Here is a 144,179-nt window from a genome sequence, read left to right as displayed (position 1 = left end):
CTCCAACTTTGGTGATTACTCGATTCTCTTTCTCCGCGGAACAATTCATATTCGAGTAAAATACTTTCACCAAGTCGGGATACACATTCTCCTCAATCAACAATGCATCAATCCAACCAACATCTCCCAACAATTGAAATATAGTTCTATAATTAATCTTGAGAGTATGCAAAACATCCGGTAAAACATAGAATGTGTTGAGTACCTCACGAGTCCGAAAGTTTTGTTGAAACCGTTTGATCAAGTGTTGCTTGTTCTGAAAATGAATGGACTCAAAAGTGGATTGATTTGAGGTGCCCCTCGCTTCCCGTGGCCGGGTGGTTTGTTGAACCGGTTCTTTGCCTTTTCTTCGAACCGGCCGAGAGCTTGACATTGTGATTTGGTTGATTTGGGGTTGAAAAGGATAAGGAGAATGAAGATGATGAAGATTGAAAGTGATTTGGAGAAACAAATTGGATTAAAAACGGCTTGAGTGTGAGAAATCTAGAGAGAGAAAAATCGACCCAAAACCTAGGTTGAAATTGGGATCTAAGGATTTAGATGTTGAAGATGAATTTCAAGGATGATTTTGAATTCTTAATGAGATGGGGAATGATTTTCTTGATTCAATTTGATGTGAAAAAGGAAGAAAATAAAGGATTTTGGAGTGAGAAAGAGAGAGAAACAAAACGACTTTTTAGAGAGAGTGGAAACCGGATTGCCGAAAGCAAGAGGAAAGTGATGAATAGCACAAAACACACGAATCTGGCTTTCCGGATTTCCTAACCGGCAAGCCGGTTAGCGGGCAGAAAGTTGAAAGCCGAAAACGGCTTTCCGAATTTGGAATCCGATAGACCGGATATGGACCCGAGAGCAGCAAGAGGGAATTCGGCTTGCCGATTTCCTTAACCGGCTAGCCGGTTTCGAGAGCCTCCAAAAATCTGATTTTCCGGATTGTCTTGAACCGGAAATCCGATTTTGTTCTAGCTAGTTTCCAAAGCGAATTCGGCTTTCCGGTTTTGATAACCGGTAGACCGATTTTGAGGTAGTGAGTTTCCTTCCAAATTTGATTTTTCGGATTGAAGAACTGGTAGACCGGTTATGAGGCAGAGATGAAGCTTAGCAAATCTGGTTTTCCAGATTGAAAATCTGGTTGTCCGAATGTTGTCCCGAGAGCAACCAAAGCTAATCCGGTTTTCCGGATTGAGAATCCGGCTATCCGGAATTTGTCCCGAGAGAGATCAATAAAAAAGAATGTTTTTTCGGATGAATGGAAAGGGAATATTTGCTAGCTCTTATACTTGTACTACACACAACATTTCATTTCCAGCCTTAAAAATTGATTAATTTTAAATCATTTTGAGATTTAAAACTTTTCAATAAGCCATTTAATGCATGAAACACAAAATCATAAAATCATAAATTTACAAGCATATCAAGTTATCTAATTCATAAAGTATAAATCCATATGATAACAAACATATCAAGCCATGTAGTAAAACATGAATTAAGATTCAACATTCATCATTCCAAGCTCATGTCTTATCTTTATAAAATGCTATTCGCTAAGAGGTTTTGTAAAGATATCCGCAAGTTGATTTTCAGTGGAAACAAATTTAATTACGACATCTCTTTTTTGAACATGATCTCTAAGGAAATGATGTCTAATTTCTATATGCTTAGTCCTAGAATGTTGAATGGGATTCTTAGAAAGATTTATAGCACTAGTATTGTCACATAAGATAGTATTTTTTGATCAAGCTTAATACCATAGTCTCTAAGGGTTTGTTTCATCCATAGAATTTGTGCACAACAACTACCTGGGGTAATATATTCTGCCTCGGTGGTTGAAAGTGCAACCAAGTTTTTTTTTTACTAAACCAAGAGACAAGAGAATGGCCTAGGAAGTGACATGTTCCACTGGTACTTTTTCTATCAACCTTATACCCAGCAAAATCAGCATCCGAATAACAAGTTAAATCAATATGAGTTCCTCTAAGATACCAAAGGCCAAGATTAATAATGCCAATTAAATATAGAAAATGCGTTTGACAGCAAGCATGTGAGACTCTTTAGGACAAGATTGAAATCTAGCACACAAGCAAACACTAAACATAATATCAGGCCTACTAGCAGTCAAGTAGAGTAAGGATCCGATCATACCTCGATATGTCTTGATATCAACTTCCTTACCTTTCTCATCTTTGTCCAGCTTGATGGTAGTACTCATAGGAGTGCTTTTTGTCGTTCCATTATCATAGCCAAATCTTTTGAGTCGATCTTTCACGTACTTGGCTTGGTTTATGAAAATTCCTTCCTCGTTTTGTTTGATTTGAAGTCCAAGGAAGTACTTCAACTCTCCCATCATACTCATCTCAAACTCTTGGCTCATACATGATGAAAAATCTTTACACAACAACTCATTAGTAGAATCAAAAATAATATCATCAACATAAATTTGAACAATAAGTATGTCTTGGTTCTTATGCTTAACAAAAAGAGTTGTGTCCGCTTTTCTCATCGAAAAATCGTTATCCAACAAGAAGTTTTTAAGCCTATCATACTAAGCTCTAGGTGCTTGTTTTAAACCATACAAGGCCTTGGATAACTTATACACATGATCTGGAAATTTTTCATTTTCAAAACCAGGAGGTTGTTTCACATAAACTTCCTCCATAATATATCCATTTAAGAAAGCACTCTTAACATCCATTTGATATAAAATAAAATCCTTATGACATGCATATGCTAACAGCATTCTAATGAATTATAACCTTGCTACAGGTGCAAAAGTTGAATCAATTCCTTCTTCTTGGTTGTAACCTTGAGCCACTAATCTAGCTTTATTTCTTACAACCATACCAGATTCATCCATTTTGTTTCTAAATACCCATTTAGTGCCTATAATGGATTGATGTTCTGGATTAGGAACTAATTCCCACACATTGTTTCTCTCAAATTGATTCAACTCCTCTTGCATTGCCATAATCCAAGATTCATCATTTTCCGCATCCGCAAAGGATTTTGGTTCAATTTGAGAAATAAATGCGGCATGCTCACATGTGTTCCTAAGAGATGATTTAGTGGTAACACCTCGTGAGGGATCTCCTAAAATTACATCCTTAGGGTGAGAGGATACATACCTCCACTCCTTTGGGAGTGTTTGAGAAGTACCTTCATTTTGCTCCACATTTGGTTCTTCATGATGTTCCTCTTAAATTCCATGTGGTGCATCTTCTTGGTTGTCATTTAATGCTTCTTCTTGTTGTTCTTCTTCTGCATTATCATCAACAACGACTTTCTCCGTAGAGGAGGGGTTAGACTCATCAAATGTGACATGCATAGATTCTTCCACAACTAAAGTTCTTTTGTTATAGATTCTATAAGTTTTGCTTGAATTTGAATAACTAAGAAAAATACCAACATCAAATTTTGGATCAAATTTACCAAGATTATCTTTTGTGTTCAAAACAAAACATTTGCATCCAAAAACTTTAAAATAGCTAATGTTGGGTTTTCTATCTTTCCAAAGCTCATATGGAGTTTTATTAAGAATATGTCTAATCAACACTCGATTTAAAACATAACAAGCGGTGTTGACGGCTTCGGCCCAAAAATATTTTGGTAATGCATTTTCATTTAACATGGTCCTAGCCATTTTTTGAATAGACCTATTCTTTTTCTCAACAACTCCATTTTGTTGTGGAGTCCTAGGTGATGAAAATTGATGCTCAATGCCAAAATCATTACAAAAATTTTCAAATGCATGATTTTCAAACTCTCCACCATGATCACTTCTAATACAAGTAATAGAATAACCCTTTTCATTTTGAACCTTTTTATAGAAAATTCGAAATGCATCAATGGCATCATCCTTATTAGCTAAGAACAATACCCATGAGTATCTGGAATAATCATCCACAATTACAAATGCATAAAATTTGCCACTTAAACTAGCATGTCTAGAAGGTCCAAACAAATCTATATGAAGCAATTGAAGTGGTTTAAAAGTAGAGACATGATTCTTGCTTTTAAAGGAAGTTTTGATTTGTTTTCCAAATTGGCATGCTTCACAAGTTCTATCTTTTTGAAAACTGATTTTTGGAAGACCTTTTACTAAATCATTTTTCACGATTTTTGAAATGAAATCCATGCTTGCATGACCTAATCTTCTATGCCACAACCAGCCATCATCATGCATTATGGAGAGACATTTATCATGTTTTGATGCACAATCTATATTAATGGTATAGACATCTATTTCTTACAAACAAGACTTTCCCATCACATGCATTCTTAATAACACATTTTGATTCATCAAAGATAACTCTATATCCTTTATCGCATAATTGACTAATACTAAGCAAATTGTGTTTGAAGTTTTCAACCAAACACACATTTTCAATGAGAGTAGAGGATACATTACCGACATTTCCAATCCCAATGATTTTTCCTTTTGAATTATCTCCAAACGATACATCTCCACCATTTTCGATCTAAGTGAAACTTAAAAACCAAGAATAATTCCTTGTCATGTGTCTTGAACAACCGCTGTCCAAGTACCACTTATTCTTCTTCTTTTTCAAGCCCTGTAGAGAAAATCTCAAGTTTTAGGTACCCAAACCTTTTTGGGTCCTTGGAAGTTAGCAATGGTTCCTTTCGGAACCCAAACACATTTCACACCATAATATGCATTTCTCTTCACCACACATCTATTTTTCATATGACCATCTTGATTGCAATAATGACATACAATTTGATTGTTAATAGATGTATTCTTCACAAAATAACTCTTATAAAATTTTTGTTTCAAATTCGATTTATAACCTATGCCACTTTTGTCAAATACACATTTTTGTGAGTTTAGCAAATTGTCCAACATCTTTTGCCCATTTGTGAATTTTAGCACAATTTCATTTAGTTCGTTGCTCTTCTTTTTAAGCATTCCATTATCATTTTTCAAGTCATTCATGTGTGACTCTAAGTGCTCATGTGAAGTGCTAGAATTCTCAAATGATGCAATACTCTCATGCAATGTTTTATTTTCTAATTCTAGGCATGTAATCTTTGCACTAAATGAATCATTTTCATTCTTAAGCTCTATCATCTTCTTTTTAAGACATATATTCTTTTTACCAATCTTCATTAGCTCATCATGCAAATCCTTAAAAGCATCATGCAATTCATCATATGTAGGAAGAACACGGTCATGAGAGCTAAGTTTGTCATTTCTTGTTGGTCATCCTCATCGCTATCATCCCATGTGGCCACCATAGCTTTCTTCTTGATTTTGTTGAGAAGAGGACATTTCGGTCGTATGTGTCCGGGCTTCTTGCATTCATAACACATGATTGGCTCATTCTTCTCCTTCTTATTCTTGTAGCCTCTGAACTTTCTCTGCTCCTTATTCTTTTTGTAAAATTTTCTGAATCTTCTAGTCAACATAGCCAGCTCCTCATCATCCATTTCGCTCTCCTCATTGCTCTCACGTTTTGAAGCCTTGAGAGCAATGTTTTTCTTCTTTTCCTCATGCCCTTTTTCAGCTGCTAAATCTTCTTCATATGAAATGAGAGAGCCAATTAAATCATCAATAGGTAATACATTTCAATCATTGGCTTCCTCAATGGCAGTCCTTTTTGGTCTCCATTCTTTAGGTAGAGACCTAATGATTTTCTTGACTTTTTCGCTATTCGAAAAAGTCTTTCCTAGGGCTCCTAGAGTGTTCACTATGTCCGTGAATCTAGTATACATAGAGTACACATTTTTATTTTGTTCCATTTGGAACAATTCATATTGTCGAGTGTACCTACTTATTTTAGATTCTTTCACTTGGTTCGTGCCTTCATAGACAACCTCAAGTTTGTGCCAAATTTCATTAGCACTTTCGCAACTAGACACTCTATGAAACTCTTTCTTATCAAGTGCACAAAACAAGGCATTCATGGCCTTGGAATTTAGAAAAGCTTTTTAAATTCATTCCAATCCCGTGAAGGTTTTGGAATATCTTCTCCTACTTCATTTTTAGTCAAAGGCACGAAGGACCATCATTAACGATTTCCCAAATCTCATAATCTAAGGCTTGCAAGTACATTCTCATCCTAATTTTCCAATATGGGTAATCGTTTCCATCAAAGTAAGGTGGTCTAGTGGTGGACTGCCCTTCCCTAAATGTGGAATCATTTTGAGTTGCCATTGATCTTTAGCTCTAGATGGTTAAATCTAAATAAGAGCACCTCGCTCTGATACCAAATGAAATATAAGTGTGCAACCCAAGAGGGGGGTGAATTGAAAATTTAAAAATTATCCTAGCAAATCCACACAACAAGCAATCTAATGTCTTAATAAAAATTGAAAGCAATCAGTTTAATAAAGGCACAATAATTAAAGAGTAAGGGAGAAGAGAAACAAACACATGAATTTTTACATGGTTAGGCAATCCCCGCCTACATCCACGCCTCCAAGCAATCCAAGCTTGAGGATTTCACTATCCAAGCCTTTCCGAGGCTTCAACCGATTACAATTGACTTCGAGGTGTCAATAAACCTTTACAACCAAGAGATTATCTCCAAATCTCTTCACTCAAGTGTCTCACACACTCAAACTCTTACAATTGAAATGAAGAAATGAAAGTTACAATGAAGCTCACTCAATGAGTAGATATTCAAAAATGAAGAACAAGGAATGATTCAATGTTTTGTGTTTTGCAAGTTGAAAGCTCAAGATATCACGTGTGCTTTTTGTTTTTTGCTTGTTGGAGAGCTTCAAAATCAGTTGGATTTGAGTTCTTATAGTTTGAGCTCAAAAACTAGCCGTTACTCACATTCCAGGCGTATCCGGTTTGCCGTTTATGGAATCCGGTAAGCCGGATTTATGTTACCGTTAAGGCAAAAATTTGAATTTTCCCTATCCGGCTTGCCGGTTACGAAATCTGGTAAGCCGTTTTCGTTCTGGATGCTTACTGTCCGTATCTGGATTTCCCATTTTCAGAATCTGGATGGCCGCTTGCTATAGTAACCTGCTACAGAGAAATTTTTCCTAAATTTTCAGTTTGATCCCAAAACTTTATAAAAACTGTAGTATGGCTCAAAAAGTTATGCAACTTTGCAAATAGGTCCAATTTTAGAATTTCTAAGTAATGCTTCGTTAATCCCAAAACTTTTTAAAATTATAATATCGCCCAAACTTTGTGAAATTATAGAATGACCCAAAAATATTTAAATAGTTTCAAATAGGTCCAAATCTGAAATTTAAAACACTATCAAAGATTTTAAAATTACTTTCATTTTAGTCCAAAATGCTTTAATTCCATAACATCATTTTCTTATTATAAAAGTACAATTCATAAATCTTTGCTTAATAAATACATGTGGTTTGTTATCATTAAAATCAATATTTATAGCCATATAGGCTAACAATACCTGTTGACATCCGCTGGTTAATCGAAGCTAAAGTATGATTGGCAGGTGAGTTACCTCCAAAATTTATTGCATACATGCCTGGTTGTAGTAAATGAAATTATGCAAGAAAACAAAGAGCTCGAAGAATTTCTATTGCTTGTCATAAATGTGCCAGAATGAGATGCAATAAAAACCTATGTTCTGTAGGAATGATGTCTGATAACAGGGAAGATAAGATTCAATTCATTAAGGATGGCTTGAATAAGGAGTCATTGGATGATATCATTCTGTCTCTTGAAACGCATCCCAGTGGATATGTGCAAGGAGCGATTCTCCAGTTATGACCATTATTCCAGAAAGAGCATGCACAATATAGTCTCGGGAATCTGACTATAAACGACCATGTTTGCCTGTTTATAAGAAAACTGGATGTGAAGTCTATCCTCGACCCATAGAGGGCGTTCAAGCCGTTTCTGTACGTTAAACGAGAGGAAGATGTGAGCCACAGTCGATGTGAGCCATAGTCACAACTACTTATAAATATCCTTTTACTTCACTGTTATTTTATTTCACTGTTATTTTATCTTTTCCATTATTGTCTTTAATAATTTTATTTTATCATTGTTTCTTTTTCTTTTTACTGTTCCCTTTTTTACTCGTGATCCATGTGCTTTACAAGTTATTTGACACTGACATGCCACCTCATACACAGTTGTGACCCACTGTCACCAAGATTCTTAAATATGACTTTTTGCTAAGCACTTACAAATTATTTTTGAGAAATGGCAGCTACTCCCAATAGACAATTCAAGAATATTTGTGTGCTTTCTGGATTTAACTATGACAAACATAAAGAGTTCGTTGAGGCAGCCATAGATCTTGGTCGAAGTATAGCAGAGAGAAAATTATACTTGGTGTATGGAGGAGGTGACCGAGGGTTATCAAAATTGGTCTCAGAAGCTGCTTTTGTCAGAGGAAGCCAAGTGTTAGGCATCATCCCAAGAGCCCTAAAACCTTTGAGCAGTTTGTCTGACCCACCGACTAGAGAAGAATTAATCGTCTCAGGTATGCAAGAAAGAATAACTGAAATGTTTAATCATGCTGATGCTTTTATTTTCCTTCCAGGAGATCTTGCAACACTAGAGGCACTTATCACACTAGCATCTTGGGCCCATTTGCACATTCACCAGTAACTCTTTGGTTTGTTAAATGTCAATAATTTTTATGATGGCTTTATCGCATTTCTTAACCATGCAATAAAAAACTATTTCGTTCCTTCCAATGTGAAAAAGTTTTTTATTTGTGCTCACACTGCTAATGAGCTACTTGATATGTTACAAGCTTATAAACCGGAGCCAGACCCCTGGACCTTTGTGTTGGAGCATCCAAATAATGACGGTAACAGTAGCCGCGGTAAGAAGTACAAATTAGATTTAACTCTCCGCCTGTAAATAGTTTCTTCTGTGTTGTACCACCCAGGTGATGTCTTTTAAACTCTACTTCTTTTCTTTAAAATATTGAGGGCAATGTTTCGTTCTGGTTGGGGGGAGGGAATAGTCGACAATTGTGGAATCTTGGTTAAGTTTTTACTGATTTTTTGTTGTAGAAACTAATTGTTGCTAACTTTTTGTGTTGAAGATGGTTGAATATGAAGTGTAGTGACTCTAGAAACGCATCTTCATCGTTTGAAAAAAAAACAAAAAAATTAAAATTAAAAAAATTTCAGACATTTTCTTTTTTTTTATTAAGCTTTGATATTTATTTTTCTTCCTCTTTTTAATTTCTCCTTCATAAATATACACTTTCTAATTTTTTTGAGTCGAAGATGGCTGAATATGGAGTGTAGTGCCTCTAGAAACGCATCTTCTTAGTTAAAAAAAAAACACATTTCTTTTCTATCATTTTAAGTGTAACTTTTCTAATTAGTTTTTCTGCATTATTTTCACATTTCTGCATGCATATTTTCCTTTCATGTTTAGAATAGGTTGGGGGTAGAATGTTGTTTTAAAAAAAAATTGTGTGATTTGTTTTAACTTTGGATGAAATGATTAATTTTAAATTTTAGTATTTGTATTATCTTTGGTCTTAAGTGATGTTACGTTATATTTGCTACTTTACATGTTGATGTCGGAGACAAATATGAGTTGCTTGAAGGAATGAACATATCATAATAAGTACCAAGTGAGTTTTTGAGCCTATCATTTTTCTTAGGGAGTAACCCTTTTGCCCATTCTTGATATAGCTTAGCAGTTTATTATTTTATACATGATCTCTAGATTTCTTTTGAGTTAGCCCTTAAAAAAAATTATTGTAAAATTAAAAAAAAAATGTGTGTTGCTACATCTGGAGGCTTATCTAACTAGTAGATATGGTAGATTCTTTAGAGTCCTAAAAAATGATGGAAATACCATCTTTGATTCGTTTGAGCCTTTCTAGCCATCCCTTTTATGAAATATTCATAGTTAACCCTTTTGAGCCTTAAAACAAAAAAAAAACCTTTTCTTTGTCAACTTATCATCTTGACCCACTCCGATTTGGAGTATTACCCGATATCTTATAAGTTCCATCACCTATTTATATTTGCGAAAAATGTAAATAATTATTTTGTTCAGTGACGTTGTGCCAAACAAAAGTAAAAAAAAATTATTGTTTTAAAAAAAATAACAATAATAGGTGAAATCCACCTTGCAACTTCCAAAGAAAAAAAAACAAAACAAAACAAAAATTTCTACATTTTTCTCAAACATACACCTTGTTTTCCTTATTTCCCCTCCTTTGTTACCCATGGCCCTAGCCTACGTTACGTCCTAATAAAAGTCCTTCTTGATTTTAGGGAACTATAGTTTGAAGTAGAAGCTAGTTATATGGGCTAAAAAGATGTAGTGGTGCATAAAAAATAAAAATAATAAATTGGGTTGACTAGCATTTTTATTTGACTTGAGATCGTATTATTTCTAAGCTGAGGGCATGTTGTTTTCATCTTGGTGAGAGCATGTGATATCACTTCTTTATTATTTTCTCTCAATTACCATTCATTGGAGTCACTATTTTTATTGGGTTTAATTTCTTTGTGAGAGCATCACTACTTCCAGTGAGATTTTGAGATTTGACATGTCATTCTTGAAAGTAGCGATGACAAAGTCTACTGGGCTGATTCATGTGGATGGTTGATGCGGGTGTGATGTTTCTTTAAACTAGAGATAATACTTATACTTTTATTTGATTACTATCATTAGTCTGATTGAATAAACATGATTGTTAAAAAAAATATCATTTTGAATTTGAATTTTGTTTTCGCTTTATTTGTTAGGGACTAGCAATAAACTGGTTGGGGGGTGTGTTGAGTGTTAGAAAATGTATATTTATAAAGGAGAAAATCGTCATTTTACACGTTAAGTTTTACTAACACCCTTACTTTTATGTATTTAAACTTCTTGTCATTTAATTATGTGTGTTGTATTATAATTAAGTATTTTATATATTTTAGGGGCATTATAGTCATTTCACAATGAACGAGAGATCAAACGGCAAAACGGACATCACTTTTGAACTCAGGACGGTCGAAAACCTTAGGAGGAGCATAAAAGGAAAAATGGCACTGTTCACATGTACGGTACTGTTTACGTTACTGTTCACGACACTATTCACATAGACAGATCGATGACGTGGCATTGACTGATGAGGTGTCACGATCTTGTTAAACTAAAATTTTTATATACTGTTGATCGATGACGTGGCAGCATATCAGTGGACCAAAAATCTCGCGTATGGTACATCATTACACAGGATTATTTTTAATCAAACCGCATCACTGTTCAAGCCGGGTCAAACCGTGTTACTATTCAAACCGCATGGTCAAACCGCGTACTGTTGACTAATGACGTGGCGCAATCCTGAACGTCCAAAATATTTTTGATCTGATGACCATGATTTACTCAATGTATCTATAAAAATAGGGCTCTCACCCCCTAATTTGATATCTCTGAATCCATTTTTGGACTCTATTTTCTGTAATTCCTTCTCCATCTTGTATTTTCTAAGTATTTTAATAAATTTTCTTTTTACCCCTAGTTCAATTATGAGTAGCTAATTTTCTTTCAAGCTTGGGTTGAAGGTGAAGTCTCAACATGTATCATGAGCTTTATTTGGTAAATTTATTTTCACTTCCCCTCTAGTTTTTGTGGATGTTTTGACTTCTCGTCGACAAATAATAATAATCTTGTCTAGATACCACCTTGGTTTCACCGGCTCTCTAGTACAAGGTTATTATTATTTGGCACGATAAGCCCTTAGCACCATATTGATTAGAATGTGGTTCATGAAGTGTGGATTCCCACCTCATGATTTAATTGGCATTAATAAAGAATATTTAGCCCATAGTGCATGTTGATATGGATCCAGATACCCAAGTACGTTATTTCAATAGATTTCTCTTCAATTTATTCTCACCATTTCAATTCCAATTTTAAGACAATCTAAGTCACTTTCACCATAAATCCAAACATCCATTTAGAAAAAATAATTCTACACACAATTAAAATCAACCTCCTCGTGGGATCGACACTCGTCATCATTAATCTATTCTACAATAAATTCGTGCACTTGTGAGTTCAATAAAATTTGCACAACAGTTTCTATTGGCCAACTATATTTTGATATGCTTACACCTTATGCTCTTCATGTGATAAGTGTCAACGAATGGGGAGCATTACACGAATGAATGTGATGCCACTAAATCCAATTTTAGTAGTTGAGATTTTTTATGTGTGGGGTATCAACTTCATGTGACCCTTTCCCCCTTCTTTTGGCTATCAATACATATTGATTGTTGTTGACTACGTATCGAAATGGGTAAAAGCAATTATATGTAAAACCAATGATCACAGGGTGGTGATAGGATTTATAAAAAGCAACATTATTTCACGCTTTGGATTCTCTCGAGCAATAATCAGTGATGGTGGTATCCCCTTTTGCAACAAATCATTCACAAAGTGGCGACCTATATCATCCAAAAACCAGTGGCCAAGTTGAGATCTCCAATCGAGAAATAAAGAACATATTAGAAAAGACAGTGAAGCTAGACAAAAAAGATTGGTCATTAAGGCTCGATGATACATTATGGGCATATAGAACGACGTTCACGACCCTGATTGGGATGTCACCCTACAGGCTAGTGTATGGAAAAGCTTGCAACCTACCTATGGAACTCAAGCATCATGCGTACTAGACCATCAAAAAATTCAACTTTGACATGTAGCACGCTAGCTCAGAAAGAAGATTACAGCTGGCAGAACTTGAGAAAATTCGCAATGATGCATATGAAAATGCCAAGATTTACAAGCAGTGAATGAAAGTCTTTCATGACAAGCAAATTATAAGAAAATCTTTCACTCCAGGTCAAAAGGTGATTTTATTCAATTCTCGCTTGCACCTATTCTCATGTAAGTTACATTCTCGATGGTATAACCCCTTTATTGTTCACATTGTTTTTCCACATGGGGCAATTGAAATTAAGAACTTAAAAAACGGTGTCAAGTTTAAAGTTAATGGTCAAATATTAAAGCAATATCTAGAGTACCAACCACATAGAGAGGACACCAAAATAAATTTGAGTGACCCACCATATTTGAATTGAGATTTTTCTTTCTTTTCAGTGATTTGATTTTTTTTTTTTACTATTCTTTTGCTAATTGAAATTATTTTTGCATAAGTGTGCTTGTTTAACCACTAAGTTTTCTCTTATCATTGTTAATCATGAGTGCCTAAGCTAAACAGCTCCTCCTGAACATACTTAGACAACTTCAACGTGTAAAATCTCATCTCAAATTGCAGATTCGATTATGTAAAACACATCATATTTGGGCTCTGCAACCACCAGAGTTAGTATCCCATGTTGAGGATTTAGAAAGCCAACTCAGAGACATTGAGGGAGGTGTCTACAACATCTAGTCGGAGCTTAAGGTAAATTCAATAAGAGGACGATTGTAATTTTCTTTGTATGTTTTAGTTTTTTTTTTTTTTTGTGCTTTAGTTTGTTATCCTAGTGAAGTGGCGGATAACGGTACTTCGTAACAATCAAGTCGGTTACTTCAGTTTCCCATAATAACTGATATTTTGAGACAAAGGTATAGACAGAAATGAGATTCTAGCAAAGCTTCACAATTGATTCCATTCACTTCCTCAGAATGCCCTCGTTACAATCTATAAAGCTCGGTCCATACGTATACGATTGCTTATGACGAATAACATACCTACTGACAGCCGCTGGTTAATCGAGGCCAAAGTACGATTAGCAGGTGAGTTCCCTCTAAAATTTATTGCATACATGCCTGGTTGTAGTAAATGAAATTATACAAGAAAACGAAGAGCTCGAAGAATTTATATTGCTTGTCATAAGTGTGTCATAATGAGATGTGATAAAAAATCATGTTCTTTAGGAATGGTGTCTGATAACAGGGAATATAAGATTCAATTCATTAGAGATGACTTGAATAAGGAGTCATTGAATGATATCTTTTTGTCTCTTGAAATGCATTTCAGTGGATATATATAAGGAGCAATTCTCCAGTTATGACCATTATTCCAGAAAGAGCATGCACGATATAGTCTCGGGAGACTATAAACGACCATGTTTGCTAGTTTATAAGAAACCTGGATAGGAAGCCTATCCTCGATCCATAGAGGGCGTTCAAGCCGTTTCTGGACATAAAACCAGAGGAAGATGTGAGCCACAGTCACAACTACCTGTAAATATCCTCTTACTTCACTGTTATTTTATTTCACTGTTGTTTTATTTCACTGTTGTTTTATCATTTGCATTATTGTCTTTAATAATTTTATTTTGTCATTTTTTTCCTTTTTACTGTTTGCTTTTTGACTCTTGAGCCATGTGCTTTACACATTAATTGACACTGACATATTACTCTAGAGGCACTTATCACATTAGCATCTTGGACCCATCTAAACATTCACCAGAAACCCATCAGTTTGTTAAATGTCAATAACTTTTATGATGACTTTATCGCATTTCTTAACCATGCAATAAAAAACTATTTCATTCTTTCCACAGTGAAAAAACTTTTTATTTGTGCTCATACTGCTAATGAGCTACTTGATTTGTTATAAGCTTATAGACCAGAGCCAGACCCCATGACTGTTGTGTTGGAATCTCTAAATAATGATGGTAACAGCAGCCGCAGTAAGAAGTACAAATTAGATTTAACTCTCCGCTTGTAAATATTTTCTTCTGTGTTGCACCACCTAGGTGATGTCTTCTAAACTCTACTTTTTTCTTTTAAAACATTGAGGACAATGTTTCGTTCTGGTTGGGGGAGGGAATAGTCGACAATTATGGAATCTTGATTAAGTTTTTACTAATTTTTTGTTGTAGAGACTAACCATGTCTAACTTTTTGTGTTAAAAATAGCTGAATATGGAGTGTAGTGACTCTAGAAACGTATCTTCTTGGTTTAAAAAGAAAACCTTTCTTTCTTATTTCTCCTTTATAAATATACACTTTCAAATTTTTGAGTCGAAGATGGCTGAATAGGGAGTAGTGACTTTAGAAATGCATCTTCTTAGTTAAAAAAATTATTTTCTTTTTCTATCATTTTAAGTGTAACTTTTCTAATTGGTTTTTCTGCATCATTTTTCACCTTTCTGCATGCATATTTTCTTTTCATGTTTAGAATAGGTTGGGGGGGTAAAATATCGTTTGAACCTAAAAAAAATTGTGTATTTTTTTTAACATTGAATGATATGATGACTTTCAAATTTTAATATTTGTATTATCTTTGGTTTTAAGTGATGTTACGTTATGTTTGCTACTTTACATATTGATGTCGGAGACAAATATAAGTTGCTTGAAGGAATGCACATATCATAATAAGTACCAAGTGAGTTTTTTAGTCTGTCATTTTTCTTGGAGAGTAACCCTTTTTGCTCATCCTTCATACAGCTTAGCAGTTTATTATTTTATACACGATTTCTAGATTTCTTTTGAGTTAACCCTTAAAAAAAATTTGTAAAATAAAAAATAAAAAAATGTGTTGTTATATCTGAAAGTCCATTTAACTTGTAGACATGGAAGATTATTTAAAACCTTAAAAGACGATGAAAATGTCATCTTTGACCCGTTTAAGCCTTTCTAACCATCCCTTTTATGAAATATCCATAGTTAATCCTTTTGAGTCTTAAAAAAAAAATTATTTGTCAACTTATCATCATGACCCACTCTGATTTGGAGTATTACCCAATGTCTCACAAGTTCCATCACCTATTTATGTTTGAGAAAAATGTAAATAATTATTTTGTTCAGTAAAGTTGAGCTATACAAAAAAAAAAATTGTTTCAAAAAAAAAGAAGAAAAAAAAGAAAAAAAAAAGAGAAAAAAAACAAATAAGCAAAATGCACCTTGTAATTTACAAAATATCTCTACTTTTTCTCAAACATATATTTTGTTTTTCTTATTTCCCCTCCTTTGTTAGCCATGTCATTAACCTACGTTACGTCCTAATAAAAGTCCTTCTTAATTTTAGGGATCTATAGTCTGAAGTAGAAGTTAGTTTTATGGGCTAAAAAGATGTAGTGATACATATAAAAAAAAGAAAAAAAATAAATAAATTGGGTTGACTAGCATTTTGTTTGACTTGAGATCGTATTATTGTATTATTTCTAAGCTGAGGGCATATTTCTTTCATCTTGGTGAGAGCGTGTGATATTACTTCTGTATTATTTTCTCTCAAATTTAGCATTCATTAGAGTGACTATTTTTATTGGGTTTAATTTCCTTATGAGAGTGTCACTACTTCCAGTGAGATTTTGGGGTTTGACATGTCATTCTTGAAAGTAGTTGTGACAAAGTCTACTAGGCTGATTCATATGGATGGTTGATGTGGGAGTAATGTTTCTTTAGATTGGAGATAATGCTTATACTTTTATTTGATTGCTATCATTAGTCTGATTGAATAAACACGAGTGTTTGAAAAAAAAATGGATTTGAATTTTATTTTTTCTTTATTTGCTAGGGAGTAGCAATAAGCTGGTTGGGGGGTGTGTTGAGTGTTAGAAAGTGTATATTTATAAAGGAGAAAATTGTCATTTTACATTTCAAGTCTTACTAACATCTTTACTTTTATGTATTTAAGCTTCTTGTGATTTAATTATGTGTGTTTTATTTTAATTAAGTATTTTATGTATTTTAAGGGCATCATGGTCATTTCACAATGAACGAGAGATCAGACAGCAAAACGGACATCAGTTTTGAACTTAAGCCAGTCGAAAACCTTAGGAGGAGCATAAAAGGAAAAATGACATTGGTCACATGTACGATACTATTTATATGTACGGTACTATTTATATGTACGGTACTGTCCATGTTACTGTTCACGACATTGTTCACGTATACGAAACGATAACGTGACATTGACCGATGATGTGACATTGACTGATGAGATGTCACGATTCTATTGGACAAAATTCTTATGCATTGTTAATCAGTGACGTGGCAGCATGTTAGTGGACCAAAAATCGTGCGTACGGTACATGCATATACACAGGATTATTTACAACCAAACCGTGTCACTATCAAACCGCGTGGTCAAACCGCGTACTGTGACTGATGACATGGCGACATCCCGAGCGTCCAAAATGCTTTTAATCTGATGGCCATGATTACTCAATGTATCTATAAAAATGAGGCTCTCCCCCCTAATTGAGTATCCCTGAATTCATTTTTGAGTTTAATTTTCTGTAATTCCTTCTCCATCTTGTATTTTCTACGTATTTTAATAAATTCTCATTTTGCCCCTAGTTCAATTATGAGTAGCTAATTTTCTTTCAAACTTGGGTTGAAGGTAAAGTCTCAACATGTGCCATGGGCTTTATTTGGTAAATTTATTTTCTCTTCCCCTCTAATTATTGTGGATGTTTTGACTTATTATCGGCAAATAGTAATAATTTTGTCTAGATACCATCCTGGTTTCACTGGCTCTCTAGTACAAGGTTATTATTATTTGGCACGATAAACCCTTAGCACCATATTGATTAGAGTGTGGTTTATGAAGAGTGGAAACCCCCCTCATAATTTAATTGGTATTAATAAGGAATATTTAGCCAATGGTGCATGTTGATGCATATCTAGATACCCAAGTACGTCATTTTAATAGATTTTCACTTCAATTTATTCCCGCCATTTTAATTTGAGTTTTAGGACAATTTAAATCACTTCCACCATAAATCCAATCAACCACCATAGAAAATTAATTCTACACAGTTAAAATCCATCTACTTGTGGGATCGACACTCGTCACCGTTAATATATTTTACAATAGATTCGTGCGCTTGTGAGTTCAATAAAATTTATACAATAAGCACGTGTGTACAATGTCAACTCTTCTCACTACCCAAGGAACATTCTGCTCATTCGAACCCCTTGTTGGGCGATACGCCATTTACATGATTTTAAAGAACAGTGGACCTCAAGGCGTGTCATTGTAGATCGTGCAAGTTTGAAATCAAACTTTTCTTGCAAGGCCACTTTGCGCAGTTCCAATAGTAACTCATTTTTCCCAGTGAACAACTTACCCACACAAATATCAGCAGAATTATAGCTTCTAGCTAAGTCTGGAGCAATCAATTTTGAAGGTAAAATAAGAGCAAGACTCACGAGGGGATCAACTGTTGTCCTCCTCCTCGAATAAGCCATCGGAGGAATATGTCCTTTTTCTCTATTATTAATAGGAATATCATATTGATGCTTATTCTCATCATTGATAGGAATATCGGAATGACCAATGCCCCTATCATCAACTTCACTATTGGAGTTCATGCCTTGCATACTATTGAACGGTTCCAAACAAGCATTATTAGCTTTGGCGTTGTTGGTGTCATCAGCAGGACTATCATCAATGCGGAAATCATTGTTATGGAATGAAGAGTAATATTTTCCTAACGATGTCCCCAATGGTAACACATGTTCTTCAACATCCACTAACGTAATGACGTTTTCATCAATGGTATCATTGTTTTTGTAGAGTGGAAAGTAACGCAACTGCAACAACATTTGCTGTGGTAACACCTCTCCCTCAATATCAAGGACAAAGTCGTTTGCACTAAATGAACTTTTAGTTTCTACAAGTGGTCCAGGATTTTCGGCCGGAACTCGAGAAGATGTGGTGACAAATATAAAGATGCATCCATAATTGACCACATCAGAAGCCATGTGCAGCACAACCTCAACAATCTCGTCATTAAATATGTCCATAGGTAGTGAACATGCATGATACATTGTGTTACTAGACCTCACAGTTGTCTTTAACGCCATACTATATTTGTTAGGATTTATTTGTAAAATTTCATACACCCTTGCTAGAAATTGATCAAACGTATAATTTTTCCAAATTAAAAAAACTATATTCTTGACATTCACGTACTCCATACGGCAATCTGCCAACGTTTCCCACTAACTATCGTAACATAATTGAAGCACAACGGAATCCATTAAACCTAAAAATTATTTTTAAAAAATAAAAGAATTAAGATTACACACTACAAAATATGGTAAAGTGAATATGCACTACATTTATATGAATGAAATGGAGTATATGATTTTGGATTTGATTTGTCTTGTAGTAAGTTTCGAAAAAGGTATATTATACACCTAAAACGGACACATGTAGCCCAAGCTATAACTTTCGAAAAAGATCTAAAATTTAGTGAGACAGGCAGTGGAACAAGTGCCTATCTCACTTGTTCTGGCTTCGTTTTTTGCTCAATTTTTTTGTATTTTCAATAATTTTTCTTCATTTCTCAACTCAAACTAAGTACTTTAATAAACCACATTGTTTTATGAATGAAAAATAACAATATTTGTAACAAAATCCACTTTAATTCAAACTTAGTTGACAAAATCAATAAATTATATGTTTATATTGTATAAGAGTATAAACCAACCTTAAGAAGCTCTCCAATTGATAATTATATCTTCAATTATGCAATGTTTGTTTGATGAAATTTGTTGATTTATTGAGAGTGATGAAGTTTGTTGAGAGTGATGAGGGTTTATTAAGTTGTTGAGGGCTATTTAGCTGCGAGTGGCATACATTTGTAAATTTGATGAAAGTGGTGAGGGTAATTTAGTCCAAAAATAGGGTGTTTGACTAGTTATGATAGAAAAAAATAAGGTGGGTTAAATTCAAAAATTGTAAAAGTTTTAAGGCTATTTTTATAAATTTTCCAAAGAAACTATAAGGCAAATTCAAAATATACCAAGAGACAAATTCACATCAAGCGATATGTGATCCGACATGTGTGATAAACGGCTCCCCGATATCAACCAGTAGCCTCTGGACCTAAACGGCGATCCGACATCTAGATAACGGCGATCCGACAATTTGAAAAATCAGCCCAACGGTCATATTGACCAGTCAAACGGCGATCCGACATCTAGCTAACGGTGATCCGACAGTGTGCAGAAAGTCAATAACGGCTAGTTTTCAGCTGCATCTATAAATAAGCTCATTCAAATTCAAACAAAGATTGATCACAACACAACCATTGAGCTTATATTCGAGAATACAATCTTCATAGAGCTTTAAACACATTTTCTCTTCATCTATTCACACATTGGGCATTGATTTGTAATCTTAAATATTGTGTGAGAGAAAAACAATTTGTAATCTTTTACTTTGAGTGATTGTAAGTGTTGGGATACACTTGGGTTAAGAGATTGGGGATAATCTCTTGTTGTAAAGGTTCATTGACACCTTGGAAGTCAAGTGTAAGCGTTTGAAGCCTTGGGAGGCTAGCTTAGTGAAATCCTCAAGCCCGGTGAGCTTGGAGGCGTGGACGTAGGCGGGGATTGCCGAACCACGTAAAAATCCTTGAGTTTGCTTTCTCTTCCCTTGCTCATTTATTATTGTGCTTTCATTGAATTTATTGTTTTCGAATTTATTAAGGCATTAGATTGGATTGTTGTGTGGTTTATTTAGCTTAATTTTTAAATCCCAATTCACCCCCCCTCTTGGGTTGCCTAGTTAGTATTTCATTTGGTATCAGAGCCTTGTTCTCTTGTTAAGACTTAATCGTCTAGAGTAAAAGATCCATGGCAACCCTAAATGACTCAACCTTTAGAGAAGGGCAATCCACAACTAGACCACCATTTTTTGATGGTAATGATTATGCTTATTGGAAAACTAGAATGAGAATCTATTTGCAAGCCTTAGATTATGAAATTTGGGAAGTTGTTTGTGATGGTCCATTCATGCCTATGTTCAAAGATGAAATAGGAGATGATATTCCTAAACCATCGAGTCAATGGAGTGAGTTAGAAAAGAGAAAGATGTCTCTAAACTCCAAGGCTATGAATGCTTTGTTTTGTGCCCTTGATAAGAAAGAATTCCATAGAGTATCTAGTTGTGAAAGTGCACAAGAGATATGGCACAAACTTGAAGTTGTCTATGAAGGGACAAATCAAGTGAAAGAGTCTAAAATCAGTAGATACACTCGCCAATATGAGTTGTTCCAAATGGAACAAAATGAAAATGTGTATTCTATGTACACTAGATTCACGGACATAGTGAACACCCTAGGTGCCTTAGGGAAAACCTTCTCAAATAGTGAGAAAGTTAAGAAAATCATTAGGTCACTTCCAAAAGAATGGAGACCTAAAAGAACCGCTATTGAAGAGGCCAAAGATTTAAATACTTTACCTCTTGATGATTTAATTGGTTCTCTTATTTCGTATGAAGAGGATTTAGCTGCAGAAAAAGGACATGAGGAGAAGAAGAAAAGCATTGCTCTCAAAGCTTCAAAATATGAGAGTGATGAGGAGAGTGAACCGGATGATGAAGAACTAGCCATGCTAGCAAGGAGGTTTAGAAAATTCTTCAAGAAAACCGGAGAGCGAAGAAATTTCAGAAACTTCAAGAACTATAGGGAGAAGAAGGAGGCAATCACTTGCTATGAATGCAAGAAGCCTGGACATATAAGATCGGAGTGCCCACTCATCAACAAACTCAAGAAGAAAGCAATGGTTGCAACTTGGGATGATAGTGAGGAAGAATCAAATGATGAAGAAGGATCGCAAGAAGTATCAAACCTAGCACTCATGGCTATAGGAGGGGATGATGATCTCAATGAGGTAAGTGATCCTACCTATGATGAATTATATGATGCTTTTCAAGATTTGCATAATGAGTTGATGAAAATTGGTAAAAAGAATGTATGTCTTAAAAAGGAAATGGCAAAGCTTAAAAATGAAAATGAATCTCTAAATGCAAGAATTGTATGCCTAGAAGTAGGAAACAAAACATTGCATGATGAAATTGCATTATCAAATGAGAAACCTAGCATCTTACATGAGCATTGGAAATCACACATAGATGAGTTGAAAAATGAGAACGAATTGCTCAAGAAAAAGAATAATGAATTAAATGAAATTGTTTTGAAATTTACAAATGGGCAAAAGATGTTGGATAATATGCTTAACTCACAAAAATGTGTTTTTGATAAAGGAGGACTTGGATATAAGCCAAACTTGAAGCAAAAGTATTATAAGAATTATTTTGTTAAAGCTACCTCCACAAATGATCATAAGATTGTATGTCATTATTGTAATCAAAATGGTCACATGAAATTTAGATGTCCCGTGAAAAGGAATGCATATTATGGTGTCAAGTGCATTTGGGTTCCAAAAGGAACAGTTGCTAACTCTCAAGGACCCAAAAAGCTTTGGGTACCTAAAACTTGAGACTTTTTCTTGTAGGGCTTGAAGAAGAAGAAGAATAAATGGTACTTGGACAGCGGTTGTTCAAGGCACATGACCGGAAACTATGCATGGTTCTCAAGCTTTACCAAAATTGAAAATGGTGGAGACGTATCCTTTGGAGACAACTCAAAAGGAAAAATCCTTGGAATTGGAAATGTTGGTAAAGTTTCTTCAACTCTAATTGAGAATGTATGTTTGGTTGAAAACTTGAAACACAACTTAATTAGCATTAGTCAATTATGTGACAAAGGTTATAAAGTTATCTTTGATAAATTTAGTTGTGTTATTGAGAACTCATGTGATGGCAAAACCTTATTTGTTGGAAATAGATGTGGTAATGTTTATATCATTGACATAGAATGTGCATCTACTCTTGATAAATGTTTTTCGGCATTGCATGATGATTGTTGGTTATGGCATAGAAGGTTAGGACATGCAAGTATGGATTTGATTTCAAAAATTTTGAAAGATAATTTAGTTAAAGGTCTTCCGAAAATTGGTTTTCAAAAGGATAAGATTTGTGAAGCTTGTCAATTTGGAAAACAAATTAAAACTTCTTTCAAGAATAAAAACCATATTTCTACTTCAAAACCACTTGAACTTCTTCACATAGATCTTTTTGGGCCATCTAGATATGCAAGTCTAAATGGCAAATATTATGCATTTGTGATAGTGGATGATTATTCTAGATATACATGGGTATTATTCTTAGCCAATAAGGATGATGCTCTTGATGCTTTTAAAGTACTTTGTAAGAAATTACAAAATGAAAAAAGGCATGGTATTGTATGCATTAGGAGTGATCATGGAGGAGAATTTGAAAATCATGCATTTGAGAGTTTTTGCAATAATCTAGGCATTGAGCATCAATTTTCATCACCTAGAACTCCACAACAAAATGGAGTTGTTGAGAGAAAGAATAGGTCTATTCAAGAAATGGCTAGGACCATGTTAAATGAAAATGCATTACCAAAATATTTTTGGGCCGAAGCCGTCAACACCGCTTGTTATGTTTTAAATCGGGTGTTGATTAGACCTAATCTTAACAAAACTCCTTATGAGCTTTGGAAAGATAGAAAACCCAACATTGGATATTTTAAAGTTTTTGGATGCAAATGTTTTGTTTTGAACACAAAAGACAATCTTGGTAAATTTGATCCAAAATCCGATGTTGGTATTTTTCTTGGTTATTCAAATTCTAGTAAAGCTTATAGAGTCTATAACAAAAGAACCTTAGTTGTGGAAGAATCTATGCATGTGACATTTGATGAGTCTAACCCCTCCTCTACGGAGAAAGCCGTTGTTGATGATGATGCAGGAGAAGAAGAACAAGAAGAAGAAGCATCAAATGACAAACAAGAGGATGCACCACATGAAATTCAAGAGGAACATCATGAAGAACTAAATGCAGAGCAAAATAAAGGTACTTCTCAAACACTCCCCAAGGAGTGGAGGTATGTCTCTTCTCACCCTAAAGATGTAATTTTAGGAGATCCCTCACGAGGTATTACAACTAGATCATCACTTAGAAATACTTGTGAGCATAATGCATTCATCTCTCAAATTGAACCAAAATCCTTTGAGGATGCAGAAAATGATGAATCTTGAATTATGGCAATGCAAGAGGAGTTAAATCAATTTGAAAGAAACAATGTGTGGGAATTAGTTCCTAAACCTGAATATCAATCTGTAATAGGTACTAAATGGGTGTTTAGGAATAAGATGGATGAATCCGGTGTGGTTGTAAGAAATAAAGCTAGATTAGTGGCTCAAGGCTACAACCAAGAAGAAGGAATTGATTTTGATGAAACCTTTGCTCCTGTAGCAAGGTTAGAATCCATTAGGATGTTATTAGCATATGCATGTCATAAAGATTTTATTTTATTTCAAATGGATGTGAAAAGTGCTTTCCTAAATGGGCATATTATGGAAGAAGTGTATGTAAAACAACCCCCTGGTTTTGAAAATGAAAAATTTCCAAATCATGTTTATAAGTTGCTTAAAGCTTTGTATGGTTTAAAACAAGCACCTAGAGCATGGTATGATAGACTTAAGAATTTTCTGTTGGAAAATGACTTTTCAATGGGTAAAGCGGATACTACTCTATTTGTTAAGCATAAGAACCAAGACATACTTATTGTTCAAATTTATGTTGATGATATTATTTTTGGTTCTACTAATGAGTTGTTGTGTAAAGAATTTTCATCGTGTATGAGCAAAGAATTTGAGATGAGTATGATGGGAGAGTTGAAGTACTTCCTTGGACTTCAAATTAAACAAAACAAGGAAGGAATCTTCATAAATCAAGCCAAGTACGTAAAAGATCTACTCAAACGATTCGGCATTGATGACTCAAAGACCAAAAATACACCAATGAGCACAACAACCAAGCTGGACAAAGATGAAAAAGGTAAAGAAGTGGACATCAAAATGTATCGAGGTATGATCGGATCCCTACTTTATTTGACTGCAAGTAGACCCGATATCATGTTTAGTGTATGTTTGTGTGCAAGATTTCAGTCATGTCCCAAGGAATCTCATTTGCTCGCTGTTAAAAGAATTTTCCGTTATTTGAGTGGAACCATAGATATTGGCCTTTGGTATCCTAGGGGAACTCATATAGATTTAACATGTTTTTCGGATGCGGATTTTGCTGGTTATAAAGTGGATAGGAAGAGCACTAGTGGAACTTGCTATATTCTAGGACACTCTCTTGTTTCATGGTTTAGCAAGAAACAAAATTCTGTCGCACTTTCAACTACCGAGGCTGAATATATAGCTGCCGGAAGTTGTTGTGCACAAGCTCTTTGGATGAAACAAACACTTAGAGATTATGGCATTAATCTTGAACAAATTCCTATTAAGTGTGATAATACTAGTGCTATTAATCTTTCAAAGAATCCCATTCAACACTCTCGAACCAAGCATATAGAAATAAGACATCATTTCTTGAGAGATCATGTTCAAAAGAGAGACATTGCACTAGAGTTTATTTCTACGGAAAAACAACTTGCCGATATTTTTACAAAACCTCTTTGCGAAGAACAATTTTCCAAAATTCGGCATGAACTTGGGATGATGAAATTTTCACATTAACATCTTCATTCATGCTATTGAGTCTATTATTATTGATTGATCTATGACTTGATGCTTTAATTTCTATGGAATGCTCAATCGTAATATGCATGTAATGTGTATGTATATTTGAAAATGTATGAATTAATTATTGCAATACATATATATATATTCATGAATTATGCATTGAAATGGCACTCAAATCATTTTGGATCAATAAAATGATCTTGAAATGTATTAATAAGTAGCCAAATATCAAAATACATGTGCGAAATCATAGGTTGTAGAAAACGGATCGCCGTTATTTAAATAAACGGCTAACCGTTTTGGGCAGAAACAATGGAACGCTTTCTGGAAGCTATCGGTTCGCCGATATCTGTCTATCGGCTCGCCGTCCTGTTACATTTTTCTTGTGTGGACTCTCTGGACCCTATCGGCTCGCCGTTATTGATATAAACGGCTCGCCGTTTTTATGAATTTATTTTGAGGACTCTCTGGACTCTGTCGGCTCGCCGTTTTCTTTATAACGGCTCGCCGTTATCACGCGTTAATTGAACAGTCCTTCGTCTTCCTCCTCATTTCGGCTTCTCTTTCTCTCTCTCTCTCACTTCAACCCGCGACTGCACCAGTTCTCTCCTCTCAAATCCATCACTTTTCTTGTCATTTTTTCACCAAATTGAAGCATTACAAACCATTTCTATCATCTCTAACACCTTTTAACCGATTCAAATTCCTTTTTTTTTTTTTTTTCAAATTTTGAAAAATCTCATCTTGAAACCCTAGAACCAGCCGACTCTCATTCGTTCACTTTGACCCAAATTTCTTCGTCTTTCCAACCACATTTTCACCCACAAATCACTATCTCATCTCTAAAACTTCATTTTCACAATTTTTCTCATCCATGGCGGAACGACCTCCAAGGCGTGTTCGAACCAAGCACACTGCTTCACGCCGTTCCAGTCCACCCAGGTCTCCTCCTCAAGACTTCGAAAGTCTTCATTTTCCCGATGCTACCTCTGCTCAGCGATTCCGTGAGAAGTTTATGGGTAAACCCGTAACTCCCTCTTTTTCTCTTAACATTTCGGAGTTCTCGGATATTTCTGTTTGTGGTCACTCAATTACTCAAATGCTTAGTCATTGGAATCAAGCTTTAAGTGTTGATGAACCTATTTATGAAAATCTTGTTCGAGTCTTTTATTCAAACATAGATTTCTCCTCTTCTAGTCGTGACGAGCTTCATACATTTGTAGGAGGTATTCGTATTGAGCTTGATGAACCCGAATTATGTAGTATTCTAGGAATCGCTTATGGAGGATTAGATCTGTACACCTCTAGGAAAGAACTAGAGTTCAGTAATTTTCGTCATGTGGATGGGGTACGGAACATTTGTCGTCGTCGGGATCTTTCCGATGACATCTGCTCTTTGTCCTTTAGGTCTCAACTCCTCCCTTTTCAGATTCGAATACTTCACATCATTCTCCAACACATGGTCACTCCTAGACAGGGGCACACTGATGAGGTCACTAGGCTTGATATTGGTCTTTTAGACTCTCTCATCCGTAGACGCCATGTGAGCCTATCCTACACTATTATGTGTCATATGCTGTCCACTCCTAAAGTCTCCAACCGATCCCTTCCTTATGGCAGCATCATCACTAGGATCCTGAACCACTTTCATGTTCCTATCGTCGAGCCTGTTTTTCTCGAAACTCGTAAGCTCGGTCGAGACATTATTTCTGCCATTGGTTTCTTTAAGAAGCGTGGGAAATGGGAAAAGACCACATCCTCCAAAAACGAAGCCACACTGATTGCACCCGAGGATGATCGCATGCTGAATGATGTCTACTCCGAGGATGAGCTGCCTGATTTCCGTCTTGGGGCTAGACCGCGTGTTCCTCGCCGAGCAGCAGCACCAGCAGCTCCTGTTTCACCAGCAGCAGATGCATCTCAGGATGACGAGCCTACCGAGACTGCCGTCCCTCCTGCGGCATCAGCTGTTCCTGAGGATCGCTTCCAGCAGCTTCTCGACCGAGTAGATGCCCTGTCCCAGCAGCAGCAGCAGCTTCGATCTGATTTTGCAACCTTTCGGGAGCAAATTTCTGATCAGCAGATGGAGTTAATTGCAGGACAGCGTCGCATTCTCGGCCACCTTGGATATGACCCCGGCAGTTCGTCTTCACAGCCTCCATCTTAGTTTTCTCTGTCCCTATGATATTCGCACAGACATTTCTCATTTCATGTTATTTGCCTTATGCATATGATGTTATTTATTTTGTGTTTATGCTTCTGATATCTCATGTTGGACATGTGCTCTTGATTTATGCTCAAGTTGTTTTTGGTATTATATTGATTATATTGCTCTTTCTGGAAGTGTGAATTTGTTGGTATGGAGGTTGGTTGATATGGTGGTATATTTATATGGAAGTGTTTCTCTTTTTAAACTTTGTGTGTTGTTGAGGAAATGCTCATATTTCAGGGGAGACTCTGCCCAAATTTCTCCAAACATAAGTCATTCATCGCGTCTCTTTCTTTTTGATGATGAAGGGGGAGAGAAATTGGCAATTGGCAAAATGCGAAATTGGTTTTGGCAAAATAGTATTGGCATGCATGAGTTTACTGCCATAAATTTCGTGTTTAAAATTTTGAGATTAACAGTTGAATATTTTTTTAAGGGAGTTAACAAGTCTTTCAAAATTTCACTTAGGGGGAGCACATATTTAGGGGGAGCAAAATTGCACAAATATTTTCTTGAAAAGTTTGTCATCATCAAAAAGGGGGAGATTGTTGACATAAATTATTCCTTATTGATTTTGATGATAACAAACATGATTAAGATTGATTAATTGTTTTAAAAGCTCAACATAATTTTCATCTATTTTGACAAGTTTCATAAAGTATTTTTATAAAGATTTGGAGACAAAACAGTCATCTTGCAAAATAGTTCACTGCAGCAGTTTTTGTGGAAAACGGCGATCCGACATCTGTAGTAAACGGCTCGCCGATTTCAAGCAGAAATGGAGATTAGCCTCTGGACGAAAACGGCACACCGACATTTGTGATAAACGGCTCGCCGATATCAACCAGTAGCCTCTGGACCTAAACGGCGATCCGATATATTGATAAAACGGCTCGCCGATATCAACCAGAACTGAAGGGTAGTCTCTGGACATTAACGGCGAACCGACATGTGTGATAAACGGCTCGCCGATATCAACCAGTAGCCTCTGGACCTAAACGGCGATCCGACATCTAGATAACGGCGATCCGACAATTTGAAAAATCAGCCCAACGGTCATATTGACCAGTCAAACGGCGATCCGACATCTAGCTAACGGTGATCCGACAGTGTGCAGAAAGTCAATAACGGCTAGTTTTCAGCTGCATCTATAAATAAGCTCATTCAAATTCAAACAAAGATTGATCACAACACAACCATTGAGCTTATATTCGAGAATACAATCTTCATAGAGCTTTAAACACATTTTCTCTTCATCTATTCACACATTGGGCATTGATTTGTAATCTTAAATATTGTGTGAGAGAAAAACAATTTGTAATCTTTTACTTTGAGTGATTGTAAGTGTTGGGATACACTTGGGTTAAGAGATTGGGGATAATCTCTTGTTGTAAAGGTCCATTGACACCTTGGAAGTCAAGTGTAAGCGTTTGAAGCCTTGGGAGGCTAGCTTAGTGAAATCCTCAAGCCCGGTGAGCTTGGAGGCGTGGACGTAGGCGGGGATTGCCGAACCACGTAAAAATCCTTGAGTTTGCTTTCTCTTCCCTTGCTCATTTATTATTGTGCTTTCATTGAATTTATTGTTTTCGAATTTATTAAGGCATTAGATTGGATTGTTGTGTGGTTTATTTAGCTTAATTTTTAAATCCCAATTCACCCCCCCTCTTGGGTTGCCTAGTTAGTATTTCAAGGACTGTATCAAGTTATCTGAACAATATTGCCTAGACAATGTCGTGATAGCGACATCCAGCCATAACATGAAGATTACTAAAATTACACATTTATCACATGTAGGGATGGCAATTGTACCCGCAAACCCGCCTCAAACCCGCCCGTTGCGGGCGGGTTTAATATTATAAATTAAAACCCGCTCATGGATGCGGGTGGGTTTGGTATTAACCTTATATCCGATGGATACCAGCGTGGATATCCCCCAAACCCGCAATATTTTTTCCAAATATTTTTAATTTAATTTTAATCTAAAAATGTATAAAGAAAATAATGTCATTAATCAAATTACCAAATAGCCAAAGGTTCAAAGTTGTGTATATTGTATGTGACCCATCTCCTATTTGAAAATCATAACCTAAAGAAAACTAAAGGCATTTCCCTTCGAATTAGTATTTGAAAATATTAATCTTAATTATTATTATAGACATTGTGTTGGATGGGTGCTTATAGTGGTGAATGAAATGAATATCTTCTCTTGGAGCTTGTTTTAAATGATAATATGAAATGTAATTATTATTTTTAGATACTAGTTTGTGTTTTTTAAATGGATTTGTGTAATTTATACTTAAATTTGAGAATTTGTGTTGAATTAATGTGGAAATTTTAATTTTTTATTTACATTATTTAAATATAAAATTGAGTATGTTATATGAAATTTGAGGTTATTATTATAAATTTATATATTAAACATTTATGATTTTAAATACGGAAACCCACAAAAAATCCGCCGGATACCATTGCGGGTTTGGTAATTGTTAAAACCCGCTGCGGGTGGGTTTTTTTGAAAAAATTAAAACTAGTTGCGGGTTGCGGGTGGGTTTGGTAATTTAAATTTTGTGCGGGTTTGAGTTTGGTAATAGCAAACCCGCTGCGGGCGGTGCCCATTGCCATCACTAATCACATGACAATTTTATGATGATTTTTCCTTTTCCATCTAAACACAAGAAACATTAAGCTTAAAAAAGATCCTAGGTGCTACACCAACATCAATATTTGCTATAATATAAAAGAGCAGGGTGTTAACTTATTGCCCAAACCAAGACGACAGACGGTTCAACTTCCTAATTCCCGAGTCTAGTGATTAATTAAGTAGTTTTTTACAAAATAAAATATAGAACAATACAAATAACCAGATACAGCAGCATTTTGCCATACAATACAATCAATTGAAATTTGCATGCACAAAGAACAAATTCATGAGCCGAAAAAAAGAAATTTTACCTAGTTATGATATCACAATCAAATCTAATAAAAATGAAAACTTCCCTAATTCATTCTCACAAACTATCACTAACTACAATCCAATGCTAAAAAACAAAATAAACCCTCGAAGCCAACTCAAAAAAAAAAAAAAACAGAGTAATTACTAAGAACTTGTGTTTATGTGCGATAGTCTCCTGTCGCATGAAACAACAAGTGTCTGTTGCACATAAATAATAGAGTAATGATACAGCCACAAACTCTTGTACAAATTTATTTTGTACAAACTGATGTGGCATTAATTCATTGGTTGAATTAAAATATAAATTAATAAAAACAAATTATGTGGGCCAAGTGATATTTAATTCAACCAATGAATTAATGTCACATCAGTTTGTACAAAATAAGTTTGTACAAGAGTTTGTGGCCGTATCATTACTCTAAATAATAAGTATCTATTGCACCGAACACAGGTGCGACAGGAACCTATCCGACAAAGCACAACTTCTGTGTTGTGCGATAGTGCTTGTCGCTCTATATTTGGTGCGACAACCACTTATCACGTAGAATGAGCAATAATAAATCGTAAATTAACACAAACCTAATACTAACCAAAGCATGCAATCAATAGTAAAATCAATTCAATTTCACAACAAAACTCAAGTAACTAATCGATTGAATGGACCTAATACTAACCCCAATCCACAAAAACGATTTTATTTTACAAAAAATGATTAATCACGGTTGCTGCCGACTGTTCAATTTTTTTATTTACGTATGCTGCCACTGATGTCGAGTGCACGGAATGATGCCATTGCCTTTGCCGTGTGGCGTCGGTTGAGGTGTCATCGTCGGTCGAGAGATGAGAGTTGAGAGATTGACGTCGGAGTTGTGCGAGTTGGGAGTAAGAATGTTGAGGATATTTTGGTCCCAAAAAGGAGGACTTGGCTAGTTACGAGGGAACAAAGTTAGATTAGAGGGGCCAGTTTTAAAAAACAAAAGCTTTCTGGCCACTTATGTAAATTTCCCCAAAGTCTGAAGAACCTCTTCAAATTTCAAAAACCCTGAGCGCCCTTAACCAATCCGTCACCGCCTCACAGGCGAAAGCCCACTCTTCTTGCCGTCGTAGAGGCTTCTTTGAAGGTGATTTTAAATCACAAATTGAGAAAAGAAAAATCGCTGAGTCCCTCATTCCTATTTTCTAAATTCTATTCAATTGTCCTCAAAATTCACTGCACTCTGAGTCTCTCTCTCTCGCGCAGCAGCCGCCAGCCCCTCTCTCTCTCACGCTCACTCTCACTTTCTCTGTGATCCAATATTTTTTATTAGCTCGCGGCTGACAGCAGACGGCAGATTGTGATCGTGCTTCAGCAATCTTGTCGCCAGGCACCGGCTGTTGCCGTCGCAGCCTCGTTCAGCCGTTGCCATCGCACCGGCTGCTAGAGACAGTGAGCTATAGAGTTCGTTTTTTATTTATTTTTTGTTAATTTTTGTCATTAATTGAATTATTCAAATTAATTACTTAGTTGAGTTGTGATTAATACTTTAATAGTTTAATTTAATAGATTTTGTAGTAGATAGTTTAATTTGTTTCTTCCATTCGGCATTCATACTATTTATTTGATTTGATTTCTGTCATGCTGTTGTTGCTAATGAAATTGGACGCAGATAATTGATGCACTGATTAGAATATATTTTATGAGATGGTAACAGGGTTGATGCATTTTTTTCACTCTGTTAATATAAAGAATAATATAGAAGTGTGTGTTGTTGTGGAGTTTTGGCGAATGTCAATGGCAATGGAACTTTGGTGTTGCTTTTTTTTCCGGATAATGTGATATTGTGAACTTTTGGTGTTTTATTATTTTATTGTTTTGTTATTATGGATTTATAATTTGTAGTGGGTATTTACCTAGTGTTACACTGTAGTTAGTGCAGTGGAAAGCAAAACTATATGGTTCAATTAATACAGATGAAGAGCAAAAATTCAGTTAATACAGGTGAAAGATGCCCAAACTGAATCTACAGAACCAAACAGAAATTTAGAGCCAAACCAAGCCAAAATATTTCAGTTTGGTTCGGTTCGGCTCTGCTCTAAATTTTGGTTCTGCTTGAGCTCATATTATTTGGAACCGATTGGTTTTGGTTTGATTTGGTTTGGGACCAGAACCGAATCTAAACTGCGCACTCCTATGTCCATTGCTGTTTCATTTTAAGTAAACGAATGGAATCATGAAAGAAATAGCATTAGTAAAAATCCCTAAGATATTGCTAGTTCTGTGTGTCATCCAGCTTAGGGCCATAGAGTTGGATTGCATATTTAATTCATCAACGGAAAGTGAAATTTTGTAGTTTTAGATATGAAAATGCATTATTATTATTGTTATTAAGTTATCTTATTTGATTTTGATACTTGTTTGGTGACAGAAGCTAAGAAGAGTAAAAGCTCTAGCAAATCAGTTATGGGTTTGATGCAAGTAGAAGAGTCTCCCAAAGAGTACAAGCAGTTTTCTAATCTCTCTTTCTCACATACATACATATTTTTGTTGTTTAATTTATCAGTTACAGATTTACTTATTTTTAACTAAAAATAATTTGGTGGTAGTGAGCAATTACCAGACAAGCAAAAGCTCGCTGCTCCCGTGAAATCTGTAGTGGATAAATTCCAACTTCTTCCTGAGTTCTTGAAGGTACTCAAAATTCTCTGTGTTTATTTTATGGATTTAGGTTTTACTATGGTGTTCTGTGATTATCACAATTTTTATGAAATTCGTTATTGTTTTGGAATTTATAGGTCAGAGGGCTGGTGAAACAGCATTTGGACTCATTCAATTACTTTGTTAATACTGGTATTAGGAAGATTGTTCGTGCAAATGATCGTATTGTGTCCGGAATTGATCCAAGTATATTCCTCAGGTTAATGTTTGCTTTGATTTATTTTATATAGCATTTGAAAAATTGAAGGTGATTATTCAATATGTTGTTATAACAGAAATTTAAAAATGATTTAGGACTTACATACCACTCCTCTTTTTTAGAATATTTACAATCATGAACTTCATTGCTACCTGATTTTATTGGTTTGTTTTTAGCTAGAATTTTAATCAGAAAATCATGCACAAGACAATTTGGTTCACTTCAATATTCATTTATCATCCAAATAGTCATTTAATTTTGTCCAGTTGTGTAAAATCGTGTAGAATTATTTTATTCATTCATTGAATTTTGTTCTCTCTTCAATCAATTCTTTCTGCAGGTTTAAAGATGTTAGAATTGGCCAGCCGTCTATGACTGTGGATGGTGTTAGTGAAAAACTTAATCCTCACATGTGCCGCTTATCTGATATGACGTATGTACTTATGTTGCTATTTATATTCACATCTACCTAAGATAATATTTCTTCTAGTAAGTGTATTGGGCCTAAAAACTACATTTACATTCGTGTAACTCTGTGTACTTCACGGTTTATGTTATAAATTGCATTCATACATCTGAGTTTTTGTCCCATGGATATGCTGTATATTCAGCTATGCTGCGCCTATATTGGTCAATATTGAATATGTTCAAGGAAGTCATACCGAAAAGACCACCATGGAGAAGGTAATTTATAGTAACATTTTTGGTTGTGTTTGCAACAGGTAGTTTGCTTATCACGTGTTAATTCCCTTGCAGAATGATGTTGTCATTGGAAGAATTCCCATCATGTTGCGGAGTTGTCGCTGTGTCTTATATGGAAAGGATGAAGCTGAGCTGGCAAGACTTGGTATTTCTATGTGAAAATTAAAATTCATGACTTGTCTAATCTCTTCTCCGTATGCTTCCTCATTAACATTGAGTAATTATCATTACTGCTTTTCATCTTGACATTAGGTGAGTGCCCTCTTGATCCTGGTGGATATTTCATCATTAAAGGAACTGAGAAGGTAATATTTGCATTATACTTTTTAATTTTAGGAAGAAGAGGGAAAATTCAGCCAGAACTACCTATGCAAGTTTGCGCTGATGTAGGCAATAGAACGTGTTAATGTTGTCAGGGGTTTTGAATTTTATGCAATATGAGGTGTTAAACTTTTCTACACATACAATGAGTTTAAACAAATCGAGCAAACAATTCTTTCTATCTAATCAGTAAAACATTTATTGACATGACCTATTTAATGAAAATTGTGACTGATTCATATCTGGTATTAATTCATATACTTTTGGATGATACCTTTTGCTTGTGGACATGATGCTCTATCTTATGAAATGTTACTCAATATCTTGTACTGCCGTTGAAGGTGTAGGAATATTTTTCTAATGCCCTCAAGTTCTTACTATATGTCTATAGTAACAATGTTAAAATTATATTGAATGTCAGATAATTTTATTTCATATGAAAAGGTGATATTATGCTGTGTTAGCCTCAATCTTATGCTATCTTTTTGAGTTGGATTTCACTTGTGGATTTTGTCCTGGATATTACCATACTGAATTCTCTTATCAATTAGATGTCGGGGCTGCTCAATTGTTGACCTTTGTCAATTTTATTGGCTTGGGTTTCATAGAATAGAGTCAGTTATCCTTCACTTTAGTATTTCTCTTAGTTTGACTATCTTGTTTGTTGCTTTCTTCTTGAACATTTTTGGTTGTCAACCTGTAATGACATTCTCTCTTTCAGGTGCTATTAATACAAGAACAACTTTCGAAGAACAGAGTAATTATTGACACTGACAAGAAGGGCAAGTGAGTAGCTTTTTCTTACTATACTTTTTTATTTTGCCTTGATTCTACTTCTTGCGATGACTGGATTTGTTGCTCCATAACACTTCCTATAATCTTTTGCATCTTCCCTTTTTTCATTCATTGGATATTTTACTGTGCTTGCTGCTTATTAGCTGTAGCTTCGATAGCACAGGTCATCTTTGATTATTTTGTTAAATATCAAAGTCAAGAATTAATTTGAGACATGCTACAAACTTATTCAGATCAGAAAGTAAAAGTCTTGTCATCTTCTGCCCTTCAATTCACCTTGAACCTTGTCTATTGGATGCAAACCTGTTGTTAGATGCTGGCATCTTTTGTTTTTTTTATAACACAATATAAAACTCGAGAAAAAGGAGAAAGTTTTTGATCCCATATGCAATGGAGCAATGGATTTCTGCTCCTTTTCCTAGGAAAATTAGCTATTCATATTTTGCCAAATCACCCGCAACACCATTACAACTGTGGATTGGTTGAGTCTTGGCTTTTTTCGTTTCAGAAAAGCAAAAGTATATTCTTTAGGATGTAATTGCTAGGAATGGGTGCCACTTACCTTCCTGGCATCATTTATTTTGTCACAAAAAATAAAAGCTACAATGCAATGGGGGAAAATATGGTATCTTCACTATTTTTGTATAAAACACTCCAAGCTAGGGAGAGACATCGTTGAATGCCTTCTTTGGACTTCATCAGATGTGTTAATCTTTCTAGGAGTCAAAGCCAAAGAATTTGCCTTTTAATTGTTCACAAATATACTCACTTCTTAGTATTCCCCTAGTGAAATATCTGTTTCCCTTGTTTGTGATATGTTTTCAGTATAAATGCATCTGTTACAAGTAGCACAGAGACGGTGAAAAGCAAAACAGTTATCCAAATGGAGAAGGGGAAGATGTATTTACTTCTTAATCAATTTGTGAAAAAGGTTTGCATGCCAGACTATATCTTATTTAATATTAATTTCCTTTTCTTATCACTTGCTTGTCCCTCTCTTTACATTATTTAAATGGATCTGCTCTTTTCAAGAGTTTCTTTTGTAGATTCCTATCACATTTAAATGGATAGGCTCTTTTTATGAATTACTTTTGTAGATTCCTATCATGGTTGTAATGAAGGCTATGGGGATGGAAAGTGATCAAGAGGTTGTTCAGATGGTTGGAAGAGATCCTCGATATAGTGCCTTACTTTTGCCTTCAATTGAGGTAATCAGCCTTGAAGTCATCAGCCTTGAAATCATCATCTTTGTTTAATAGCATCCAAAAGAATTTGATTTTCGATTGCATGAGAATTTTCCTTACACTTATTGCTCTTATCTAGACTTGTCAGGGCATTGTAATTCCAGGGCATTTATGTTTGTTACTTTTTCATCATTTACTTAGCAGTTGATAAAGAATTAGTCATAAGCATTATGTTTGTTACTTGTTCATCATCTACTTAGCAGTTGATAAGGATATAGTCATACAGTGTTTGCAGTTGAATGTATATCACGGAATTTCTTTTACTGCTTGGACATGTATTGCTTCAGATATTTGGAATGTCTGAAATGGTAGCACTTCATTCCTTAATATATTTGGAAATTTTGGATCTGATTATTTCTTGATTGATAGGACATGAAGTTTGTGATACATGCTTGCTTGTTTAGCACTTGTGGTTACTTTAAAGTTATGTATATAAGTACATTTTGCCTTATAAAACTGTCATTCTTCTTTTTTGGGTCTGAGATTATTTCACTAGATATTGAACATTAGGATGACTTTTTTGGATGGGTGGAGGCATTTCTCTCGGTCTATCTTTAGCACTTTTAATTCATTTGGCATATCAAGAAGGGCTAAAAAAGGATGTTTAACAGACCTGATGGAAACATTCATGGAGCTAGCTTTCTCATTTGCATAGTTTGAGATATATTGCGCATAAGATTTGAAAAAGTTAATTTAATCAGGTTATAACGTATATTGTTAAAAGTTGATGTATGGAACAAAGATTTCCATAAATTTAGTTACTTTAAGTAGTTGTTGAGTACACAGAAGGATGATCATTCAGATAAATGTAAATGATTTACTTCTCAACAACCAGTGTTTATGCTTTCTTTTTCTTTTTTAAAAATAGTTCCCATAACAAATTAATCAAATAAGTGACAGCAATACAAAAGCTTTACATATTCTTCTTTTTTATGTTTATTTTTTTTCCGTATTTTACTAGAAGTTGATTTGCACAGAGTACATTAGATATAAAACCATTTAAATTTAATGATAGTTGATTTGCACAAAGCACATTAGATATAAAACCATTTATGCTTGATAACAAGTGATTTTTTAAGCTACAAATATTTAATTAATTTTGAACGTTTACAGCAAATAATTTCATCTCTCCCCTCACATGATTTAAATAATGATAACATGCATTCTTATATATATATATTTTTGTATTCATGTCAGGAATGTGCAAACCTGGATATATATACACAAGAGAAAGCGTTGGAGTATCTTGAGGGAAAGGTTCTGGGGCTCTCTTAACATTCATGCACTTCTCCTCTTCATTTATATGAAGCCTTTGAGTTACTATTAATCCTGAAAGCTTAATTTTTAGGAAGAGGAGCCTATGTCAAAACACATTCTTCTGTATATATACATAATGTAATTGATGACCGTTTTAGTTTCTACCATATGGTCATTTATTTTAGTTTTCATCTTATGCTTATTACTTTGGAAGACACAAAACTTTCGGTTTTAATCGGTGTTACCATTACAGGTGAAAAGGTCTACATTTGGTAGTCCACCAAACGATAGGGTAATCTCTCTATCGCTGTGTGAAGTTCTTTCTTTATGCTTATCTAAGTGTTACTTGCGGGGCTTTGCTCTCTGAAACTTTGTCCCCATCTTCTGTTTTATTTGTAGCATTTCTACTAAGTCTATGAAGTTTTATCATGATATCAGCACAGGAAATTTCGTTTCTGGAGAATTTTGTTTTGCTCTGGCAAGTTTAGTAGTAACTATTCTTTATGCTTTTATAGGAAGGAAGAGCTTTTTCTATTCTTCGAGATGTGTTTCTTGCCAATGTCCCTGTGAGTTATGTTCCTGTATTTCATTTAGAAGACACTTTCCAATTTCAAAATTTTTTCACAGCAGTATATCTCTTTCTCCTAGGTGCATAACAATAACTTCCGTCCAAAATGTTTTTATGTTGCGGTCATGTTGAGAAGAATGGTGGAGGCAATGTTAAATAAGGATGCAATGGATGACAAGGTAATTGTTGAATATGTGTATGGATAAAAGCTTCATCTTTTCTCTTTTATTTTTGCTATTATTATCATTAGTAAATTGTTGTTGGAGGAGTGTTAATTGATCCAGTCACCAAAGTGAGTGTGTCAGTAGCTCCTTTCTTTGCAGCATACCTTTCACTTCAGTATTTCTTTTTTTTTTTTTTAATATAGGAAACTGTAAATTGTATTAAAGATGAAGAATGGTTACAAGAAGTGGACCAGCAGTGCACTAAGAAAGCAAAATAGTGAAAACTTTTCTGTGCTATAGCAAAATATACCAATCACCCTTCTACAATACTAAATCAGCCTAGACACCTATCTCAAAACCTCTCCCACCTTAGATGAATGAAGAAAAAAGGTAAATCTTGGAACTCCTTAGAATCTGAAGCCCATAGCGAAGCTAGAATATGGACTCTATCCTACAATTCTTCAATGTTATCCACATTTTCCCCTTCAAAAATACGAAGATTTCATATTACCTAAAACAAAGCTGCCACAGCACAGTTCCATAGAGTTTTGCCTTTTTTCCTTCGCCAAAAGCAAAGGAATTCTCCATAAGTATAGAGTGACAAGAACTTGGATGACCCACAAAATGTTAGCCTTTCTGCACAACCTATTCCATGACTTTGAGGCCATAAATGAATGAAGAAAAAGATGATTAGAACTCTCTGCACTTGTTTTGCCCATCATACAACAAGATGGAGAAAGACACATATTAGGGAGCTTTCCTTGAATCACTTCTCCAGAATTAAATTTTCCTTGTGCCAAGGCCCACAAAAAGACTTGAAGTTTAGGGGGAGTACTAGCTTTCCAAATCGTTTTGGAGGGTAAAAATTGAGCAAAGGAGACATCATTAATCAGCCGGCTAAGATAAAATTCGCAAGAATAATGGCCTGATGTCTCCAAACTCCACAATCTTTTGTCTTCATTTCTTTGATATCAACATTGTCTAACAACTCCAAGAGAGAAGCATAATCCTTCTATTACTCAAGTTTCTTTTGAAGTTGAAATTCCACTGCTAATTCAACAAAGAGGAAGAAGATTTACATAAATCTATAGGAACATTTCTTGTAGGACAGAGCCTATAGAGGCAAGGGAAACACTCACATAAAGAAAAATCTCTTAACCATTTATCCTCCCAAAACAGAATTTCCTTACCATTCCCCACACTTAGTTTAATGTGAGAAGGAAAAAATGGAATATTCCTTTGAGATTGGTTTCCAAGGGCTTCGAAGACTTTCATTGTTAACCACATTAGAGTCCCAACCATTTGAATGGAGGCCATACTTCTATTCTCTGAATGCCAAAGAGAATTTATTTCAAGAGGAAATCTCCACAGCCATTTAGATGAAAGAGCTCTATTGATCTTCACCACATTTCAAATTCCTAACACTCCTTTAAACTTAGATCTTGAAACTGCATCCCATCTAATTAGGTGAGTGCTGTTTGTTTCATCAAAACCTTCCCATTAGAAATCCCTCATCAACCTTTCTATTCCGTTAGCCACCTTAGTGTTTCTAGTCTCACTGAAATCAGAGGCCATACTCTTATTTCTAAATAAAAATTGTCATCTTTTTAAAATAAAAACGTTGTCATCTCTTTAAAATAAAAACTGACATTTTTTTTAAGAATCTTAATATAACAGAATTGCCTTTTGCAAAGTAATCAAGATCAGGAAAACCCAACTAAAGCATTTGTAGACCCCATAATTTGCAATCAGAGAAGAAACTCTAATAATTGAGATAGAAGTTTGAAAATGGAATAAAATCTCTCTCTCCAGCCCAAGCTTTTTCAGAAACAATAACAAACTGCCACGAGCACCACAATAATGGCAAACCAATAATCTCATCTTGTCATCTGCTTTTTGTGCTTAACATCATCAAGACTGACTTCAACTGAAGCCAAAACTTTAAGTTGAAGTTCTTGCACTGTTTTACAATGAGTGTGAGTAAGCAATTCAACTTTATGCTTGTGATGGCCATCCAACAGCTTTGATGTTGGTGTTTTCAAAAATGTAGAAAATCTAGGAGTAAAAAAGGAATACCCGAGCCTGTAATAACCGATGGCAGACACGTAGACACTTAAAACAGGTTGCCATATCTTTTAAATCGACTGATAAAATAGAAATGGAAAACTGAAACATGTGTCATACAAAGAGACAAATGAAACTTCCTTCTTGGAGGGAATAATACCATGCCATTTTCTTTTTCTGTGTTAAATTGGTTGTCAAACCTCCAAGATCCCCTACTTACATTTAGTACCTGTTATAAATTCCCCAAAGGGATAGTTGCTGCGAATCCTGCTGGCCAGCTATCCTTATTATTAATCTTGGATAAGTAGAGGATGCCTGTGAATAGAATGTTATGCTTGTTCAATATGTGTGTTGCATTGGACAATGTGCGAGAATCTGATAAATAATAGTACAATGCAGTTGTTGGGATTTCTATGTTCACTAAGTCACATTTTTATCTAATCTCTGGCACGCTAACGTGACTTCTGTCGGTGGGTCAAGTTGGTATAGTGGGGGGTTGCACTGACAGGGAAGTTTTAACTAATATTTGTCAAGCATGTCAGCACATAGAATAGAAATTACTTAAAATATACTATAGCAAATTAATTTCTTGAAACTTAGTCATCCAGAAGCTCGTATGGTTGCGTACCAATATGTCACAGAAACTAAGGTCTTTGGGGAAAAAATATTAACCTGGAGCAAGGTTATTTCCTTATTAGTGCTCTTTGAGCATGGTCAAACTGCTTCCTGACAGTGCACAGATATTTTAGGCGCGCACAAATATTTTAGGCTTATGATTCCAACATCATTAGCTGCCAAAAAACTAAGAAAGTGAGGCCTTTTTATGAAACTTCAATGCATTTTCACAAGAAAATTGAAAAGCACACTGGCTTACCCATAAGCAAAGTAGTTCACGTGTTACATCAGATTAGTTGGTGTTTCCTGTTTGTATACTTACGAGACAAGGTTCTGACACTAAGTCATTCATGGTAATGCTTTTTAGTTCAATTAAGAGCACATGGAAACTTGGATTTTCAGTGCGTCTGAAACTAAATTGTATTATGTGTATATTTGCTAGTTACTGTGCATGCAATGTGAATGTATTTGGGTGCTTGCCACTGCAGATCTCAGTAAATGATTTTATTTCCTTAACAGGATTATGTGGGGAATAAACGGCTGGAGTTATCAGGCCAATTAGTTTCATTGCTTTTTGAGGTATGATCCTTTTACTCTTTTTTTTCTTTTTCTGGACTTATTACTTTTCACTACTCTATTCATCATCTCCAGCTGGTTCTTCCTCTTCAACTCCCTACCCCACTTGTTTTTCCTTCTAAATGGACTCTCTGTTGTAGGATTTGTTCAAGACAATGATTAGTGAGGTTCAGAAGACAGTAGATATCATCCTATCAAAGCCTAGCCGGTCTAGCCGATTTGATCTTTCTCAAGTAAGCTAGATATTAATGATATTTCTTTTTGTTTTATTTTATTGTTAATAATATTATACAAAACTTGTGTTAGGATGTGTTTAAAATTAAGTGTTTCATAAATGTACACGTGACTGTAGGTGCTTTTGGAACATTACCTGCTGAAGTCTTATGCACTTTCCCCCCTTATGAGAACAAGATGAAGTTGAAAAAATAATAGTAACAATAATAAAATTAACATGAGCACCCTAACTTTGTCATCGACATCATATTGAAATGTTTAACTCAAAATCTTCCCTTTTTTCTGCTAATCTCTTTTTTGTTTCTGCTTTGCTACGTATTCCCTTCACATCACATAAATTCTAGGATGCTTCTATTCCTTTTTCTCCTAATCAATTACAAAGCTGTTGTTGCTTGATTTTGTTCTTATATGTCTGTTTCTTTGATGCTTTATTTCAACTTTTGTACTAAACTCACGGTTCACATCCTTTATCTTGTTCTATTTGCAAAATGATTTCTGTTTTTTAATCAAAAAGCTTATCTGAGCACACATTTATGTCGCAGCCAGTATTAAGTCACTTGATTTTAGTTGAACTGCCATGACATTGGTACTTGTACTCACTTATATAAGGATTTATAGACGGCATGTATTGTATAATGTTCTTTTCAAGGGAAAAAAAAATCTATATACCTTCAATGAGAAGTGTAAAACATGAACATCTAAAGGATTGGTTGTGTAGGTATAGCTCATAGTGTTTAATATTTCATCCCAAAGTGAAGTAGTTATTAGTTTCCAGTGTATATTTGTCCAGTGTTGTTCTACTTGTCTTTTACAGATTCTTTTTTTTTTTAATCATTTTCTAATAAAAGAGAAAGTTATTGTTAAGGGGCAATACTAATTGAATGAAGTAACTTTAGTGTCTTTTAGTTAATATTTGCTGTCAAACTGTACTAAAAGACCACCAGTAATTGCCCAATTCAAGTTGTTTTCTTTGTTCTTCTTGGCATCATGAAGTCTATCCATTTAACTCTGATGTTGTCCTCATGCACTTGAATTATTTGTAATTCTGTTGAAACTTTTACTTTCTAGTTACTTTACTTTTTGCCTCATGTCTGAATTCTTTTATCTCACACCGTCTGAATTCTTTTATCTCATTCCAAGTACCTACATTACATCCAAAATAAAATCCTCTGAGCCTTTTTTTTGGGGGTTTTCTTTGCATATTAGTTTATAGTTAGAGACAGTATCACTGTTGGTCTTGAAAGGACCCTTTCTACTGGCAACTTTGACGTCAAGCGGTTCAAAATGCACCGGAAAGGCATGACGCAGGTTTGTTTGTATCCTCTTCATTTGATCAGTCTATCTTAGTTTGCTCTTCTTGCTGGTTGCTCATGTATCGTAAACTGATGGAAAATCCTTGATTATCAGGTGCTGGCTAGGCTATCATTCATTGGGACTCTGGGCCACATGACTAGAGTATCGCCACAATTTGAAAAATCTAGGAAAGTAAGTGGACCTAGAGCATTGCAACCCAGCCAGGTATTTATTTTTTTTCCTTTCTTTTTATTACAAAGGCTTCCACATTTTGATGATTGCCATGCAGTTGCTTAGGCTTTTGTTGTCTATTTTTCAGTTGTACTAATGGATACTGTTTCTGTGCTCTCTAATTTGTGTAACAGTGGGGTATGCTTTGTCCATGTGATACTCCAGAAGGTGAAGCTTGTGGACTGGTTAAAAACCTTGCTCTTATGACTCATGTCACAACTGATGAAGAGGAAGGTCCATTAATTTCTTTGGTATGCCTTTGTTTGCCTAAAATTTGTTCTATTTGTGAAAAAGACATTGATTGGAATGTTGTGTATGGTAGGCAGCAACTTCTCTTCATATTGTGTATGTGAAGGTTATGCACTATTTGAAAATGATTTGAATTCAGTCCATGAATGTGATTTTTTATCAGATCAACCGCTTGTATGTCCACTTTGCAATAACATGATTTTTGCCAAGGGCCCAGATTGCTCTTTGAAGTCAATGGTAGATACATATCCCTGTCCAGTAACAGCTGCAGCCTTTACAACATGAATTCTTTCTGCATCAAGTTTCAAATCCCAACTTGTTATTTCTGCCTTTGAGCATTCTTTCGTGTGCCTATGTCTGTGCAACTGTTTAGTTTCATAACCCTGGTTAACGGAAACACGAATATTGTTTTGTTCTCTTTACAAATCATACTATAAATGTGATTACAGTTCCAATGTCAACCTTTTTATGTTTGTTTCTACATATGTCAATTTAATTGAACTATTGCTGCAATATTGTATATCTTGTTAACAATCATATACTTGTGCAAAAGGAAACATGAAACAGAAAAAAAAAAAAACTGAACTACCAATTGGGATACTTGGCAATATGTGGTGTTTTCTTCCCTTAATGGTCGCTTCAGCTTTAAAGTTGATTTTAAAAAGATAAATATAAAAAAGATGCTATATTATGTATGACCTTACACATTTAGTATATATGACAGTATATTTTGTTGCTGCAACAGTGCTATTGTTTGGGAGTTGAGGATTTGGAACTTCTCTCTGGAGAAGAGCTTCACAATCCAAATTCATTTCTGGTTATATTTAATGGGCTTATTCTTGGCAAGCATAGGAGGCCTAAGGTAACAATGTTTCGTAAGACGGGACATTAATTTGTGCGTACGATGATAAATGTATATACTGTTAAAGTATGCAGGAAGCTACGTATATGTGATGAACTCATTCCTCTTTCAATATTGCTTTATCCTTTTAGTGTTTTGCTGATGTAATGAGAAAGCTGCGTAGAGCTGGCAAAATTGGCGAGTTTGTTAGTGTCTTTGTAAATGAGAAGCAGGTAAATTTGTCTTCAACTTTGATTTTGCTTCAGCATAATTTTGGTACTTTTATTTTTTTTTCTTGGAAGTAAAATACTAACACAAATCATTTTAGAAGGGGAAACTATGTTTCTTCGGGTTTTCAAGATGGTGTTAAAATGCTTTTTATTTATTTATTTATTTTTTATCGTACTTATATTGGCAGAGAATATTGCAATGAAACATTTTTCCTGTTCATTTTAGTCTTATTCTTTATAAGAATAAAGCTTGTTGAAATCAAGAAATAAGTATTGTACTGAATAAGAATGTCTGATCAGTATTTTACATTGAGTGAGGAAGCACCATCTGTCCTATTTTTAAAAAATGAAAGCTGAATTAGCAGAAACTACAAATTGGGGAGAGTTTTTGCCTGCAATTCTTTAACAAGAAAAAGAATCTTCTGCGACAACTGTCAGTTTTTTAGTGGTGCATTGAACATTGCTTCCTGCCTTTTGTAAAATGCAGGTCTTTTCAACCTGTAAAAGTACTTGTAATAAAGTTTACATAAATTTTGGACGTATCGATGATCCCATGAATCCTATGCACTACTGAACCAGATACCGCCAGCACCATCCTCCTTTCCCTGGAGTGAGAGATTATCCTAGGTCTCTTAAATGACAACCAATGATTTTACCAATGAAGTTCCACTTGCATTTGTAAATTATTTTGATTTCCAGTGTCAACGTCATTTCAAGGAACAAAAATTGTTGACACATCTACTATCATGAAATTAAATGTTGCAGATTGTGACACTATCATCCGTGTTCTTGTCAAAAGCATGTAGTTTGCTAAGATAACAGTGCAATTGCTTAAAAATTTAACAGTTCCCTTACCTTTTTCTGTTTTTATTTTTTCTAGGTAAATTAGAATCATAAATTAACAGCTAACTTTAAGAAATGTAATGTCCGTCAGCGTTGTGTTTACATTGCTTCTGATGGAGGCCGTGTTTGTCGTCCACTTGTCATTGCTGACAAGGGCATATCAAGGATCAAAGAACACCATATGAAGGAGTTGTCGGTAGGTGTCATTTTTGCTAAGTCTTCTAGAAGGAATTACAGTTATATTAAAATTAATAGGATTTGTTTGTTCTTTAAGGATGGAGTCCGCAGCTTTGATGACTTTTTACGTGAGGGATTGATCGAGTATCTCGATGTTAATGAGGAAAATAATGCTCTGGTTTGTTCCAATCTAATAACTTCTGAAGACATCTTCTTCTTGATGATACTGTATCTGATAGACAATGACTCTCAATAGCTGGTTTATGTTTAATAGATAGCTTTATATGAAGGAGATGCTACACCTGATACAACCCATATTGAGATAGAGCCTTTCACAATCCTAGGTGTTATTGCTGGGCTAATCCCATATCCTCATCATAATCAATCACCAAGAAATACCTATCAGGTTTGTCCGCAAGATTGTTATGTTATGATATCCGGAATTCTTTGTTTCCAAGTGCTGAAAATTTCATTGGTTTCATTTCATGTAGTGTGCAATGGGGAAGCAAGCTATGGGAAATATAGCATTTAATCAAGTAAGTGGCGCTATTCCATAGCTAACAGTCACATATTTATTTCTTAATTATGTTCTCTCCCTGTGTTCTACCATGTTGACTGTTAGCTATTCCATAGCTAACAGTCACATTTATTTCTTAATTATGTTCTCTCCCTGTGTTCTACCATGTTGACTGTATTGCATTGTTGAAGTTTCTGAACAACAATTTTTTTTTTCATATCCTAAACCCTTTATTTATCGATGTTGACAACAGTGCTTGAAGATTTTGAAGGAAAAAAAAAAAATCCAAAAACTGCTATCACATTCAATCTTCATTGTTTATCCGACTAAGGATCACATTCATCATTTGACTTCTCATATGTTACTCCATAGCCTGTTCTTTTCATTAATTCGATTATTCTCCCTCTTGATTTATCATCTGCTTCTAAAATGAAAACTTAGTGTTCAATTTCGGAGTCGCAATATAGAGACTTGTGAATTATGTTTTCTTGACTCACAAAGATGCTCTTTTTATTGTTTTAATATAATTTGATGTTGTCTCCAATTAATAAAAAGTAAAAAAATTAAAATAATAATCCTTAAAATAATGAGCTTTTGTTCTCTATTATTGGAAGGGTGGTATTAATATTACAGCTATTTACTGGATTTATAAACTTACAGAAACCATGCATGCTGAGAAGTACATGCATTTAATGCGATTTTCTTTAAGAATTATGAGAAAACTAAAAGGAGAGAATCCAAAATCAGCTTTGGAAGTTTCTGATTGCCAAACTGATGCAGCTGCTGTTGATGTGTGTTTTCTTTCCATGTGTTTGTGAAATATTTTTGTTGTTTCCGTTTTTTTTTTTTTTTTTTTTTTTTGGCATGATAAATTGTGTACCAATTCTCAGACCCTTTCAGTAGGTTAGTTTTATATAATTGAATCATCAAATAAGGTTGATCGACGTTACTTTTATGTTCTATTTGCTATTTCCGTTATATGTTGAGTGAGTATAGCTTATAATTTGTCATATGTAAATATTCTTCTTTGTTATTTAATAATTTGATATGGATGTGGAGTTCATACCTCATGTTATTTGCACATGCATTGGGGAGATTACCAAAGTTAAAAGCATTTGCTGGTCCCTCTTTGAATTCTTATGAATGAACCACTTTTTGTTTGCTATATTAACCTCTCTTGATTGTGTAGTTGTGCCGGATGGACTCATTGCTTTACCTTTTGGTGTATCCTCAACGGCCTTTACTGACAACAAGGACAATCGAACTGGTTAGTATGCTGTTTGTGTGACTTTGTAAGCAATGATGGACTATGAGCTGATAGTTGTGCTTTTATCAGGTCGGATATGACAAGCTTGGAGCAGGGCAGAATGCAACTGTTGCTGTGATGAGTTATAGTGGCTATGACATAGAGGATGCAATAGTCATGAACAAATCATCTCTAGATCGTGGTTTTGGTCGCTGTATTGTTGTGAAAAAGTATACAGCACGGTTCTTTACCTTGTTGACTTCATTTCTTTTTCTTCCTTGTGCTTTCACATGATCTTTTTGAAATTAATGAAATAATTTGCAGCTGCTTAGATCAAATTATTTGTTTAACAGGTATACAGCCATCAATCAGAAGTATGCAAATAGTACATCGGACAGGATACTAAGGCCAGATAGAACAGGTCCTGGTGCTGAAAGGATGCAGGTTGTACATCATTCTAATCTTTTACTGCTTGTGGGTGATTTTGGCTCTGCAAGAACCTGTTACTATCTTCTCAATTCCAACGAATATTAGCATGCAGAGATTATAAAACACAACATTAGAATTGTTTCTATAAATATTTCTCTCCCCTCTTATTGTCGCATCCTAAGCTGTAATAGTTGATTTTGTCCAACATATTCTTCTTTGTGTAGATTTTGGATGATGATGGACTTGCTGCTCCTGGGGAAATTATTAAACCGAATGATGTTTATATCAATAAAGAGTCCCCTTTGGAAACCAGAGGTTCAATCATGTCTCCAACAGGACAAACAGATAGGTCAGCTATTTTTTTCTGGGATATTGTTCTGTGGGTGTTCAGCGGATACTGACATTGCTAGCATTTTCCGATATGCAGTAGATATAGGTCCGCCAGACAAACTTACAAGGGTCCGGACGGGGAGACCTGTGTAGTGGATAGAGTTGCTCTTTGTTCTGATAAGAATGGCGATTTATGTATCAAGTTTTTAATTCGCCATACTCGTAGACCAGAGGTAAGTATGTTTTTGCCATGATAGTGAAAGCAAAATAGTATTGTTTATCTATTTCCTCAAAAACTCTTGTTGATTTTTCATTTAACAAATTTACTCAGCTTGGTGATAAGTTCAGTAGCAGACATGGGCAGAAAGGTGTCTGTGGAACCATAGTTCAGCAGGAAGATTTTCCATTTTCTGAACGTGGCATTTGTCCTGATTTGATCATGAATCCTCATGGATTTCCAAGGTAATAATTTCCACTTCACTGTTTACTGATGTCATTCATGTATTTATATTGTAATTATGATAGCTGAGTGAGAAAATGGAAAGAAGATGAGGTTTCAAGATATCTGACAATGCTGTTTACTTAGTTTGTGGGGATACAGAAAACTCAGATTTAAACCAATGATTTTATGAAAAATGATTAGATATACAAGGTGGACTATGTGTCTTCAAATATAAAAGGAGGAAAACAGGGGGAGGGAAATAATCTGCCTCAAAAGCATGATCCCCACATTGTATCCATCTCTCCCATAGAGAACCAAAACTAACCACTAGACACATTGATACAAAAATTTGAAGCCTTATCTTTTTTAATAAGAAATGATAAGACTTCAAACTTGGTTAATTCTTGCAAAAACTTGAAGTCTTTTCTCATAAACCATCTATGTTTCTTCCCTTTTTCTCAAGAATCTCTTGCTACAGCTACGAGCTGGAAGCCACAACCCCAAAAATGTTCCCTTTTTCTCAAGAATCTCTTCCCTTTTATGAAAGGCAAAAATGTTCTTTAAAAGAAACGGTTGATCATTATTACTTGAAACATCAAATTACAAGGCAAATAGTTACTCATCAGTACTTAAGAAACCAATAGCATCAGCGCACACAATTTATTGTAACAAGGTTGTAACGTGAACATAGTACACCACCATTGAACTCACTTTTCATATGCCTAAACAGGATGGGGTTCAGAACATATTTCAGCTACTGTCAAACATCCTTTTAAACAAATACCCTTTAGCTTTTGGTGATACATGAGGCCTTCTGGTCCACCTTTTAAGGTTCTTTTTAGTGTCTATCAGTAAATGCAATTTCAGCTTCTGTTGCTAAGGAAAACACACACACACACACACAAAATAATTGCTTGTTTCTTTTTGCATAAGAAATATCAGTTGTCTGATAGTTTTCAATTTTGAGGTCTAATCTTACTGCCAGGACTAGGAGAGAAGGAGAAAGGAAGAGAGAGGGGAGGAGGGGGGGGTCTATTTCTTCTGGAAACATTTATTTATGAATATGAAATTTTTAAGTGTCGTAACAGTTAAATGGTTAAATCTCTCAAAATGTATGTAAATTAATTGATTTTCTTTTGTTATGTTCAGTCGGATGACAGTAGGTAAAATGATCGAGCTTTTAGGGGGAAAGGCTGGAGTTTCGTGTGGTAGGTTCCATTATGGAAGTGCCTTTGGAGAACCAAGTGGCCATGCAGACACAGTTGAATCTATAAGGTGCTTTTTTCCCTGTTTTCCTTTTTAATTTGTTTTCCATGGATTCTTGTCCAGGATTCTGGATTTAGTTTATCAATTTTTTTACCTTGCTTAATGACAGTGAAACACTTGTGAAGCATGGCTTTAGCTACAATGGCAAGGACATGATTTATTCAGGTTTGCTGTTTGTAATCCTGGCTGATTAAATCTCCATAATCATTGGAATCCAGCCAAAAGATTAGGATTACCTTACTGAAAGAGCATTATAAGACTGTATGCACGCATGTGTTTGTTGGGGAATTATCCTGATAACTTCAATTTTTCTCCAGGTATCACTGGATGCCCTCTGCAGGCTTACATTTTCATGGGGCCAATTTACTACCAGAAGTTAAAGCATATGGTAGATTCCGTAATTTCTTTTGCGCTGTTTTGAGTGTTGTTATGATTCATGATTATTTACTTTTTTCTCTCTTTCTGTGCAAGTGACTAGCCATTAAATATTAGCATGCATGTTATATGTCTGAGGTACAAGAAATCAAACTTGCTGCTCAACTAACCTTGGTGATATATACTTCAAACTTAACAATCACTTCAACATAAAAGGACATGCAAACTGCACATGCTTTATCTACTGTCAAACAGGAACGGACATTCCCTTCCTCCTCTTTTAGATAACAAAAATGAAACAGACAACAAAAGGAAAATAATTGAACACTGAAGTAGGTAGTATTATTTTGGAATTACCTGTTTCTTTCATTGCATCACATATGGACAGTATTTTTTCTTGATAACAACACAATCAGTCATCTCACACTCTTGTACATAAAATCCAATCTTGCAATGAGAGTTTAATATCTTCATTGAAATTGAGACTCTTGCATGAGTTATGTCATTTAGTTTTGTTAGAAGTGTCATCTTAGACCATATGCATGATAGCCAAGAATTTGACGATGATCAGGTCCTGGATAAAATGCATGCTCGAGGAAGTGGACCCCGTGTCATGCTAACTCGACAACCCACTGAAGGGAGAGCACGGAATGGAGGTTTCCCATAACCTAACATTTCTTCTATTTAATATTCAATTAGGTGTTTTCTATTACAATAAAAATTCATTTTCCAGGACTTCGAGTTGGAGAAATGGAACGTGATTGTTTGATTGCTTATGGAGCTAGCATGTTGATTTTTGAGCGCCTAATGGTTTCCAGTGATCCTTTTGAAGTTCAGGTATCTCATGCTTGTGCAAATAGGTTTTCATTTATTTCATGTATGATTGTGAGTGATTTAATTAGTGAAGTCCAAGTTTAGCTTGTTTTTTATTGTTTAATGCACTACTGATGCTATCAAACATTTTTCAATCACTAGCTTCAATTTCGTATTTGATTTTATTGTTATGTCACCATGTTTAACGTAACTTATCCATTTAGACCCCAGAATTCACTTAATTGTTTATATAGTTAATGTTCTGTTATGAATGTACACAATGATACCTTATAAACACTTTTGATTATGAGATTGTGTCGTGCACATAGCAATAAGTTCTTCATTTTTTTCCCTATTGCTGCCCAAAATCTTCCTGTTTGGCTGTATTTACTTAACTTTGTAGTGATTGTTTAATAGGAATGTTTATGAACTTCTACCATTATCCATCTCCATTAATACTGGAACGAAACTTCGATTTGTCTTCCCCATTTTAGTTCTTGCTTCGTAGAGATCCACATATCTGTTTTTATTTGTCGATCCTTTTGAAGTTACCATAATGTTTAATAGTCTCTATACAAGAAAAATCTATATGCCATGAATGAACTGCCTAACCCGTGATAGCAATTCATCCATCACAATCTGCAAAGCAATCCTTATTAGAATGAACAACTAGATCCCACTTTTAAAGCTCAAGTTAGGGTAATTCCTGATGAAGCCACTTCCCCTCCACAACGTTGTCTTTGTTTTGATAGAAAATCTTTGTTTTACCACAGAGAATGGATTTGATTAGATTTATTGTTGCTAATTGCTCAACATTTTCACAAATCTCTATTTTCCATTTTCCATAATCTACTAGATAGTATATAACTTAGGTCCTCTGTGACACTGCAATCTTTCTTATCATTCAAAAATTCGTCCCTTTATATTTCCTCTGAATTTCTCTCCGTTCTTAAATTAAATCTGCTATGCAGCTTCTTCCTCTGAATTTCTCCTCTGTTCTTAAATTAAATCTGCTCTGCAGCTCCTTCGATGGACTAGACTAGTAATCAATCTGCCGTCTTGATCCATCCTTTCAATCTACCTCCAGGATTTATATCCTTTTGCACCAAAGTTTTGGACATTGCTGTTAGTTCATTTATTGTCAAATTTCTGCAGCAATTATAGATAGAATTGCCTGAGATTTTTTAAGACCTTTACAGGATTTTCGGTGTTCTTGATTCTGTATCTACTTCTAAAATATAATCTTTTGTTCGATACTGGATAGGGATGGTAATTATCCAGCTTAGGTATGAATAATTGACATCCTTGTCGAAATCCATGTACATCCAATATTACCATATCCATATTGATGTGCTTTACAGGGTGGATATGGATCTGAATTTAATTCACATGGATATGGATATCCATGGATAATATTAAGTCTTTTTTTTTTTAATAAATTCATTCCCATTTAAATTAAATTTTTATGTATGAAGCTTTTTAATAGATTTCAATTAAATAAATCATAAAATCAAATTAAAATTAGCAATATTAAATTTTAAATTTAATTCAAAATATTTAAATTTTTGATATTTAGAAAAATAAAAATTTCTGTTTGTGACACAGCCCCAGGATTCCTGGAGTCCCTCGATATATATTTTTAACCCATTTCAAGATCTACTGCTATCTGTTATTGACCCAGATGATATGGGAACTTCTGTGGAAGTTGTTGGAATTTCATTTCTTGTTGACGAGTTGTATTGTTATGATCCATTACTCACATAATGGTAGAATGCCTTCTATTGTTCAACATTCCTTTTTCAAACTGATTATGGAAATAAATAAATTATATGTGCTTTCCAGATAATTTCATACGCCACAGACTAGGAGAAAAACTGACGTACATTTGGTCATCTTTACCCTTTCATGCCTCTGATGTCAGATATGAATCATATGATCCTTCTTTCCTTGATTGTGCAAATATTTGCCTTCAATCTAGTAGAGATATAGATAGCTTCCATTCCCTCAAGCTAATACTGCATAACCACTGGTGGTGTAAAAGAATTGTGATATTTAACCTGGTTGTGTAAAAGAATCGCCGCATTCAAAAGTAACCAAATTTTTGTTAAGTCTTGTTTATTTATCACTTTTGTAATTTTTGTCAAAGCCTGCATTTTATTATGTTTCTGTTTCACGGAGTTTGAAACACAAACATTATATATTGGCATGGTTGATATTACTTTATATATATTTGCACGATTACTTGAAAGGTTGGATTCAATTTCGTTAGTTTTTATGGTGGTTCGCATCCTCAAACCCAAAAACATCTCTGTATATCCCTTTTGAAAGGAAGGAGAAACGTGGAGGTATTATCTTTAAATGTAAGCTCTGTTCTTTATCTTGTGACTCAGGTTTGTAGAGTGTGTGGTCTGTTGGGCTATTACAACCATAAGCTGAAAGCTGGGATTTGTTCTACTTGTAAAAATGGCGATAATATTTCTAGCATGAAACTGCCATATGCATGCAAGCTCCTGATCCAGGTGAAGTTGTTTACTTATTGTTTTCCAAATATACTTGCTTTACTGATGACTATTAACGTCTTTTTGGGTATCCTTACGCGTATGGCTGAGTAGTTCATATATTTTGATTGCTCTCGAGAATGGCTGCCTAATTCTTTGCTTTCCTTAATACTCTGTTGATGACATTTCTAACATTTGTCCATTCTTTCAGGAACTCCAATCAATGAATATTGTTCCTCGCTTGAAACTGGCCGAGGCATGATCCCAATGGCTGTTCATTTTGCAGATGTGGATTTTGATCTGGTCTGTACATAGTAGCAGAGTCATCTCAGATGGTGAGGACATTGAATTACACTTTTGCTGTTACGTAGGGATTCGCAGCATGTTTTAAAAAAGTGCATAGGAGTATGAAGAGCTCTAGGTTGTGGTTTTCTGGCAGCATTTCTTGTATTTCAAGTGGTTGGAATTGGATCTCAATTAAGGCTTTATTTCTTAAGCATTTGCGAGTTAAATGAATCTTTTCTCCGTTTCATCTCCTCTTACTGTCTTACAGAGGGACGAGTTTGGGTGGACAGCTGGAACAATTTGGCATGCTGCAAATCAGTTGGTTGTAAAGGAAACCCATATAGTATCTCATACGTTTTAATAGTAAACCATTTTTTTAACATTATTTGTCTCATCAAACGACACCAAATATCATCAATAGTTAAATACCTAGTTAGGTTCATTTTTTACTGAGATTTTCAGAAGTTCATTAAAACGCCTTGGAATATGAAATTTGATTTGAGACAAATTTTTCCTGATATTTAAAATAAAATACCTACTAACCCTACCAAGGTCCAAGAACGAGTAATGGGTATTTAGACGGGATGTTATATACTCTCAAAAATCAGCGGGAAGTTAATAAAGAATAAGATTGATGAATTAAAATAAATGAATAAAATTTGTTCTTAAGAGTGGGAATATGTTTACCTCATTACTTTTATAAATTCATCCTACTTTTAAAAAATGATTGTAATAAATTCACACTAATTTTAAATACACCGAATAACAAAAAATTCTAACAATTAATTAATAATCTGTTTTATAATTTCTTTTATACTTAGGTATCTTTGAAATTTTAATATAAGTTTGTTGGATTATTTTATCCGAATAACATAAAATGACCAAATTATCCTAAAAAAATCTGCTCGTGGCCAATAGTTAGATCTTTGATCTTATTTGATTAAATCTTGAAACTTTTCCTTTCTTTATATTTTTTAAGGGGGATTGTCACTTTTCCATCTACAGTAATTAACATATACCATTTACTTTTTTATGTTTTTATAATGGCCAAAAACCCTTCCGACAGTATAAGTTTACAATATTACTTTTATTGTTAACTACTCTTTTATTTACATTTATTATAAATTAAATAAATTACATGAATAGAAACAAAAAAAAATAAGTATTAAAAACAAGAAATATATGTTTTGATATGAGCAAAAAAATTAATAATAAATTTTTTTCTTGTAATTATTTATTTTGTGAATATTTTCTTATAATAAACATTTTGTAATATTTTAAAATTAAACGTAAAAGTATAGGCAAAATATTTTATTATTTATCTTGTAATAAATTTTTATTTGTCATTCAAGTTTTCTTATAATAATTTTTTTATCATTTTACTAATAATTTTCTTATATATTTATTGAAAGAAAATTTTCACAAAATAAATAAGTATAAAAAAATTTATTATTAATTTTTTTGTTAATATCAAAATATATATTTCTTGTTTTTAACTCTTAATTTTTTATTTAGTTTCTATTCATGTGATTTATTTAATTTATAATAAATATAAATAAAAGAGTAGTTAAAAATAAGGGTAATATTGTAAATTTATGCTGTCAGGGGGGTTTTTGGCCATTATAAAAACAGCAAGGGGGAAAATGGTATATGTTAATTACTGTAAAGGAGAAATTGACAATCTCCCTTTTTTTAAAATAATGTAGACTTTTTGTAATTAGTTCTTGGGAGTGGGGTGGATTTATAAAAATTGTGAGGTAGAGATATCACCACTCTGTTTTTATTTGTAATAGATCTATTTGAAAAAAAAAATTGTTTGAATAATGACAACCAGCTCTTTTAAGTTTGCTAAAATTATTTTTTAAAAAATAGAACGATTATAATTTGTAATTGTACTTCAGGAGAGAGTCTTCAGCGGTACAACCAGATTTTGTTAAGAATCCTCTGTAAAATCATTGGGAGATCAAACATATCTGTTTAACTTATTTATCTCAAAATTTTAAGGGTATAATGGTCATTCGGTATCTTTCAATTTTATTAACAAACTCTTAATGAAATTTGATTAAACAATGAATAATAACTAAAATTCTAAAGTGTTGTCTCAATTTTGTTTAATCCTAAGTGCTAATATGTCACTCATTATAAATGATAATTTTCATGACTTGTAAAATTATTTATGAAATCTAATTGATATATGTCGCATTACTTGTAGACAGCTTTAATCATAGTGGGGCTGGTCGAAGAGTGTAAGGGTCTCGTTCCCTTAAGACTTTTAGTTATTTAGGATAGTCCAATGGTATTCATATATTGAGGGAAGGTGTTTTAAGTTCAACTTATTCCCTTTATAATAAGAATAGATTTCGTACCACATATTAGTGGGAATAGATGTGTGAGTTTAATAATGTTCGATAGGCCTTTAAGGTTATGTGTAGGAGTGGGATTGGATTAAATTTTTGGGACTGAAAAATTAATCTCATCTACTATCATATTTGGCTGTTTTTTTTATTACATGAGGTTATTGCTCAAAAATTAATCTCATTAGATGAGAGTAGAGATGGCAAAACCCCGGGCCGGGTCCGGGTATTGCCATGACCGGACCCTGCCCGGATGCAACCGGTCCGGGTCCGGGTCCGGGCCGAGTTTTAATCCGGGTACCCGGATTTTATATTTTTTAATCTTTTATGTGTATATATTTTTTATTTTTTGGTAATTTTATAAGTTTTAAATTTATTTCAATAAAATTTGACATGAAAATATAAATTTTAAGTGTTTAAAACTTTATATATGTATAATAAATAAGTCAAATAAATATAAAATATTTAAAATAATATATATTTTGTAATTTTTTTTAATAAAATCCGGGTTCCGGGTTTATCAAGTGATGCCCAAGACCGACCCGGCTTCATACCCGGGCCGGGTATTACCCGGCCCGCAACGCCCGGGTACGGTCCGGGTCCGGACCGGGCGGGTATTTTTGCCACCTCTAGATGAGAGTATAACTGATATTTACAAATCAGATTATTACTGGGATCAACTTACATCAATGCTTATGGAGCTCTGCCCAGATTTTAACCCTCACAAATATTCGAGGGATATCCACTCTTCACTCATGGGTAAAGAAGAGGACTGCTTTCACTCAATTTTTAATTGAGGAAGGAAATATCCCCACAATGCTTTTGTGGGGGTTCGAACTGCTGCCCTCCAAGTTTGAGGGCAGCAGCCCTGACCACTCGGCCTTGCCCGAGTGGCTATATTTGGTTGTTAGAACTAGCAAATTAGTCCAAATTCGAATGCAAAAGTATTGGGTTTATTAGTACCTATTTTTCATAAGTAGGATAAGACTGATGAGATTAAATGAAATGTTTTGGGTCCTCTTGATCACATTTTTCTTTTTTTATTTAAATTAAATTTAAAAATTACTTTAAAATTTTTTTTAATATAGACTTTCATATTATATTAAATATCAAAATTTTATTGAATGATTTATTTTAAATCGTATTCAATTTAAGATTAAATATCTAAATTTAATTCAATAATTTAGTTAGCATTGAATATTAAACATAAGAAAGTATACAATTTTTTTAACAATAAAATTGAATATTGGATATTAAAATAGTTATTTAATAGTATAAACTATATCAATTAACATAATTATTAATTCATTTAGTATTGGATTGTTATATAAAATATCAACTTAAACATTATTTAATTTTATTTAAATTTAATTACTAATGTCTAATCCAATATTATTCTAAACATGAACAGTACTAAACATAATTCAATTTAATCTAATCTTTTCTAATCTTATATGTCAAACATAGTTTAATTGTACTACAAGCGTCCGTATCTAGAACAAAGAAAAAATTTAATTAATTTGTAGTATGAATATAAAGATTGAAAAAACATTTGACACGAAAATTAATAAGAATAAAAAGGTCCATTTAACGACAGAATCAATTGGCGTGAATATTTAACCCCAAAAAAAAAATGAAAATAAGGACAAAAACAAGGAATCAACAAAGTGCCATCATTATGATAATTTCAAAAAAAAAAAAAAAACAGAAGTTGAATGGGAAGTTAGGTGGCTGCACGTGCCATGGTAGGTGAAGTTGGGTGCGTCACCACTGACAAAAGCAAGATCTAATGAAAAAGAAAATGGATCCTTGTGCTGAGCACTGGGTCAACGGTCAGCAATTACTCCGGACCCATATGGAGCAAGATGAAATAAAAAAGGAAACGATAGTTCTTGGTTCATGATTCACCTATTAATTTATATTTCATTATTTTGGGCTTCTAGTTTACTTTTCTAATTTCAGTTTTTTTCTCTTACTTTCTTTTTCTAGTACGACTTTGGGTCTTTTGGGTCTCACCCCTCAATATATATGCTACATCTCAGGTTTTGATTCGGTTTCTACAGGTTTTGATTTGGGTTCTGATCCTTTCGGTTTTGAGAATTCAATCCAAACAAATTTAAAAATTAATTCATTATGGTCCCATATAAATTTGGGTTATAATTTTAGGTCAAAATTCGGTTTGATATGAAATTTAAGAAATTACATTTTTTTAAAAATTTTCTATATTTAAATGTAACCGGATCGAGTTTGATGATTGGTTTGATTTTAACCCAATCGGTTTTCAATTCTCAATCCAATTAATTTGGCGTAAACTGAACATCCACCCTTAGTACATTTCATAAAAAAGTAGATCTTATGCAATATTTTAGTTTAAGTTTCTTTGTTATATATCATTATTCCAGTTTACTTTTCTAATTTTAATTTTTTTAACTTTCTTTATTTATTGATTTTCACCTTCTTTGGACTCTAGGTCTCTTTATATTTACTGTAGAAGTAGATCTTATGCAATATTTTAGTTTAAATTTCTTTCTTTAACTAGGTGCTTTTACTAAACGGGAATTGAAACGAGTTAAAATCGGAATGTACTAGAATCGAAATAAGCTGGAATCAAAATAAAAAATTAGAATTAGAATAAATTATTTACTTGAGCTATAGGAATCGAAATTGGAATGAGTTACATTCCCATTGATGTGTTTATTTTATCTTAAAATCAGAATGGATTGTTTCGTGTTATTAAAATGCCCTTATTAATTGTTGTCCCTAATATTATTTATATATATTATAATAATCACAATGATAAGAATAAACATAATAATAAGACTGAAAATAATAATAATAATGACAATAATATTATTTAAAACAATAAAAATAATAAATTTTAATAACAGTAATATTAATATAATAAGTAATAAAAATTAATATTAATAATAATGATGATATTAATGAAATTATTATTAATTATTGTTGTTTCTACTACTATTGCTGTCGTTGTTGTTGTTACTATTATTATTGTTACTATTGTTGTTATTGTTATTAAATAATAGAGGGCCTCTTTGTAAATAATACAAAACTTTTGGGTATTCTCATGAATCTATAGGCACCAAAATGTAAAAATGAAATAACTTGATTGAGGCAATTTGGGGATTATATAAAGTCAATAGGGGTAAATGGGTAATTTTGGAAATTAAAAGTTGATCCTCGCTCTTATTTTAGAAAGTAAACACTGTCAATAATTTTGATTTTGGATTTCAATTCTCCAATTTGAGAAGTAAACACACCATTAAAATATATTATGATAAGTTTATACATAGAATTATAATGTAATATTCCAAAAATAAATACATACATTTCTTTCTCATTGTTATGAATCTTATCCAATAATCGTTGACAAGGAAAGCTTGGGGTTTATAATGAGTTGAGCCCATCAAATAAGAATGCTAAAAACAGGCTGGCCGCCGCATCACCCACAATTGGGTAGTTCATAAATGTCAATATTTTCCCAAATGAAAGCGATTGTCGATTGAGATAATGCAATTGTCATCCTTTTTCAAAATTTATTTTCAAAAGACGCGAGATGTTATATAATATGTGGTTCGTTTAAATAATTGATAATTTTTATAAATTTTAAGTAAATTAATTATATCATTTCATATTATATCATTTAGGATGAAATTTTAAAATAAAATTTTACGATGTATAGCAACACTCATATAATGCATAAGATATTTCGGTAGGAGATATAATGTGTACATATTAAATTATTAATACCGACACTCATAATGCAAATGCAATGAATTTGGTAGGAAATATAGAAATAATTTATTATGTATTATCTGTTTTTCGGTAGGGGGTATAATATCATCTAATCATACAATTGATATTTATGCAAATCATTATCAGGTCCTAGTTAGAAAATATCAAAGACCTACAGTTGCATGACTTTGTAAAACCTTCTATTTTTTATTTTTAGTTTAAGAACTAACAATCAATTATGAATAACTGGAGAGAGTAAATTGGTCCCAAGGGTCTGATCGAGATTTTTAAAGAATTCTATCTGGCTCATTATCCAAATTCTAATCATGGGAGAACTAAAGATTTAGAAAGAATTATTTAGACTTTGCATGTCCCTCTACTTCTAAAAAAATAAATTGATCATAATAAATATATAAATTAGAAAAAATTTATTCACTCATGTCATGTTTATCTAAAATAATTAATATTATGCTTACAAAATTTTTATCATTAAATTCCACATCATCTAATATGTTTTTTAATATGAACATACTGTTAACCCGTACGGTTATTGTATTGTATTATAAAGTCATGTAACTTGGTAGTGTATTTCTACTTACTTCATTGACTTAATAACGTTTGCATGAAAAAAAAGAAGCGCTTGCACTATATATATATATATATATTAGATAAAAATATCATGAAAAAATATCCGAAAAAACATGTGGGCTCATGACATCCCTCCGCCCAAAAGGTCCCGCCCGCATTACATTAATGATAACTTGCCTTTAGAAATTTCAAATACACACAATCACCCGTTGAAAACTCGAAACTTTGACATTTAAACCATTCTTACTAATAATAGCAACGCCACATCGCCACCCTCATCATCAAGAGGAACTAGATTTTCTAAAACTTTGTTAAGATAAAAATTAAAAATTAAAAAAAAATTCAACACAAAGTATAATAACTTTTTTTAATAATATACACATAATAAATACATATATATATATTTTTATAATTTATTACAGAATTTTGATTAGATGCCTGCAATCGTATACATGTGTAAACTTTTTATTTGTGGGATTATTGTTAAAAGAAAGAATAATTATCCATAAGAGTGGGAAACAGATTTCCCTCGATGGTGAATGAGGGAATGGGCTGGTGCGAGTTGAAAAGGAGAGGGGTTTTGAGAGTCCTATAATGTTGGTATTAATCAAAGTTAACATTTTTTATGGAATAACATTGCGGACTTACTTATTTATAAGGGATGTATCTTTTCAATTAAGCTAACACATTTTTAACTACTTTATTATGAAATATAACTAATTATAAGAAGACATAACTTTCCCTATAATTTAAGAGTCATGTATATAGAGTCATGTATGTATAAAATATGTGATGAACAATCATTAAAGAGTCTACAAATAGACTCTATTGTCCATATTTTGTCTTAATTATTCTTACTTTTAAATGATTTTTAGTTCAACGATTATTTTCTTAAGATTACTTTCACAGGAACCAACAGACAGAAGTCTTTGTTAATGAACTACTTGATTTGGTTTATGAGGTGTACATATAGGAACAAAAGATTGACTCCCTTAAAATGAGCTACTCAAGTAATAAAATCTAAGAACAAAATCTGATATAATACAATTTTTGGTTTGTTTATAACATAGTATGACATAGTATTATAATACTATTCACGTTAATTTATTGCTGACCTATGTTTTGAAGTTTTGAAAATTGAATTGTGGTGCATTAACACAACGTAATGTGCCAACTTTTGTCTCAATTTACGCATTAAATATATTTTATTTTTTATTGTAAACAAGATATAAAAATAAAATATATTATAATATTATTTTATTTAAGAACACTATATCTTATTATTATGCTTATATGTTAATAATTAATATAAAATTAATATAACAAACAATGTATAATATTATTATAATATAATATTAATGAAATATAATATATTAAAATACATATCTATTAAATAATATAATATAATATAATGTACCAAATGCAATTTATAGAGCAAACGGTACAATTGTTGTTAAGGACAGCGGGGGCATATGTCAACTAGAAAATACAAATTATTTTTGAGTGGGAAAATAAAAACTGCAACTTAAAAAGAAAATTAATAATAATAATAATAATAATAATAATTAGAAAATGAAATAAAAGAAAATTTTGGCAAAATAATTAAATAATGAAAAGAGTAAGGGAAAAAAGGAAATTGAGAAGAATATAAAAGCAGAGAGACTTTTGGTTCTTGCAGAGAGTCCTGGTCAAACTCGAAAGCAGCAGCATTTCAATTTTCGTAGTATTATTATTATTGCTTCTTGCTGCTTCTTTTTGTCCACACGACCTCGGCACCTCCGCTCTGCCCTATTATCTCTCTCTAGTTGTGAATCAACCGAAACTGAACAAAGAAGAAAATGGCTTTTCAGAAGATCAAGGTCGCCAATCCCATCGTCGAAATGGACGGTCAGATTTTTTTTGGATCTCTGCTTCTTCATTTTCACAGATCTCTGTTAATCTTAGTTTTTGATATACTGTATTCATCAGATTATTTCATTTTTCATTTTTTTTGTTTTTGATTTTTTTTATTAAAAAAAGACAATAATCTTTATAATCAGCTTATGCAACCGAACACTCCGTGCTCGTTCGATCTATTTAATCTTGATTATCTTGTTTTTGTAATATACTCCGATAATAATCATACTGATTTATATTAGTGAAAAACACTATTTATTAATTTTATTAATCTCACGTAATCATTTAAATAATAAATGTTAAAAAGCGATCGTATAAATTGTATTATTCTAATATTTTTGGTATTTATGTAAATTTGATTTAATAAATGAGTATTATTATTTGATCTATTATTGTAATTTTTGTTATCGTGTTAATAGGCATAGAGGTACAGGTGATTGTTTTAATAAGTAATTTTTTTTCATAATCACCGAGTTAGAATTTGAGTATTGATATTTTATGGAATCTCTATTATCTCCGAGACAAAATTACTGACATGTGTTTTTCTCATGTCATCGTTACCATGGTTCAGGAGATGAAATGACTCGAGTTTTCTGGAAATCGATTAAGGATAAGGTAATTTGGCATTCGGTTCAAGGAAATGATGCTACCCAATAGAGGAAATATAAATAGTTACTATATATATAGTGTGTGTGCCCGCGCGCGTGTGGGTGTGTGTGTGTATCAAGATTTAATTTCATTGGCATGTGTGGCAGCTTATTTTCCCTTTTCTGGAGTTGGACATAAAGTACTTCGACCTTGGCCTTCCGAATCGTGATGCAACTGATGACAAAGTTACCGTTGAAAGTGCAGAAGCCACTCTCAAGTATGTCTTGGCACTTTCTTTTCTGTTCCTTTTTCTTTCCTTCGTATTGACAAGACTACAATCATTCTTTCTATTTTAGGTACAATGTAGCGATCAAGTGTGCTACTATTACTCCAGGTATACATGTCTTAATTTTCTAAATGCCCATTCCTTTGACTTGTGTCACAGAACCATTTTGGTTCTTGCAACCTTTGACATAGATATGATTATTTTTATTCACATGGCAAGCTCATGACTGTAGTGTTGATGATTGGCAGATGAAGCTCGTGTCAAGGAATTTGTCTTGAAACAGATGTGGAAGAGTCCAAATGGGACAATCAGGAATATTTTGAATGGTCAGTGAACTTCCATGTATGAATAGCTTTTATTGCTGTTTTTTCTCTCTTACATTACTTATTATCATATGATGACCTGCAGGCACTGTTTTCAGAGAACCAATCATTTGCAAAAATGTCCCTCGGCTTATTCCAGGTATCTGTTGTTCCTTGATGTTCAAGTTCAATGTTTTTCATGGTGCAGTGGAACAAACTTAGTCATTGGTATTGTTGGCAGGCTGGACAAAGCCCATATGCATTGGCAGGCATGCTTTTGGTGATCAATATCGAGCAACTGATACAGTTATTCAAGGACCTGGCAAACTTAAATTGGTGTTTGGTAATATCCCTTTCTGTATTTGATGGTTTGTTGAGATTTTTGTATCTGTTTCATTTTAATTTTGGTGTATTTTGCTGCTGTGACTTAAGTGATGTTTGTACTCTTAACATTGTGTTTATTTTTAGTTTTTGTCGGTTATAAAGAGCGAGTTATGTGAATTCTTGCAGTACCAGAGGGAAAAGATGAGAAGACAGAGTTAGAGGTTTACAACTTTACGGGTGAGGGTGGAGTTGCATTGTCCATGTATAACACTGATGAGGTTGAGATCTGAAAAGTTCTTAGTGGTTCTTCTTGAAGTCTATTTTGTTTACTGCTGCATATAACTTGTACTTAACCTGGAATTGCAGTCCATCCGAGCTTTTGCTGAGGCTTCTATGAACACTGCCTATCAGAAGAAGTGGCCACTCTATCTTAGTACAAAAAACACTATCCTTAAGAAGTATGATGGAAGGTATAGAGCGCGCTTGAGTAGCTTGTCTTATGCTTCCTTTTCAATTTTAGTCCTTTGATAATGTTGTTGGATTCTTCATAAAATTATGTTTGTTTATTCAATGAAGATTCAAAGACATATTTCAAGAGGTTTATGAGGCAAACTGGAAGTCAAAGTTTGAAGCTGCTGGCATATGGTAACCTCTCTTTGTAAATTTCTTTTAATAGGAGGGTCTATGCAATTACGTTTTTGTTTATCATTGTTTGTATTATTGATTTTGTAGGTATGAACATCGTCTCATTGATGATATGGTAGCTTATGCTCTCAAAAGTGAAGGAGGTTATGTGTGGGCTTGCAAAAATTATGATGGAGATGTCCAGAGTGATTTCCTAGCTCAAGGTTTGTAACCTCCTGTAATTCATGTTTAGATTTTTGATAGGATGCAATAATTGTGCTGTTATTGAATGATATGAAGGCTTCGACTTCTTTCTTTGGTAACTGATTTCCTGTTGTGTCTCTGTAGGGTTTGGATCTCTTGGATTGATGACATCTGTACTGGTATGTACCTTTCTATTGTTTCATTATTCTTTCCCAGATAATGCATGACATTTCTCAGCATTAGGCGACTAAAAACCATACAAAAGGTCTTGTGTACATTTGTAATTTCTACTTATTTTTCCAAAAACAAGCCCCAGAACCCTCCAGCAAAGAAGACCCAACAAGAAGACAATTATCTTAAAACCCCTTACAAATATAGATCAATAAAAGAAAAGATGAATCCTGGAACTCTTTAGAGAATGAGGCTCATAAAGATGCAAAAGTCGAGTTGTCCTGTAAACCACTGACTTCTTCCCCTGTTCTTTATGCGAAAATGTTTTAATCTCTTCTTGCCATGTCATCCACAAAAGAGTTATGCAGCACATTTCGAGAGTGTTGTAGCTTTCTCTTCTTTATCAAAGGCATTAAAATTCTCCATTAAAAAATCCTTTCAAGTTCTTGCAACGGCCTGGGAGATCTTCTTTACAGAGGATATACTGCCAAAAAGATGGTCAACTTCCTCAAATAATTTTCATAATAGTTGGCATTATTTTAGATATGATTGGTAAAAGAAAATTATAATTAAGGAAATGAAGCATTTTGATGACAGGAATGTAAGAAAATTATATGCAGCATTGTGTAGGAGATGAGGGGGTGCAAGTTTAGAATCATCAACAGGAGAGAGTTGTACAAAAACAGTAAATCGGAGTTTGATGAACAGTAATAAGGATAATTTATCTCTCCTACTCTCCTTTCTTGGCCATGTGGACTTACAGGAGTGTGAATTGGATCCAGGTATGCCCTGATGGGAAGACAATTGAAGCCGAAGCAGCCCATGGAACAGTTACCCGACACTACAGAGTTCATCAGAAAGGTGGTGAAACTAGCACAAACAGCATAGCCTCCATCTTTGCTTGGTCACGAGGGCTTGCACATAGGTATAAGATTTAAATTTCAAAATCCGCAAAGTAGCATCCTTTAAGTTTTGTTTCTACTAGATGGATGAGAAGCTTTATCTATTTGTTTGATAATAAGAAGACATTGATGAGGATCTGAATTTGTTATTGTTAACAGGGCGAAGTTGGACAACAATGCTAGGCTATTGGATTTTACTGAGAAACTAGAAGCTGCATGTATTGGCACTGTTGAATCTGGGAAGATGACCAAGGATCTTGCACTTATTATCCATGGATCTAAGTATGCATCTGCTAAATTACTATAACATTTAGGCCAAGGGCTGGCATATGTATTTTCCTTTTTAATGTATGTTCTATCTCTTGTTTGTGATGTATTTATTATGTGTTTGTAGGATGACTAGGGAACACTATCTGAATACTGAAGAGTTCATTGATGCTGTGGCCGACGATCTAAGAGCAAGACTCTCTGGCAAAGCATGATTTTGTAAGTACCTCAACTTGGCTTGGAACTGGCATGTTCATACTGCAGCAAGACTATTAAATTCTTGCTTTTAGTTTTGTTGCAGATGCTACACATTCAAAGGTAAAGACTTGGGGAAGCTTCCTTTGGTTATCTTTTTCATATTATGCTGAGAAGAAATAATTGAAGAGGGGAAAATTGGGGATTGGGATTTGGTTCTCTTCTAATTGCTACAATAGACTGCTTTCCTGTTGATCGACAAACTCTCATTTTCATGCAAGCAAATGTCTTGAACATGGCTTGTTATAAACAAAACTATTGCTGCCAAATTTACGTTCATGGTTTATTTGAGCTGCACCTCTGTTGCCAAAGTTTTAAGATGTACGCACACAAAACCTAATTATTTGCATTTCATCTCATGTTGACATGCTCGTATTTTTGGATAGGCTTTGGAACGAAACCAATTCGTTTGGAACTTAGGGTTCTTTTATCTATTTCGTGGAGTTGTGCGTTAAAAATTATAAAGTCAAGTTTGGGACTCAAATTCTGGGTTAATAATAATCGGAGCCTGGGAATGAAATAAAAGTCACTTATTTCCAATGCAAAAGTCTAAAATGGTGTTTCACATTGTCATCCATTTAATTAGCCTTATCACAAGAATTTTTTATTTCAGTGGGTTGGTAGGTTTGAAAGGACAACTTGCCTATCTTTTCATTTCTCTTAGGCGAAATATGATCCGAGGGCTAATTCAAACCCCTTTAGGAAAATAAGAACGGGCCCTGCGTTCATGTTCCCTTTTAATCATTAACAAGAACATATTTCAGTTTAATATTCAAACAATTGCTTTAAGCAGAGTGTCGTGGAATACTGCCGGTGGATCCATAATATTCGCAGGCTTTTTAGCTAAATGGCAATTGCTGCATACAATGCGATCGGTTGCTTTCCATGAATTTTCAAGATCCTGACGTGCAAAAATGGGATATGCATTTGAACCGTTCTATTTTAATATTTTGCATGGAGCAAAACAATAATTCTGATCAGACAGTATATCTTTTTATGCATGATCGAAGAACATGCACATAATCACAAGTAAACCAGTTGATCCAGGTATCTTTTGGCTAAACAGTAATAGAAGCCACTAAAATAGAAGTAACGGATAGTTTATGCAACGGACTCTGTAGCAACTCCACCCACTGCAACAACAAAAAGGGGAAATTGAGATCAGTTAATCAAGTAAGAGATGACAAAAGAGCAGGTACATAAGATGATAGCATACACATCATTAAAGATAATTTGTTTAATTGCTATGATTGAGGTAGTAACATTCAAGTTGCATGGAGCATCTAAGCAGAAAAACCATACAAACTGGGAAAGCAAATATCCCCTAATATGTAGACCACTAGAAGCATGTAGGTGTCTCTTCATTGTGAAACTTGAAGGACCTTGTTATCATTTTGCATTTTTTTTTGTAATATTGTTGGTTAAATGAACATACTAAGAGTTCATCATAGAGACATAGAGTCACCGAAAATACATATTCTTAGCAGGAGCTCCTTGCAAGCTGAGTGATAGAAACAGACACAAGAATACTGCCACAAACTACAAATGGATTAAAGCAGATAAACTCCAAGTACCAACAAACATGGGACTCAATGGTGACGCACTGAATGATAGCAAGCACGAATTGAGTGGTGATACTCCTAGTCCTATAAAAAGAAGGTAATGCATGTTAAGACTTGAGAGAATCAGAATGATTTCATCGTATATAACTTTCTCAAGGTCATCCAGCTAGCTCAGTAGGTGATGTGTTAATTATGTTCGAAATTGCATGACAGACTATATTCAAGTTTTAAAAGTTGGTGAAATTCTAAATCTGAAGGTTATTGTATATATAATTATGTCCAAAAGCAGAAATTGCAGAGGCCAAAGACGTCACAAACAAGATTGTAAAGCGGAATCCTTTACTTGGAATGGATATTAAAGAGAACAAATAAAGGCTAAAAGTATTACAGAACGGGCATATTTGCATTATGATATGGCAAAGGAAATTAAACCAAAACAAGAGAGTAATATCTAAGGACAAATATCAAAAAAGAGATTATTCTTGATCCTTACAAGTGAAATATGACATTTTAAAAGTCGTATGAGAGATGAAGAAAGAACTTAGCATAACAAGTTGATTAGGATTGTGCCCAAGGTGCTCCACCAGTGGCACAAAACACCAAAATGATTCTGACCAATCTCCCGCTACTAGAAAGGATGCAAAAAACAGAAAAAAAAAAAAAAAACAAGTAATCTTGCCTTGTATGATAGAAAAAAAATCCAATATAAGAAGCAATCACAAACAGAACGATATATCAAACAAATACCAATCAGATGAGTATCGTATACAGGAATTCAATAAGATAACTATTAGTTGTTAATACGACTGAACTTGATAAAGGCACACAGTGGTCATTAAGATAATCTCTATTTTCTTTAACAAAAATTTCCACCATTTTTTCTACAAATTCACATCAGGAACAGACTATGAAAGCTGGAAAAAATCTGCAAAAGGAAAAGGGACCATTATGACAAAAGCATTTGAGAAAAAGAGCAGTGCAGCTATTGGTTGAATTGAGAATCTGACAAAAAATTCAAAACCTCTTTCATACAGATACTAACGCGGATTTCAATGAATTTCCTCTTAGAATGGATGGAAGTCGGCATTAGATGGCCTTGGAAAGAAGTTTAAATTCTTTTTTAGTTATAATAGTGCAAGTAGCCTGGTTTGAACCAAGGAGATAAAGTTCTTGAAACAAAAGGATAAAAATAATTTATACCTTTTTCTAATTCATGTACCCCATCACCAGTAGATGCTAGGGTAAAGACCTCCCTTCCTGATAGGAATGATCAATACCAAACAATGAAGCATGAGAAAGGTATGGTACTGTGGGAATACCTTTCAGTGAGATGGTTTTAGCATTAGGCTTTATACTTCCACAATGAGGAGTCCGCTAGTCCATGCTGCAGCACATAGAGAATAGAAATTTGATTAAATAACTAAGATTACAAGTTTCATTTAAGAAATAGCAGTCTTTTGCTTTTACTTACGCCCACTTAGGACACGGCTATGATACAGGGACTCAAAGTCCCTGTATCATAGAGGGGGTCAATTTATTGACCCCTTTGTTGTTTGGCTGCCATCTGGCAGCCTAACAACTTTTTTGACTGGCAGCAACCGGTTTTACAGCCGGTTGCTGCCATTAATATGTTTTTTTAATTTAAATAAATTAAAATAAAAAATATTTAAAACGAATAATATTTAAAAAATAATAATAATAAGAAGTAAAAAATGACAAGTAAAGTAAAAATGAAAAAAATATTTTTTATTATAAATATTTTAAAAAATAAAATAAAATGTGTGTTAACAAAAAGACAAAAATTTTATTCATTTTCTATGAAATTTATCTCATGTTTAACATTTTAAGTTTCATATTTTATGTTTTATGTTTCATGTACTGATTTTTCAAATACCCCAAAATTTTTTTTTTGCACCCGTTTCATGTTTACGTTCTATATTTCATGTTTGATGTTCTATGTTTCATGTTTTATGTTTCATGTTCACTGTTACGGAGGGACTCATATTTTATGTTTGTTGTTGCATATTTTAAGTGATATGTTTCATGTTGGTTGTGCAATGTTTCATGTACTGATTTTTCAAATACCCCGGAATTTTTTTTTTTGCACCCGTTTCATGTTTACGTTCTATGTTTCATGTTTGATGTTCTATATTTCATGTTTTATGTTTCATGTTCACTGTTACGGAGGGACTCATATTTTATGTTCGTTGTTGCATATTTTAAGTGATATGTTTCATGTTGGTTGTGCAATGTTTCATGTACTGATTTTTCAAATACCCCGAAATTTTTTTTTTGCACCCGTTTCATGTTTACGTTCTATGTTTCATGTTTGATGTTCTATGTTTCATGTTTTATGTTTCATGTTCACTGTTACAGAGGGACTCATATTTTATGTTCGTTGTTGCATATTTTAAGTGATATGTTTCATGTTGGTTGTGCAATGTTTCATGTACTGATTTTTCAAATACCCCGGAATTTTTTTTTTTGCACCCGTTTCATGTTTACGTTCTATGTTTCATGTTTGATGTTCTATGTTTCATGTTTTATGTTTCATGTTCACTGTTACGGAGGGACTCATATTTTATGTTCGTTGTTGCATATTTTAAGTGATATGTTTCATGTTGGTTGTGCAATGTTTCATGTACTGATTTTTCAAATATCCCGGAATTTTTTTTTTTGCACCCGTTTCATGTTTACGTTCTATGTTTCATGTTTGATGTTCTATGTTTCATGTTTTATGTTTCATGTTCACTGTTACGGAGGGACTCATATTTTATGTTCGTTGTTGCATATTTTAAGTGATATGTTTCATGTTGGTTGTGCAATGTTTCATGTACTGATTTTTCAAATATCCCGGAATTTTTTTTTTTGCACCCGTTTCATGTTTACGTTCTATGTTTCATGTTTGATGTTCTATGTTTCATGTTTTATGTTTCATGTTCACTGTTACGGAGGAACTCATATTTTATGTTCGTTGCATATTTTAAGTGATATGTTTCATGTTGGTTGTGCAATGTTTCATGTACTGATTTTTTAAATACCCCGAAATTTTTCTTTTTTGCCCCCGTTTCATGTTTACGTTCTCTGTTTCATGTTTGTTGTTCTACGTTTCATGTTTTATGTTTCATGTTCCATGTTACGGAGGGACTCATATTTTATGTTTGTTGTTGCATATTTTAAGTGATATGTTTCATGTTGGTTGTGCAATGTTTCATGTACTGATTTTTTAATATATTATTTTATTTATTAATGATTCATATAAAAATAATATATTAATATTATAATATTATTTACATTAATATTAATTTTAAAATTAATATTATTTAAATTTATGCAAATTTCAATATTTATAATTATTTATATTAAATTAAAAATTTATTAATATATTAAAATGTAAAAATAATAATATATTGTAAATTAAAATATAATTTAATATTATTGAATAATAATTTATTAATTTATATTAACAATTATAATATTAATTATAATCTAAATTTATTATTTACATATAATATTAAATTTTATAAAAATTTTTATCATAATTATAATACAAATTTTAAGATTTCTATATTTATTATTTTTCTAAGTATTAATATATATTATTTTTTAATTATTTAATTTAATTAATCAAACATTCTACAATATTGTTATAATACAATGCTAACGCAATACAACATAATACAATACACCAGCATTAAAATAATACAATACAGCATAATACAATATAGTGTGTCAAACGCACCCTAAATGGCTTATTGAAAGGTTTTAAATCTCAAAATGATTTAAAATTAAGCAATTTTAAAAGGCCAAAAATAAAATGGTGTGTGTAATACAAGTATAAGAGCTTGCCCAATTAGAGACAAAAAGATTTCCCAAGTCTAAACCGGTATACCACTTCTTCTCATCCGGAAAACCGTTTTTCTTATTGATTTCTCTCGGGACAAATTCCGGATAACCGGATTGTTCAAATCGGTGAGCCGCATTTTCTTTGGTTGCTCTCGGGTCAATATTCGGATAACCGGATTATCAATCCGGAAAACCGGATTCGCGTATGGCCTTCACTGGATTTAACCGGATAGCCGGTTCTGTAAATCCGGAAATCCGGATTCGAGCTGCACTTTGGCAGCATTCTGGATTCATTCGGCCAACCGGTTAAGGAAACCGGTAAGCCGGTTTTAACGTGCTATCTTCTGGATCCAACCGGCAAGCCGGTTTGTGATATCCGGAAAACCGGATTCGAGTGAAGGACTTGCTGGAACATAACCGGATTTCTGGTTCAAGTCAAACCGGCAAGCCGTTTACGGCTTGTAAGCTTCTAGTCACTTTAATTTCGTGCACCGATTTTAATCTTTCAATAGTCATACCTTATACTACAAGTATTCGTTTTAAACATTCAATAATATTATTTTGTAAACATTTTTCTTCTAATTTTTTATAAATATAATCACTTTCGAAGTATTTGTATTATGAATAAAGGTAACCAACAAAATAATAATATTCCAATCCGAATTTGCTTTTAAATTCAGAAGAGCTCTTATAAATAACCTTACAATCATTTTTAATTATATTAATTCCCATACAAATTTATAGGCTTATTTCTCCATTCCGCTAAATCAATTTAATCAATTTATTTTTATTTTATTTTAACTAATTATAGGAAACACAATTTAATGAAAATAAATCAAACTAACTATTCCTATGTCAAACATAATATTTTCTACATATCATCCTAAAAATCCACCAAAATCTAGTACATTACACCAAGTGCGTCATCCAACCTTATTACAAGTACCATCTCCGAAAAAAAAAGTGGATTGATATATTGCATAAATTTACGGCAAATAAAAAAAAAAAAGGAAGAAAGGTAAGTAGTTTTAAAGTAAAAACTCAGCACAACTTATTAACAACGTATTTATTTTTTAGCATTATAACATTTTTTTTGACATTTTTCAAATAAGTATCTTGTGAAATAAACATCCATGCAAATGAAATAAACTAAGCTTTATTAAAATAAATAATAGGATAAATAAATAATTAAACCATATGGTTTCATTCAAAAGTCATCAATTGTGATCACCATACCAATTGCAATCATTTTACCATTGAGGGGTAATAACACAACAATTTTCCAGTATCCTGCCTCATGGTCAATACTTATAATTGTTGTATAAAATTGAATGTGTTCTATCACTTGCTCAGCAACTACAACGAAACCCAGCAATGTAAATGGAAAAAGAAAAAAATTTTACATAATCCGTATAAAAGATGCCTTGCAAATATCAACCTATATTTACTGAAGCCAAGCCTAAAATTCTGCAGCAAACAAAATTGCAACAAAGCTGCAGCAAACAAAATTGCAACAAAGCTGCAGCAAAGTTCATCATCCAACAGATTCTGCCCCCTCCAAATAATTTCCTGGTACGACAAGGGTAACTTGATTGGTCTATTCTTCTAGGAAGCAATGACAATCTATTGTTCGGCATTGACATCATCTGAAAATTCATTCAAAAGCTATATTCATCAAAACAACATATTGTTCAAAATGAACTTAATATTACTTTCATACCTACACAAATGCTCAAACTTTCATTAAAATAACTAATTATTACTTAAATCCAGCAAGTCAGTTTCAGAGTTAAATACAGAAAATTCCAATCAAAATAATATAACTACAGATATACATACAAGAAACTTACCACCAAAGCATTAATATAGCAAATGTGTTTTGAAAGCAATAAAGTGTTCATACTAGTAGGCAAGCAACCAAACAAAATCTGGGTAAAAACACTGCCCATGATAATATATTGTTGATCTGCTCATTTTAGGAAAAAATTGAACTTTACAACTAGTCAATTGAAATCATTGTTCATTTCACTATTTCACTCCAAGGAAAGCCCTTTATTCAGGTGAGAACCCAACACTTAATATTTACAGAGCTACAAGATTCAACTCAAACAATTAAAAAAAGAAGATTTAAGTCACCATTAAAACCTAAAAAGTACTAAATGAGAAAAAATTGTGACTATAAAATCAAATATAATTGGCCAAAAATGGTCAACCAAGTGTTAAAAAAAAAGTTTCGTGTTGCGAGAAAACCAAGAAATAGAACACAATATCATACACATTAACTGATAAACCAGATTGAAAGTGACTAAATATGCGTAAAAGCACGAATTAGGAATAAGAGAGAATTTGCCAGTGAGACAATAGCAATGGAAGTGAGGAATACACCGAGTATAGCAGATAAATCGCCAGGTTGAGGCTAAGGCCGAAGCCGAGGCTGTGCTTGTGTAGCCCCTGCTCTTTGTTGCTATCGATCCATGCACTGTTGCCCAAAAGCTTGAGACGGGAAAGACATAAACCAACACTATAAATCAGTAAAAATTTTAATTCATACCCAAATCAACAACTAAAATCAAACCCAAATCAATCATTCAAATCTAACCTTGATACAGTTCAAATCAAACCCTAATTATAAATTAATTCAGAAAATCTAATCTAATACTAACGTTTTGCTTGATGATTATGGCGGTAAAGAGAATGTGGGGCGAGGAACAGGGTTGTGCTTGTGCCGCCGTTGATCATTGTCAACGAAGAACATCAGCCCATCCTTCTGCCTTCGTTGATCGTTGCCGACGGCGGAGATCAGCCCGTCCTTGTGCCGCCGTTGATCGTTGCCTAGGAACTCCTTCAGCCGCCGCCGTTGATGGCCGTGGTGACGCATGTGTGAGGTGAGGAGTGGTGAGGTGTTTGACGTGTGTGAGGTGAGGGAGTGGTGACGGTGAGGTGAGTGAGTGGTGGTGGTTTTTTTTTTGTTTATTTCAGGTTTACATGTTTGTTCTTTCAAATTTTTTTAATTATTGAATAATAAAACAAATCTCAGCCATTGGATCCACTCTATTCAATCCAACGGTAATTTTTTACGTACTGTAACTACCCCGTTTGAACCGGTTGCCATATTTTTTTCTGCTTTTATTCATTTTTTTCTTTTTTTTTTCAAACTAAAACCCCAACCATTGGATTCAAATAAGCTGAATCCAACGGCTCAAGGGCAGCCCCTGTACCATACATGGATTTTATGCCCTGCATGGTAGCCGTGTCCGCCGACTTAATTAAGTTTAAGAGTCTTGATTTATCCATCCTAGGAAAGTTGAGTTTGTTTTTCAAAATAGGATTTTTCTTCAATAGCAGTTTGAGAAGTGTTGCATAAAAAATCCGTAGTAAGATTGTCAGATGGAAGCTTACCATGCCTACATTTAGAGTGCATTTGACTTTGAGATTGGACAGCTGTATCTTAAAAGTTACAGCGCTAAAGTGTTTGGCAAACACTAGCTACTATAGTTTTTAAGCTACATCGCTAAAGTATTTGGCAAACACCAGCTGCTATAGTTTGAAAATTATGTTGATATGATTTTTCACTTGTATGATGAAAAATATATTATATCTTTAATAATTTTGTTAAAGTTTTATTTAAAATTTGTATTTATTAACTTTTGTTTCATAGTTACAATTTTTTTTCCACAACAGCTGTAACTTAAAAGTTTCAACACCTCAATACCAAATAGGATCTTAATCTTAATTAGTGTTGGGGTAATTTTAGAAAAGATCATAATGATTATTGCAAAATGAAACTTGGCTTTAGGAGTGGCAAAAAAACCAGGGCTGGCCCAAGCTCGGTCCGGCCCAACCCAGGCTCGTGGGCCTAAGGCCCGACCCGTAAGGGACGGGCCTGGATATAGGTCCAAAAATTACAAAGTCCACATGTGTTGGCCCTGGACAAGAGCTTAGCAAAGCCTGGACTTGGCCCGAGATTTTTTAATTTATGAATAAAAAATAAATTTAATTTAAATAATCAAGAAAAAATAAAAAATATTAAATTAGTTTAATTTTTTATATTAGTATTTGTTATTTTATTGGATTGTATTACTAATATTTTATGTATTGGACTATTATTCTATTATATATTAGATTATTATTTTTAATTTAAATATATTTTCTTAATTAAAAAATATTTTATAATTAATTTAAAAAAGCCCATGCCTGTCTAGCCCCAGCCCATCCAAATTTGGAAGGACTTTTGGAGGGCCTGGACTTTGATTGAATGATGTAGGCTTGGGCATGGGCTTTGAAAAGCTCGGCCCAAACCCACAAATTACCAACCCTACTTGACTTATTTGATTTCAAGAAACAACATTGTGGAAGCAAACTTATAAGGATGATCCTTCTGGAAGCAAAAAGTAGATAAAGCCATATATCCAAAAAATTTTTAGAGAGCCATTGAAGTCTATCTGTCTATAGACCAAGAGAAGAAAGAATCTTCTACTTACCTATGTAAATGTCCTTGCAACTCCCAGAACATCTTTGTTGAGTACAAATTATCATCAATCTTGGTGAATGCTGAGAGGTATTTCTCAACCTTATCCCACTCGTCGCTAACCACATACTCCTCAAAGCAATGCACATCAAAGAAGACCTTTGATTCTATCTCCAAACTTCACCAACAATAGCTAAATCAATCATAAAACTAAATGAAGAAACCAAAAGACCAAAGAAACAAACAACAAAGATTACTTTTGGATTGTTTCCTTCAATCCTTCTTCATCAAGAAACCGAAGTATTAAGTAAATTAATTCTTCCTGCAAAAATATCAATTATATTTCATACTCAAATGACTTCGAAAGTGAATACAAAGAAAATAAAGACAAAACAGATCCTATCGAAGTTGTAGAATTTAGGTTACAATGTTCACTGAAAATATATGAACAAAATAGATTTTCAGAATAACAATATAACCGTAACAAAAATAAAATATAAGAAAACAAATGCAAAAGTAAATTGGTTTAGCTATATACTTCTTTCTCCCTATTCAAAACTAGGACAAATGAGACTGATCAGGGGCAAAAGTGCTGATTTATTCACAATGGAAAACACAAGTTTTTTAAGAACTTCAACAAATTTATCCTTTTGAGGTGTGGTATTTGTATAGCAGGACAATTGTTCATTATCCTTCCACATTAAATTCTCTTTAAAATTTAAAATTTTCAAATACATATCTATCATAGTTAACAATGTTTGAAAAGCTTCAATCATGCCTTAAGCTCTTCAATTCAGAAAGCTCAGCTAATTCACCAACAAGTATATTTGGGAAAACAAAAAATACTTTCAAATCCTTCAAGAAAACATTTTCAGCCCCCTGTATAGTCATTCCTGCAAACAAATAATACAAAACACAAATAGCAAAACAAAATAGCTAGACTAGGTCATTGCAGCATTGCACTGGTAACTTTAATTACTGGGATAGAAAAATTTCTAAATAAATGAACTTTCTTTCTATGATTCAATAATGTCTTTGTATGATTCAGTCATCGATCTTTTAGCTCAACTTAACCTCTCTACTACCAAGTGGAGGGAAAGAAAGAATTGACCCCAAACAACCTAATGAATTCCTTTACATTCTCCCACGCCCATCTGGCAATTAGATCACCTAAAGTAACTTAGGGTGTGTTATAATATTTGTGTTTTTGTTAACTTCCTAAGCACAGTAGTTAAAGTGTTTCACCCTAGCCACTTTTAATTGGTAGCAAATGTTTACCCAACATCCATCTGACGATTCTATTTAAACGTCAAAACACTTAAATCCTGAACATAGCCTTAAACAAGATTTAGTTTTCCCAAGCAAAACAAAGAAAACATATGTTTCTGATTTGTTGATATACCTGTGAAAGGCCTCATAATATTTCTGCTTCCGTAACTCATAAAACAATTTCTTTGAGTACCTATTATCATCAATATTTGTGAATGCTGAAAGGTATTTTTCAGCAACTTCCCATTCACCATTGATTATGGTCTTCTCAAAATGCTTCATGTTGAAGAAAATATTTGACTCTTGCACCAACCTTCATAAAAAAAGTACACTTAAATGAATTATATCCAATGCAAACTTCATCAGCAACTAAGAATTTTGATTTTGAAGTATCAATCTAGCAAAATTTCAAGAACCAAATACACATGCGAACGTTTTGCTGAACATTAGCTACAAAATATAAAAGTTCGTTTCTGTAAAGTATTTAAAAGTAAAATTGAAAAGCAACCGGAAGGTGAGTGGAGCTTACGCATGAAGACTTAGCGTACAATTGTCTTCTTCAAGAAACTTCATAATCAAGATTATGAGGTGCTTGTAAGTATTGTTCTCACTTCTCAATGCTCATTTTCTCTCTCAGTCTGAGTCTCAGGAGGTTCTAGATTTCTCCTTGTGCTTAGTGCCTGAGCAGCTGTTTATTAAACTTCCTTCAATGAAGAATGACTTTTCAATTAGCATTATCATAAGTGGGGAATCTTGATATTGAGAGTGTGGAGTGGGAGTACAAGTACGTTGTTTACTGAGATAGAAATATGAAATCAAAATTAAAATTTAATTTATGTGATTATTTTATCTTAAAATGTGAATAAATAGTTTTAAATTACAGTTTTATCCTTATTTAAAAATTATAACTTTTTATTACAAAATTAATAAAAATATTTAAAAAATAGATATTTATTTTATTATATTTATAAATTAATAATATTCTTAATTTGTAAATCAAAATTTTTATTAATTTTAATTATGTAAATTAATAATTATTGATAAAAGTAACTCAAATGAAACATTATTATTAATAATATATTAAAAAATTAATATTTTCTTAGATTAAACTATTTATTACTATTAATTATTAATATTAAATAAATATAATAATATTATTTTTTTAAAAGATAATAATATTATTTATTTATTTATTTTATTAAATATAATTATATTAAATTAATAAAAGAATGGTAGAAAAAGATGAGGTGGGAGTGAGAATCTTCATGACAGTGCAAATCTCACTCCACACTCCAAAAATGAGTGGGGTCTATGCAGTGGAATTCCCACTCTTCCCTCAAAACATATAAGTAAAAATTCAAGTGGAAGAAATCCACATTCTTCACTCTCACTTCAGTAAGTAAATATAGCATAAGTGCATTCAATAAATTATTTTTAAGGATGTCATGGGATAATATGAGATATAATAAGATTATATTTAATATGGTATTTTGTTTAGTAGCTCATGATTAAATTCAATTGTAATAATAACTAAATATTTATTGAATCATAGTTTAACTAAGTTTTTATAAATAAAAAAATTTATTTCATCATAGTTTAATATAATTTTTTATTATTATCAACTAAACAATTTTGTATTATTAATTATAACAATCAATGTCAATGATATTAATTAAATATAAATCATGATCTAAATAAGTTTTTATTCTTATTTATTAAATGTTTTCCCAATATTTATGTTATACTTATTTAATAATCTATAATTTTATCAAAATTTAACCAAAAACATTTTGAATATTAATTTAACAATTAATTTAAATGTAAACTTCAAATTATAAAAATATTTAATAATAAAAAATTCAATAATATTATAATTTATGCGCAAATATGAATTATAACATTGAAAATATAATTGAAAGTAATTAATTAGTTATTTTTAAATAAAAAATTTATTTTCAAATTATTGATTTGTGTTATTAAAAAATTAATAATGATATTTCTTTTAGTTTAATTATTTACATTATCAAAATCAATATTTTTATTACATTTATCACATATTAATATAATTTTAATATTCATAAATTATAATATATAGTTTAGTTAACAACATAATCCTAATTTAACAAAGAGATACCTTTCCTTTTATAAGTGAGTATACATGATAGGCTCTAGGATAATCTATTCTAACTCTGAGGCACTTTAGCTCACCAAACATGGGATGGGATATGATTTATTTGAAATATCTTGTTCTTTTTATCCCACCAGCAAACAAGACCTAATTAAAAAAAAAAACCAACAACAACATTGGGTATATGTAGTGGAGGAAATCTTGTCGCCAGCCACTAAAACATAACACAAATAAATAGATTTAGATCGGTCAAAATTAACATAATTATTAAACAAGTCTGATTTAGAATACTTGTTTAATAATTATATCCAGTTTGAATTTAAAATTTCTGACACAATAACTAATTTATGACATGATTTTTAATTTGATTAATTATATTACATTTATTTATTTTGTAATAAAAAGACTGTTTTGTATTTTTTATAATTTAGAAAGCATTTTGTTTTAAAATATATCTAAATTTATTAAAGTAGGTAGTACTACAAATTTAAAAAAAAAAAAAAAGAAAACTAAAAACATGTTAAACAAGTGATTTAAAAAAATATTAAAATTATGATAAATGGGTAACACAATTATGACATGATAATAAAAGGAATTAGTTAGTGTTTATCTATTCTTGACACGAATAATAAGTAATCATGTTCAGATTAGCTCAAATTTGGCACGTTATACCAACGTAAATTGTCACTTTTAAATAAATGTGACATTCTAATAAATAAATTTACGTAAATTATCACTTTTAAATAAATGTGACATTCTAATAAATAAATTTACAAAGTTTAATTAATAGAGATCTTGATTATTGATTAATCAATTTATATGTAAAAATATTATATTTTACTTTTCAGCAATATACTTTTTGGTGCCTCCAACATGGTTGCCCAATTGATTAAGAGCTTGGGATCTAGTTGATTGTATTTGAAATGCAAGTAACGCAACCCAAGAGAGGGGGTGAATTGAGATTTTAAAAATAATGCAATATAATTCGCTCAACAAATCAATCTAACGCCTTAATGAAATAGAAAACAATAAATTCAAACAAGCGTAAAAATAAAAGAGTAAGGAAAGAGAAAAACAAACACACAGATTTTTACGTGGTTCGGTAATCCCTGCCTACGTCCATGCCTCCAAGCCAACCAAGCTCGAGGATTTCACTATCCAAGCCTCTCAAGGCTTCAAGTTCTTACAATTGACTTACAAGGTGTCAATGAACTTTTACAATCAAGAGATTATCTCCCCAATCTCTTTACCCCAAGTGTTTCTCACACTTATACACTCACAATTCGATAAGAAATGAAAATTACAACAAAAACTCTCTTCAAGAGTGGATATGCAAACAATAGCTCAACAATGGTTCAATCTATGATGATTTGCGTTTTGAAAGCTCAATATATGTTGTATGATCTTATATTTGCTTGCATTAGTTCTTAGAATGAAGTTTGAGTTGAGTTTTTATAGTTAAAGCCTGAAAACTAGCCGTTATAGGTAAATTCTCGCGCCCAAGCGGTTAGCTGCTTGATTTATCCGGCTAGCCACTCAGGAACAGTGATATTACCGTTATTTTTGAATTTTGCTACAGTAACATTATTCACTAAATTTACACTTCGACCCAAAACTTTCTATAATTATATTATGGCTCAAAACGTCATAAAACTTTGTAAATATGTCCAATTTCAAAATTTCCTAAGAATAGTTGACTTTCCAAAACTTTTTGAAATTATGATATGGCCCCAAAGATATTATTATTTCGCAAAAAGGTCCTTTTCAACATAATGCCCATATTTTTCAAAGTTCTCAAAACATTTCACTTTAGTCTAAAATATTCATAAATTATAGTATGGCCCAAAACATTTCAAATGTTTGTAAAAATGTCCAACTCCGAAATTTAATAATAATACTTATTAAAATCAAAGATTTCAAAACTTAGCATTTAAGTCCAAATTACTCAAATCCACAAAATGCTTTACTTTATAAAAATAAACCTTTTAGTTTATGAAAAGTATTTAATTAAATTAATCTCTTGAGCTTCTCAAATGCTAAATCATGCATCAATTAAATCATACCGGCTTTACAAGAATTTATCGCACTAATTTATTCGTTGAGCTCTAAACTATATTCTTGATTTCGTCGTTTGTCCGTTGAGTGTCTTGAGCTTGATTTCACTTGATTCACTTGCATAAATATTACACTTCAAAAACTAGTGAAAATGTGAAATACAATATCTATTAAATCACTTAATACATATATTTGTTATCATCAAAATTACATTATGAGTAGCCCTTTAGGCTAACAGTATTGAGGTCTTAACTTCAAACATTCTAGTGAGCTTAAAAATTCCACCTTTTGTTGTCTATTGGGTCATAGGATTGGAGTACTGACCCCTTAAGGACTTGGTTAAGGCAGACTCATAATTTGAATAGGGTTATATAAACTAACATTCTTTGTTATTATTTCAACACTAGATAAAATAAAATAAGATAGGTGTTCGGGGTTTTTAATTAAAGATACCCAAAAAAAGGGTATTTAGTTAAATATACCCTATGCTTGAAAATTATGTAGGTATGTCTTTTTAAGAGGTATATTATGTAAGATACCACTAAAGAAAAATATAGAACACACACAACTCACCCCCACCAACACACTCTTTAGTTCCCACACTTTTTAACTCCACACTTTCAAAATCACTCACGAACAACCAATGTACTGAGATTTTAGTTTGTAACTAGGTGCATTATTCATCCAATGAATAACGTATTTGAAGCTTTATATTTATTTTGTGTTATTTATTCATTTTGTTAACATTATATTATTTTTAAGGTTTTATTTGGTTTGGGATTAACAATAAAGCAACTCGCATTTTCATTACATTTGCATCATACACTGCTATTTGATGGACTTTATAACTACATTTGTTGAAACTTGAATTTGTTGTGAACATTTTGTTCTGCACCCGACATACACGACAACAGTCATGTATGTATGAATTTACATGACTGTAGTCGTGTAAGTGTGCAAAATGTTCTAGTTGTCATGACACCCTAACATTCTATTGGTGCAAAAAATATATTTTTTTTTACTAAATATGTCCTCTAACTGTTATTGGACTATAACCGTGTGTTTTAATAAGTTACATGACTACTATCGTGTACGTATGAACTTATATACTACAGTTGTGCATATATGTAAAATGTTCTAATCGTTATGAAACCTTAACATTCAATTAGTGCAAGAAAAATATTTTTTGGAGAAAAAATATGTCCTCTGACTATTTACTGTGCTGTAGTCGTGTGTTTTTGCAACTTACACAACTTTTATCGTGTATGTATGACTTTACACGATAACAATTGTGCAAGTGTAAAACATATAGTAGTTGTTATGACACCTAACATTCTGTTAGTGTAAAGAATACTTTTTTGTTATACTAAATATATCCTCTGACTGTTTATTAGACTATAGTTATGTATTTTAGTAAGTTACACGACAACAGTCATGTAAATTGACAAACGATTCCACACTTCATTATATGTCTTGTTTGATTTTTTTTTATTTGTTTTATAATCATGTGATGTATTATTGCAAGAAATGACTTAAGTATGCGTGTCTATTATGTTTTGTGGTGACTAGATTGAGCAAAACGGTACAAAGGCAAGAAGGATCATGGTGCCCCGTTCTACAACGTATGCAAAATTAATAGAAATAATATATGAGGTTAGTTGCTTTGATATTTCTGAATTTGACATTGAAATAAAATTCAAGCTTAAAACATTCGATCCAATGTCGTCGGTCTAGATAATTTTCTAGAGAAAACAATTAGTGGAGTTGAGTTGAAAATTTCTCTTTGTTTTACTTACAAGCGAAAATAGATTTTGGTGACCCTTATTGCTGATGTTGACCCTAACTTTGAGCCAGATAACTGTCCACAAGAACCTATTAAGCTATATGTTGGAGGTGAAAGTTTAAACCCAAACAATTTGGTTGCTGAAGTTCACTCAATATCAGAATTTGTTCATGGGACACAACCCAATGATAGAAGGAGGCTGAATTTAGAAAATGTGAATGGTATCATTCATGATGATTTTAATGGGATAACAACTGGTGATCCAACAATGAGGAATGTAGCGCCTTTTAATATGAGTTTCCCACCGCCCGATAGTAGATATATGTCTAGAGTCAATTTGTTTGCATGTAGCAGTTCATTAGACAATGAAAACTCACATTCTAATAGTAATAACTTGCCATCCATGGAAGTTGTTGGTGATAGTGATGGATTAATGGGGAAAAAGTTGTTTAGTTCAAAAAAGGAGTTGCAAAAAGTGCTTTATATGGAAGCCTTAAAGAAAACTTTTGAGTTTCAAACCTTCAAGTCAAGAAGAATAGACTTATTGTTAGGTGTATTGACGATAATTGTAAGTGGCGACTCCATGCTACTGAGTTTGGAAGTTCGAATATGTTTGAAATCAGAAAGTACTATAACGTCATCCATAGTTGCACACTTTATGTTCGTAAGAAAAATCATCATCACGCTTCATTTAAGCTTATCGCACAAAAGATTTGTCACAAGTTTGATGATGCTTCATTCTCATATAGGCCCGATGATATCAGAGAAGATTTCCAGAAACAGTTTGGGTATGAAATAAGTTACCACAAAACATGGAAAGTAAGAGAATATACAATGGAGAAAGTTAGAGGCACGCCTGAGGATTCATTCAAGTTATTCCCTTTATACATGGAAATGTTAGAGAAGAAAAATTTGGTCACCCGTACATTTTTTGAAGTCGACAATGCAAATAATTTTAAATATTTCTTTATGGTTATTGGGGGTTGTATACATGGATTTATTTCATATGTTGAAAGGTTGACCAAATCAAATTGATTTGGTTTTCCTTATATATTTAGATGCATATTTCTGTGTAAATATAGAGTTATTGCTTCCTAGAAATTAGTGTGTAATATTCTGCTTTAATTTTTTCTTTCCTTTCTGAGTCTCTTATATCCCTATATTAAGACTGTGTACAATCTCATAAAGATATGTATGAGAATTATTCCATAAATTTTTCTCTACCTATTTTCACATGGTATCAGAGCTAGGCTCCATTTCTTACTGATCTTTTCCTCATCATGTCTGACCAATCTTCTGAAACCACAGTCATCTAAAAAAAACTAGAACAAAAAATTTCCTATTCTGAATCTCATTCTATCTAGATTACAACTATCCGGCTAAATGAAGGAAGTTTTCAAAGATGGTCTCAGTCGGTTAGAATGTATATTAGGGGAAGAGGGAAGATTGGTTATCTTACTGGAGATGTCAAGGCTCCTGAAATATATGATCCTTTTTATGGTGTTTGGGATGCCGAAAACTCCATGATTATAGCATGGTTAGTCAACTCCATGGATGAAGATATTGGTGAAAATTATATGTGCTACTCTATTGCAAAAGAACTCTGGGATAATGTGAGTAAGATGTACTCTGACTATGGAAATCAGTCCTAGATCTATGAGTTACAACTTGCATACTTTAAATAGATTGTGGCAAGATCTGGATTTATTCAACGACTACGAGTGGAAGAGCATGGAAGATTTTAAACACCATAAACAAACTGTCAATAATGAGCAAATCTTCAAGTTCCTGGTTGGGCTCAATGTTGAATTTGATGAGTTAAGAGGAAGAATTGTTGGGAGAAGCCACTTTTTACTATTGAGAATGTTTTCTCTGAAGTAAGGAGAGAAGAAATCGTTGAGGTGTTATGTTGGGAAAAAAGAACTCAATTATCTCTGTGGAAATCTGCTCTTGTTACAGCAGATGCTAATGCTACTCGTTCTTTCACTCAACAACAACAAAAACCTTGCGTATGCTGTGATTACTACAATAAACCATGCCATACTCAGGAGACTTACTGGAAACTCCATGGAAATCATGTAAACTAAAAAAAAGCAAAAAGGTTGTGCACTGCCCCTCTGCCAATGAAGTGGAGGATCTAAAAAAAATCTCAACAATGAGTAAATTGATCATCTCATAAAACTGCTGTCTTTTAATCCTCTACCTGGTATTCCTAGTGGTTCACTAGCCCAAACAGGTAATTTTATTAATGCTCATTTTAGTCACTCAACCACTGCATTATGGATTATTGATTCGAGTACTTCTGATCATATGACTAGCATTTCTAGTTTATTTGATTCCTATTACCCTTGCCCTAGTAACAAAAAGGTAAAAATTGCTGATGGAAGCTTATCTTCCATAGTTGGAAAATGATCAATAAAAATCTTTGGAACCATTGAGCTTAAAATTGTGCTACATGTCCTTAAACTTTCTTACAACCTATTATTTGTCCGTAAATTAGCCAAAAAATCTAATTATTGTGCTGTCTTTTTTTACTCCTATTGTGAATTTCAGGATAAGGACTTGGGGACGATGATTGGCAGTGCTAGTTTGCGAGAAGGTCTTTACTATTTTGATGACTACTTTTCAAATAATAAACAAGCTTAAGAATTGAGTAGTAATATTAGTTCAAATTCTACTAGGGATCAAATAATGCTTTGGCACCTTAGACTATGACACCCTGGCTTTCCTTATTTGAAATATCTGTTTCTAAATTTATTTAAAAATATTGATTGTACTACTTGTCAATGTGAAAGTTGCTTTTTATCTAAAAGTCATCGAGTTTCATATAAAACACTTAAGTATCGTGCCTCAAAACCTTTTTATTTAATTCAAATTGATGTTTGAGGACCCTCAAAAATAAATATTTTAACTGGAAAAAAAATGGTTTGTAACGTTCATAGATGATCATACTCGGCTTTGTTGGGTTTATTTAATGAGAGAAAAATCTGAAGTTGAGGGGTTATTCAAAGATTTTTATAACATGGTTGAAAATCAATTTCAAACAAAAATAAGCCTACTCCATACAGATAATGGTACTAAATATTTTAATAATTGTTTAAGGGTGTTTTGTAAGGAAAAGGGTATAAGTCACACATCCACTTGTCGTGATACTCCACAACAAAATGAAATTGCGGAATGAAAAAACCGTCATTTACTTGAAGTTAGTTGGGCTATCATGCTCTCTATGCATGTTCCTAAATATTTGTGGGGTGATGCTGTTTTAACAGCATGTTATTTGATTAATAAGATGTCTACTCGTATTTTAAAGTATCAATCACCTTTAGAATACTTTACACTTATATAAGGGTGTTTTGTAAGGAAAAAAGGTATAAGTCACACATCCACTTGTCGTGATACTCCACAACAAAATGAAATTGCGGAATGAAAAAACCGCCATTTACTTGAAGTTAGTTGGGCTATCATGCTCTCTATGCATGTTCCTAAATATTTGTGGGGTGATGCTGTTTTAACAGCATGTTATTTGATTAATAAGATGTCTACTCGTATTTTAAAGTATCAATCACCTTTAGAATACTTTACACTTATATATTCCTCTAGTAGGACTACCTCCAATATTTAGTTAAGAGTCTTTGGGTGCACTGTATTTGTTCACATACCTAATCATCTTAGATCTAAATTAGATCCTAAATCGGAAAAATGTGTTTTCTTGGGCTATGCTTCTAATGAAAAAGGCTACAAATGTTTCAATCCTCAAACAAAGAAATTCCATGTTAGTATGGATGTTATATTTCTAAAAAGTCAGCCTTTTTTTGGCCAAAATTCTCATTAGGGGGAGAAAAAGAGTAGTGAAGATCATTTTTGGCACACTTCTCACATGTGCCTAATTTATTTTTACCTGATCTGAGCACTTCAACTGAAACTCAAAAAACTAATTTTTCTAATAATGAAAACTTAGGAAACCTTGAGCTACAGGAACTAAGTGTTAATGTACTAGAGACGGAGGGAGAAATATTACAAGATAAAAGTCCACCACTAGAGCTTTGTGTTTATAGTCGACAAAGTTATCATTACAATAGTAAAAGCCTTCCCATAAACTCTGTACAGCCTCAATTCTCACCTCCAAGCATTGATTTCTCAGAAAATTTAGGTAACATTTCTTCTTCTATACATTCTAGCACTCTATTTCCTGTTCTTGACTGACCCATAGCACATAGGAAAAGATCTCAAACTTGTACTAAACACTCTATTACTAGACATGTTTTCTATGAAAAGTTGTCCAGTAAACAAAGAGACTTGGCCACAAAAATTTCTCAGATACCAATTCCTGAAACCATAAAAGAAGCCCTAGACCACCCAGAATGGAAGTTAGCAGTTTTAGAGGAAATGAATGCTCTAAAGAAGAATGGTACACAGAAGATTGTGGATATACCAAAAGAAAAGAAAATTATGGGTTGTAAGTGGGTGTTTACAGTTAAATGTAACGATGATGGGAGTGTTGAGAGATATAAGGCAAGGCTCGTAGTAAAATGATTAACTCAAACTTATGGAATTAAATATCAAAAAACCTTTGCCCATGTTGCAAAGATAAATTCCATCAGGTCCTTATCTCATTGGCAATATATTCTGATTGGAATCTATACCAGTTAGATGTTAAAAATGCTTTTCTAAATGGGGAGCTAGAAGAAGAAGTTTTTATGGACGTACCACTAGTTTTTTAGGGAAATCATGGTAGCAGTAAAGTGTGTAAACTACAAAAGTATTTATATGGTCTCAAACTGTCTCTTAGAGTATGGTTTGAACGCTTTGGTAATGTTATAAAGGGACACAACTTCTCCCAAAGTCAGGCAGATCACACAATGTCATATTGAAGGGAAATTAGTCGTGTTAATTGTATATGTAGATGATATAATTTTGACTGGTGATAACTTAGTTGAGATTTACAAATTAAAGAAAGTGCTTGCACGTGACTTTAAAGTCAAAGACTTTGGCAACCTGAAGTATTTTTTAGGCATGGAGTTTGCTAGATCAAAAGATGGGATTATTGTGTCTCAATGTAAGTATGTTCTTGATTTGTTTGAAGAGACAATCTACTCGGATGTAAAGCAGTCGAGACACCCATAGATCCTAATATGAAATTACAGCCAACTAAAATTGTAGATCAGTTCCAATACCTTGTACGTAGATTAATCTACCTTTCATATACACGCTCGGACATAGCCTCTACAGTGAGCTTAGTCAGCCAGTTTATAAATATGACCAACATAGATTGGTTCCAACGCATTGTAGGTAGATTAATGCACCTTTCACATACATGATCGGACATAACCTTTGCAGTGCGCTTAGTCAGCCAGTTTATGCATGCTCCAAGACAAGAACACTTTGAAACAATATACAAAATCCTTAGATACTTAAAAGGATCACTGGGTAAAGGTTTTTTGTTTAGAAAAAACGGGCACCTGCAAGTAGAAGTCTACACAGATGCTAACTGGGTTGGTAGTGTAACCGATAGAAGATCCACTTCTGGTTACTGCATCTTTGTTGGAGCAAATTTAGTCACTTAGCACAACAAGAAATCAATTGTGCTAGCAAAAAGCAGTGCAGAGGTAGAGGTAGAAAATAGAGCAGTAGCTCTAAGAATTTGTGAGGTTCTTTGGATAAAAAAAAATTATTGAAGAACTTAAGGCAAGTAATTCGCTACCTATGACAGTATATTGTGATAACAAATTTGCCATTGCAATAGCACATAATCCAATACTCCACGACTGAATTAAATATATCGAATTGGACAAATACTTCATAAAAGAAAAACTAGACAGTGGTTTGGTCTGCATGCCCTACATTCCCACAGATGAGCATATTGCTGATATACTCACCAAGAAACAATACGAGAAATCGGTTTGCAAGCTGGCCATGAAAGACATTTTTAGACCAACTTAAGAGGGAGTGTTGAAAGCTTCACCAAATCAAATTGATTTGGTTTTCCTTATATATTTAGGTGTATATTTCTGTGTAAATATAGAGTTGTTGCTTTCTAGAAATCAGTGTGTAATATTCTACTTTAATTTTTTCTTTCCTTTATTAGTCTATTATATTTCTATATTAAGACTGTGTATAGTCTCATTAAGACATGTATGAGAATTATTACATAAACTTTTCTCTACCTATTTTCACATCATCAATAAGGCTGGTCGTTGCAGTTGATGACACGTTCTTGAAGGAAAAATTTAAAGAAACTTTGTTCATTGCATCAGCACTTGATGGTAACAATAAGCTTTATCATATTGCATTTGGCATTGGTGACAATGAGAATGATATATCGTCGAGGTGGTTTCTAATGAAGTTAAATGATGCAATAGATGAAGTTCATAATTTGGTTTCATTTCGGACTAGCACCAAACTATAAAGAAAGATGTTAATATCGCAATCCCAGATACTGTATATGGTATTTGTATACATCACTTGAAGCAAAACTTACGTGCTAAGTTTAAAGAAATTGAGGTAGTTGCAATTGTTGAACTAGCTGCAAAGGCTTATCAATCGACCAAACATTTTAATTATTTTATGAATAAAATACAAAAGATCGATGAAAGAGTTACAAAATATCTTCAGGATGCAAGGTATAACAAGTGGGCTCGTTATCATTTTGATGGATTACGTTACAGTATTATGACAACGAACATAGCAAAATCCATGAATTTCATTTTTAAAAATCCCCGATAGTTTCCCATTCATAAATTATTAGATTTGATTATTGATAAGCTACAGGAGTCGTGTTGTGACAGGCAAGATGAGGTAGTTAATTGTCACACTCGACTTACAAAATGGACTGAAAATGAGTTGTTAAAAAAAATCAGAGTATTCTCGTACCTGTAAAGTGTTGACACTAAATATGTATGAGCTTATTGTTAAAGATGGTGACCTTAATGGTCATGTGAACATTCTTGAGAAGACATGTAGTTGTCGGGAATTTCAACTCGATCAAATACCTTGTAAACATGCATTAACTGTTTGTAGATATCACGAAACATTGTTTATATATGATATGTGTTCTCATTACTATTTCAGTGAAACATGAATTGCAGCATACGCAGAAACAATCTACCTTGTTGGCACACAAAAAGAATGAGAGATTTCAAAGGGAGTGCATAGTAATGAGGTTTTGCCCTCTGTGGAAAAGTGAAAAAAAAGTTTGACCACAAGAAATTAGGATAACATCATAAGGCGAAGAGAAGTTGCGTTGTAAGTGTGGTAGGTGTGGTTCTCGAGGACAGAATCGATTAACTTGCAGTGCACCAATCCCGCTGTCTAACAATGAGCCTATAGTTAGACCGAATGAAATAGAAACAAGTACATGTATTATTATGAACCTTACATACTCGACATTTTTGTTATTTTAGTTTCTTTAATATCTGTAATAGTTAGTTGATAAATTTCAACCTTTTTTGTTTCGTAGGTTTCTAAATATGTTTGTGTGACTTATGCTGTTTGCAAAAAGAGGCGACCAAAGGCTTATAATACATGGGCCAAGTGTTTGGGCTAAGCATGCAAATAATTATGATGATTGTGCATCAACTTCTGTTCTATTAAGACTTATTTATGATTCGAACATTTATTAGACCTATGTTATTTCATGTACAACAACTTTTGTTATTTGCTATCTTCTGGAATAACAGAGGTATCATGTCTGCAACAGGCAACAATTGTCTGACCAAAATTGAATCTTTTGTGTAGTCTACCATGGAGTCATAAACAGAAATCTTGCTCGCAACAATTATTTATGATTCGAACATTTATTGGACCTATGTTATTTGATATACAACAAATTTTGTTATTTACTATCTTCTAGAATAACAGAGGTATCATGTCTGCAACATGCAACAGTTGTCTGACTAAAATTGAATCTTTTATTTAGTTTACCATGGAGTCATAAACAAAAATCTTGCCCACAGGTATATCTACCACACCGAGAATCCAATGCTCATTCATGAATATCGGCAAATATACCTACGAAATATGAACAATATTTTTAACAACTAAATGCCACATAATGTAAAAAATTAAGTATACAATGTGAAACTTACCGTCAAAATATTTTTCCAAGGAGTGGCATAGTCCAATTTTGCATCATTAACATAATCAATACAGTAACGATCTTTTTCCAAAACCCTATCTAGGTCTTGAATGTACACCTTATATCTATCCTTCATATTATTCTAAAAAATTTAACAAGAATACATTAGATGTTATAATTTTTAAAGGTTAAAGAATATGTAATGAAAATTGACTATACAAGAAATTGCAGTCCATAATAGCAAAAGCTTGTCTGTTTGGATTCGTAGCCTTAGACATTTCTTTCCTTAAGTAATAGCATGTAATGTCGATGTGCTGAACATAAAATGTGAAAAAGTAAACAAAATTACAAATGTTTATCAAAAAAATCCCAAAAATATATTGTGCTAAAAAAACTTACGAGATTAGACAACCACATGTCCAATTGATGGGTGTCGAAGCCAACAAAAATAAATTCCTACTCTAAATAAATTGTGTATAGTGATTGAGCAGGGTCGTGTCCACAGAGATCGGTAATTATTTAAATCCTTTTGAAACGTAAAACATAAAATGGGGGAATTGTTGACAATAATAAAAATCAAATTAAAAATAACAAGAATGCAAATTAAAGTTGTAATTCAAATTGGAGAAAGCTCTGGTTGAAGAAATTAACTCAGCTTGATTCGACTACTAATCATTGATTCAAATATAGATTATCATTACTTATGAATAGACCGGTTATAGCTATTGAGACCCTCTAATAGCCAATCTCTCCTTAATTAGTCGATAACCAAGGTACGACCGTTGGATATTTCCTTAATCAATAGACAACCCTAAATACGATCATAGGATTTAATCAATTGACAGCCTGAAAAACCAGAGAGACCCAAATCCTAATCAACACATATGATGATTCATTTAAATTAGATTGTTTATTCTCATAACACAACTCACTGCTATGTTATTTGTCACAAACATTAAAATCTTCATACGATGAATCCTTTAATTGACAATAGATTAAGTTGATAATTAAATAGTGGTCAATTACCTAATTAACAAACATAATCATGAAACTAATTCAGAGAATAAACAAATACCCAAAAAGTAATAAAACAATTAAAGCATAAGAAAAATCTCACAGTAGTGATGAATCAAAGCTTCATTATCCTTCAACCAGAAAAATAAGTTTAGTTCTTCATAGAGAGAAGAGAAAAATTAGATATAGGGTTTCTTTCTTTTTCTCCAATCCAAAATCCCCCTTTTTTCACAATAGATTCCTTCCTTAAATACTCTCTCTCTCTTCTACTCTAGAATTCTATTTAAAATAAAATACTAATATCTGAAATATTAAATTCGTAATTACAAAAATAACCAAAAATACAAAACACGTTAAACTAAAAACTGCAGGTTTGCAGTTGACAGCACGCGCCCACGCCTTATCAACAAAGTTCTTCTGCCGCTCATAATTTCTCCAAGAGAACAATAATCCTTAAACACCATCTTGTAGTTCAATTTTATCACCAATCAATTGAATTGCACCTATAAAAGTAAATCACAAGTAAATCACTATAATTAAGTGCAAAACATCGATATTAAGGGAAGTAAACAATGCAAAACTAGTGCATAAATTGCACTCTAACACCAATGTATATAATTTACGAAAAAATTCTCAATTAACCTCCATAAGAGTCAAATCGATAAATTTCTTGCATAAAATAGATTATAAGATTACTAGAGGTGTTAAATAAACATATATTATAATAATCAAAATTTATAAAAATCTAATATCATAATATAGGATAACTTACGGTTTTTTTTATCATTGACGATATCCATCCATCGTTGCAACTCCAATAACTCCTCCTGGGGTATATGGGGATGCACTTCAAAGTCCACTGTCTCTAGAGGGTGCGCCTCAACATCCGATGTCTCTCGCGGCTTTTTCAAGGAATTGGTATACCGTGTCCGTAAAAAAGTCGAAGTTTTTCTATCTCTTCTCTTTCGTAAATTATACACCAATCTATAATCTTTTCCTTGCGTTGAGATGATAATAGGATCCCTCTTTGTACTAGCACAATCATCTGGCATCTTCAATGGGAGTGTATCATTTTCTATGCCACAAAGATTGACGAGCATCTCCAAAGGTTGTTGCATTGGTGAGACCAATGACATGTCTATAGGATTGTTCATAGGCTATAGACATAACAATGAAATTGTTTGAAAATTAACCAAACATATATACTCAATGAAAAAATATTAATTGTTTTATGTATCAAACATTAGAATGAAATGCCTAAGACTCTGTAGGCGAAGACTCCTCAAGTAACTGAATAAGCTTGTTCAATTTACCGTCGATCAAGTCAATATGACCAATTTTTTCCTCAATGTTATCAATCTTTGTGCCCATATTCATCATCATATTTTCCATCTTTGTGATATTTTCTTCAATATTTTGAATGCGACAACCAAGATGATTAATCTTCTCCTCGACAATAGAACCATGAAATGCATTAGAGGCATTTCGAGATGGACCACCCTAATAATTAAGCAAAAAAATTTCGAAATATTAGATTTGCATGCACAATCGAAAAAGTACTTATAAACTAAAACGTTTAATATAGCAATAATATAGCAATAACTTACCTTTTTTTGTGACGTCAACTGGTATTGATGTTGGTTCGTTTAAATGTTCTGGGGGCAATGTTCTTGGAGCACTGAAGGTAGGAGCACCTTCTGATTCACTATCATGTGATTCACTATCATCATGTGAAGGATTCACCTCTAGGTGGTTATTTGACTCAATATCATTATTATTCTCTTCATCAATCTCTTCAAGTCACTCATCTTTACTAAAATACCTCATATAATGTTTATTTGCCTCCACATCTTCGATAACATGTAATTTTTTTATGAAAATCATCCTGAAGGCTTTTTTATTAAATATCTTCTTTTGAATCTCTTCTAAATCTTTAAGTTCTGTCGATTTCTGTCTCAAAATCCTAGAAAATAAATCACCATAACGTTTTGCACATTTATCACCAATGACGGAAACAGCTTCATATACCTACACCTGTATAATCGATGACACAATTTATTTTCAATATAAATAAAAAGATGGTAAATTATAAATAAATAGATTATACTAACAACTCTACTTACTTCTTAGTTGTTGGTGGGTCCAATTAAGCAATTACTAAAGTAAGTTTGCATTAAACGAACTTAATATGAATATTTTAATTTAAAGCCAAGACCATGGATAGAAATTGAGCAAGAATTTTTGTTAAAGCCAAGACCATGAATATATCACACAATTAAAAATCAGCGACAAATCCATTAAGCAAATATTATCTTATTTTACAAATAAGGAATTTCCTTGCAAAAAACAAAACAAAATAAAACAATGAACACTTGTTCTAGAACTCAATAAGCGATATAGAAATTAGTTTAGTTTTGTTATCAAAAAGGCATGGGGGAACCCATGCACACTATACGTTGCTTCTTTGTATTTACAAGCCGTATTTGACTTCTCCTTATGCTTAGCCACATGGTCTGCAACACCTTTTCTCAAACTGTCAATGGTCATCTTGAAAGAAATGCATCCCCATGGATATTCATTAAACTCATTAAAATTATCCACAAGGAGAACATTAGTTTCATTTATATAATTTCTATTGTCCTTTTCAAGTAATACCAACTTTACAAAGTATAACACAACAAGTTTGACTATTTTCATGTTATTATCTAATTCAGGCTTCATGAACTTTTCACGAAGTACTTTTGTTGTGATTACACAATTTCCATCTAAGAACTCATCAATATTCTATCATCATTGTCATTATTTTCAGTATTGGGCTCATACGATAGATTGCAATTTAATCTCATTACCAAGGCAAACTACTCAATTGAAAATGAAATATTTTTACGTCCAATCCTAAACCATATTTCCTTCTCATCTGATTTCACTTCTCTCAATAATATGCTATGGAGTAATTGAGCAGAAAACTTCAACTCTTTTACATCCAAAAACTGACTTAAACAATAACGCCTGAGAATACTTTATGCTCTTCAGAGAGTTTTATTTTTATGTCCTCCACTGCATCTAGTGGTGATCAATTAGAAATCTTTACTTTGAAGTATTCATATTCCTTGATTTATAGTTCCATCTGCATAAACACAAAAATATTTGTATTATAATATAAATACAAATAAAAAATTGCATAATAATAAATTCTAAACCAATCAAAAAAGTTACAAGGCATTCTGGTCGAGTAAAGTATTCATTACACGTCTACAATCGAGTAAAGTATTCATTACACGACTATAGTCGAGTAAAGTATTTATTACACAACTACAGTCGAGTATATAAAGCATAAATGATTCATTGCCTCTGTAGAAAATAAAGTAATGCATAAAAGATGTGCAGCAAATATGTTTTTTTGAGGACTTAGAAACAAGGCAGAAGTTATTGACTAGAACAAAAATAATTTGCCTTAATAGAAAATGAAATAATTATTACAACAGCAAACCCATCAAATCAAAAGTTATTGACCATAACCATGAACTAAAATAATTTTAAAGGACTTACAAACAAAAATAAGAAATAAACGATTACCGTCACATGATATATAAATCAGTATAACACACAACTAAGCAATCAACAAGGCAGAAGAATTTGCTTATCAACCTGCCCAGGCAGCAGTAGAAAATCATAAATTACTGATAGAAAGAGCGGGTGACGGGAAAAAAAATAAAAGAAGCAACTGAGAGCAGATTCCAAGCTTCTAGAAATGTTTATAAATTATCATTTTTTCATAAACCAAAGGTTATATAATTATAAATCAAGTATTTTATGAAATTGGTTTTTGTTCAATGTATGGACAAAAATGAAAGAGTTTTGTAATCTTTGATTTCAATAAATATTGTTTTAAATTTTGAAATTAGACCTATTTGCAGAAACTTAAAATTTTTTGGTCCATATAATAATTTCCAAAAGTTTTAGGAATAAAATGTAAGTATTTGAATTATAGTGGCTAGTTGGCCAAAATGTGGCGGCTAATCGGTTGGGAACATAGAAAGTCTAGGCCAATTTTCAAATTAAAAAATGCATGTACTCTAAACTTATAATGCATATCTACATCATCAATTTCAGCTTCTAATAAAAATAATATTTTAAATTCATTATCATTGTTGTAATTTTTTCGATCAAAATACATGGCGTGGCAGTCGAGTATAGTAGTGATTAGGCAACTAAGGTCCAGTAATTTTTATATGACAATTGCAAGAAGTTTTATTTATTTATTAATTTTTTTGGATGTGAATTCAATTTGCTAAATGATCACGCAACATAGAAGCAACAAATATAATTTTTTTTTACAGTCAGAAATCAATTAAGAAAATTGGCCAATTGTAACCAATCATTTTGTATTACATGCAGTGAAAGTAGAGTATTAGAAACCACATCACAGCCAAACATCAGAAAGACGAAGATTTGAAAACAAAACAAGTTCCATATCTCTTCGATTACCAACAACTACAGATACTAGCAACACATGTGACATAAGGAGCCTCAGAACCAGAATATGAGAATGAGATAATGTAGACCGCTTTTTTTTTTAAATTAAAAGGAAGACATTTAACAAGCAGATTCTACATATTATTGATTGCTTATAATAAATAGTTTTTTACTACAATCTACAATTTTTCGTATCGATGTAAACGGTAAAATAAAATAATGTTTGTATGGTGGAGGCTAACATGCATGCATGCATCCACTGGTTCTACAATTATATAGTTTGACATTAATTAGTATCTAATTAACTAATCTCACTTTGTTTTAATTAGTATATTTTGACATTTATTCTTTGCCAACTGGTATTTAAAATTTTTTAACTCAAATCAAGCTCTATAACTAATTAGGATGTAAAGGAAAAGAGATGGCTTGAATTTTTCACTTGGGAATGAAGTACATAAGCCTTGGCTGACCCTTCTCTCTTTAACTAATTTTTAGTTCCAAAGTGTGAATTGGAGTCAATTGTCCTCTTAATAGCCTCTTGCCGAGTAATCAAATCACATTACCATAAGTAAACTGCCTGCCTAATAGATTTATTAGATCAAACAGAAGGATTATAGTAAAGATGAATGACTAGCCAACATCAAGGCAAAACAAAATAGGAAAAAATAAGTCCCTCGTAAGCATCATCAAGAACTCTCCTATTCTTTTCTTGCCAAATAATCTAAATAGAAGCTGCACAATATAACTTCATAAAGACTTGACTTTCTACCGTCTAAGAAAAATAATTATTATCCATAAAAAAAAAAGAGGTACAGGAAGTTGGAATGACTTGAAAAAACTTCATTATCCTTTTGTTAATACAAAACCCTTAAACATGAAGTAATAAACAAACGATCAATTTTCTCAGCCTTTCTATATACACAACACTCCATTTAGGCAATACACAAGCACTATATTTACTCCTTTGTAATATATCACAAGTGAATCCTTCCTTGAGCCACAGATGAAAAACTTGGAATCTCACAAGGAAAAAGTGTCCAGCTTTAGTTGCATTTGTACTGATAATTATAGCAAAAGATTCTTTATCCTAAGGTTTGAAGCACATTGGATTTTAATCTTCATACAAACAGTTAAATATATATAAAGCTGTTGCATAAATAAATATTAAATTGTTCACCCTAATCTAAAAGTTCCATTGATGATTGCCTCTTGAAGCAAAGCCAAAACCCATCGTAGGTTTTACACAAGATTGTCACGTTAAAGTTTAATAAAATTGACAAGATATTCAAAATAGGACAACAAAAAACAGTGCAATAAAACCAGCACAAGCTAAAAATCAATTGTAGATGTGGTGACTCACCTTTAATTTGGCCAATTTCCATTTAAAACAATAGATTTGGGTGCTAGAACAAGCAGCAGAAAGAGCGCGAAATAAAAGCAATAGAAGCGTCATTGGTGTTCACCTCATCTCAAAGCCCACCGGAACAACTTCATCGGACACCTTAACGAACGCTGGTCGTGAATGAAATTTGGGGTTTGTGTTATGCGACCTGGACGTGAGTGGTTGAGATGATTTAGGTTTTGAATTAGTGTAATTTTGTAATTGCATATATTAAAAGACATATATGAAGAATTTTGGAATATAAGGGTGTATTTAGCTAAATACCCTGTGTTTGGGGTATGTCCGGGACAAATCCCTAATAAATTTCTTCCTTAATCTTCCGTTTTGCTTCCCTCTTTTATATTATATGACATATTTTTCAAGACACTAATTACGTGGCAGCCATGTGTACCCAGTTACACGATAATGTAATACAACTGCCCACATATTATTAACAAGGATAAAGAAATCATAACCGCCATTGTCATCTGTTAAATGTCAATATAGTGGCCGGCTAGCTCCAGGTCTGCGCAGCTTCCACGTCGGTGGTCCACCGGAAGCGTCGACTGAAGTAAGTTATTTTATTATTATTATTATTATTTTTTCACACTTAATAAAACAACAGTTATTAAACTCTGTTATAGATGTAGGATAAAATTCAAATTTGAAAGTCATCCTTCCATTTGCTTATCTAAATTCAATTGCTTCAATGAGATTGTCTTTTGTCTTGTGACTTTAACCTGTTTTATAAACTTTATGTGATCTCTCTCTCTCTCTCTCTCTCTCTTTTTGTAAATTTTATTTTATCTAGTAGAAACTTGATGATGATAATACAATTTGGGAAGATAAAGAACAAACTATCATGTCACTCTTTGGTGTTTGTTGTGCTTTTCTCTTTTTTTTTTTCTTTTTTTTTTTTGCGTTTTCTAATTTGCTACACTGCAAATTTTACCATTTTGAGGTTTATTGGGAGTCTAAATTGAATTCATATTATAAGTATTTAGTAATAAGCATTCAGTAAAGCTATCGGCAAACAACCTTTTCCTGGGATTTCAGGAACACAACAATCTAGAAAACAAGTAGACACGGAACCCTTTTGCTGTATCAAGCAGAGGAGAAGTCGGGCACCCTTTCTCCACAGAATGGGCCATCCACTTTTTCATATTTGTGGGAAGGGAATTTATTGTTGAGCCCTTCAGTGAGGGTTTTTTTTTTCAGGGCATCAGCCCACCATTATTACATTAAGTTGGTAGCTGTACATATTAATGCAGATAGATGATGGTAAAAATATAATGGATTGTTAGCATCCCTTTTCAGCTTATTTAACCTTTTTATATATGCATAAAGTTCTCAATGGTTTTTGGTTTGTTTCTAATTAAGGCAACTGCATATGCTGGTTAATTGTTAATGCCTTAGCCCTTAGGTCTTCATTTAATAGATGGAGGATGATCAGGCGAATGTAAGCCATGGAAAAGAAAAACAAGCATCTGTAGAATTACCTTTACATTGGAGTGAATGGCAGCTTCTCGATTCCATTCTCCCTACGGGTGGATTTGCACATTCATTTGGTCTTGAGGCAGCAATTCAAGCTCGGTTAATATCATCTCCTGATGATCTTCGGACATATGTGATTCATATCTTGGAGAATACTGGCAGCTTGCTCCTTCCTTTTGTGTGCACCGCAACTACGAGTCCAGATTTAGAAACCTGGCATAAACTTGACAGAATGTTGGATGCCACTTTAACTAATGAAGTAAGTCGAAAAGCATCGACTGCGCAAGGTTCAGCACTTTTGAGGGTGGCTGCCTCGGTGTTTACAGAAGTCCCATCGCTGAAGAAAATGAGGGAAATCTCTCTCAACTTTGGAGATGTTGCTTTCCATCATGCTCCTCTTTTTGGGATTATCTGTGGACTTCTTGGATTGCATAGAGGAACTTCTCAGAGGGCTTATATGTTTATCACACTTAGAGACATTATTTCTGCTGCAACAAGGTTGAATTTAGTCGGACCACTTGGTGCGGCTGTATTGCAACATCAGATTGCTTTTGTTGCTGAAGCTATGTTGAAAAAATGGAAGGACCGTGCTGTGGAGGAAGCGTGCCAGACTTCTCCTCTGCTTGATACAGTACAAGGGTGCCATGCCTACCTGTTTTCTAGATTGTTCTGTTCCTGAAATCCTAGATAAAGCTTGTTTGTCAATTGCTTTAGTAAATACTTATTATTTATTATTACTTGTCACTGAGCACAACTCTGTCTCAACTAGTTGGGGCAAGATAAAAATAACAATATTTTCATCATCATAATTCCCTATGCTTGAGTGTCTTCTCTACATTTCCCTATTGATGATTGTGAATTATTTCATTTTTGTCAATCTTAAATACAAATACAAGTTGATATGGATTCTTTCATTGAAAGAAGTTTTGAAAATTTGCTTGATACCATTCTGTAGTAGTTATGTATCATACTTGTGCTTCTAATAGTATCATCAGATTTTTTTTTTTAAAAATAAATTGCTGGCACGATCTGCTCGTTAATTATTGTATTTTGGAGACATAAACACAAAAGTTGTGTCTTACAAAGTTGATTGCTTGAGTTTGGGAGCTGTACAAGTAAATGACATGGTATGATGACTCTTGTCAAGTACAAGGAAAAAGCTGAGATTAAGCTTCTACCTCATTTTTGTTTAGTTTAGAAAGAAAGAGTTGGGTTGTTTATTTTCCCATGATTTTGAACTTTGTCTGGGATTTGAACTGTTTTATGCAAACATTAATTTAGCTGCCTTTATATAGATTTAATCTTCATGACAGAAATCTAATATATAAATAATTGCTTTATCTTTGGAATATGAGTCCTCACATTGACAAGTGCTTTACTTTAACGAGGATGCAGTACTAGTACGGATTACTTGTCTGCCTTTCTTTGTTTTTCGTCTCCTGGTAGTTAAACCATTAGTATTTATTTTTGCAGGAAAAGATTTCAAAACTGTGTTATGATATTTTCTTTTTAGTGATTATTATCTATATTCATTAGGGACAAATAGCTGAAATTGCAGTATCTCATTGTGGTGACTGGTGAAGCAGGGACATGGAGGTTTTAACTGTACCTATTTTCCTTGTTCTTAAGTTAGAGATAATCCAACTTAGCCGATTCAAAATAATTTAATTTGTTTTCTGGAAACACCAAAAACATTTTTAGGAAAAGAAAACAAATTGAATCCATCAAAAGCTCTCAAGTTAAAAACATAAAATCCAAATTGTGGAGAATTGATGCTAAAGTATTTCTTCAAACCCCCCAGGTTATGTCATTGCTGCGCAGCTTTAAAGAAAGCCTAAAACCCTGTTCAAATTTCCCATCAAATTTCAGTCAATCTTCATCAGTATCCCAAGAATCATCAAACGACACATTAATCATACCAAGAAGGCCCCCAAAATCATCTCTTGCACAGCAACTGCAACGACTTGGAGAAACTTACAACTTTTCTCTGCCACAACAGAACCCAGAAACCCGAAGAGAGAAGGCCCCGGTTGAAAAAAGCAATGTTTTTGATGATGAAGAAAAGGAGAAAGAACAAGAACAAGAAAAATTCGGTAGACACCAGTTGGGTCAGTTTCAGTTTGATCATACAGGCCCATTTGAGCCATTGGTCTTGTCAAAAGATGGAGAATATCCAATTATACAGGTGTCAAATTTCTACTTTTTTTTTAAGAAAAATTCTTGTAATGATTATACAACTATTTTCTGAGCAAATTGAATTTTTAATTTGTTTAGATTCATTGTGGTTAGAGTATGAGTATTTGAGAATATGCTTGCAGGTGTATTATTAGAAGTTTGAAAGTTTGTTTGACTTTTTTTCAGGTTCCGGCATCGATCAACTGTAGGTTGCTTGAACATCAAAGGGAGGGAGTGAAGTTCTTGTACAAATTATACAAAAACAAACATGGAGGTATTCTTGGTGATGACATGTGAGTACATTTGTTACATTGATCACACTTTATCTCTCATTTTCGACTGAAGCAACGGGTGTGGATAGGGTCTAGAGGCAACGTTGTTAGCCTGACAACAAGTACCCTATACTTTTCTGTTTTGGATTTTGTTAAATTCTTTTTGCTGTGCTATCAGAGCTCATTGTGGCCTTCTAAATGTTTGATTAGGGGGCTTGGAAAGACAATTCAAACAATTGCATTTCTTGCTGCTGTGTTTGGGAAAGATGAATCTAGTGACTCTACAATATTGAAAGATAATAAGGTGGACAAGAAGGGTTATGTGCTGATAATTTGCCCTTCTTCTGTAATCCAGAACTGGGAGATTGAATTCTCTAGGTGGTCTACCTTTAATGTCTCTATTTACCATGGTCCAAATCGTGATATGATTCTTGAAAAACTAGAGGCATGTGGAGTTGAGGTGCTTATTACTAGTTTTGACTCATACAGAATTCATGGAAGTATTTTGTCAGAGGTCAATTGGGAGATAGTGATTGTTGATGAAGCCCATAGGCTTAAGAATGAAAAATCAAAACTTTATATGGCATGTTTAGAACTAAAAACACGAAATCGTATTGGTCTCACGGGAACCATAATGCAAAACAAAATTATGGAACTGTACAATCTCTTTGACTGGGTTGCACCTGGATCACTGGGGACACGGGAACATTTCAGGGAGTTCTATGATGAACCTCTCAAGCATGGCCAGAGATTAACTGCTCCTGAAAGATTTATCCGGATTGCTGATGAACGAAAACAACACCTAGTTGCAGTTCTCCGTAAATATTTGTTAAGGAGGACAAAGGAAGAGACTATTGGACATCTTATGATGGGAAAGGAAGATAATGTGGTTTTCTGTACAATGAGTGATTTGCAAAAAAGAGCATATAGAAGATTGCTTCAACTACCAGAGATCCAGTGCCTCATTAATAAGGATCTTCCTTGTAGCTGTGGAAGCCCTCTTACCCAAGTTGAATGTTGCAAAAGGATTGTACCGGATGGGATTATATGGCGTTATCTTCACAGGGATAACCTTGATGGGTGTGATTCATGCCCCTTTTGCCTTGTCCTTCCATGCCTTGTCAAACTCCAACAGGTAATGATCTTTAAAATTTTGCAGTTTAGTTAGCTTTGATTGGTCAAGAAATTGCTACTTATAGTTGCTGTAAGGCTACAAAATCTTCACAGTTTTATGGTTGGATTTATTTATTTTTTTTGAAGAAAAGTGGTTTTGGTCTTTCAGTGAGATTATACTAAAGTAAAATGTGAGATTATACTAAAGTGAAATGTAGTTGAACTAAATTTTGACTTCTAAATTGATTGCTGTTTGCCTTATGAAACTGGAACTCAATAAAACATTTGATAAGGAAAGCAGGTTATTTAAAATACTTGGTGCAGTGTATTCTAACACTTTCTGCGGATGTGTCAGAATTTAGGAGGAAGTATAGACCTAAAAATCACAAAAGATCTAGCTATCATTTCAGCACATATATAGCTATTGAATGTTGTTCTAGATTAGCATTCCTTTTGTGACTGGAATAAGGATAAATGTCGTTTAGTTCTTATATTTTGAGTTAAATGCTCCTTCAATTTTTATATTTAAAAAAATACCTCAAGATACCTATGCTGTTAGATATGTTACACTTTTGTCCTTACTTTTTGTTTCCTTTTTACAATAATATTCTTGTAACAATATTCGTGAAATAATAATGGAAAGAACAATATGATAATTTATCAAATTAACCTCCAAAGTAACATAAAAATTTACACAAATATTTTTATTATTATTTACTTTTACGATTAATTTGGTAAATTGACTTTTTATAAAATAATTATTAGTAAAATTGTTGCAAGGATATTAAATATTGCTTTAAGTTGGCTGATATTAGTTTATTTATAACAGGAACAAAAAATACTAGTTCTTTCACACGAATTGATTAATTTGTTAACAAATACTTATTGGTTAAGTTGTTATTAAATTTTTTATAGATAAATTAATTAATGTCAAGAATATTGTTGTGTAGGTATTATTGTAATAGAAAAGAAAAAGTAAGAGGTAAGAATGTAACATATTTAACTGTGGGGGTGTTTTGAAGACATTTTTTAAAACATAAGGACTAAACGAGCTCTTAAGTCAAAATATAGGGATTAAGCGAACATTTACTGTTCAATAAAAAAGATTTTAATGATTTCATAAAACCTTATTTATGGTTATTGAAACCATTTTTCTTTAGATTATGGAGAATACATACTTCCAAACATAATATGGACTCATGATATGTGCATTTGCTTTACAAGAGCCTTGGATCTTGGGAACAAGCCTTTGGTGACCTAACACTTGGGCCCTGAACGAGTTCTCAATCAACTCGATACTCTAGGTATAAGCTTTACAAGCCCTTGAGTTCACTGTATATGCTGGAAGGACCATCCACTGAGCCATTGGATTAGCTGGTAGTTTTGTTATCAATTCTTTGAAAAATCGTACACTTGCTTTTTGTTGAAACAGAGTAGTATTTTATATGGTGTGAACATAAGTCATTTATGTTATTTTCCATAAGGTGGCGTTACATTCCTCAAAAGTATGTGTATCCTCAAATCCTTAGGTGGTAGATAATTGCTGTTATCAACTGTATCCTGGGTTGATGCTTACATTTTGGAACTGTGTCACAGATTAGCAATCACCTGGAGCTTATTAAGCCTAACCCCAGAGATGAACCAGATAAACAGAGGAAGGATGCAGAGTTAGCCTCGGCTGTCTTTGGACCTGATATTGATTTGGTGGGAGGAAACGCTCAAAACGAGAGTTTCATAGGCTTGAGTGATGTTAAAAGTTGTGGTAAAATGCGAGCCTTGGAAAAGTTAATGTACTCTTGGGCTTCAAAGGGCGACAAAATTCTTCTCTTCAGTTACTCAGTCAGGTGATGTTCAATCAACCCACTTATTAAAACACTAAAGTATGAGAGAGACTACAGCCATTATCATCCTATCTTAGTATTTTTTATGCATTGGCTATTTGCCAAAATAATAATGAAATTTTAAGGGTTAGTATCCCAGCTTCAACTGAAAGACATCTAGTAATTGATGAAGCTATACTAGGTATTAAGTTTATCTTTAGTTTTAATGAGAAGTTTGTCACATATCAATGGGCCAGTATCTCAGCTTCAACTCAATGACATCAAGTAATTGATGAAGCTAGTAGAAATTAATTTGCGTCACATATCAGTTGATGCGTGGAAGTTATCCAGCCTCACATTTTTCTGAATGGCAGTAGATGGAAATTGGTCATCTGGTGATAAATTTGATTGATTGGCATTTCTAAGTTTGTTGGATATAAAATTTTGTTGCTGAGTTAACTTTTTATTCTTTGGGACACAGTTACAATTTTTCATCATCCTTGTTAGTGAGAGCACCTTCGTTTTGATTGGACTCCTTTTTCTGCTCTTAACATTGAACTGCTGCATCCAGGATGCTGGACATACTGGAGAAGTTCCTCATTCGGAAAGGATACAGCTTTTCAAGACTTGATGGTTCTACTCCTAGCAATCTGCGCCAGTCTCTTGTTGATGACTTCAACTCAAGTCCAAGCAAACAGGTATATTCTAAATTGAATAGGAATTTTGTGCTCTAAATTCCTTTTGGACACTGATTTCTTAATTCCTACTTCAGGTGTTCCTGATATCAACTCGAGCTGGTGGGCTTGGATTGAATCTTGTAAGTGCAAATCGTGTGGTTATATTTGATCCAAACTGGAATCCTGCCCAAGATTTACAAGCCCAGGACAGATCATTTCGTTTTGGGCAGAAGCGGCATGTCATCGTATTCCGCCTTCTTTCTGCTGGCTCCCTCGAGGAACTTGTTTATACCCGTCAGGTGTACAAACAGCAGCTATCAAATATTGCTGTTTCCGGAAAGTTGGAAAAACGATATTTTGAAGGTGTCCAGGTATTATTATTATTATTTTTTCCTGGTTGCATGGTTAGAGGGAGCAGAGGTGTGTATAGAAGAAATGTTTATCAGAAGCTGACTGCTTTGCTCTAGTTTTTAGATTCTGTATTCGAATGTTTAGCGTGCTTGCATTTGACACAATTACCTTTTGTCAGGATTGCAAAGAATTTCAAGGCGAGCTTTTTGGAATCTGCAATCTATTTCGTGATCTCTCTGATAACCTTTTCACTAGTGAAATTATCGAGTCACATGAAGAACAGGGACAACAACAGGAGCGGCATCATTGTACAAATCAGGGATTTAAGGGGCTTGAAACCCATATTGTTTCCTCTAAAGACTCAAATACATTACTTTCAACAGGATCTAAGACTAGAAAATCCAGTGATCCGGAGATGGCTAGGACATCTAAACCGCTCCTTGAAGACATGGGTAAGTTCAACTTGTGTGTTTTTACCGTAGTTAAGATTTTATACATTGATTAGGGAGTATAGAGTTGAATATGAATGGAATAATGAGTTATTAAGATATCTGGTCAATCATCTAACCATTGATCATGTTCAGGCATTGTCTATGCTCATCGCAATGATGACATTGTCAACAAGCAGCCTGGTTTTCAAAGGAAGAAAGAAGAGAGCATCCCCCAGGATTTGAGTTCACGGCCTCCGCCAATCCATTCCAAGAGAAGAAACTTGTTGGATTGTGCAGATGGTAAAGAGAGCCTCGCTTCGTCCAAAGATCGTAAGAACATAGAATACAGCCTTCTTGCTAGGTTCATGGGTATGGATGTGTTTGAATTCAGCAAGTGGATCTTATCTGCAACTCCTTCAGCAAGGGAGAAACTACTGCAAGACTATAGGAAGAGAAAGAAGATACCCAAGGGTTGACTGTGTTATTTTTGCTGATTTGTAAATATATCAGAAGTATGTAACTCGCCATTGTATCATGTCATTATACAAAGATGTAGATTCTTTTCTCTTTTCTTTAGGGTGGCTGCGCCTGATTCTACCAAAGAAAATGTAAATAATATATTCTTTTCCCCATTTTCTTTTCAGAAAAAGAAAAAACAAGCTACAGCCTAGAGTTACTTTGGCAACGACTTCCTCTCTTCATCTTAAATCTGGATACTGCCTTTGATGAATGAGAACCAGAAGGCTGCAGCAGTCAAAAATACAATTAGGATTTAAAGTTAATGAACAACATTTTTGTCAATGTGTATGGATCAACAATACCTTCGATGTCTTCCTGATTTGTTCCTGCAGATCTTTTTGTAGGTTGTAATCGTGCTCTGCTATCGATTCTGTAAAAGCCTGTCAAAAGGCAGAGTTAGCTTGTCACAACAATTAACACTCATGTAATCACACTATTTTCTTCACCTCATTCACCCACCCGCCACCCTTCAACCCCCCTTTTTCCCCTTCAAGCAGAGGTACATGTTCATCTCACTGAATTGACAATAAACAATGGTGGAAAATACCTTGTGATGATCCAAGTCTGGCTTTGAAGCCTGGGCAGAGATCTGTTTAAGGAAAAATACTTGTTAAGGCTTTGGCAGGGCAAGCTCTTCACCATACAAACAAATCGTGTACACCTCATAGCAAACATATCTTTTTGTAATAAGAACAAAATATTACTTCTATTATGGTGCTAAACATATCTTTTTCCTTCCCTTCCGAAAAATAGATGAGCAGCGCGAGGTTGTTCTATTATTCCTTTTGTAATAAGAACAAAATTTGGATTGATAGTGTGGGATTTACAAAAAGCAAAGGAAATTTTACTTGGCATCAGAACTTAATCAAGACGAAGTCGCCAAAAATTGTTCTAATCACAAAATGATTATCAATTAGGTCCGTAACTTTCAAAAGGAGGCTGTGTTGTAATCTGCAAATGGATGTCTGTCATACCAAAAATTGGAATTAATGATGACTGAGGATCAGTTCATACATTTTGAATTCTTCACTCTGAATCAACAAAGCATATTTCTTATAACTATTTAGGTAGCTTCTTTTTAAAGTATGATACAATAAAGTAGATACATTGAATTAGATAATGTGGGAACCAAGCACGTTTTGCAAGTTGTCAATAAAACAATAGGCTTCATTGACCAAAGAATTCTACTTCAGAGATATTATAAAGAGTTAAGAACTGGGAATCTGAGGCAGCATATCATAAGGAAATTTTCTTCAACTATTTTTTCCATAAGAATAGTTTGTGTAACTAAAGATACAGTGCACAAAGCTATAGAACGTGCTACATTTATGCTGCTTGGCAAGAAATTAATATGCCAATTCCACAAAAGACGTGAAAGAGAAATAATGTTTATTGAGCTTGAATATAATTACATCCTTTCTTGATAAAGGTGTTGTTGCAACATTGTCCTCTTTAGGAAGCACTAATGCCTTTTCAGCAGAATCAACCTTCACATTCGTAAGGGAGAGACTGTTTTCATTTAATTATGTTGATAATTGAGGGAATACTGAAATTAACCCCCATAAAACTCTTATGGAGGCTCGTTGCAAGGTTTCTCACATGGAACCAAAGGCCAATTAGTGAAAACTTATACTTAAAAAGCATCAAAACATGAAACATGCTCGCCATTCATAGAATTGCCAATACATTAGGTGACTGTCTAAAGAGTATTATTGAGATTACTAATTTATGAAATCCACAAATCATGATACAATGAGAAGTGCCACTAAAACAAATATTTGTTTCTCGTGTATTATAAGAATCTGAAAATTACTGCTTCTGGGTTTCCTAAATTCTTTCAAAGAGAATGATTAATGCACAAAACCTACAAATAAGTAATACCTTCTAGATTAACCTTAACCTTTGCAATAAGTTAAGAATAAGACAAATTAGCCACAAACAAATCAGCCACAAAAGCCTCCATGCCAACCAGAAGCCACTATAGAAAATTGCTATATCTAAAAAATAAAGAATTAAACTTCCTCAAACAAAATTTTTCGGTCTTCTTGTTGGGCAATTGGAAAGTAATGAAAGAGTTCTAACCAACTGTGGCACAGAAACAAAAAAATTTATTCAACCCATACCTTGTAAACCATATATGCATATGTGTAATACTAATAGTTACATCTTTATTCACACTCCTCATAATCTTCAATCTCACTTTTATTCATCTCACTTATATTCTTCTTTATCCACATTTTATATGTAATACTAATAGTTACATGTTTATCATTTAATGCTTCATATCTAACAATAGTAATGTTAATGTCTAATGTCACATATTTAACTTTTAGTTTTTCATATAATTTGTTAGTATTTCATATATAAATTTCATGTTTCATGTCTCATATTTATATCATTTGTTGCATGTTTGAAATTTAGTGTATCACATAAAAAATGACGCCAAAAATTTTTGATCGTGGAGGAAGAAGAGAGCAATGTGTGTTGTGCTCTATTTGGGCTTTGACTGCCTGAGCCGGTTAGTTTGTTTACTATGCCACCGCTAATCAGGTCGCTCCTAGACTTATTTCTGGCACTGGACCTAGGCCTAAATCGTTTGCTCATGCAAGGCCCAAATGGTTTCCCCATCACCACTCGTCTTTTACTTAGTCATGGGATGATTTTCAAAAGGAGTTGTGCGACTTATCATGTGACAAGTGAAAAAGAGCTGTGTTCTTGATTTTGAAATGAGTAGTGTTGCGAATTTTAAATTTTTTTATTTTAAAAAATTATCTTAAATAATATGACATTCATCAATTAGTTGGTGAGATAATATAATTAATTCACTCAGACTTTTGTAACGAATTACCTGTCATTTAATTAATGACATTATTTGGATCAAATGTAAGATAAAAAAAATTAAAATATCTATCATTACTCTATTAAAATGAGTAGTTCTACACATTATTGTAAATTAATTATTTTTAAATTACCTTTTTATTTTTAAAATATTTATTTATCTCTTTTATATTAAAAAAAATCAATTCACATCCATTTTTTCCTTATTTTTTGAAAAAAAATGAATGACTTAAAATTTTTAAAAATAGGAAAGGTAATTTAAAAATAGTGAAATTGTGGTGAAATTTATCTTTTTCTATTAGCATTATAGTCGGATAGAAAAGAGGACAGCTAAGTTTTCTTTTCTTTTCACTTTTTTTTTTCAATCAAACGAGGAGGACAGTTAATATGGGATGAAAAGTGAACAAAAAACAATGATAATTTATTAGTCAAAGATAGTGTGATACCCTTGTTTAGCTCCTCTTTCTCAGCAACTAAACAAAATCTAGCAAATCCCGATATATATGTTAAGTAATTCTTTTTTCTTTAATCATTGTTTCTCATCAATATTATTGTGTTTATTAAACAACACTAGACAAAAATATTAATTGGGATCGGCGCTTAGCTGATGGGCTGGTCTAATTACCTCAATTAACTATCATTTTCTTCATGTGGCTAAGGCCCTCTAATGTGCATCATTGACCCTATGAGAGATATGCCTCTAACTTATTCTTCTTCTTCTTGGTATTCTTCTTCTCTGTTCATTAATATATAATTAAAAAAAAGGAGGAGTTTTGCTTCAACCACAGACATAAATCTAATTATAAATTAGATTTAACTTGGGTATTATAAGAAATTCGTAAAAATAAAGCACATTTTATAGGGGAAGACAATGAGCCTTAATCACTAACCTAAATATGATTTACTTAAAAACAATAAAAAAAACCACGACATAAATAAATTAACAATAATCTATGGATCCAACTAGGGGTGGGTAAAAAAACTGTTGCCCCAAAAAATTGAATCAAACTGATTTGGTTTTTAAAATAAAAAAAGACTGATAAGTTTATATGAGAAAAGTCAAAAACTGAAAAAAAAAATTTAGAAAATATAAAGGAAATTATGGTTTAAAACTAAAAAAATCAAATCGAACCAAAAACCAAATCAATTCGGTTCCGATTCTTATTTTTAAAATGATGGAGCAAGCGTAGCGGAAGCGGAATTTATTGGATAGAAAACACTAGATATCGTTCTACTACCGGACCAAGCCAACACGATTAACTTACACTCTAATCGAAGCGTGATTAGATCTCATTCTAATCTAAACGACTCAATGAGATTTTTAATAACGTATAAAGTGAGATTAATTAAATGACGCTCTAATCCAAATGACTCTACAAGAGAAATTTTGATAGATAATCCCATAGGAAATTATAAAAGGATAATTTTATTGAATAATTGAATCTAAGGTTCTTAAAACAATAACAAGACCTCTCTATTTATAATAGAAGAAACTAACTTACCTAAGTTAACCTAAAAATGGAAACTAAATCACAATTATAATGGAAATAAAAGACTAAGATACATACTATAATTGACTCAAACTAACATAGAAAATCTTAAAATAATAAATATTCTAAAATCCTAAATTACCTAAAATAACCTCATACATCGTAAAAAAAATCAATGGTTCAATTTGGTTTGGAACTGAACTAAACCATTGCCCACTCCTAGATTCAACTACTATCTTAGCGTTTGACTCTCTACTAATGTGCGCGCAACTTATATGAAAGTACTATAATTTGTTAATCGTTAACATTTATTAAAATTTCATTATTATATACAATTTCACCTTATGGATGTGTGTGTTATGGATAAGTTATCCATGTTTTTATTCAAAATATAGAATTCATTTACTATTGATTGTGAGCCAATATTCTCAACATCTATGATTGTAAGGGCAGACTCAGGATTTTATATTACCCTGAGCTTAAGAAATTTATATTTCGAAGTAGACATAAAAATCCATAAGTATAAATAAGTTAAAAACAAAAAGCAATTCAAATATAAAAACACTATTTTTCAATTATGGAATCTAACATTACAACATATAATAACATGTAATTATATAAGATGAATAAATCAATTAAGAATTACAAGTTAAAATAAATCAATAGACGTAATTACAATTAATTGAAAATCATAAGCAAAAGTTTTATACTTGAAGTCAAATACTTAATTACCATGCAAATAAATGAAATTAATCTTTTTAAGTTATACAAATATTATTAGTCAAAAATTTTAATAATAAACTAAACTTAACTTAACAAAAAGGTACTTGGGTGCTGTTGTTTCTTTGGTATGAGCTCTAATTCTCTTTGAAGAATTAGATGTTGAAAATTTTTCTATCAAAAAATATAAATTTTATTTTCTACTTCATCTTCTTAGTTAACATAACTAACAAATAAAATCTCAAAATTCACATAAAAAATTTGTGAAAAAAATTAATAATTGTTATTATATGTTGTTTTTGTAAGTACTTTTGATATTAGTGACCATGTTATATTACATTGACATATATATATTTAAATTAGAACATTTTTTAAAATATGTTAAAACAGTAATAACATTTTCGCTCCCCTAAAGATTTTAGTTTATTCAATAAATATATAATTCAATCATTTTATAAAATCACTCAAATGGAAAAAATGTATAATCAAATTACGGACAAACTTGAAAACAAATTGGAAACTCTATTATTAACTAAAATTGATGAAAACATAAGGGTAATTAAATTATGGATATATATGAAAAAAAATAAAAACTCTGTTATTGTTTAAAATTTATAAAACAAAGGAGAATTTATGATTTTTTTCTTACCCAATGTGGTCCAACTGTAAATCTGCCACTATATGATTGAAAATTTGTAAAAGAGTGAGTAACGAAATAATTGTGGTCAATAAATAGGCTAAAAGTAATAAAATTTATTTCTATTAAAATAAGAAATAAAAGTCTCCGTAATTAAACTAAAATAGAAAAATTACTGAGGCAAAATAATTACACGAAGTTTAATTTCTAAAAATATATTTTCTTTTCTATTTTTTTTCTCGATGGGTGATTGTGTTGAAAATTGATTAAAAAAAAAAAGAAGAAAAAAGAAAGGTAGCTTCAAATTTGTTGACCAAATTTGTTGACCAAATTTGATGGCTAAGCCACTAATTTTGATCAAGATTGGTGGGCTTGATTTTAGGCAAAATCTTGCCTATAAAAGGAAGCTCTCATTCGAGAGCTTGGTATCCAAATCCAAGAGAAGCAATCCAATTGAGAGCATTCAATTGGTGAATGCAAGTGAAGCATTGAGAGCTTCCAACATGGGAGAGAAATATTCGTAAGCATGTAGTTATATTGAAGGAGCATTTGGCTCCTCAATATGGGTATTACGAGTTTGCTTTGTTAAGGGGTATTTCTCAGGATTATGTATTTGAGGCTTGGGTGAGAAATTTATTTCTGAGAGTGTGGTTGTAATAATTTTCCACATAGTGAATATTTTTCTCTGGTTGTCTTGTGACAACGGCCGTGGTTTTTCTCTGGATTTGGAGTTTTCCACATAAATCTTGTGTTGTTTGATTGGTGTATTCTCCATTTAATTTTCTTATTAATTTGTTGCTTGATAAATTGCTTGGAGTGATCTTGGGAGGAAGTTCAATTTCCTAACAGTGGTATCAGAGCCCTTGATTGAAGTTTTGGTGTCAGGGTACTATTCACGTATACGGTACTGTTCACGTGAAGCAGTGGGAGCCAATCCAAATAATCTGTGGTGAAGAGAATAGGAAGCAAATATGTCAGCAGCTGGTGTTTTTCAAACTTGGTTGAAGTTTGATGTTGTTGAAAAATTAATGGGAGAATGATTTTATTGGCTTGTGGAGAATTCAAGTCAAAGGTGAAATCTGGTATGCACAAAGATTTGAAGGTGTGGACAATTTTGGCACCTCAAGAAAATTGTCAAGAAGGTGGAGTGGGCTCGGCAAATTAATCCAAAATCAGTAAAGGAGACACTGATATTCTCGCAGATGGTGAGTTTCCTTTTGATCGGAGACTGGGTTAGTTCTTTTGGCATGTAGATCTCCAAGTTGCCATGAAAGAGAACATGTTATGATCAGCGGGGTCCACAAGTTTGCACGCGGGCATTGGCTTGGTATAAATGCAAGGTGTGTGGTGGAAAAGTTATGTCGTGGCTGAAGAATTCTTAGGGAAACCAAGCATGAGAATTGCACCATAATTTTCAGCGGATATGTTCGACATGTGCCGGGAAAAAAATCTTAGAATGGTTGATTCTAAGTGATATACTCTTTATGGTGGAGTATGATAATTCTCTATGTTGAGAATTATGACTGTTGGTGAAGACGGTGCTTTATATCAGTAGTTATGTATTTTTTTTTTTAATTAAGGTGGAGATTGTTGAAAATTGATTAAAAAAAAAAGAAGAAAAAAGAAAGGTAGCTTCAAATTTGTTGACCAAATTTGTTGATCAAATTTGATGGCTAAGCCACTAATTTTGATCAAGATTGGTGGGCTTGATTTTAGGCAAAATCTTGCCTATAAAAGGAAGCTCTCATTCGAGAGCTTGGTATCCAAATCCAAGAGAAGCAATCCAATTGAGAGCATTCAATTGGTGAATGCAAGTGAAGCATTGAGAGCTTCCAATATGGGAGAGAAATATTCGTAAGCATGTAGTTATATTGAAGGAGCATTTGGCTCCTCAATATGGGTATTACGAGTTTGCTTTGTTAAGGGGTATTTCTCAGGATTATGTATTTGAGGCTTGGGTGAGAAATTTATTTCTGAGAGTGTGGTTGTAATAATTTTCCACATAGTGAATATTTTTCTCTGGTTGTCTTGTGACAACGGCCGTGGTTTTTCTCTGGATTTGGAGTTTTCCACATAAATCTTGTGTTGTTTGATTGGTGTATTCTCCATTTAATTTTCTTATTAATTTGTTGCTTGATAAATTGCTTGGAGTGATCTTGGGAGGAAGTTCAATTTCCTAACAGATTGGATGTAGGTGAAAACTTAAATATTATATATATACCAAATGTAAAATTTAAACGTTTTTTAAGGACATGGCTGAGCTATATAAGTGGCAGAAAAACCTTAAATAACAGATATTCAAAATTAATTAAACATTTTTATTAGTCCTTCCATTTCTTTGGCAATGCAAATATTAGTTCGTAATTTTTTTTTCTAGTTTCAATTACTTTTCAAAGCTTAAATTAGCTTCTTCATATTCATAATACATCATATAGTACATAATACAAAGCATAAATCTGTCTTAAAATATCAAAGTTAAAAAATGAGCTGGAAAATTTTGGTTAAAGTTGTAATGATATATACTCTAATCTAATTTAATTCGTAACTCAACTTAGTGTAACTTTTATATTTCATTATCATTTGAACTTGTTCTTTATCTACATGCATCAGAATTATGAATTTTGAGTATCCAAAAAGTTATGGATTAGAAACATTTTAATTATTTACTATTATCTTAACAATTAATTATATTTTATAAATAATAATGTTAGGGATCCCAAAGTCTGAGACTGAACTTGAGTCCTTGCGCTATGTGTCAATCATTTATTTCATTAATTAATTTATGAGGAATTTTTACTCCCACAACTATATGAGGAAGCTTAAACTCTCAACCTTAAGCACGAGTAAAATTGATGTTGTATTATAGTAAGCTTCGTTCACAAAATTAATAATAGTACTTTTGTACAAAGATATTTTGTGCCTTGCCCCAAGTCTTAACTAAGATATTTTCCAATACATTTCTTTAGCTGGCCCTCGCCCATTCATATTCAAATTTTATAAAAGATATAAAATTAAAAAATTAATTTAGACTTTACTCATTCCTATCTTTAGAGAAAAAAAATCAATAGATAATAAATATTTAATTTGTTCACTTGGTGTGGAAACACCTACGTCTCCACTAGAAAGACCATATAAGATTGTACGACGTTTGTTTAATGCATTTTGTACTTATCTCCCTGGCTGACATTTCAACTCATTCCACTTATTAGTGCCCACTCTATAGTCTACACCATTTTTAACAGACATGGCATTCATCTTTTGATTATAATATCAATATAACTATTGTAATATTAAAAAAAAAAAAGTTATCCGTCCATATTAATTATGCATTTTTTTTATTTATTTTACCAATCAATTTATTAAAACTAAGGTCCCATTTAAGATTGCGTTTGAAATACTATAAGTAACTTATTTCATAATTTTTAATAAAGTGTTTGATAAATTTGGAGGTAGGGAGTATAAACAGTTTATTAAATAATCAATCACACATTTTTAAAGTTCGTATTATAATCTTAATATTTTAACAAAAGAAAATTATATCTTACTTTTTCATAAATCTTAACATACAAATGAAAGATATATATATTTTTTATGAATGTTGAGAAATTTTATAAAAATAAGAAAAAAGGAAGAAACAATTTTATAAATCTATCATGAAAAGCGATACTTGGAGAGCCCATAAGGGTATCTCCAATATAGCACTAAACCTAACACCAAATCACCTTTTACACCATTTTTGATGTAAAATTCTTCTCCAATGTAACACCAAAATGGTGTTATGAATAGTATTGCACCAAATATGGTGCAACACTATTCATTTGGTGTTAGGGAAAAAAAATCTCAAATATTCTTATTACTTTTTCTTATTTACATATATGTCCTATTTTATATAATATTTTAAGTTATTATTATTATTTTTGTTATTTTTTAATTTCATTTTTTAATTTTTGAATATTATACTAATATTTTAAATAAAAAATATTCAACACAAAAATTAATAATAAAAATAAAATGCCAATAACATTAATTACTAGATTACATATTACAAAATTAAAAATACAAAATTAAATTAACACAAATTAAAAAAGCTATTACTACTAGCATAAATTAGAACAATTATTTAGTAATCTGGAAGATCTTTGTTAGATCCTCCAATTTAGTACTAATTTTCATAATGTACTAATTTAGTTAATTAAATGCAAATTTAATAATTTTTTATATTTTTTTTATTAATCGATATAAAATTACTTATTACTTAATTATCTATATTAATAGTAATATTTATTGTGTTAACTGAATTAATTCTTGAGAATTAAAAGAATAAAAAGAAGAATATTCTTTTTAGTGTAAAATTTGATGTAAATAGGTTGGAGATGAAATAGAAATTTGGTGTGAGAAAGGTACATTTTTAGTATTGGTGTTACACCAAAATAGTGTTAAGCATTGGAGATGGCCTAAGAGTCTTGATGCAGACTTTCACGTGAAGGAACAAGCTGCTCATCCCACCAAGTATAAGAGGAATAAGAAATTTCCATATTATTTAATCTCATCTGCTACAGTATTACACTTATGATAGATATGACTGTAATGAAATTGCATTTTATTGATCATACTCTTACAATTCAATCATTGTATTCGAAGCTGCTAGGGATGACAGTAACGAGGACTGTGAAGGCAAGCTAGTGCCGCTGTGGAATCATTTTCAAGCCAAATGAAACACCAAATCATAGATGAAGCAATCTCAATAGCTTTGATTGCGAAAATTTCAGCAAAAATGGAAGTACGATAACCAAGCAGCATAGTGAAACAACCATGGAAAGCTCCATTAAAACCTCGAAAAATAGTACCATATGCAGAAATGCCTGCATTACCCATGTTTATTAAATAAAAAATAATAATTTAAATTTATATCTATTTTAGTAATTTTATAATAGAACAACATTTTTATAATAAAATTTACTAAATGCATATATTCTATTTTTTAAACTCACAACAACAATAGTAATATAACTTATTAAATATAAAATTATTTTTTTAATCACAACTTATTTTATCTACACAATAAAAATAATTTATTTCATCAACCACCGCAATTACAAACTCTTTAAGTTTACACATTTTGTTTATTAAAGTTTGTTTGTTTGTTTTCCAAATCTATCAATCATTATGTGATAGTTTAACATTTTATGTTACGTTAGTGTGGTTGGTTGTCCAATGGTAACTCACACCCTCAAAATGCTTGACTACGTGAGTTTCAGCCCACGGGAGCTCTTTTCAATCCTAAGCAAATGCTCGGCAACATATCCTGTCGACATTAATGAATAGATGATCCCTTTGAGTATATACATATGACCTTTATTTTATTTTATTTTGTTGATATAAAGTTGATTCAATTGAAATACGGTTCGTGGCATATCAGTACGGAACTAGAATTTCTTCATGTTATAAACTTCTCCATGTAAAATTCAAATTTACATTGGAAATTGATGGTTAATGAAAGAGATTGAAAAAAGTGAATTGGAGATCTTATGGGGAATGGGGGAGGCCTAGATAGACGAGAGATTGAGAGCAAATGGGGCATGGTCTTGTGAATTACAAAACGCAACTTGACACTTGCTAGCTTGATCATTTTACTTGATACAGCTAGTACTAGTCGTCTGTTTGTCCTCAAATCCTTCAATTAGCAAGTGGGTGTAGTTCAACGCAACCAATGTAAATTTTCATTGATCAAAGTCCTCCAATTCTATAAAAATCCTTCAATTAGCAAGTGGGTGAAGTTCAACGCACTTATAGTAAATATTACAATAAGTCTATACTACAATACATATTAAGGTAATATAATAATACTATTTTGACCAAAAATACATATTAAGGTAATATAATAATACTATTTTGACCAAAAAAAATTTACAATTTTTTTTAAAAAAAACCCAAAACACTGTACTTTGTTTTAATTAAAAAAAAGAAATATAACTTTACAATAATGTTATCTCTACTTAATTTATATATCAACTGATGTGACATTATTTGATTGTCGTAAGTGATAATTAGTTATTAAAAATTATCATTTCATATTTAAATGGTGAATTTCTATTGATAATACATCAGTTGGTATATAAATAAAGTATCCTGATTAAGTAAATATAATATTACTCATAACTTTAATCAGCATCAAATAACAAATAGCTCTATAAACTGTTGTGAAATCAGAAATAAACAGCAATGATTAAAGCTCTAAATAACAGCAGAAGTAGCAATAAACAGCCACGAAAACCCCAATTCAAAATTAAAACCCATGCAAAAATTTAGCAAAATAAGAAATTCATCAATTTATAGAAACCGTCCAATTGTGAGTAAATAGTATCACTTGACGCAAATTTGAGAAATTGGGGTTTGCATGCTTTCAACTTTTTTTTTTTTTTAAACTTTTCAACTGAAATAAAAACACTGTGTTTTGGGATTTTTTGTCAAACTTTTGTAAAATTTCTTTTGTCAAACCAGCATTATTGTTCAAACAATAATGCTGCACAAGAACCGCAAACATGATCTTAATCTGATATCTTAACAAGCCCCATGTCTTCAAATTTAGCTTTTGCTGCCGCACTCTCTTAACAGAGCAAGCTTCATGCCATGATTGCAATATTGTCCGATTATCTCGTTATGGGTTTAAATTGATCATCATCATTATTAATGATTGAATACTTAATCACTAACCAAAAGAAAATCTTAAACAAACAAATCTTGTCATTAGCTTTGAAAGTCTAATTAATTAATTTTTAATTTTATAAGAAGGGACTGTTGGTTGTATCTGTTGGTATTGACCAGTAATAGTTTTATCTAATTATATCACAGCTTGAACTGACCAGACAAGGCCATGTGTGTAGGACCTTCTTCCCTTGCATTTCCTTCCTGAAAATCAGTTATTTAATCATTCGCCCCCTCCCCCAATTATAATCTTTCAGCAGCAGCTACCCCTCAAACACAAGAAGCCTTTTGAAAATAATATGAATTGTACTGCTTGATGAACAAACAGCCGGTAACATTGGCAAGGATGTTGCTACCACCACCACACTATGATCCAAATGATAACGAAGCTGGAATGAAGCTTTTGGAGGACCTCACCACAAATGCATATCAAATACAACTGCAGGTTCTCAAGGAAATTTTAACCCGAAATGCGAAAACTGAATATCTTAAAGGCTATTTCAATCTCAATATTGGCCATTTTGATGTAGACGCGTTACAAGTTTTCAAGAAAAATGTTCCTGTTGTGAATTATGAAGATATCAAGCCTTACATTGAGAGAATTGCCAACGGCGAGCCTTCAGATATCATTTCAGCTCAACCAATTACTGAGTTCCTTACAAGGTGCAAAATACACACACACACACACTATCTTGTCATATTAATTCATGTTCTTTGTTAAAGTAATTGACTTATTATTATTATTTGTTGCAGCTCTGGAACTTCAGGTGGTCAGCCGAAAATGATGCCATCAACTGATGAAGACTTGGAGAGGAAGACATTTTTTTATAACATGCTTATTCCCGTTATGAACAAGTGAGTAGCAACGTTTTGAAAAATGAATGCAACAGTAACCCAAAAGAGGGGGACAAGGGGCGATTCATACAAATGTCACTGAACAATTTTTGTTTCTGTTATTTCTACTTGCAGATATGTGGATGACTTGGACAAAGGGAAAGCAATGTACTTATTGTTTGTGAAACCAGAAATTAGAACACCATCTGGTTTGATGGCGAGGCCAGTGCTAACAAGCTACTACAAGAGCAACAGCTTCAGGAACAGGCCATTCAATCGGTACAATGTTTACACAAGTCCTGATGAGACCATCTTGTGTCCTGACAGCAAGCAGAGTATGTACTGCCAATTACTCTGTGGTTTAGTACAACGCGACGAGGTTCTAAGGGTTGGTGCTGTTTTTGCATCTGCCTTTTTACGCGCTATAAAGTTCTTGGAAGATTACTGGAAAGAGTTATGCAGCAATATAAGAATTGGTCATGTAAGTGACTGGATCACGGATCCCAGCTGCAGAAATGCTGTATCCCTAATACTTGGAAGGGCTAATCAAGATTTGGCTAATTTGATTGAGAATGAATGTGGTGGGGAATCATGGGAGGGGATAATTAAGAAAATTTGGCCTAGAACTAAGTACATTGAAGTAATTGTAACAGGTTCTATGGCCCAGTATATTCCAATACTTGAGTTTTACAGTGGTGGGCTTCCGTTAGTTTCAACAATGTATGCATCTTCTGAATGCTACTTTGGTATAAATTTTAAACCACTTTGCAAGCCTTCTGACGTCTCTTATACCCTCCTCCCTAACATGGCCTATTTCGAGTTCTTACCGGTGGAGAAAAGCAATGGAGAGTTGACTCAAGAGTTCCAGTGCAATGGCATTTCAGATCAGGATTGCCAACATGATGAAACCGAAATTGTTGATCTAACGAATGTGAAACTGGGTCATTGTTATGAGCTTGTTGTCACAACTTTTACAGGTAGCTTTACCAATTCATTAGCATAAAACTTTTCATACTGTATGTCATTGGGTGAGTGATCTTTTTTTCCGTTTAATTTTCTTTGCAGGCCTATATAGGTACAGAGTTGGAGACATTCTTATGGTTACAGGATTTCACAACAATGCTCCTCAATTCTGGTTTGTGCATCGGAAAAACGTGATCCTGAGCATTGACACAGATAAAACCAATGAAGAAGATTTACTAAAAGCAGTGACAGAAGCAAAGCTACTTATTGAGCCTCTTGGGTTCCTGCTAACTGAGTACACTGCCTATGCTGACACTTGCTCCATTCCAGGTCACTATGTAGTATTTTGGGAGCTTAAGTCAAAAGGAAGTAATAATTTGTCAGAGCTTGATACTGATATAATGGAGCAATGCTGCTCTAGAGTTGAAGAATCACTTGATTCTGTGTATAGGAGGTGCCGGAAAAAGGACAATTCAATAGGTCCATTGGAGATAAGGGTGGTGAAAGATGGAACCTTTGATGCACTTATGGATTTTTCTGTATCTCAGGGCTCTTCTGTTAACCAATACAAGACCCCTAGGTGCATCAAATCTGAGGAAGCAATAAACCTATTGGATTCAAAGGTGGTGGGAAGGTTTTTCAGCAAAAGAGTTCCATCATGGGAGCCATTTGGAATAACAGTAAACAAATAAATGACTAGGAATCACAATTTGATTTGTAGAAGTTGTACTTGGCTTATTATTAGTTGTATGCCGGACCCCAGAATTAATTTGTATGCCAATTAGATTATTTAATAGCTTGTCTTCTTTGTTCAATTTGCAAAAATTCTTCTTAATTTGCTAAGTTAACAAAAAGCTAAGTACAACCATTGCTATATGATGATACCATTACACCTTCGCACATGATGAATGACTTTTTTGGTAAGGAGAATAGACAGATTTTCATCCACCAAATTTATTTAGCTAAAGTTGCATGGATGTGCTAAGGAACTGATGTTTCACTTCCACTTTCAAACATTATCATTTTCTTGAAATTTATTTGTAAAATATATCAAGTGAAAAATATAATGGATCAATTCTTATGGCTTTGTGTGGTGGGATTTTGCTTATCTCCTTAGTCGTGTTCGTACTTTTTTTTTTTTTTCTGGCCCCTCAGTACTTATCAGGTATGTTTTACGAGAGACTACATTTGGTATTGGTTTTATAGCCAAGTGGGCGTGTTCTCATCAGGTTCGTCAGCGGTTCCTAGGTTATCCAGACCTTCGAGTTGGTTTGATTGATATTCTTCATTTGGATGCTTCTAAAACTCTTCATATTAGGTGATTGTTTTCTTTTATGCCTTGTTATGTTTTTTTCCTTTATATTAGAGGTTTTGGTCTTTCTCCCTCATTTTGTATCTCATTTTCTGATCTATATTACAAGTAGGAATCTAACATAATTCCCCCACCATCTTGATGATTTTAACAAAAAAAAAAAGAAAGATAAAATAAATTAATAGCTGTCTCATGCTCGTAACCAAATGGTTTTTAAACATTAGATCCCACATAACGTAAGGTAGGGAAACCAAAAGATGACATAATAGATGAGGCAATTTTAAAGAAAATATTGAAGGACACCCATGGAACTCAACACGTTGCTCCCAGGCTGTTGCGTGGCTCTGAAAAGCAATAAGCTCAGAATTAATAGACATTTACATAACTTCCTTATCAATCTTTGGTCTGCCACCCAAGATAGAAATAATAAATGAGAACTTTCTATGTAGTTATATACAAGGCCCTTATACGACGAGGTAATATGCAGGCAAAAGCCAACAACTGGATGGGTTCTTGACTTCTAGCGTTGCATCTTGTATATAGAGAATATGGGCCCAAAATTGGCCAAATGTACTTAAAAATAAGTGAACTAAAAAATTAATATTTATTATGAAAATAAGAGAATATACAAGGTCTAAACTTTTAAAAAAAAATTAAATAAACGAGTATACATCACTCGATTAAAAAGTAATTTTGCAATAATATAATTATTGTTCATTTTATTTTATAAGAATTTGAAATTGAAACTTTCGTGTCTTATTAGTGAGCCAAATTACCACCCTAATGGCCAAACACGGAGGCAAAGGTCAACAAGCGGCCACGAATACAGGAAGTTAGGGTGAGATTCATGAACCGTGGACAAAAGAAAAGGGGACAATGAGAGCAACCCAAGGCGACATAAAACTGTACAAAGGGATATGGAAAGTCTTTACAAACAGGCCTTTGAGCTTTGTCTCAAGCATTTATGGGGAACATGTGGCCTTAACCCCTCCATCTCTACCCATAATCAGAGACATCCGCTCCTCCCCCACCTTTCATTATACCATCACAGTAGAATGTATGGCTCTATTTGCATTTCTTCTCTGTCTTTTCTTTAACTTCTCTAATCAAAAGAGAGCATCCATTTATTATTTGTGGGTCTGCGAAGAAAGGCTCTTGCCACCTAGCTTTCATCATATTTTTAGATCTTTCTAAAGCCATCTTAATTCTTAAGTTCTTAACGAAAGCCTTGATAGCTGAATTCATTCAATGACATCCTCACGTTGATGTTGTCTAATTAATCTACATCTTCAACTCTAATTAAAGTTTTCTAATATATCATCTATGCTCTATGATTTTAAGATTATGATAAGTGATCAAATATCGAAAAGCTTAGTTGTCGATGAGGCTAGTTTGATCAGAAAAAATAGTCTATATTATTGGGACCTTTTACTTTCACCGTAAAAATCAAGTTCATTGGATTATTCCGGACAAAACTAACATTTCTATTAATTGTTGCATTGATAAGCTCAATTGTACCCCTTCGGGCCTCCTGGCAAAAAGTAGGAAAATCTAGAGAGTGTCAAATCAATGTCTAAAGTGGTTGGCAAATCAAATGAGAAATGACAGTTCGTTAAAGCACTCGTGTGCCGGGGGAGAAAGACAAGCTCTGTAGCTGTCTTTGACTCAAACCCCGGAGGGTTGTGCACCCTTATAAAAGCCCCAAGACCCCACAAATAGAATTGAGATCGGGACTATTCCATTGCCATGTTGTGTCCCGAGTCTCTAGAGATAAAGGGTCCGCCTGTAATAAAGCGCTGCATAAGATACAGCGGAAGTTTAATTTTTTATTCTAAATTTATTGGCCGTTAGATTACTTTATAAGCAATCCAACGGCTTCGTAATTTTAGGCATAAAATAGGTCACCGAAACAGATGGTGGAACACTGGAATCGGCAAATATCCTGGTAATTATCACTTTGCTCCCTCATCTTTTAACTAAATATTAAAGACTTCACTTAATTTAGACGACTATCAAAGACCCCCTAACATAATAATATATTTTAAAACATGTAATGTTGTAAATAACGTGAATAATATTTATATTAGTGTAAACTATATTAATTATAAATCAATGCAATCATTTTTAATAATGAAATTGATCATAAACAACTTATATCATTGTTTATTATGACATTATAAATCTACAAATGTTTTGCAATATAAAAATTAGTGAGACCTCTTTAATTTTTTTTCTTTTGCAAATTTTTGCCTATTTGGTCAACTCTATATTATTGATAGTGCCAAGTATTGTCATTACTCAAAATATTTTTGTTTTCAATATTATTTGTACTAGTGACTAATATAAATAGTACAATTTAGTTCTGGACATGGGTAACTATAAGATGAAAAATCTTATTAAAAATATTTCACACAAATTTCTAAGAAATTCATTAAATTACTTTTTATGGTCTCATTTACTCACTAATTTGAAGTCACAAAAAATTCTATGAATTGTTATAGGAGCTTATACATGATTACATGTAATGTTAATATTTAATGATATTGTTTTATTACTAGTATTATGATTAATGATACTATAACTCTTAATATCCATTACTAATGTTGTTAATAAGTATCTTTGTTAGCCTTACTATTATTATTGGTAAATTGAACACATATATGATAATTTTATCAATATCACTTTTCTTTTAATCAAAATGAGCGTATGTTCTAAATATAACAACATTTTATCGTAATAAACTTTTTAATAATTTATTGAGAAATGTTGCTAATTATCATTGTAAATTATTGTCGACATTATACTATAAAAGCTAAATAATTAATAATGTAACTATAATATTACATTGTTATTTAAAATAAAGTATGTATCTCTTTGTATATTTATGGGAGTAGGTTTTTGAGTTAATATTCGGTGGATCGTTGGACTTTACCATAAAGTGCATGTATACAGATTATCAAATACCATTAAATTATAGTTTATAATGTACATATAAATTGTAAATTTAAAAATATTATATAATATATTACTCTAAATAGTATTCAATTAATTTTTTTTATTTTGATATAACACTAAAAGAATTTTGCTTCATCTAGGCAGGAAAACTACTGCCTAAATGAAAACATATTTACCCATTTTCACAATTTTTAATTCTAATAATTTTTGTATATTATTTAAATTTTCATATTTTATATTATTATTCTTGATACTTTTTTTTTAAAATAACTTTATTTATTGTTCAGAAACCTAAAAAGAAAATATAAAATTTATTTTTTAAAATTTCATCAAAAAATATATCCTTTAGGCCTAAGGTTTCGTTTGTCGCTTCATACATTAAGATATATATTTTTTAATCATTATTAATTTTTTTCACGATTAATGTTCTTAATTTTTTTCTTGTCTTGTTAAAGTTTTGTAATTAACTTAAATTATATAACATTTTGAATTGTCATTTCATTTTTTTATAAGTCTTTTTTTTTAATGTTTTATGCTTCCAATATAGAATGATTGGCAAGGGAAAATATTGCAAAGCATTTGACGCAGAAACTGCTATTGGCATCCTCTCAAGTGGTTGAATCCAAGTAAGGCTGGTGAGCAGCCCAAGCTTCAGCTGGCTGTCTCCAGATCAAAGGGGAAATAGAAATAATAAAATTAGTTTTCTATAATCCCTTGGGATTATTTTATCTTTTTTTCTCTAATGGTGCATAGTTGAGTAGTGAACAAGAATTGGCATTGGTTGTAAATGAACTTTTTTTTTAATTTGTTCTCCAAAAGAAAGATGGTGTAGAAATAATTTCTCTTAAAAATTATAGCATTGAAATTTTCTATTAGAGAAAATTAATTTTAATATTTAATATATTTTCTTTTTCCTTGATTGCAATGATTTTCTAATGTGTTTATAAAATTATTGTTTAATTTGAGTTACTTTTATTGTGTTTAATGTACTTGGTAAAGATAAATTAATGGCGACTTAATAGAACTGGATTTAAGTCAATGTTACTTTGTCAATCTTAAGCTAAAGATTGATGAGAGATTAAAGAAATAATTTTTAAAACTAAATATAATGATGAAAATTATATGTTGCACAATTGTTTTTAAAAAAATCTAAGCACAATTATGTAAAATAATAAAATGAGCATTAATATGTAAAAGATCAAAAGTTTAAAGTATACATACGATTAAATTCAAGAAATACCATGAAGTAACAAAGACCGTTGGGGGCCGGGGGGGAGGGGAGTGGACTTATACAAATTCATAGTGTTGAAAAAAATTGAGGGTTGCAACAATGATTTTTCAAAATTATATTGTAAGTTGATATTTATTAAAAAAAAGCGGGGTCAAACGCAATTTACCTCAATATTTTAATGTTTTACTATAATAAAATGTGACTCGTAACAACCACCTAAAATGTTGGCATACAGTAAAAACATTTGGAATATAAAACCAAAAAAATGGTAGAAGTAACTATTAAAGAGCTGAACCCATAAATTGGAACGACTTACTGATGATTTAGTAAATTTCAATGGGAACTAGAGACATGAAAAATAAACTTGAAACACACACCTACATGTTGGAATTCAATAAAAAGTCTTGGTATATAGAACCAAAAAATAGTGGGAAAAAAGTGGGAGAGTTAACCTGAAAGTTGGAATTACGCAACGATAGTTTGATAAATTCCAATGGGAAATAGGGACTAAGAATTGAATTTGAAACTTTCACCCAAAATGTTGGAATTCATTAAAAAAAACCTGGAATATATAACTAAAAGGTACTGGAAATAAAAGTTGAAGAACTTAATACAAAAGTTGGAATAACTTATTAAGAATTTGATAAATTCTAATGACAAGTTGGAATCTAAAAAATAAACTTGAAACTTCTATTCAAAATATTGGAATTCATTAAAAAAAGTAGAAATATAGAACCAAAAAGTAGTGGGAACAAGAGTTGAAGAACATAACGCAAAATTGGAAACGACTCACCCACAATTTGATAAATTCCAACTATAAGTAGGGATCCAAAAAGTGAAATTGAAACATACACCTGAAATTTTAAAATTCAATAAAAAAAGTAGAAATATAAAACAAAAAACTAGTAGGAAAAAGAGTTGATGAATTTAACCGAAAAGTACGAACAATTTACCAGGAATTTGATAAATTTCAACAGGAAGTAGGGATATAAGAAGTGAACTTGAAACATCCACCCAAAATATTGAAATTTAATAAAAAGAGCAGGAATAAATAACCAAAAAGTAGTGGGAATATGAATTGAAGAGCCTAACCCAAAACTTGGAATAACTTAGCAAGAAATCGATATATTTTAAAGAGAAGTAGGGATCTAAAAATGAACTTAAAATATCCATCCAAAATATTGAAATTCCATAAAAAGAGTAGAAACATAAAAGGAAAAACTGGTGGTAATAACAGTTGATAACTTTAACCTAAAAGTCGGAATAACCTAACAAAGAAATTGATAAATTTTAACAGGAAATGGGGATCTAAAAAGTGAACTTGAAACTCTCACCCAAAATATTAGAATTCAATAAAAGGAATAGGAATATAGAATCAAAAAGTAGTGGCAACAAGAGTTGATGAACTCAACCCAAAAATTGGAATAATGGACTAAGAATTTGATAAATTCCAATGCGAAGTAGGGCTCTAAAAGTAAACTAGAAATATCTACCGAAAATGTTGAAACTCTATAAAAATAGTTGGAATTTAGGACTTAAAAGTGGTGGGAAAATGAGTTGGAATAACTTACCAGAAATTAGATAAAGGCTAATGGAATGTAGGAATGTTGAAAGTAAACTTAAAATATCCACGTAAAAAGTTGGAATTTAATGAAAAAAGTGAAAATATAGAACCAAAAACTGGTGGAAAAATAAGTTGAAATAACTTACCAAAATTTAGATAAATCGTAACAAAAAAATAGGAATTTGAAAAGTAAACTCGAAACATGCACTATAAATATTGAAATGTGACAAAATAAGTGGGAATATAGTTATTTTGTGACTTGTTTATAATACTTGTATAGTTTCTTATACTATTTATAAATTTAAAATTATTATATTCTTTTGCTTCATTTAATTACAATTTTATCTTTTTTTTCCTATTTTTTTCATATTTTTTTCGCATTAAAAACAAATTAAAATGTAATATTTATTATGTTAACCGGTTAAAAACCGGTTGTACTGGTTGCGTGCATGCGCTGTATGAGATACAGCGCTGCACTGTAGGTTGACTCAGAGATAAAAAGCTTTATTGTGTGAAAATGAAAAGACTATAATTGTGGGTCTTTCTTGTTTTAACAAAATCGGCACGCACGCACCCTCCGTCTGACACCGTGTATTAGATTTGACATCACATACCCATGTCTGCCTTACTATTATATCTTGATATCTAAATAAATTCATTGGTATGGGTAAGTCTTCTATGGTGCCATCACTGACATGTCACAATTGTGAGGGTATAGTTCGAATTTTGTGGAGGTTAAATTCTTTCCTTAATTATTACAAATAATTAAGTGATGACAATATTTTTTTTTACAAAATTTGAGGGACAGTGATTCATAAAAATTAATATAAATTAATCTTAATAATATTTTAATTATAAATATCAATAGTAGTCTCATATAATATATGTTATACTTTGATTGTAATATTATAGTCAGATTCTAATATTTACAATTAATGTAAAAATAAATATTATTATTCAATCATTAATTTTCCATCCGATTTCGCAGACGATTTTTCACAAAATTCATAGCTAAATTGCTTTTTTTGCTATAGTTGTGGCAATTGGTAAAACGAATGCTAATATCACCAATAAATAAGCTAATGAATACAATTTATTATTTTTAGTCTCAACCATTTTTTTTGCTGGCTTATCAATGCCTTTGAATCTTAAAAATTTGTTTTCACAGCCCACATCCATAGTGTAAACATTAAATTGAATTTCAAGTACCATAAGATCCATTCTGAAAAAATCATTTGGATAAAACTCAGCAAGGTGAAGTAGTTTTTGTTTGTCAAAAGTTGCAAATGAGTCATTAGGGCATAAACATACCAAGGAAAGAAGCAACTCAATATTGATCTCATTGAAACAATTGTTTAATTCTTAAAGTTGCATGTCCTTAATTGCATAAAATAATTCAACAAGAAAACGATGCATATTTGTGAACTTTTGAACCTTATGTTGTGATCTTCCTCGAGCTTGAAAGGAATCATCCCTATTAGGAACATATCATGCTTCATACAATAAGAAGAAGTTTCACTAAGTAAAGTCCCATCCATTCTCTCTTATTTTTTACGAGTTTCTCTTATACACTTAAATAATTTCATAGTATTCACAATGTTTTGGTCCTTTTTTTTTTTTTTTTGTAATGCTTGTGGTAACTCATGTGCAAATCCAAGTATTTTTGTTATCAACAACAAGCTAAACACAAAATCAAATGACTACATGCAATTCAATAATATTGTAGCTTGAAATCTTTGTTTATAATTCCCTTATTTCAAATTATCTCAAGCACATCAATAATAGATAGAAACATGGTGATTATGCTTAATAATGTACCATAATGTGAGCCCTAACATGTATCAACAAATTGCTTCAAAGTAACCTCTTGATTTAAACCTCGTCCACTTAAAAGTACACCATCATTGAGTGCTTTAGTAACAGCTTGAGAATGTTTCTCTTTGAAAAATATTATGATGTTTTGTAGAAGCATCAACAACATTGACTAACATTGTAACTAAATTGACAAAGAATTATGGCCTATTTGGTAACATCTTTTGGGCCACTTTTAATTTTTTTTTATGAATCCAAGTTCAGTGGGCCAAATTCCAAAAAAAAATTATAAAATGAATAATACAAATTTTCTTTTATAGTTATAAAACTGCGAATTTTTTCTAAATGAATTACAAAATAAACTTAGAAATAAATCAAAAAATAGAATCCAAGGCTCACCCATCTATTTCGTTCTCCTAAAATCTTATCATAGTCTTCTCATTCTCTCTCCCTTATCACAGATCTAAATGCTCTTTCTCTCTATCATTGGTATTGCTACTCTTTCCCTTCTCAGCTATTACGATCTTCTTATTCTCTTTCCCTTATAACAAATTTAAAGGCTCTTTCTCTTTATAGTTGGTGTTACTGCTCTCTCTCTCTCTTCCTCCCCCTTCGCTGTTGATGCTCTCTTTCTAGTGTTGCTATTTTATCTCCCTCACTGCTACTCTCTCTTCCTCATTGCCGCTGCTCTCTATCCATTGCTGCTATTCTGTCTCCCTCACTGCTGCCCTCTCTCTCCATTACTATTGCTTTCTTTGTTCTACTTCTTTCTTTCCATTGCTATTGCTCACTTTCTCTCTTTGAAATGCTCTTTTCACTGTTGTTACCTCTCTAAATCTATGAGTTCTATTAATGTATCCTCTAGTTATTTTCTTTTAAATTGATCCTCCATATTACTTGGCTTTCATTTCTCTCTGTTTCTTATTTTGTGTTTTCTCATATTGCTTTTATATGTTTAACAATGACTTAAGTAAGCTAACTAAAGAAACAATTTATATGGGTTTCTTTAAACATAAAGAATACAAAGCAAAATCAATTTCTTTTCATTGTTATTTATGATTGTCCGATGGAGGACAAGTTGCAATTTGTTTTACTTGGTTTGATCTTTTCGTGTTATTAACTTTTCTTGTGAATTGTTTTTGTTGGATCTAAACTCTAATGTATTTTTCTTTGTATAATACTTAAAGTTGACCCTTTTATGTTTAGCACTCACTAAACTCTGTTCTTCTTTCTCATAGCTCATGAGAATACTGCAATTTCAGTTTTCTATGTCGAATTTAGTTATATTCATTGTTTATTTAAAAATATTCAATACTTCATTGATTGTTGAAGTTCTTACTGTTTAAGGAGAAAAGTACTTTTTTTACTATATAATTTTTATCTAGAAAATTGTTTCATGCTAATTTTTTTTTGAAGTTTCAATACTTTTTATACTCATATTATTGTGTTAGTGAGTTATTGTAATTGGTATTGTTGTTGTTGTTGTTGTTATTGTTCATCATCTTCTTCTTGTTTTAGTTTTAAAATGATGGTTTGCACATTTTTCTTTTCATGACAGAAGTGTGACTATAATAGATTATCCCAATGTGCTTGACCATATTTTCAACCACATAATGTAACTATTTCACTTTTTAGTCTCTATTTTATTCAATAATTAATATACTCTTTAAGGTTTGCGATCTTCTACAGCTAGTTATAATAATGTTACAAATAATTTTGTACTTCATTATTTCATTTGATTAATATTTGATATATTTTTTTTTCTCAATTTTTAGTAACAAGATATGGATTCATAAGATGTTGATTGTGAGGATATGGGTGATTGATCTATCAAGACTAAATCTAAGTCTATTTCTATCGTGCATGACATGTTAAAAAGGGTGATTACAAACATTAACTTTCGCTAAGAAAATTTGGACATTACAAGTGATGAGTTATTTAAACAAATCAAAAAATATTCAATGTAGGGCAACATAAGTCCAACTTTAATAGATTATACAAAAAACATTGAGAGTTTTTTGAGTTAATGGCTCATAATAGGTTTGGTTGGGATCAAATTTAAATACAGCCACAACATCAGAAGTTATTTGGATTGAATACTTTAAGGTAAAAGCTATATTCACAATGTATTATATACTTTGATACTTGTCAGAATGTCTTGCGTAAGCTGTTCAAATACGTTGATTTTGATTCATTAACATTTCATATTCTCTCTAGCTTTGTTAGGGACACTATCAAAATCTCCTATATGTGCAATAAATTTTTTAGGCTACCTCCAATTTCTAAAACCTTTACCAATGTTGTGCAAATTTTATTAAACTCGCAAGTGCACGAATCTATTGTAGAATAGATTAATGGTGACGAGTATCGATCCCACGAGGAGGTGGATTTTAATTATGTGTAGAATTAATTTTCTATGATGGTTGAATTTGTGGTGAAAATAATTTGGAATATTATAAAATTTAAAATAGAACAACTGGAATAAATTAAACCGAAATCTATTGAAATGAAGCACTTGGGTATATAGATCTGTATAAACATGCATTGTGGGCTAAATATTCCTTATTAATGCCAATTAAATCATGAGGTGGGTTTCCACTCCTCATGAACGATACTCTAATCAATATGGTGTCAAAACATCCACTCCTTTGTACAAGGGAGCTGGTTAAAGCAGTGCGGTATCTAGACAAGATTATTACTATTTGACGACGAAAAGTCAAAACATCCACAATAATTAGAGGGGAAGAGAAAGTAAATTTACCAAATAAAACCCATGGAACATGTTGAGACTTCACCTTCAACCCAAGCTTGAAAGAAAATTAGCTACTCATAATTGAACTAGGGGTAAAATGGAAATTTATTAAAATATGTAGAAAATACAATATGGAAAAGGAATTACAGAAAATGGAGCTAAAAAATAAATTCAGGGATATCAAATTAGGGGGGAGGCCCATTTTTATAGATACATTGAGTAAATCATGGCCATCAGATTAAAAACAATTTGGACGCTTAGGATTGCACCACGTCATCGGTCAATATTACGCAGTTTGAATAGTGACGCGGTATGAACAGTGAGCGGCTTGAATAGTGATGTGGTTTGGTTGAAAATAATTCCGTGTATATGCATGTACCGTACACATGATTTTTGGTCCACTAACATGCTGACATGTCACCAATCAACATTACATAAGAATTTTAGTCCAATAGGATCATGACACCTCATTAGTTAATGCTATATCATCGGTCAATACCACGTCATCATTCCGTATATGTGAACAGTGTCGTGAACAATAACATAGACAATATCGTACATGTGAATAGTACCGTACATGTGAATAATGACATTTTTCCTTTTATTCTCCTCCTAATGTTTTCGACTGTCCTGAGTTCAAAAATGATGTTCTACATCTTGACTAGAGCCACATTTTGCTTTCTTTGGACAAGGTTATGATGGTAGCTATCTTTGATAATATTTCTCCATAACTATAACAAATAAGCAAAACAATTAATTGGAAGATTCTTTAAAACTGAAGACATTCTCCATGTCAAAATCTTAAAAAACATATTTTACAAAATATTACTTTAGGTCATCTCCAATGTGACACCAAAACTAACACCAAACCACCTTTTACACAATTTTTGGTATAAAATGCTTCTCTGGCGTAACACTAACACTACAACAAAAATGATTTTTTACGGTGGAGCTCTAACAGCATATTATAATTACATGCTATTAAAAATATGTAAAGACGGAAGGTATTAAAATATTCACCGTTAAAAGATTCAACAATATAATAAGATGGCATATTTTTAAAAAATTACCGTTGATTGCTTAGATAATAAATTTTTAATAGCATAAAAATATCAATCCCCGTAAAAATAGTTTTCAATAACGCATGATATTTGCTGTTAATTAATAATAAAAGATGGCCTTTGACTTATCCTGTTAAATTAGAATCTTACTACAAACAAAATAGGAACACTTTACTAATTTCTCTCTAGTTTGCAAATTTCCCACCTCTTCTAAAACACTCCCGCGTTAATTCTCTATGGAGATTCGGCTGGTATCAAATTCTTCCAAATTTTTTTTATTTTTTCCAATTTTATCTCATATTTTTAGAATACCGATACTTCTAAATGCCCTAGTTTTTCAGATTTTCCCTCTCTTATTTGGAATCGTATACCCTTTTAACCTTAGTATTTCATCCTCTCTGCAATTTGATTTCATCCTCTCTGCAATTTCACAAAGGTTTGGCCTCAATCTTCTTTTTAATTCCTATTATCACCGTTTGTACCATCAGCGACAAGGAAAGGTAAGAACTTTTATTTAATATGTAATTTTCTTTTCATTTGATTTGGAAATCGTTATGTTGGGACATAAGTTTGAATGGTTGTGTTACTGTTATTGTGTTATCTAGTTAATCTAATTTATCTTTCAATTAATTAAATTATAATTTTATTAAAAGATTTGAAAAAAAAGCAAAATTTTTGTTTTAAAATTTCTGGTTCCACGTGCAACAGGAGAGAAATCAAATCCAAGATGCTGGTCTGAGCTTTCGGCTTCAGTTTTCAGACTTCATGGTGAGAATTATTTTAGGTATGCCCTATACTTGATCTTTTTCCCACATAGCATATTGTGAATATGTTTGGCTTATAGAGTGATGTCTTTAGTTCTCTTTTCTTTTTTAGCAACAGTTTTCACATTGAAAATTAATTTTTGCAGAGACAAGCAAAAGACTCCTGCTCCAAACTACAGTCCATATGTACCAATTGGTGTTGATTTATTTGCCTGCTCAAGGAAGATAAATCGCATTGCTCAGCACCTTGAACTTCCCCAAGTGAAAACTAATAAGAAAGTACCGTAACTCCTAATTGTTAACATACAGGTTTGCATTCTTACTGTCCCTTTGATTTTGATATCTTGGTGTGGTCGGGTCTCACACAACTAAAATGGGATTTTTTTCCCATGTTGTCATTTACCATAAATCTAAGCAAATCGTGCATTAACTATACAGTAGGATAAATGACATGGCTAATTTGGATTGTGATTTATCCATTTTGGTAAATAGAAATGCGTTCATTTCCTTGGAAACTATCTAGTTTATGACACTATCAATTGGCTCTCACCCTCATAACTAAATTCATGACAATTAACCTGACTTATCACTGACATTTTATTGGTATTTAGTAGTTATATGAATGAAGGGGTCATGAATTTCATGATTTTTTGTCAAAGAAAATTCAATTTGTTTTATTTACTTACTTTGATAATATGCTGAATCAACTTTAAGGGTGGCCCGCCATGTGTGGCATGTTTGATAGTGATCAAACATTGACAATCAGTCTTTTAATAAAATTAACTTACTGTGAAAAACCGAAAGTGGAGTCTACTGTGACTGCATCTATCACTATTTGGTACCATTGATTGAGGAAATTGAATTTGATTTATAAATTTAGGAAAAAGTTGGAAAGAAAGTGTAATTTTTGCATTAAAATTTTGGTTTTTTTTTCATTTGTTCTTTTATGCTTAATACTAAATGATTTTATTTTTTAGCATGCAAATAACTTGTTTGATTATCTTTATCTTTTAAAAACCTTAGTTGTATAATATATGTATATATGCTTGTTTATGAGCTAGTACTTTTGCCAAATAATGTCATCTAGTCGTGATGTCTTATTTGCAAGTTTGGGTTGAAAAAGAATTTTGATTATTTTTATTCATAACTGTTTGTTAAAAAAAAAGAGTAAGAAAAAGAATTGGTTATGTATAGCAGATTGAGCAATCTAATTCTTTGCTAGACAAATAATTAAAAAAATATGTTTTATATTTAAACAACAGATCAAAGAGGTTACAAGCAAGCACTTGATGTCATGTTGATGGATAAAAAATGGGTGAAGCTTAATAGGTTAGTATTTGAATAACTGCAGTATTTAAATATTTTATGCTAATAGATTTAAAGTTTTATTTTTTTAACTTTTTTTATATGTAGATATACTAAAGAATTTCAAGATGGAGCCCAAAAATTTATCAACTTGGCTAGAAAAAATGCTAGAAATTCTGATAGGATTATGTGTCCATGCATAAAATGTGCCTGTTATTGTCGTCAACATGTAGACACGGTATATGAACATTTAGTGATAAGTGGAATGGATCCCACTTATGATAATTGGGTTTTTCATGGAGAAGCTCCAAACACTTCTAGGCAAGATAAAGATGTGAAGATGACAGACGCTTACGAAATGTATAATGATGCTTATCTTCAAAACTATGGTGTCATGGATAACCCAAATGACTACATTGATGATACCACACCTAGGTTAGAAGAAAATGAGTTTACTGAAAATTGAGAGCAACACAAACAGAGCCTCACACAACGAGTCGAAAAGGCATGGCACGGACACGGGATGAAATGGTTTTATCTACTCAAAACTTGATTGTGGAATATGTGCTATCTTTTTTGATGAGGTTTTTTTCTTATTATCTTCTGTTTTATTGGTAGATAAAAAAGGATCCATCTTCAGGTACTAGAGTAAACGTTTGGCTTAAATCACGTACACGAAAGAATGGACAACCAATTAATGCAGCTGTTGCTGAATCAATGGTACTAATGAATACAATTGCTTGGTTTTTATAACAATAATATGATATGAAATTCCATTAATATAGTCTTAGTATCTTGTAATACATGTTCATTTAGAAAAAGCTTGAAGAAATTTCTGCAATGTCAACTGAAGAGGATCAAACCTCCTTAAAGAATGATGGAATTGCAAAACTAAAAGGTGATGAGCGTCCTGGTTGTGTCAAAGGTATAGGATTTGGTGTAACACCTTCAAAAGTAGCTGCACAAGTCTAAGGCAATCGCAAAGTAAAGAAGCTTGAGAATGATTTGAAAGAACTAAGTGATCGATTTACTGAATTTCAAAATTTTTTCATGTCTAGGAGAAGATTTAGTAAGGTAAGTTATTCACATTAATAATTAATTGTACCATTATATTTACTTTTTTCATATAATATTGTTTTGATTTTTATATTTTAACAGGACCATGTTAACATTGATGACAACTTGGACAATAATCTTGCACCAACTCCCCAGGTTTTATTGGTTTCATATGTTTTATATATAAATTTATGATTTTCCAAAAACAAATTTTTACTTTGTTTTGATATATAATTTTTTGTTTTCTGACAGTCCTTTGAAGATAGCACAACTATTCCAAATACTCCAACTAATGGTGATACTTGTAAACTCTTAAATTGGTTGGGTATTGGGGAAGTGGTTGCAAAAGGAATGATAGCTGCAACAAATCCTGAGGCATTGGTCCACCATGTTCAACTTGGACCAGATTACTACAAAGTATGGGTTGATGAAGTGAATAAGCCATCATTATCTCTGGTTCGAGCAATTCAAGAGTTCTTTAACTTAGGTGATGCAAAAGGGAGCACAATTGGATGGCCTATAAAGTACATCACCTTGGATTAACTCAAGTAAAGGTAATGCTATAATTTAAATTATATTTTACCTATAGAATGTCATATGTATATATATGTAAAAAATAAAAGTTGGGAGTTTATAAACTAGAACATAATATTTTAATTCTCATTGTTGCAGGAATTTGAAGTTCTTGGGTAAGGATTATTTTCGTAATAATGAATGTTTTCATCATAGAGGACTTGATCAAGTTGCTTAATTTAAGTTCATGTTAAGGATACTATTTTTGGTACTCAGTAGTTTCTCTTCAAACAATGGCTATATTTTCCATCTTTTCTTGACAATGAGTTCTTTATATCAGATTGTTCATTACGGATTTTTTTTTCTTTTTTTAATACAATTTTGTTTGGACACCATGTGTACACAACTTTGAATACAATTTTGTTTAGACAACCGTGTGTATGTTTACTTTATTTATTTAGAAAATTCGAATGCATTATTTATATAAATGAAATCAGGAATCTATCGAGTAATTAAATAGTAAGTTAATTTAAATTACAACAGGTTAATTATATGGTAAAATTGATTTTTTCGATAGTAATGAATGTTATATAAATATTCCACAGCAAAATTTTATTATCACCGTTAAAACTTGTTACAATGGCATGTACTAACCATGCTATCACATTTTATCACAGTAGTTTCTTTTTCTCATTAAATGTTGAACTATGTTTAGCGCAAAAAAAAAAAAAAAAAAAGACAAGGAGTAGTATTGGCTGTTGATGAAACAATCCACGGCTGGTTATTATTGCTGTGGATGGTTAAAACAAGATTGGCGCCAAAGATATAACGGGGAGTAATGATGGCTATTGATGAAATTATCAACGGTGGATACCCTTCACTGTGTAATACCTTCTATAGCATAGTTAATAGCGATGGATGTTGGCCGTTAAAACCCATAGCTTTCCACGGCTCATGGATCAACGGCATGCATGTTTTTGCCGTCATTTCCCATTGACAGCATATTTCCCATGCCATGAAAAGCCTATTATGTTGTAGTGTAAAACCAACACCAAAATGGTGTTATGAATAGTATTGCACCAAATATGGTGCAACACTATTCATTTTGTGTTAGGAAAAAAAGTCACAAATATCTTTATTACTTTTTTTTACATAGATGTCCTATTTTATATAATATTTTAAGTTATTATTATTATTTCATTTTTTAATTTTTGAATATTATACTAATATTTTACATAAAAAATATTCAACACAAAAATTAACAAAAAAAATAAAATGCCAATAACATTAATTACTAGATTACATATTACAAAATAAAAAATAAAAAATTAAATTAACACAAATTAAAAAAGCTACTACTACTAGCATAAATTAGAACATTTATTTAATAATATGGGAGATCATTATTAGATCCTCCAATATTATTAAAATATTACCCAATATTATTGGAAGTATTTTGAGATGTTTGGCCTTGATGAGATTTTCTCTGTAAAATCTTAATTTGTTCATTTTGAAAATATTGATTTAGTTAATTAAATGCAAATTTAATAATTTTCTATATTTTTTTTGTTAATCGATATAAAATTACTTATTACTTAATTATCTATATTAATAGTAATATTTATTGTGTTAATTGAATTAATTCTTGAGAATTAAAAGAATAAAAAGAAGAATATTCTTTTTGGTGTAAAATTTGGTGTAAATAGGTTAGAGATGAAATAGTAATTTGGTGTAAAAAAGGTACATTTTTGGTGTTGGTGTTACATCAAAATGGTATTAAGCATTGGAGATGCCCTTAGTAGACCATTGTCCACTCACCCACTAACTTACCACCCACATATATAGCACTATTATTTTATTTTTACAATAATTAGTAGACAATAAGTTCAAGGTCAAAATATTATTCAATAAGTAAAGTATATATCTTTTGAAAAATTAGAATGATTTAATTATAAATTAATTCTTAATACTTAATATAGAAACGTAATAGCAGCAAAGCTGAAAAGGTGCGATGGTGCGAGTAGCATTGTAACAACATCGATGACATGAAAACAAAGAGGTGTAATGGCATGGGAATCAAACAAAGCTAGCCAATAGGTTGGTGGTAGCCAGTAGAGGTCTTTTCTTTGGCAAAAGAATCGATGACGAGCTAGGGATTTGACTTCTGTAGATTATATATATGTTTTTTAATTTTTTTAGAATTTCAAAATATCGTATAAAAAATTGATATTTTAGTTATTTTTAAAATTTAGTAGGGGATTTTCAATATCAAAATAATTTTTTTTTTAAAGTCATGTAAAGACTTCAGTCCCTGCTAGCTCCAAAGTGGCACTGCCACTGCATCAATGTGCCTCCCCACCTAAAAATACCTCATGTTTACTCGCTTGTCACTTTGAAGCCGATTGAAAAGAGCACTAACAAGGCTAAATATATAGAAGACATCTATACTCTTTTTTTTTTCATTTTTCCTCTAATTTTTCATCATTTTCAAGTTGAAGTGGCTTCGTTTCGATAAGTTTTTGATGTAGGATGTTAATTTAGGTTAATTTAGGAATTTAGAATTTTTATTATTCTAAGGCTTTCTATTTTAATTGGAGTCTATTATGGTATGTGATTTAACATTTTATTTCCATTATAATTATGATTTACTTTCTCTTTTTCAATCAACTTAGGGAAAGAGGTTTTCTTTACTATGAATAGAGAGGTCTTGTTATTATTCTCATAGCTTTAGATTCACTTATTCAATAAAACCCCTCCTTTATTACTCCCTCTGGGATTATTTATAAAAAAGTCTCTCTTGTAGAGTCGTTTGAATTAGAGCGTCATCTAATCTCGCTTAACACATTATTAAAAATCTCATTAAGTCGTTTGGATTAGAACAAGATCTAATCATGCTTTGATTAGAGTGCAATATAATCGTGTTGGCTTGTTCCGGTACCTAAATGATATCTAGAGTTCCCTACCCAATTAAGTACCGTCGTTCAGCCGCCTTCACCACCAGCCAACACCACCATCAGACTTCCCAACCACCATCGATCATAACCTAACCAAACCCCACCAATAATCGCTTATATAAACCGCCACAATAGCCACCCAAAACTTATAGCACCACTACTAATGCCACCACCAATTCGGCTACCCCACTGTCGACCACACCCATGATCAAACTGCACTTTGGAAACTTATCAAGTCCCAGCCACCATTGGAAACTCATCAAGTCCCAACCACCATTGAGTCTGATTAACCACTATAATCTCTTTTACGACCCATGCACCACAAGCACCATTTTAAGTTGGTTTTCCGACCAACCAGTTGTGAATTTGGCCAATCCGCATCTACCATCATGTTCCTCAATATCAAATCCTCTAGATCTGAATCTCTTCGATCCTAATAATAGACATTAGCCCTTGGCCACTCTAAATTTAAAGTTCAGCCTTATTTATAGTTTTGCCAGTGGCTTTGAATTTGTGATTGAAATATTCAAAAGGCATAATGCTTTGGAAGATTGATGGAAATTGCAGTCCTAAATATTTTCTTTTATAGTTGGATAAGGTTGATCAGGAATATATGATTAGATTGTTGAGGTACAATTAAGTACAATTTGTAGCCGATTTTCTCTTAATAGGGAGTGCTTTGGAATAGTGGACCAGAGTTCAAAGATTACTCATCGAAGGTCTTTTCAAAATTACTTCATAGACTCGTATGAAGCGAATGTTGAGATTGAGATTTACTCCTCTTAGTTATTATTTGGTACAACAAGGTATGAAATTAGTTTCTGATTATGCTTTTGAGTTTGATAGTTTTATGGATGCAAATATTATTATGAACTTAAAGAGGATACAACTACAAGATTTGTGAAGGGGCTTAGTTTATATATTAAAGACAAGATGCCTATATTCAATATATACAACTTGCAACATGCAATTCCTTTAGCAAAGCAAATTGAATCACAAATTTTATGACAAATCAGAAGAGAAAGAAGCCAAGCATTTAAGCAATTAAGATAACCTCATTCTCAACACTAGTTTGAGATCCCTAGTCTTATCACAAGTTAGCCATCTCATATCATAAATCAGCAGCTTGAAGAGAAAGACATATAAATGAAAGTAGTTTATGCCTCTCCACATGTCAAAGATGTGCCTAATATTGCAGAACAAAAGGTACAATTTATTTCTTGATTTAAAATTTCAATATGATAATTTATGTGAGAATGTGCACGGTATATCCTTGGAGGACAAGATAAACATTAAAGATGACGTTGTTATTGATCTCTCTGGCATTTTTAAAGAAGAAGAACCTACTCTTGATTTGTGCCTTGAACCTAACAAAACATTTAAGGTTGTGCAGCAAAATCAAGTTGAATTAGCTAAAGTGATTGAAATGGTTCTTCCTATTCACATTGAAGGGAAGAAGATTATGCTTGAAGAAGATTTAATTATAAAGGTGAAACTTATTGGAGAGCGCATTGAGCGAAAATTAGGGAAAGGGAAAAGTTACTTGATTATTATTTGTTCTTGGAAGTCTTCATCGCCTCAAAGAATGTACAAGCAAAGGAAGTTGATAAAGTATGAATTCTTCAAAGTTTTAAGAAAGATTGACGAGAAAGACAACAAGTTCGAATTACAAGATGATTTAGTTTTGTACTACAAGTTTCATCCTCCATATTGTATCTAAACTTGAGGATGAGTTTCTTTTAAGAGGGGGAGAATGATGTAGGACATTAATTTAAGTTAATTTAGGATTTTAGAATTTTTATCATTCTAGGGCTTTCTATTTTAATTGGAGTCTATTATGGTATGTGATTTAGTATTTTATTTCCATGGTAATTATTATTTAGTTTTACTTTTTCAGTAAATTTAGGGAAGTAGGTTTTCTCTACTATAAATAGAGAGGTCTTATTATTATTCTCATAACTTTAGATTCACTTATTGAATAAAACCCTTTTTTTTGTCACTTTGTTTGGGATTATTCATAAAAAAATCTCTCTTATAAAGTAGTATGCATTAGAGCGTCATCTAATCTCGCTTTATGCATTATTAAAAATCTCATTGAGTCGTTTGGATTAGAACGAGATCTAATCACGCTTTGATTAGAGTATAACCTAATCACGTTCGCTTGTTCCAATACTAGAACGATATCTAGTGTTCCCTATTAAATCAATTCCACTTCCATTGTCCCACTCCATTAGTTTCCTTCAAAATGTTTATATAAGTTTTTCTTTTTTCAGTCTTAGATTTCTCATTTACTATTAAAATGTATATGGAATTTTACGTTAAAATTATAGTAGCTTAAAATCAGATTTTTTTTTCAAATTTTAAGGAATATGCAAAGTTACATGGCTTTTTACTACATAAGATAATATAAAACTATTTAGACAAATACAATTATTTTGCTCCAATTCTTATTTCACTTTAAGTTTCACACAGTCCTTATAAGAAAATGATAATGATGGTGAATTAAAGGTGGGCATGAAGGTTTTTTTCTAATTAGTAGGCATATGATTTATGCAATTGCTTATGCTTTATAGAAGGGCTTCAATATTCGCAAAAGGCTGTTGGCCTATTTTATTAGTTGCCTATGTGCCACATTATTGAATAGGTCATTATTGGGGTTTAAATAATAAAGTATATAATGAGTTGAAATCCTATTGGTCAAGTGGGAAAAACTAACTGCCTACTTTGGAAAGTGGGGAATAAGTGCTTTATTAAAATTGATCCTCTCTTAAGTGAGTTACTCTAAAGGGGTCAAAAGAGAAATCAATTTTTGCTAACCTTTAATTTCTTACAGTGAAACGTGATCAAGAAAATTGCTATGGATCGAGGCATATATTCTCTCAATTATGATGATGTGAAAATCATGATATTCTATGATCTTAAAGAATGAAGTTTATTCAAATTAGGATTTACCTACTTTATGAGAATTGTAGAACATTCCAAACAATTGGTATCAGAACCTTATTTGAGAATTCATGATTTTCTATTAAGATCTATAATAACCATCTCTTAGTTTTCAATTGTCGTTATTGATATATGTCAATTTGGATCATTACTCTAGATAATAACAATATTTTCATGATGATTATTGCTGAATTATGAGAGTAAAATTTATGATTGAATTCATGCATGTCACATATGAATCACAAATCACCTTACCACTGCACTAACCTCTTTACATCATTTTATCATTAAAATATTAAGACTAATTTCTCATTGGACTAATGATTTATGTTTCGGTGTCCTTGCCAAAATATTAAAGGATTTGGCAAATAAATATTTAAGCCTAAATTCATATTACTTTTGAATTTTTCATGTCTATAATTGTCGAAGATAGATTGTTGTG

General features: G+C 32.6%; 5 protein-coding genes and 4 long non-coding RNA genes across 20 annotated transcripts; 6 read left to right on the top strand and 3 right to left on the bottom strand.

Moving 5' to 3' along the window:
• The first annotated feature begins 31,399 nt into the window (after window positions 1-31,399).
• On the top strand, window positions 31,400-54,288 carry LOC102608510 (DNA-directed RNA polymerase III subunit 2). Of its 4 annotated transcripts, XR_008054716.1 has the most exons (40): window positions 31,400-31,845; window positions 32,813-32,882; window positions 32,991-33,075; window positions 33,180-33,301; window positions 33,642-33,734; window positions 33,913-33,985; window positions 34,058-34,148; window positions 34,256-34,308; window positions 35,046-35,110; window positions 35,945-36,050; window positions 36,217-36,327; window positions 37,561-37,620; window positions 37,874-37,912; window positions 38,136-38,186; window positions 38,269-38,367; window positions 41,551-41,610; window positions 41,748-41,840; window positions 43,048-43,149; window positions 43,249-43,359; window positions 43,500-43,616; window positions 44,360-44,476; window positions 44,608-44,688; window positions 45,620-45,724; window positions 45,803-45,883; window positions 45,980-46,111; window positions 46,197-46,241; window positions 47,412-47,489; window positions 47,559-47,698; window positions 47,822-47,912; window positions 48,122-48,246; window positions 48,325-48,460; window positions 48,559-48,689; window positions 49,819-49,944; window positions 50,045-50,100; window positions 50,253-50,323; window positions 50,882-50,966; window positions 51,044-51,147; window positions 53,514-53,642; window positions 53,833-53,956; window positions 54,175-54,288. XR_008054716.1 is itself a non-coding variant. In XM_025094055.2 (39 exons), exons 2-39 carry the CDS (start codon window positions 32,848-32,850, stop codon window positions 53,881-53,883), a joined length of 3,450 nt encoding a protein of 1,149 aa, XP_024949823.2. In that variant the 5' UTR covers window positions 31,400-31,833; window positions 32,813-32,847; the 3' UTR covers window positions 53,884-54,288. The 4 variants fall into 4 exon arrangements, 3 of the variants coding, with proteins under 3 accessions (XP_024949823.2, XP_052296931.1, XP_024949825.2); XM_025094055.2 differs by having other exon boundaries at window positions 31,400-31,833; window positions 53,833-54,288; XM_052440971.1 differs by having other exon boundaries at window positions 53,833-54,288.
• A 7,980-nt stretch (window positions 54,289-62,268) lies between these two features.
• LOC102609279 (isocitrate dehydrogenase [NADP]) lies at window positions 62,269-66,711 on the top strand. 3 transcript variants are annotated; one of them, XM_006494513.4, is made up of 16 exons: window positions 62,271-62,488; window positions 63,069-63,112; window positions 63,253-63,362; window positions 63,442-63,479; window positions 63,620-63,697; window positions 63,780-63,833; window positions 63,915-64,016; window positions 64,184-64,275; window positions 64,364-64,467; window positions 64,574-64,642; window positions 64,730-64,845; window positions 64,970-65,004; window positions 65,779-65,921; window positions 66,058-66,180; window positions 66,293-66,384; window positions 66,467-66,711. In XM_006494513.4, exons 1-15 carry the CDS (start codon window positions 62,440-62,442, stop codon window positions 66,378-66,380), a joined length of 1,245 nt encoding a protein of 414 aa, XP_006494576.2. In that variant the 5' UTR covers window positions 62,271-62,439; the 3' UTR covers window positions 66,381-66,384; window positions 66,467-66,711. The 3 variants fall into 3 exon arrangements, with proteins under 3 accessions (XP_052297522.1, XP_006494576.2, XP_006494575.2); XM_006494512.3 differs by having other exon boundaries at window positions 66,456-66,711; XM_052441562.1 differs by lacking the exons at window positions 66,058-66,180; window positions 66,293-66,384; window positions 66,467-66,711 and having other exon boundaries at window positions 62,269-62,488; window positions 65,760-65,837.
• Window positions 66,712-67,327: 616 nt separating this feature from the next.
• Window positions 67,328-69,487, bottom strand: LOC102609744 (uncharacterized). Of its 2 annotated transcripts, none has more exons than XR_008054781.1 (3): window positions 69,454-69,487; window positions 69,183-69,366; window positions 67,328-68,610 (listed from the first exon to the last, which is right to left on the bottom strand). It is a non-coding gene; the product is annotated as an uncharacterized LOC102609744 (long non-coding RNA). The 2 variants fall into 2 exon arrangements; XR_003063183.2 differs by lacking the exon at window positions 69,454-69,487 and having other exon boundaries at window positions 67,328-67,553; window positions 68,476-68,610; window positions 69,183-69,424.
• Window positions 69,488-73,009: 3,522 nt separating this feature from the next.
• LOC127902698 (uncharacterized) lies at window positions 73,010-78,109 on the bottom strand. Its single transcript, XR_008055153.1, has 5 exons — window positions 78,095-78,109; window positions 77,699-77,878; window positions 76,554-76,618; window positions 74,492-76,474; window positions 73,010-74,321 (listed from the first exon to the last, which is right to left on the bottom strand). It is a non-coding gene; the product is annotated as an uncharacterized LOC127902698 (long non-coding RNA).
• Window positions 78,110-92,831: 14,722 nt separating this feature from the next.
• On the bottom strand, window positions 92,832-98,802 carry LOC127902171 (uncharacterized). The gene is made up of 4 exons (XR_008054713.1): window positions 98,456-98,802; window positions 94,227-95,746; window positions 93,392-94,119; window positions 92,832-93,122 (listed from the first exon to the last, which is right to left on the bottom strand). It is a non-coding gene; the product is annotated as an uncharacterized LOC127902171 (long non-coding RNA).
• A 108-nt stretch (window positions 98,803-98,910) lies between these two features.
• On the top strand, window positions 98,911-100,884 carry LOC102615401 (urease accessory protein F). 5 transcript variants are annotated; one of them, XM_006494732.4, is made up of 2 exons: window positions 98,911-99,047; window positions 99,915-100,884. In XM_006494732.4, the coding sequence occupies exon 2, from the start codon at window positions 99,915-99,917 to the stop codon at window positions 100,647-100,649; it is 735 nt and encodes a 244-aa protein (XP_006494795.2). In that variant the 5' UTR covers window positions 98,911-99,047; the 3' UTR covers window positions 100,650-100,884. The 5 variants fall into 5 exon arrangements, with proteins under 5 accessions (XP_006494795.2, XP_024949943.2, XP_052296922.1 ...); XM_025094175.2 differs by having other exon boundaries at window positions 99,893-100,884; XM_052440962.1 differs by having other exon boundaries at window positions 99,533-100,884.
• LOC102616483 (switch 2) lies at window positions 98,914-107,497 on the top strand. 2 transcript variants are annotated; one of them, XM_006494734.4, is made up of 9 exons: window positions 98,914-99,047; window positions 101,772-102,155; window positions 102,332-102,438; window positions 102,628-103,552; window positions 105,127-105,374; window positions 105,922-106,048; window positions 106,123-106,398; window positions 106,557-106,830; window positions 106,963-107,497. In XM_006494734.4, exons 2-9 carry the CDS (start codon window positions 101,775-101,777, stop codon window positions 107,283-107,285), a joined length of 2,661 nt encoding a protein of 886 aa, XP_006494797.2. In that variant the 5' UTR covers window positions 98,914-99,047; window positions 101,772-101,774; the 3' UTR covers window positions 107,286-107,497. The 2 variants fall into 2 exon arrangements, with proteins under 2 accessions (XP_006494797.2, XP_015381829.2); XM_015526343.3 differs by lacking the exon at window positions 98,914-99,047 and adding an exon at window positions 101,544-101,566.
• Window positions 107,498-119,934: 12,437 nt separating this feature from the next.
• On the top strand, window positions 119,935-122,330 carry LOC102615125 (indole-3-acetic acid-amido synthetase GH3.17-like). The gene is made up of 4 exons (XM_006494727.3): window positions 119,935-120,381; window positions 120,472-120,573; window positions 120,688-121,529; window positions 121,618-122,330. Exons 1-4 carry the CDS (start codon window positions 120,035-120,037, stop codon window positions 122,205-122,207), a joined length of 1,881 nt encoding a protein of 626 aa, XP_006494790.2. The 5' UTR covers window positions 119,935-120,034; the 3' UTR covers window positions 122,208-122,330.
• Window positions 122,331-124,603: 2,273 nt separating this feature from the next.
• On the top strand, window positions 124,604-126,681 carry LOC127902113 (uncharacterized). The gene is made up of 2 exons (XR_008054621.1): window positions 124,604-124,772; window positions 126,330-126,681. It is a non-coding gene; the product is annotated as an uncharacterized LOC127902113 (long non-coding RNA).
• The last annotated feature ends 17,498 nt before the right edge of the window (window positions 126,682-144,179 follow it).

The sequence above is a fragment of the Citrus sinensis genome, chromosome 5 (assembly GCF_022201045.2).
Source record: "Citrus sinensis cultivar Valencia sweet orange chromosome 5, DVS_A1.0, whole genome shotgun sequence".
Lineage (NCBI taxonomy): Eukaryota > Viridiplantae > Streptophyta > Magnoliopsida > Sapindales > Rutaceae > Citrus > Citrus sinensis.
This window is presented reverse-complemented; position numbering and strand designations above follow the sequence as displayed.

Coding starts and splice junctions, on each gene's coding strand:
- LOC102608510 (XM_025094055.2), top strand. CDS start 32,848: ATGGGTTTGATGCAAGTAGAAGAGTCTCCCAAAGA. Junction 41,841..43,047: donor GCCGATTTGATCTTTCTCAA/GTAAGCTAGATA, acceptor TTTGCATATTAG/TTTATAGTTAGAGACAGTAT. Junction 46,242..47,411: donor GAAATATAGCATTTAATCAA/GTAAGTGGCGCT, acceptor TTGATTGTGTAG/TTGTGCCGGATGGACTCATT.
- LOC102609279 (XM_006494513.4), top strand. CDS start 62,440: ATGGCTTTTCAGAAGATCAAGGTCGCCAATCCCATCGTCGAAATGGAC. Junction 64,017..64,183: donor CAAACTTAAATTGGTGTTTG/GTAATATCCCTT, acceptor GAATTCTTGCAG/TACCAGAGGGAAAAGATGAG. Junction 64,846..64,969: donor GAGTGATTTCCTAGCTCAAG/GTTTGTAACCTC, acceptor GTGTCTCTGTAG/GGTTTGGATCTCTTGGATTG.
- LOC102615401 (XM_006494732.4), top strand. CDS start 99,915: ATGGAGGATGATCAGGCGAATGTAAGCCATGGAAAAGAAAAACAAGCA.
- LOC102616483 (XM_015526343.3), top strand. Junction 102,156..102,331: donor GAGAATATCCAATTATACAG/GTGTCAAATTTC, acceptor ACTTTTTTTCAG/GTTCCGGCATCGATCAACTG. Junction 106,831..106,962: donor ACCGCTCCTTGAAGACATGG/GTAAGTTCAACT, acceptor GATCATGTTCAG/GCATTGTCTATGCTCATCGC.
- LOC102615125 (XM_006494727.3), top strand. CDS start 120,035: ATGAACAAACAGCCGGTAACATTGGCAAGGATGTTGCTACCACCACCA. Junction 120,382..120,471: donor ATTACTGAGTTCCTTACAAG/GTGCAAAATACA, acceptor TATTTGTTGCAG/CTCTGGAACTTCAGGTGGTC. Junction 120,574..120,687: donor CTTATTCCCGTTATGAACAA/GTGAGTAGCAAC, acceptor TTCTACTTGCAG/ATATGTGGATGACTTGGACA.